The sequence below is a fragment of the Bactrocera dorsalis genome, chromosome 1 (assembly GCF_023373825.1).
Source record: "Bactrocera dorsalis isolate Fly_Bdor chromosome 1, ASM2337382v1, whole genome shotgun sequence".
Lineage (NCBI taxonomy): Eukaryota > Metazoa > Arthropoda > Insecta > Diptera > Tephritidae > Bactrocera > Bactrocera dorsalis.
In genome coordinates, this window is record NC_064303.1 from 19,380,907 (window position 1) to 19,525,085 (window position 144,179).

Genomic DNA, 144,179 nt, shown 5'->3' on the forward strand with positions numbered 1-144,179 from the left:
GGTGACTTAGTCTGCAAACCCGATTTGATGTGGAGAAATATGAAAACAGAACATTAATAAATATGAACAAATTAAAAGTACGCAATATGTGTGTAATACTCACTTATATACTAAGTCAACTGATCATAAACAACAAATTTCTGTTGGCGCACTCTACGGAAATGGAGTTAATCAAAACTACTGTTGAACCAGTCTCCACTTGGGTTCAAGATTGCTATAGTGATGAGGAGATTACTTGTGATTGCTCTGGCAAAAATTTTCATTGCCATATTGTCGACAGACTCAATGATATTTACATATATGTTTCTTCAATCTTGCGGAATCTGTATCTAAGTTGTTCCATAAACACAATAACTAATATCAATTTTCTACTCCAGCGCAAGTTTCCGTCAGTTTTACTTAAAACCCGGTATTTCGAAGTGACAGATTGCAAGAATTTTACACACGAAATCTATATGAATGACAAAGTGCGGGCAATTCGAATAAAAATGTATAAGCTGAATAAAGTAACACTAGTCTATAACATTGATCTTGCTCCAGAGCCAGAAATGTATATTGGTGATGTACTTCATCTACAATTGATTATTAAATCAAATCGTAAAGAAATCCGAGAAGCAGATATTATAAGCATACACACTGACAAATTTCCTAAGCTCAACCAACTGGAAACACTTACGCTTAACGTGCAAGGTCTACGAAATCAGTACTTATCGCTGCAAAACTTAACGCAAACATACTTTAAAAACTTCACTACGATCAGACATCTTGACCTAGCCGGGAATAATATGAGAATGTTGGACACAAATATCTTTGCAGGGCTAACGCAATTGAATAGTCTGAATTTGAGCCGTAATGAAATATGGGAATTGCCCGAAGGTCTGTTTGCATATCAGCGTCAACTTCTTATACTGGATCTGAGTCACAATTCATTGACACATTTACCGTCACACGTTTTCGATCACACTCCTTGGCTATGGCAGTTGAAACTTGGTGGCAATCAACTGCACGATACCACAAATATTATGGAAAATCTGAAACCGTTGCATTATCTACATAGGCTAGACGTAAGTCAGAATCAACTGCAAACTATTTGGAGCACCGAGACTGCCGTCAATAGAAAGCCAAGGCTACTGACAAATTTTCTATACAGCTATAAAGGCATGACTTTGGCTTTAGCCGACGGTCTTAATTATATTAGCAAGTTGCAACCAGAAAATTACGAAGGTGGCAAGATTAACTCAACAGTAATCAATTTAAGTGGCAATCGTCTGCGCGAATTTACTTTGGATTGGCTTGAGGCAGCGAACATTTCATGCCCTTTTAAAATAAACCTAGAGCACAATCTGATTGAAAACATTTTTTCTTTACAACATTTCTTCAGTGCAACTGCCGATTGTGCGCCCGAAATCAAAATGACTGGTAATCCGATCGTGTGCGATTGTAAATTGGCTTGGGTTTACAGTGAAAACTGTCGTTCGCTGTTCAATGGTTTGCAGTGCATTCAGACGTCAACCAAACTAGTAAAAGATCTCGCGCAGCTGGAACGTAAAGAACTGTGTACTTTGGAACCAGTAATGTGCCCCAGCGAATGCAATTGTTACACACAATTTGAATTCCTGCACATCACTTGCAACGGTGCGCAACATATCGAACAGCTCCCACGCCCCGAGCAAGTTGGGCTCAAGAGTTCGGTACTCGATATTAGCAATAACAATTTCATTGCATTGCCGCTAAATACCACCTTCGGCTATGGTAACGTTTCGCAACTCAACGCGTCGTCCAATAAAATCACAAGCATAAATATCAGTCAACTGCCAACCAATTTGACGGTTTTGGATCTACGAAATAATCGCTTAAAATCTTTAAATGATGAATTTTTACGTACATACCTCAATGAAAGCACCAAACTACAATTTCTCTATCTAAGTGAAAATCCTTGGTTTTGCAACTGTTCCACGCTGCACCTGCTGCACACCATACGTACACATCGGAGACGCATACCCGATGCCGACCAATTACTCTGTGTTAATCAGCCGAACGATACACTTCTAATAGCAAATGTGAGAGAATTGTGTTCAATTCCTGCCACTGTTGAATATAATCAGTACTTGATTGCCACTCTGATTAGTCTAGGGTTAACCGTTATTATTTTACTTTGCATTATCGCATTCTTCTATAAATATAAATTAGAAGTGAAAGTCTGGTTATATAATCACAACATATTGAGATCTTGCATTCGCGAATGTGAGCTGGATAAGCATAAAACATTCGATGCGTTTATTTCGTATGCACACCAGGATGCAGACTTCGTCAACCATACATTGCTGCCGCAACTCGAACAGTGCGAACCACCATTTCGTGTATGCACGCACGAACGCAATTGGCTGGCTGGCGCTTATATACCCGAACAAATCATCGAATCGGTGGAACAGTCGCGTCGGACGATCATTGTGCTCTCGCAGCACTTCATCGAGTCGGATTGGGCGCGCATGGAGTTTCGCACAGCGCATCAGTGCTCGTTGAACGAGGGTCGTGCGCGCATAATAATGATTAAATATGGAGAAATCTCGAAAAGCGAGTTACTAGACAGAGAACTAAAGGCATATTTGGATATGAATACATATCTGGATTGGCAAGACGTCAGATTTTGGGACAAATTACGCTACGCCATGCCACATAAAGTGGGTGTAGAGAGGAGTTCCGATATGCTAAAAACTAACGGCCGAATGTATGTTATGGGACAAGTTGAGATGGATCGTTTGCGTGACGAAATTGTTTAAACTTGTTGGTTTGTGGTCAAGCAGTTGGTTGCAGAATGGTAAGATTTTTTACAAATTCATTTACATATATTTATGAAAATACAAATATATTACATTTAATTACAGTTACTTAGTGAAATCTTCCGATTCTTCTGTGACACAAAGAATTATTCGAAATGTTGCTACTAAGAGAAAGACGGAGATAATCTGGGCCAACCTTCTTACAAAACAGTGGTGATCGAACAAACTCTTCAATTCCATTTTGTTATATTTCAAGTAACTATTTAATGAATTTTCGTGTATAATTAATTAAAAAATACACAATGATATCTTATTACATATTTCTACAAAACGTATTTACCTAAATAATTTAACTAGAAAGAAAGCGTAAGTTCGAATGCAATGGAATATTTTATGAATGGTCTTGAAAGGTGCAGTGAGGAATAGTGCTGTCAGGTGCTGACCAAAATTTAGGTTAAACAAGTAATGAGGGCACCTACAGAGGTAATGGAACTATTTACTATTTACTACTTTTTACATTTGTATAAAGTACCGTAACTAAATACAAAACTAATATATAGAACTGTATTTTGGCACAGGTGTAATCTCACTAATATGAGGTATCTAAGAACTAAAATTTTTGAAAAACTGGTAGCGGCCCCGACCTCTGTTTGCTTTAATGTACCGCCCACTTTTCGGTGACACCACTTATCTTGGGACTCAACTGACTGATTTCAATCAAAATCAAGAGTCTTATGTACTATAAAAATGGGTGAAATCGGACAACAACCACGCCTACTTCACATATAAATACACATACATTTTAATTCCATTTGATTCTTTCACTTTCCAGTGTAATACACATAAAAAGCAATTAAAGTAACAGGGTAAAACTTTGCTGGAATAATGGCTTAAGGAGCTATAATAGTGTAACGCATGAAAAATTAGGCGATTTTCGTGAATTTTTTGAAAAGAAAGTATTCTCTTTTAAGTCGCTCCATATACTTTCTGCCCTTCCTGATGGGATATCATTTATTTTTTCAATAATTTCACTTTGAAATAGGCGTTTCACACTTTCGTCTCTCATTTTATCAAGATTTGGCTTAATTTTAGGCTTACTTTTTTTAATTGCGGCTGGTTCAATGGTTTTGCAACTAACTTTAGCATCATTGATCTATCAGATGTCGGCACAAATCCGATGACAGATTTTGCAATGTTTTCTTTAACTATAATGCCTACACCATTGCGGTGATTTTTAGGTTGGTTGCCAGAGAAAAAGAACTGTGTACTATCATTGTCATATGATATGCTGGGAAGTATACTTCAATGGTTGCCTTGCCTTCTGAAGGGTTTACTGTTTTCCATCCTTACACATTTATATAGCGAACCGCTTGATACAAGTACAGACGACCGCTTTCAGCCGTACTTATAGTCACAGACGCTGATATACATATTGTGGATTGCTTTTAGCTTCGATATTCATCAGCGACCTTACCGGCATGGGTAGCCCTACTGGTAGCTACGCTACCGCCAGCATCGCTCTTTGGATCATTATATCTACTGAGCCCCTCATCACGTCAAGATAGCAAATCCCCGAGGGGGTATAAGTACATACATACATATATATATTATTTCCTTGGCACTTTTGTCTGTATATTTACGAAAGCAAATACGAGCTACATAAGGGACGCATCTTTTCGCATCTCCGTTGTCACGGGCAACCAATGGCCGAAGCTCACGTTTTGTCAAAGAGTCAATGTATCGAAACACTGTCGCGACGACAAACTCAAACGAAAAAACGCCGATTGTCACTGCTTCCCTTGCCGCTGTAACAGCTTCGCCTACAAATAGGCGTAAATATGTATGTATGTATATGTAGGAGCGTGAATACATATTGACGCAGATTTTTGCGAGTCACGGAAAAATATTTTAGAATTGACAAATATTATAAATCCACAACAGCTATGTTGCCACTTTTTCACTTCTTTTTTAGAACAAACACCCGAAAGTTGTGCAATTTATGATTTTTCGCTTTTGCCATCGTCGCGAAAAGACGCTTGCTGGCAAAGGCAAGCGCGGGGAGATGTTACGGCGTTTTTTGTTTTATGAATGAAGCGATGTCGCTTGTGGAATATGCGACTGCGTTTATGAATGAAATCGTTTTTGTTGTCAAATTTACTACAGATGCTTCTGCTATTTGAGACAAGTGTTGTTTTTGTAGAACAATCTTTCAATTTTTTGTTGATGGCATATTTACATGTGTACGCATACATATGCATGTTTGTATGTTTGTGCATTATTTGTTCGGCAATGTATACAAATATATGTATGTATGTACATATAAGTTTATATGAATGTATCAACACGCACATTTACCTCTACATACATACATACATATATTGATAAGTGATAACATCAAGACTTGAATTTCTGAACGCGCACATGCGTATACAATACATACATTCATATGAGCGTGTGCAGAGACATACGATTAATATGATAGATCATCTATTTATAAATACTTACATACATACATACATATATTGTTGTGATAAATATAATTTCTTTTAGTAGGAAATATAATACAAAAATATTTATTAGTAAGTATACTATATAAAAACCAAATAAAATTATTAAATATGCAAGTCCAAATTGATTATAAATATTACAATGCATGCATTCATACAAAATTATACTCATATCATAAAACAGCAAAACGAATTTCCTTACATTCGTACATTACGTATTGAAAGCTAACATGAAGCATGAAAATATGATAATGGTGTTAATGTTATTACTCTTCATATTCACGGATTGAGTATGTGAGAGAACTGTAAACAATGTCAATATTTCACAGCGTGAATACTGTGATTGTGAGGTGAATTCCGTACTTCACATTTTAAGTTCTCTGGCTAAACTTATTAGAGGGCGGGGCCAAGTGCACTTTTTCGAAACTTTTTTCCCACAGTTGCCAATAGCTACAGCGATGTCCTGTGTCTGATTTTATTACTTAATTAAGTGCTAAGATATGGCACTTTAAACGTCTTCCATTAATGCCGACTTGTGGGCGTGGCAGTGGTCCAGTTACCCCCAGCTTCGAACTCGTACTTTTTTTGTACTTAGAAATCCGTATACCAAGCGTTGCGTCAAGCGACATCCTTTAAACATAAATACTAAATTTTTGAAATATAATACTTAACTAATGTAAATGCATTAATTTTATATTAAATATTTGAATTAAAATGTTCAAGTTCAGTTTATATAAAATACTCACCCTAATAATACTGTTTTATATACTCACCATAACTTTCTACCACAATGTAACGAAATGTATTCTACTTCCCCCATACTTACGCGTCCCGTTAGATCATAAAATTTCTATAATAAACAATTCAATTGTGTAAGAAGAGCAAACGCGATGGGTCGTTTATATTTTCCGGTACAGGCAATCTAGTTTTCACGCATTCTCAAGTGACTGATTTTTCTCAAAAAAGCTTGATATTTTCCATGGCGCCCGAGTAGGGACTCATTGCGTGATAAAAGTTTAACAAATAATAATAACAATTTTTGTGCATAAAATTTTAGGTTTCAATTGCCTGTGCGCGTCTCGCGTCTCGCTTCTCGACTATTGTCGGTTGTCGTCGGCTAAGTAAAAGTGAAAAATATTTAAACAAATTCAAAGGTAAATTCATTAGCAGTGTCTATACAAACAAAAAAAGTGTACAAAACTTATTTAAAGGTCCGTATCCAGCTCTTAAGTAATTGCTAAAAAAAATATATATTATTTCTTCAAGTAATTTTGACAGCTGGTTACGCATTGTGAATGATTCACATTAGAAGAGCAAGGGAGAAAAAACTTTGTGTGTCATATATATATGTGTGTATGTACGTGTGTAATAACATAAATACAATTATTGCTTTCATGTTTCTTCGCAAAACCATATTCGCATTTTATTGAAAAAAATAGGGGTATTCGCTTGCTCTTGCAAAACCCTTGCACGGTGCAAGAATTGCTTATGTTTCCTCTTGGTGCGCCGGCACAACAACAAACACACGCAAAAATTATTTGCAATGGCAGTAAAATATGTTAGACCAAAACCCATGTATATTTGCGTGCAATGTTACGCAAAAATAATTGCAACCCTGTTTTAACTGTCATTTTACATAAAGACATATTACGTCGGTAAATTGTTGAGGACGGAAAGTTTTAAAGAAATTTTATAATTTTTATTTAAATTATGAAGATTTGTTACAGTTTTTTTGTTAAAAATGTATGCCGAAGCTGCGCCAATTCACAATAGACATGCATAATAGTCATTCACAATAAATTGACCGAATCAGCCGTTCATATATCACTAGATTCTGCAATGGGTGCTCTCGTGCCCTTGTATATTTCGGTATAGTATTTTTGCAATCTTATAGAGTTTGGTTTTTGTTCGTCGAGAGAGGACTTTACTTTTCAATTGCCTACTCAGTCCGAAGTAGCACCTGTTGGCAAGAGTAATCCTGCGTTGGATTTCTAAGCTGACATTGTTGGTGGTGTTAATGCTGGTTCCTAAATAGACGAAATTATCTACAACTTCAAAGTCATGACTGTCAACAGTGACGTGAGTGCCTATACATATAAGTATATATGCATATACATATAAGTATGTACGAGCCATGAAAAAGGCTTTTAATGTAAGTGCCATCTAAATTTGAGAAAATTTATAAAAAAGATGTAAATTTTGATTGTGATCTTTATTTCTGAATCAAATGGTTAAACCAGCGCTATGCGATGAAACCTATTTGGAGTAATGCCTAACAACGACTTCAACTCCCGTAAAAGATACATGTAAAATTGTCATTTTAGTTTTCAATTTATTTTTACGCATTTGTTACTGTAGAACAATTGACATTAAAGCGGAAGAAGTTCAACATTTCTAGTTGCTACAACTCAGAGCCAAACTTCTCAAAGCAACAAGTAAAAAATTTGCCTGTTCTTTTTAGAAATTTTAATTTAAACAAATAAAAATGAGCAAGCCAAAGCAAACCATCACCAAACTCTCTCAAAGTAAGGAGTTGATCCACTTAAAATCATTAAAGCGTCAAAGAACGGTGCCGAAAATTAGCATTTTGCGTATAAAGACGGGCCTTATGGAAAGAACCGTGTCGTTAGATTCAATTGAGTTGGAATGTCGGCTGGACATATTAAACTCGCACAATGAAAAGTTGATGTAATGTCAATCTAAAATTGAAGAGATTGATGAAGACGACATGGCCCGAGGGGAGTTATAGGACATAATTGTAGAAACAAAATCTATAATTTAAACAATTTAGAGTCTAATGTGGACACATCATTTGTAACATCTCATAGCTCAAGGCTTCCAAAAATGTATCTGCCGAAATTCAAGAAAGAATATTCCGAATCTAAAAATTTCATTAGTTTGTTTGAGAGTTTGGTTCACAATGATCCGAATATCTCAGATATTGAAAAATTTAACCATCTGGTTAATTATCTAAAGCGTTTCAAATGTCAGATGAAAATTATCCGAAGACATTGGCAAGTCTCAAAAAAGTTTACGATATTAATTTGTTGATAATTTTCAATACGATTTCGCAAATTTTTGGGCTGCCAACTATACAAAAGCCATCGGCACCCTCATTGCGAGCGATGATGGACAAAGTGTCGGCTGCGTATGACCCATTGCTATCGCTGGGTGATGAGAAATCAATTACAATTGCGATAATCATACACATAGGTTAGGTTAGGTTAGATGGCTGATCAAAGATCGCATGTGGATTAATAGATGTAGTCCTTTGTGATGCCATAGAAAATAGAACTCCCGTGTTCGTACTTACAGATCGGCAAAACGATTTGTAGTCAATACAAATTTGCAAAGGCGCTAAATATCTACATCCACCGGTAGGATATCTGAAGGTATGTACCCCCAAGTATCTAAGCCTTGACCTCCCAAATGCGGGAAAGTCAAGAAGGAAGTGCTGGCTAGTTTCTGCCATATATTCTTCCAAGCAGCTTCTGCATACGGCGTCCGGTAAGATTCCCAGTCTTACAGCATGTGTGTCAATAGCGCAGTGACCCGTCAAGAGCCCCACCATTAAAGGGAGGCTAGCCTTACTGAGGGCAAAGAGATCGCTAGATCTCCTACGATCTATCTTGGGCCAGAATGCTTTCGCGACCGCGCAAGTACCAATGCTGGCCCAGCATTGACCAAGCATCCGCGAGGCCCAACTATTCAGTAGTAGAACACAAGAGGACACAGGAGCACCGACCCATTCCCAATCTACCGAAAGAGACTCTAGGGTGCCTTTCCTTGCTAGCTCATCAGCTTTGCAGTTACCAGCTATTCCGCTGTGGCCAGGCACCCATACAAGGGTTGTAATAAATACTGTCGCCGCCAGGGGCAGTGACGCCAGACACTCCTCAAACAGCTCAATCATACACATGGTCATGACAAAAGTTGACTTTGCCACCCGATCAAAGTGGGAGGAACAGCTGGATGACGACAAGCTACCATTGTGGAAGGACTGTGAAGCTACTATGAATAGAAGATTTCATCAATTATCAGCATAACGAGCGTCATGTTCGAGAACTAAACCCGGAGCTGCAAACAGTATGAGTCATATGACAGAAACCAAATCGGACAGAACCAAACCGTCGTTAGTAGCTGCAATTACAAAGCAGCCTCTTTGTCAGCAGTGTAAATCAAAGGACCACTACAACTTTCAAACTTTCTCTGTGCAACAAAGATTTGAGTATGTCAAATTGGGGCTTCGTATGCACAAATTGTTTGCGTAAGGGACATACGGTCTCCAAGTGCAGAGCGGATCGATGTCGTGTGTGCAATCGATCCCATCATACGTTACTGCACCAGTATCCCGTTTCCTTTACTGCGGAATCTCATCAGCAACCAACAACAACTACACACTTATCGTCTAAAGATTCAGTAGTCCGAAAATTCTGAGCCCTGGAGGAGCTTCCTTTAGAAATAAATGGCAAAAAGTTCACACCAGGACAAAATAGTGTGAACAATTTTTCGTTAACACAACTGAGGTATTGCCTTCAGGACGGCTTCAAGTCAAAATGCCCTTTAAATCTGACCGTAAGTTACACGGTCACTCCTATGAAACCGCAGTTCGGCGTTTTCAGGCCCTGAAGAGGAAAACATTGAAGCATTTCGTAAAATGTATATGGTCTTTATGAGCACTGTGTTACATGAGCCCAACGAGCATTTAGATCCCGAGTGAGCCACACTACTTCATTATTAAACTACATGCTGTCTTTAATGATTCGAGTCGATCTTCAACTCAAATAGTATTGCATGAACTTTTGATGGTAGGTCCAACCATCCAAGGTTCGCTCGTTTTCGCTTACATACATAAGTGTGTCCTAACAGCGGACATTACTAAAATGTATCGCCAAATAATTATGCATAAAGAAGATAGAAATTGTCAACCTATTGTGTGGAGAGAGCTCCTTCAGAGCAAATACAAACTTTTCGATTTTACACCGTAACTTACGGCACTGCGCCTGCACCATTTTTCACAACACGGTTTTCGCAAATGCTCAGTGATGCCAAAACAATGAAATATCCACTCGGTTCATTGGCCATTAAGAGAGACTTTTATGTTGAGGATTTATTAAAGAGATCCGATAATTTCGAGTCTCTAGATCTTTTGAGAAGTGAGGTAATTAAAATGTTAAACTCGGCCGGATTCACCTTAAGGAAATGGCACTGAACAGTCATTAAGCTTCAATGACAAAAATTCCACTAAAACGTTGGGAATCCATTGGTTGCCGAAAGAGGATTTGTTTCGATTTCGTTTTAGATGACAATTTTAGTGATCTGCGAGCAACTAAAGGAAACATATTGTCAGTTTCTCCTCGCCTTTTCGATCCTCTTGGACTATTAGCCCTACTAGTTGCCAAAGCAAAAATCTTATTACAAGAGCTTTGTTTTCAAAAACTAGATTGGGATGAGTCAATTTCATTGAGACTCGACACTAGTTGGCAGAATTTTAAACCCAACCCAATGCAGCTTTCAACAGTTATCATTCCTCGTTACGTAAACGTAGAGTCGAGTACCATCTGCCAAATACATGGCTTCAATAAGGGCGTGCGGATGCTGAATATATATACGAGGCCAATCTACTAGTGGTATTAAATTTATGCCACTTACTGCAAAGTCTAGAGTGGGTCCGCTGAAGACCAAAACTCTTCCGCGTCTTGAGCTCTCGGCAGCACATCTTCTTTCAAAAATATGGTCAAGAGTAGCGCCTATGTTTAATCGACATTTCGACAAAATTACATTTTGGACAGACTCTGAAATAGTTTTACATTGAATGAAAACACACCCTACCTCACCACTAAGCTTCGTCGCAGTTAGATTGCCCGAAATGCAAGAGGTGATTGACAAAGCGCATTGGCGGCATGTGCCAATAAAACAAAATTTTGTGGATCAAGTATCTTGGGGTTGTAACGTGGACGAATTGAATAATTCGATAGGTTTTGGCGATTTACAGTTCCTCATAGAAGACCTGAAGACACCCACTTCCAGCTCTCCCTAGAAGACGAAGCATTAGAGAAGAAGAAAACTAATTTTACACTAACTATAAATGTGAAAGATAACACAATATTGAACTTTATCGAAAAAATTTCTTCTCATCAGAAATTGCTTTGTGTGGTCGCATATTTACTACAATGGATCAGACGACCAGGGTAGGGAACTGACATCTAACGAATTACACTTGTATTTTTTGAAAATTTGCGAATAAAATCCAAAAACTGACTTAAGGCACCACGCTACCCGCAACCTTGCATAATCTCAATCCGTTCTTGCATGAGTACTCGGATATGTCGCTTTCATCCAAATTAATCCGAGTAGGAGATGAAAGCACACACTGCTTTCATTACAAGCCGAAGCTGCAAACCCAAATACTGGGAAACTTGCTCGTTGAAAGACTTCGAGCGCTACGCCCTTTCCTTATATTTAGCGTAGATTTTTGGTCGACCACCCGTGAAAACTTATATCGCAGTTTTTGTGGGCCTTTACTTCGAATTAGTTTCTGACTTATCGACTAATTCATTTACATATTTTCGCCCTAAAGGGGTTCACTGGTCGCCGAAGAATTCCGCTGAAGAGTTTCAGCGACAACGCAAACAACTTCGTCGGCGTCGACCGCAAGCTCCACGAGGTGAAGGAGGCATTTTTAGCTCGTTAGTGAAGGCATTCGCAGCAGAAGAAGAATTCAGCTTCACCTTCATACCACCCAGGGCACCCACACTTCGGCGCATTATGGGAGGCCGCGGTGAAATCCGCCAAACATCTAGTTGTTCGCGCACTCGGCAACGCTCTTCTCGCCGCGGAAGAGCTATCAACAGTACTAGCCGAAGTGGAAGCCATTCTCTATTCGCGTCCACTAGCACCGTTGAGCCAGGACACTAACGATGGAGAAGATCTACCTCCAGCACAACTACTGATCGGTTGTCCGCTACGAGCACTGCCACCAGCTGAAGTGCCAGCGGACCTAATTCGTTTTCTCAAGCAACAGTTTTGGCAGCAGTGGTCCAAAACATATCCCATGAGTTTTCAGGAGCGCAACAAATGGCTACATCCGGAGTGGAATCTGCAGGCCGGCGATTCCGTCATCAAACACGAAGACAACACAACACCGCAGCACTGGGTACTAGGAGGTGTCGTCGCAATCGCAGAAGAGCACGACGACAAGGTGCGAGCCATAAGCTCGCCCTGCTACGCATCAACGTTGAAGGATCATGATCCTGTCAAGGTGGCCGGTGTTGCGTCAAGCGACATCCTTTAAAACTACTAATTTTTTTACAAAATTATGTTGAATTAATTTAATATTAAATATTTGAATTAAAGGTAAAAGTTTAATTTATATAAAATACTCACCATAATGTAACGAAATGTATTCTACTTACCCCTTTTTGTAAATACATACTTACGCGTCCTGGAATAAAGAATTCAATTGGTTAGAAGAGCAATCGCGATCAGTCAGTTATACTTTTCGGTGCAGGCAATTTAGTTTTCACACATTCTCAAGTGACTAATTTTTTTCAAAAAAGTTTGAAATTTTTCACCAAGTTTCATCCAAAATTTTACTCAAGTTGCAGCTTTCACTGACGGAAGGACGAACAGAGACATCCTGCCGGATTTCTATTATTCTCGTCATACTGATTATTTGTATATATATAACCCTATATCTATCTCGCTTAGTTTTAGGTGTTACGTACAACCGTTATGTGAACTAAACTATCATACTCTCTAGCAACATATTGCGAGAGTATTCAAACGAATAAAATTAGAGAACAAATTGCAAAAGCGCATATGGCTGATCTTCTGAAATTTTGATTTTAAAAATAAATATTTTCTAAAAATAACATTTATTGCGAAACGTCGTTAGCTAGTTATTTTATAACATTCATGATTTGTATCTCAAATATTTGTATTATATTGAAATCATTCTAATAAAATTCTATCTTAATTTTTAGCGATTTGACTGGTGTTTAATGTAGCTTTAAAGGGTCATGGCAACTTTTTAAAAAGTTTTTAAACAAAAATATCCACCTCCTTACGAGAGAGTAAATTCTTCTTATATTACTAGAGCAACAAACAAATTATCGCACAAGGGCGAGTGCATAGAGATAAGTGCTTGCTTGATAAGGAATCAAAATACGATTTATGTTTCTTAAAGCTTACCAATTCGATATTATATTTTAGTATTTCAGTAAGTGTAAGTGAGTTGGTCTGCAAGCCCGATTTATTGTGGAGGAAATATAAAAACAATAACAGCAAATTAATAAATATGAACAAACTAAAAGTACGCAATTTGTGTGTAATACTCGCCTACATACTAAGTTAACTGATCATAAACAACAAATTTCTGTTGGCGCACACTACCGAAGTGAAATTAATCAAAACTACTGTTGAACCAGTCTTCACTTATCCCCCCGATTGTTATAAGGATGAGAAGACTACTTGTGATTGCTATGGTGATGGCGATTGTAATTGTAATATTGACGACGGACTCAATTATATTTACATCAGTTTTCTTCAAACTTGCGGAAACTTTTTGTATTGTGTACCATAACCACAGAAACTAATATCAATTTTCTACTCGAGCGCAAATTTCAGTCAATTTTACTTAAAAGCCGGTATTTCGAAGTGATAAATTGCAAAAATTTTTCACACGAAATCTATATGAATGACAAAGTGCAGGAAATTCTAACAAAAATGTATGAGATGAATAAAGTAATACTAGTCTTTAACACTGACCTTGCTGCAGAACCAACGGAATATATTAGTGATGCGCTTCACCTACAACTGATTATTAAATCAAATCGTAAAGCAATCCGAGAAGCAGATATTATAAGCATACCCACACAATATGAGCAGGACCAACTGGAAACACTTACGCTTAGCGTACAAGGTCTAAGAAATCAGTACATATCGCTGCAAAACTTAACGAAAACATACTTTAAAAACTTCACTGCGCTCAGACAGCTTGACTTAGCCGGCAATAATATGAGAATGCTGGAGGCCAACATCTTTGCAGCGCAAACAAAATTGAATAGTCTGAATTTGAGCCATAATGAAATCCGAGAATTGCCCGAAGGTCTGTTTGCAAATCAGCGTCAACTTCTCATACTGGATCTGAGTCATAATTCATTGACATATCTAACGCCACACCTTTTCGATCACACTCCTTGGCTATGGCAGTTGAAACTTGGTGGCAATCAACTGCACGACACCACAAATATTATGGAAAATCTGAAACCGTTGCATTATCTACATAGGCTAGACGTAAGCCAAAACCAACTGCAATCTATTTGGAGCATCGAGACTTCCGTCAATAGAACGCCAGTGCTATTGACAAATTTTCTATACAGCTACAAGGGCATGAGTTTGGCTTTAGCCGACGGTCTTAATTATATTAGCAAGTTGCAACCAGAAAATTACGAAGGTGGCAAGATTAACTCAACAGTCATCAATTTCAGTGGCAACCGTTTGCGCGAATTCACTTTGGATTGGCTTGTAGCAGCGAACATTACTTGCCCTTTTGAAATAAACCTAGAGCACAATTTGATTGAAAACATTTTTGCTTTACAAAATTTCTTCAGTGCAACTGCCGATTGTGTGCCCGAAATCAAAATGACTGGTAACCCGATTGTGTGCGATTGTAAATTTGCTTGGATTTACAGTGAAAACTATCGTTCGCTGTTCAATGGTTTGCAGTGCGTTCAGACGTCAACCAAACTAGTAAAAGATCTCGCGCAGCTGGAACGTAAAGAACTGTGTGCTTGGGAACCAGTAATGTGCCCCAGCGAATGCAATTGTTACACACAATTTGAATTCCTGCACATCAATTGCAAGGGTGCGCAACATATCGAACAGCTCCCACGCCCCGAGCAAGTTGGGCTCAAGAGTTCGGTACTCGATATTAGCAATAACAATTTCATTGCATTGCCGTTAAACACCACCTTCGGCTATGGTAACGTTTCGCAACTCAACGCGTCGTACAATAAAATCACGAGCATAAATATCAGTCAACTGCCAACCAATTTGACGGTTTTGGATCTACGAAATAATCGCTTAAATTCCTTAAATGATGATTTTTTACGTACATACCTCAATGACAGCACAAAACTACAATTTCTCTATCTAAGTGAAAATCCTTGGTTTTGCAACTGTTCCACACTGCAACTGCTGTACACCATACGAACACATCGGACACGCATACCCGATGCCGACCAGTTACTCTGTGTTAATCAGCCGAACGATACACTCCTAATGGCAAATGTGAGAGAATTGTGTTCAACTCCTGTCACTGTTGAATATTATCAGTACTTTATTGCAACTGTGATTAGTGTAGGGATAACAATTATTATTTTTCTTTTCATTATCGCACTCTTCTATAAATATAAATTAGAAGTGGAAGTCTGGTTATATAGCCACAACATATTGAGATTTTGCATTCGCGAATGTGAGCTGGATAAGCATAAAACATTCGATGCGTTTATTTCATATGCACACCAGGATGCAGACTTCGTCAACCATACATTGCTGCCGCAACTCGAACAGTGCGAACCACCATTTCGTGTATGCACGCACGAACGAAATTGGCTGGCTGGCGCTTATATACCTGAACAAATCATCGAATCGGTGGAACAGTCGCGTCGCACGATCATTGTGCTCTCGCAGCACTTCATCGAGTCGGATTGGGCGCGCATGGAGTTTCGCACAGCGCATCAGTGCTCGTTGAACGAGGGTCGTGTGCGCATAATAATGATTAAATATGGAGAAATCTCGAACAGTGAGTTATTGGATAGAGAACTAAAGACATATTTGGATATGAATACATATTTGGATTGGCAGGACATCAGATTTTGGGACAAATTACACTACGCCATGCCACATAAAGCGGGTAAAGTTAGGAATTCCGATGTGCTTGATGTTAATGGTAGAATGTATGTTGTGGGACAAGTTGAGATGAATCGTTTGCGTGATGAAAGTGTTTAAATTTGTCACAGTTGGTTTGTAGTAAAGCAATTGGCTGCAAGATGGTAAGATTTATAACAAATACATTTTTATATACATATATACATGAAATACAAATATGTTCCATTTAATTGCAGTTACTTAGTGAAATCTTCCGATTCTTCTGTGACGCAAAGAGTTATTCAAAATTGCGCTACTAAGAGAAAGATGGAGATAATCTTGGCCAACCTGTTTACCAGGCAGTGATCGCACAATCTCTTCAATCCCATTTTATTATATCTCAAGTAACTATTTAATAAATTTTCCTGTATAATTAATTACAAAATGCACAATGATATCTGTTTATAATACAAAAATTATTTTCTTAAATACTTTAATTAGAAAGAAAGCGTAAGTTCGAGTGCAATGGGATATTTTATGAATAGTTTTCAAAGGTGCAATGAGGAATAGTGTTGTCAGGTGCTGACCAAAATTTAGGCTAAACAAGTGATGAAGGTGGAACTATTTCGATCTTATGGCATTTTACATTTGAAGAAAAACGTATAAAGTACCAAAACTAAGCAGTAAATTAAGATATATAACTCTAATTTGGCGCAGGAGATTACAGTAGTATGAAGTACCTGTGGACTAAAAATTTTGAAAAAGTGGGTGTGGTCCCCACTTTTATTTGCTTTAATGTACGTAGAAAGCTTTATGAGAGTAAAAATTTGTCGATGGGGATGGCACCGCCCATTTTTAGGTGAAACCACTTATCTTAGGACCCATTATGACATTATTCTGAGATTTTTAACTGTAAAAATGGGCGTAATCGGGCTGCAACCACGCCTACTTCAAACGTAGCACAAGCCTGTAGCCCGGTCTTTCTTTGTTTCCTTGTCTGAAGAGACCGATTAAAGCAAGCATTTTGAGACGACAAAAAGGAGAATGCCTTCCGTGACGCCTTCAAGGCTTGGAAATTGCGCAAGCAGCACTTGATCGTTTATGGTTTAATAAAGTTTTATAAATCGACCCAGTTATTTTTTACTTTCTGGATAAACCCTATACAACAGAAAAGTTTTCATTCAAATGCAGGCGCACATTCAACAAGCGACCTCGCTTCATTCATAAAAGCAGACTCCGTAACGTCACCTCGAGCATGCTTTTGCCTACAAGCTTATTTTCGCGACGATGGCAAAAGCTAACAAGTAAGGGAGGGTGCAACCGAATATTTTATACTGTTGCAGCTTGCAAGAATCAACGCCAGGGAATACATTAAGGTGTAAAACGTCTAACAGAGGATCGGAAGCTAAGCAGTTCTATAGATTTCTAAGCTGGTGCCCTTTCAACTCCTGGGCAACATTTGGCGTTGGAACTGCTTTTTGAGTAGGGGTAGCTATTTAGGATTTGGTAAAACCCTGGGCTGGTGACGGCGGCATTTTGGCACCAGAATATGATGAGTTGACAATGAGGGTGTCGCAACTGTCCCCGTCTCGTTAAAACCCTAGCAGGCCTCAGAGTACGTAGCAACTAGACCAACTTCTTCTTCTTACGCGGTGGCCAGGACTATCAGAGGAGCCTCTGCTAGAATTATGAAAGGCTCTATAGGCAGAAGCAAAGCAGCTCTAGAGAGAAAGCTGAAGTCAGAAATTGTGGAACGCTACGGTGATAAGCATGCCGGTCAGATATCTGAGCAGCATACTAATACACTCGAGTTGGCCAAAAAGGTGCTGAGCGTGAGGCCGATAGGGCAGGACCGGACAAGAACAAAGTTGAACCAGTGATTAAGCGGCAAAGGTCGCATGAGGAAGAAAACTCCCTTGGTATAAAACCGGAAACGGAGGCTGAGCCAACCTTTAGCGAAATCGCTAAAAGCGCTGTGTCAATAGACCTTGGCGCGTTCGATCGCAGCGGGCAGGAGTGGAAGCGACGGCTATCGGCTATTTTCAGTCTTCTTGAAGGTAATGAAAATGTGAGAGATTAGAAGTGCCGATGAAAGATTCTTATTAATACTAAACTTCGGTTTAGTGAATAGGGAGAGAACAAAGGAACCATATCAGACAGTCAAATTCTTCTGCCAGTGTATTTAAAAATTTTACTCAAGCTAGGTCTTACTTTCTAATATAATCGTTTCTTTCTTTATACTTTTCTTTGTTTGTTATATCGACGCAACCACTTGTAGTTGCCATAATATTTGTCAAGTGGCCTACTTCTCACATTACATATTGAATATTTCGTGTGGTCGCAACGTTGCTGCGATAATAAAAAAGGAAATATGCAACAGGACTGATTTTGACTGAGACCTATATGGTAACCCTAAGAAAACCGAAGAGGACTTAGTGGAAAAGCTTCTTCGAAAAAGGTGGAGGGCTGTGTCGAGTCCTGGCTTAGGCAAATTCTAGTTAAAAGCTTCAGCTTATTCCAAAGACGCAAATAGGAAGTGGGCTCTATGGAGTGAAGATACAGATCATATGTTCCTTAATGTCTCCGAGCACTACGACCTCTGCGGGGATATCTCTGTACTGTAGGAACGACACTTGAGATGAGCGATCAATTCGTTCAAACGGTTCAAACCCCAGGACCAGACTGTATCATACCAAATATCCGCAATAATACTTATCTCGGGGGTATGTGATTGCTTGTTAGCAGTATTAGCTCTGTTTTCTCCGTAGCGAGGTAGAGGTTGTGTGATTCGAGCCATGCTTGCGTCCGCGTCATGACCTGGTTCAGCTTTCTTTGCGCTTCTTCTGTATCCCTTGCTGTCATTATTGCCGCAATGTTATCCGCGTAGCCATTTATATACGATTCATTAGGCATTGTTTTAATAAAGCGTTGTGGCTAATGTTCCACTAGTTTGGGCCTAGAATGGAACCTTGTGCTGCGTTTTCATTAGTTTCCTAGTTTCTTGTTGCTAAGGTAGCTTCGCGCCACAGCTCTGAGGTAGTCGGATATCTTATATCTTTTTTCGAGAGAGTCGATCATATCCACTCAGAAGTGCTGCCGGGCGTTCTGCGTCGATTATTTTGAGGATTTTTGCCTGTCCTGTCCGGGCCGGGTGATTTGTTAGCCATGAGCTTTTCAAGGAAAACTGGGGGATTTGCGGAGATCTTAAATTATGTTCGGAATCTCTAGCCTGTTCTGTGTGTGTGTGTATGGGGAATAGTGTGTTTATGATGTGATCCATTTTGGCAGCGGTAAGTCAGGTGGATTTGCTCGAGTGCCGAGTTTCATCATCACTATTTTCTGTTTATATCCTCGCATAGTTCCTCCCATTTTTTCTTTTTGCTGTCGGCGATGGGGTGTTCCAACTTCTTTTTTCCTTTTGCCTCTCCTCTGCGGCTGAGTTAGGCGATATTTTCAGTGCACCAGTAAATTGCCGCTTTATATATGGTGGCAAGCCTTGGGCATTCATTTTTGACATGCTCTTGTTATATTGATTTTCTATTGCGGAGATCAATTTCGAAGTATTTAGTTTGGAAAAGTTCCGCTTTCGTGTTCCAGCGTTTTTTCTGTACAGGTTAGCGTTTGCTCCGGTATCGATTGCGAAGGAAATGTACTGATGATCGCTACCAGTGTAATCTTCCTGGACTTTCCATTTATTTCTTGAGCCTGCCATGCATTGTGATGATAGGGTAGTATCTGGTGTAGTTTCTTCGCATACCGGCCTTCTAAGCACTATTAGAAAAAGACACGCAGAATAAAGATGAAGTTTATTGGTACATAGCGAAATATCACAAAAATGAAACTGGATATGGAGGAATTAATGGGAATTATGAAGGACTAAAAACTTTAATTTGCTACAAGAATCTAAAGAAGTTAATACAAAACAAGAAAAAACCTTAACTTCGTCTCCACTGAAGCTAATATACCCTTCACAGGTGTATTTCTTTCAGTAACTATGTGTTCAGTTTCTATGGAAGCTATAGTAATCTGATCTGAATATTTTTTTCGGAGATTATGTTGTTACCTTGGTATCGTGAAGATACCACGTCAAATGCGAACGTTTTTCATATAAGAACTTGATTCCGATCGTTCTGTTTGTATGGCAGCTATATGTCATAGTTGTCCGATATTGGCAGTTGCGACAAATGAGCAGCTTCTTGAAGAGAAAATTTCGTTTACAAAATTTCAAAACGATATCTTAAGAACTGTGGGACTAGTTCGTATATACACAGACAGACAGACGGACGGACGGATAGACGGACAGACGTACATAGCTAAATCGAGTCAGTTCATCATACTGATCATTTATATATATACTTCATAGGATCTCCGATGCTTTTTTCTGGGTGTTACAAACTTCGTGACAAACTTAAACTACCCTGTTCAGCGTATGAATATATAAATAACTGTAAAATATGTAATAAGGCGAAATACGACTGAAAACCTATTAAGCAAAAGTACAAGCTAACCGAAACACCGATGGATATTAACCAAATAATACATATCGATGTTTGTACCAACAAAAAACATAGTTTTATCACTTTCATTGATAAATTTTTAAAATATGCAATGGCCTTAGAAGATAGAAACAGTCTTACAATAGTAGAAAAAATTAGATTTAATCTCTCTCTCAGAGGTAAACCAACAAAAGTTATGACACTCAATGAATTTAAATCAGTAAACATAAAAGAACTCTTAAGACATGAATGCATTGACGTTCATTTTAGAATACTCTGATGTAGAAAGGCTACACAGTACTATTTCTGAAAAATTTAGAACACTGGAGGCTATGAAATCACCACAATCTAGATAGAGGATAATAAAAAACGTACAATAATAATATTGAACGAACAGCGAGAAATTTTTTCATAATACGGAACAGCACGGGTACGTGAAGAACTAACTAAGGCTCTTAGGCATAAATACGAACCAAGATATCGCAAACTAAATTTACAAAACATACACTCTTTCAATATTAGAAGAAAAAAGGAATGTTCAGGTGAAATTGATCCTAAGATCTTTGATAATATTACTGGCACTGACACCAGTGCAACCTCATCTCATAATTGAAAAAATTGAAACTTATCTTGGATACATGGAAGTATGGATCGAATGCGTCCACCTCGCAGAAAAATACGACTCTATAGCAGATATAATAAATATAGAGGTAATATTAGGTATAATAAACACAATTCACAATAATATAGAACGTGGTGGCCTACAGGAAAAATCACAAATTTTGGAAATGCAACTTAACAATATAAAAAGTAAAGCTTTGGCTTTAATACTACATCGACAGCAAAGAGGCCTAATTAATATTTTTGGAACAGCTCAAAAATGAATACAAATAACCATAATGCAATTAAAAATCTAAATAGTCAAATAAGCATTAATGCATTTTTTAATAAAACATTCTCTAAACTCAAGTCTGTCTTAGAGCGACCGTAATTTAATAAATTCGAAATTAAATAGTATAAATAACGTTAATAACGTTAACAGTGTGACATAATATATATACTGACTTCACACTAAAACTAAAAATTATACAAGACAATATCGAACACATTCAAGAAAGCATAGCTGTAAATGAAAATTAAAAACTAATGCTTGAAGACAGTGTAATAAGTAACTTAAAAAATACGGTATTAATAGATGAAATAAGCTATGTATGTAAGAAAAACGCATTATATATACGGCTCCAAATTACTTTAATTCTCATCGCTATTGTATTAATAACTGTATTAAAAAAAGAGCAAAAATAACAATGTTAAAATAATCAACATTATCACTCGGGAGAGTTCCCAATTAAAGGGAGGAGGACTTATGTTGCCGTCGTTGCCAACCAAATCGCTGCCGACGTCGACCTACAAATCCCAATTTACACCTTGACTGGTCTACATATATTTAACTAAAGCATGTTTAAACACATGCCAAGTAACTTCAAATACGGTGTTCATGTTACAAAAATTGCAACAATTCTCTAGATTATTATTTTTATTCATATGGGAATTTTGAATTTCAATAAATTAATATGCCAAAAGAACAAAATTTGTGAAAGAACACTTAGTCTAAAAAAAATAATTTTTAATAAACAAAATTCCGCATAAATTTGGACACTAAAGTGACAAGTTGTTTTTCAATGCCATACCTCGTTAGCGACAAGATCTCTGCCCTCTTCTATGGATACCGATCATTAACGACCTGCTTAAAAAACTCGAGGATTGTCGCTGGCGTGTCATTGCCTATGCAAACGATGTGGCACTTATGGTCAAAGGAAAGTTCTTTAGTACCGTGTATTAAAATCATTATAATTAAAATTCTATCTTAATTTTTAGCGATTTGACTGGTGGTTAATGTAGCTTTAATACGGTCCCGGCAACTTTTTAAAAATTTTTTAACCACAAATATCCAAATTTATTGTGATATACTAAGTCGCTTTGACTTCGCTTACGACTTTCATTGGCGCTGCAAAAGATTTAGTCGGTTTACAAGAGAGTAAATTCTTATGGAAAAATTTTGTTTTTTTTATATTACCAGAACAACAAACAAATTATCGCACAATGGCGAGTGCTAAATGTGTTTGCGGTTTCACAAATATTTTTCTTGATAAAGAATCACAACACGATTTAAGCTTCTTAAAGCGTACCAATTCGATATTATATTTTAGTATTTCAGTAAGTGTAAGTGAGTTGGTCTGCAAGCCCGATTTATTGTGGAGGAAATAAAAAACAATAACAGCTAATTAATAAATATGAACAAACTGAAAGTACGCAATTTGTGTGTAATACTCGCCTATATACTAAGTCAACTGATCATAAACAACAAATTTCTGTTGGCGCACAATACCGAAATGAAGTTAATCAAAACTACTGTCGAACCAGTCTCCACTTGGGCCGCCGATTGCTTTAAGGATGAGAAGACTACTTGTAAGTGCTATAGAAATGGCGATTTATATTGCAGAATTGGCGAAGGACTCGATGATATTTACATCAGTTTTTATTCAGACTTGCGGAATCTGCTTGTAAGTTGTACGATGAACACAAAAACAAATATGGATTATCTACTCCAGCGCAAGTTTCAGTCAATTTTACCTAATACTCATTATTTCTTAGTGAAAAATTGCAAGAATTTTACACACGAACTCTATATAAATGGCAAAGTGCGGGAAATTTTAATAAAAATGCGTAAGCTGAATAAAGTAATACTAGTCTTTAACACTGACCTTGCTCCGAAACCAAAATTAAAAATTGGTTATCTGCTTCACCTACAACTGATTTTTAAATCAAATCGTAATGAAATCCGAGAAGCAGATATTATAAGCATACCAAATGACCTACTTTATAAGCAGAATCAACTGGAAACACTTACGCTTAACGTACAAGGTCTAAAAGACCAGTACATATCGCTGCAAAACTTGACGCGAGCTTACTTTAATAACTTCACTGCGCTGAGGCAACTTGACTTAGCCGGAAATAATATGAGAAGGTTGGCCACAAGCATCTTTGCAACGCTAACGCAATTGAGTGGTCTGAATTTGAGCCGTAATGAAATCCGGGAATTGCCCGAAAGTCTATTTGCATATCAGCGTCAACTTATCATACTGGATCTGAGTCACAATTTAATGGAATATTTAACGCCACACAATTTCGATCACACTCCTCGGCTATGGCAGTTGATACTTGGTGGCAATCAACTGCACGACACCACAAGTCTTATAGAAAATCTGAAATCACTGAATTGTCTACATAGGTTAGACGTAAGCCAGAACCAACTGAAAACTATACGTAGCACCGAGACTTCCGTTAATAGAGCACCAAGATTACTTACAAATTTTCGATACAACTATGAGTGCATGAGTTTGGCTTTAGCCGACGGTCTTAATTATATTACCAAGTTGCAACCAGAAATTTACGAAGGTGGCAAGATTAGCTCAACAGTAATCAATTTAAGTGGTAACCGTTTGCGCGAATTCACTTTAGATTGGCTTGTAGCAGCGAACACTCCATGCCCTTTTGAAATAAACCTAGAGCACAATCTGATTGAAAACATTTTTGCTTTACAAAATTCCAACGGTTCGAGTGCCGATTGCGCACCCGAAATCAAAATGACTGGTAATCCGATCGTGTGCGATTGTAAATTTGCTTGGATTTAACCAAACCAAACTAGTAAAAGATCTCGCGCAACTGGAACGTAATGAACTGTGTGCTTGGGAACCAGTAATGTGCCCGAGCGAATGCAATTGTTACACACAATTTGAATTTCTGCACATCAATTGCAAGGGTGCGCAACATATCGAACAGCTCCCACGCCCCGAGCAAGTTGGGCTCAAGAGTTCGGTACTCGATATTAGCAATAACAATTTCATTGCATTGCCGCTAAACACCACCTTCGGCTATGGTAACGTTTCGCAACTCAACGCGTCGTACAATAAAATCACGAGCATAAATATCAGTCAACTTCCAACCAATTTGACGGGTTTGGATCTACGAAATAATCGCTTAATATCTTTAAATGATGAGTTTTTGCGTACATATCTCAATGAGAGCACAAAACTACAATTTCTCTATCTAAGTGAAAATCCTTGGATTTGCGACTGTTCCACGCTACAACTGCTGTACACCATACGTACACATCGGACACGCATACCAGATGCCGATCAGTTACTCTGTGTTAATCAGCCGAACGATACACTCCTAATGGCAAATGTGAGAGAATTGTGTCCAACTCCTGTTGCTGTTGAATATAATCAGTATTTGATTGCAACTGTGATTAGTGTATTGTTAACCGTTGTTATTTTTCTTTGCATTATCGCACTCTTCTATAAATATAAATTAGAAGTGGAAGTCTGGTTATATAGCCACAACATATTGAGATGTTGCATTCGCGAATGTGAGCTAGATAAGCATAAAACATTCGATGCGTTTATTTCATATGCACACCAGGATGCTGACTTCGTCAACCATACATTGCTGCCGCGACTCGAACAGTGCAAACCACCATTTCGTGTATGCACGCACGAACGCAATTGGCTGGCTGGCGCTTATATACCTGAACAAATCATCGAATCGGTGGAACAGTCGCGTCGGACGATCATTGTGCTCTCGCAGCACTTCATCGAGTCGGATTGGGCGCGCATGGAGTTTCGCACAGCGCATCAGTGCTCGTTGAACGAAGGTCGTGCGCGCATAATAATGATTAAATATGGAGAAATATCGAACAGTGAGTTATTGGACAGAGAACTAAAGGCATATTTGGATATGAATACATATCTGGATTGGCAAGACGTCAGATTTTGGGACAAATTACGCTACGCCATGCCACATAAAGTGGGTGTAGAGAGGAATTCCGATATGCTAAAAACTAGCGGCAGAATGTATGTTATGGGACAAGTTGAGATGAATCGTTTGGCTGACGACATTGTTTAAATTTATCACGTTTGGTTTGTGGTCAAGCAGTTGGTTGCAGAATGGTAAGATTTTTCACAAATTCGTTTACATATATTTATTAAAATACAAATATATTGCATTTAATTGCAGTTTCTTAGTGAAATCTTCCGATTCTTCTGTGGCACAAAGTTATTCAAAATCTTGCTACTAAGAGAAAGATGGAGTTAATCTTGGCCAACATGCTTACCGGGCAGTGGTGATCTCACAAACTCTTCAATTCCATTTTATTATATTTTAAGTAACTATTTAATAAATGATCCTGTATATTTAATTAAATAACACACAATGATATCTGTGTATATATTTCTGCAAAACGTATTTACCTAAATACTTTAACTAGAAAGAAAGCGTAAGTTCGAGTGCAATGGGATATTTTATGAATAGCCTTGAAAGGTGCAATGAGGAATAGTGCTGTTAGGTGCTGACCAAAATTTAGGTTAAACAAGTAATGAGGGCACCTACTGAGGTAGCGGAGATATTTACTATTTACTACTTTTTACATTTGTATAAAGTACCGTAACTAAATACAAAGCTAATATATAGAACTGTATTTTGGCACAGGTGTAATCTCACTAGGTATCTACGAAGTAAAAGTTTTGAAAAAGTGGTCGCGGCCCCGATCTCTGTTTGCTTTAATGTACCGCCCACTTTGCGGTGACACCACTAATCTTGGGACTCAACTGACTGATTTCAATCAAAATCAAGATTCTTATGTTCTATAAAAATGGGCGAAATCGGACAACAACCACGCCTACTTCACATATAAATACACATACATTTTAATTCCATTTTATTCTTTCACTTTCCAGTGTAATACACATAAAAAGCAATTAAAGTAACAGGATAAAACTTTGCTGGAATAATGGCTTAAGGAGCTATAATAGTGTAACGCATGAAAAATTAGGCGATTTTCGTGAATTTTTTTAAAAGAAAGTATTATCTTTTAAGTCGCTCCATATACTTTCTGCCCTTCCTGATGGGATATAATTTATTTTGTCATTAATTTCACTTTCAAATAGGCGTTTCACACTTTCGTCGAGAAAAAGAACTGTGTACTATCATTGTCATATGACATGCTGTGAAGTATACTTCCCCTTGGCTTCTGGAGGGTTTACTCTTTTCCATCGTTACACATTTATAAAGCGAACCGCTTGATACAAGTATAGACATCCGCTTTCAGCCGTACTTATAGTAACAGACGCTGATATATTGTGGATTGCTTTTAGCTTCGATATTCACCATCGACCTTACCGGCATGGGTGGCCCTACTGGTAGCTACGCTACCGCCAGCATCGCTCTTTGGATCATTATATCTACTGAGCCCCCTCATCCTGCCAAGATAGCAAATCCCCGAGGGGATATAAGTACATACATACATTTATATATATTATTTCCTTGGCACATTTGTCTGTATATTTACGAAAGCAAATACGAGCTATATAAAGGACGCATCTTTTCGCATCTCCGCTGTCACGGGCAACCAATGGCCGAAGCTCACGTTTTGTCAAAGAGTTAATGCATCGAAACACTGTCGCGACGACAAAGCGTCACAACATTGTGTTGTTGGTAGAAAATCGGAGCTGTGCCGAAAAACTCAAACGAAGGAACGCCGATTGTCACTGCTTCCCTTGCCGCTGTAACAGCTTCGCCTACAAATGTGCATAAATATGTATGTATGTATATGTATGAGCGTGAATACATATTGACGCAAATTTTTGCTAGTCACGGAGAAATATTTTAGAATTGACAAATATTATAAATCGACAACAGCTATGTTGCCACTTTTTCACTTCTTTCTTAGAACAAAATCCCGAAAGTTGTTCAAATTATGATTATTAGCTTTTGCCAACGTCGCGAAAAGACGCTTGCTGGCAAAGGCAAGCGCGGGGAGATGCTACGGCGTTTTTTGTTTTATGAATGAAGCGATGTCGCTTGTGGAATATGCGCCTGCGTTTATGAATGAAATCGTTTTTGTTTTCAAAATTTACTACAAATGCTTCTGGTATTTGAGACAATTGTTGTTTTTGTAGAACAATCTTTCAATTTTTTGTTGGTGGCATATTTACGTGTGTACGCATATGTATGTATGTTTGTATGCTTGTGCATTATTTGTTCGGCAGTGTATACAAATATACGTATGTACATATAAGTATATATGAATGTATCAACACGCACATTTACAAATACATACATATGTATATTGATAAGTGATAACATCAAGACTTGAATTTCTGAACACATGCGTATACAATACATACATTCATATGAGAGTGTGCAGAGACATACGATTAATATGATAGAAGATGTACATATTTATAAGAACATAAGTATATTGTTGTGATAAATATAATTTCTATTAGTAAGAAATATGTACGAGTATAATACAAAAAATTTATTAGTAGAGTATACTATATAAAAATCAAATAAAATTATTAAATATGCAAGTCCAAACTAACTATAAATATTATAATGCATGCATTCATACAAAATTATACTCATATCTTAAAACGGCAAATCGAATTTCCTTACATTCGTACATTGCGTATGAAGGGAATTCCCTGGTTGAAAGCTAACACGAAGCATGAAAGCATGATAATGGTGTTAATGTTATTTCTCTTCATATTCACGGATTGAGTATGTGAGAGAACTGTAAACAATGTTAGTATTGTATTTCACAGCGTGAATTCTGTGCTTGTGAGGTGAATTCCGTACTTCAATTCTAACAAATATTCGGTATCGAACCTGCACCTTCTCTATGTTTTAAGTTCTCTGGCTAAACTTATTAGAGGGCGGGGCCAAGTCCACTTTTCGAAACTTTTTTTCCACAGTTGCAAATTGCTACAGAGATGTCCTGTGTCTGATTTTATTACTTAATTAAGTGCTAAGATATGGCACTTTAAACTTTTTCCGTTAATGCCGATTTGTGGGCGTGGCAGTGGTCCAGTTACCCCCAGCTTCGAACTCGTAATTTTTTTGTACTTAGAAATCCGTATACCAAGCGTTGCATCAAGCGACAACCTTTAAACATGAATACTAATCTTTTGAAGTATAATACTTAACTAATGTAAATGCATTAATTTTATAGTAAATATTTGAATTAAAATGTTAAAGTTCAGTTTATATAAAATACTCACCCTAATAATACTGTTTTATATACTCACCATAACTTTCTACCATAATGTAACGAAATGTATTGTACTTACCCCTTTTCGTAAATACATACTTACGCGTCCCGTTAGATCATAAAATTTCTATAATAAACAAATCAATTGTGTAAGAAGAGTAATCGCGATCAGTCGTTTATATTTTTCGGTACAGGCAATCTAGTTTTCACGCATTCTCAAGTGACTAATTTTTCTCAAAACAGCCTAAAATTTTTCATGGCGCCCGAGTAGGGACTCAATACGTGATAAAAGTTTAACAAATAATAATAACAATTTTTGTGCATATCGTATTTTCGTAAATAAAATTTTAGGTTTCAATTGCCAGTGCGCGTCTCGCTTCTCGACAATTGTCGGTTGTCGTCGGCTAACTAAAAGTGAAAAATGTTTTTTGATTTCATGTTTCTTCGCAAAACCAGGTTTGCCATATTCGCATTTTATTGAAAAAACGTATTAAAAATTTGTACTAGATTTCTGTAGAGCTGCATACTAGGGTGAGTAGAGGAAATAATAATTCAATATGAAGAAAAATACATTTAGTGCATATACATAAAATTATGTATGCGCCGAGAAAAAGGCTTTTATTCTAAGTGCATCTAAATTTGAGAAAATTTATGAAAAAGATGTAGATTTTGATTGTGATCTTTATTTCTGAATCAGATGGATTCACCAGCGCTATTCGATGAAACCTATTTGGAGGAATGCCCAACATTTCATTAGTTCTTTGAGAGTTTGGTTCACAATGATCCAAATATATCAGATATTGAAAAATTTAACCATCTGGTTAATTGTCTATCTGGAGAGGCTTTGGGTACGGTAAAAGCATTTCAAATGTCGGATGAAAATTATCCGAAGGCGTTGGCAAGTCTCAAAAAAGTTTACGATAATAAATTGTTGATAATTTTCAATACAATTTCGAAACTTTTTGAGTTGCCAACTATACAAAAGCCATCGGCACCCTCAATGCTATCGCTGGGCGATGAGAAATCAATTGCCATTGCGATAATCATACACATAAGTTAGGTTAGGTTAGATGGCTGATCAAAGATCGCACGTGGACTAATAGATGTAGTCCTTTGTGATGCCATAGAAAATAGAACTCCTGTGTTCGTACTTACAGATCGGCAAAACGCGTAGTTGTCAATACAAATTTGCAAAGGCGCTTAATATCTACACCCACCGGTAGGATATCTGAAAGTATGTGCCCCCAAGTATCTAAGTCTTGACCTCCCAAATACGGGCAGTCAAGAAGGAAGTGCTGGCTAGTTTCTGCCATATCTTCTTCCAAGCAGCTTCTGCATACGGCGTCCGGTAAGATTCCCAGTCTTACAGCATGTGTGCCAATAGGGCAGTGACCCGTCAAGAGCCCCACTATTAAAGAGAGGCTAGCCTTACTGAGGGCAAAGAGATCGCTAGATCTCCTACGATCTATCTTGGACCAGAATGCTTTTGCGACCGCGCAAGTGACAATGCTGGCCCAGCGTTGACCAAGCATCTGCGAGGCCCAACTATCCAGTAGTAGAACACAAGAGGACAAGGAGCACCGACCCATTCCCATTCTACAGATAGCGACTCTAGGGTGCCTTTCCTTGCTAGCTCATCAGCTTTGCAGTTACCTGCTGTTCCGCTGTGGCCCGGTACCCATACAAGTCTAATAATAAATACTGTCGCCGCCAGGGTCAGTGACGCCAGACACTCCTCGAACAGCTCATACACATGGTCATGACAAAAGTTGACTTTGCTACCCGATCAAAGTGGAAGGAACAGCTGGGTTACGACAAGCTACCATTGTGGAAGGACTGTGAAGCTACTCTGAATAGAAGATTTCAGCAATTATCAGCATAACGAGCGTCATGTTCGAGAACGAAACCCGGAGCTGCAATCAGCACGAGTCATATGACAGGAACCAAATCGGACAGAACCAAACCATAGTTAGTAGCTGCAAATACAAAGCAGCCTCTTTGTCAACAGTGTAAATCAAAGGGCCACTACACCTTTAAAACTTTCTCTGTGCAACAGAGATTTGAGTATGTCAAATTGGGGCTTCGTATGCATAAATTGTTTGCGTAAGGGACATACGGTCTTCAAGTGCAGAGCGGATCGATGTCGTGTGTGCAATCGATCCCATCATACGTTACTGCACCAGTATCCCGTTTCCTTTACTGCGGAATCTCATCAGCAACCAACAACAACTACACACTTATCGTCTATGGATTAAGTAGTCCGAAAATTCTGAGCTCTGGAGGAACTTCCTTTAGAAATATGTGGCAACAAGTTCACACCAGAACAAAATAGTGTGCACAATTTTTCGTTAACACAACTGAAGTATTGCCTTCAGGACGGCTTCAGGTTAGATTGCCCTTTAAACGGTTACTCCTATGAAACCGCAGTTCGGCGGTTTCAGGTTCTGAAGAGGAAAGCATTGAAGGATCCAGAACTTCGTAAAATGTATGTATATGGACTTTATAAATGAATATATAACATTGTGCTACATGAGTCCAACGAGCACTAAGATCCCGAGTGAGCCACGCTATTTCAATATTAAATTACATGCTGTCTTTAATGCATCGAGTCGATCTTCAACTCAAATAGCATTGAATGAACTTTTGATGGTAGGTCCAACCATCCAAGGAGAGTTATACTCAACGCTCGCTCGTTTACGCTTACATACATAAATATGTACTAACATCGGACATTACTAAAATGTATCGCCAAATAATTATGCATGAAGAAGATAGAAATTGTTAATCTATTGTGTGGAGTGATCTCCTTCAGAGCAAATACAAACTTTTCGATTTTACACCGTAACTTACGGCACTGCGCCTGCACCATTTCTCGTAATACGGTGTTTGCAATTGCTCAGTGATGCCAATACAATGAAATATCCCCTCGGTTCATTGGCCATTAAAAGAGACATTTATGTTCATGATTTATTAACAAGATCCGATAATTTCGAGTCTCTAGATCTTTTGAGAAGTGAGGTAATTAAAATATTAAACTCGGCCGGATTCACCTTAAGGAAATGACATTGAACAGTCATTAAGCTTCAATGACAAAAATTCCACTAAAACGTTGGGAATCCATTGGTTGCCGAAAGAGGATTTGTTTCGAGTTCGTTTTAGATGACAATTTTTGTGATCTGCGAGCCACTAAACGAAACATATTGTCAGTTTCTCTTCACCTTTTCGATCCTCTTGGATTATTAGCCCTACTAGGTACCAAAGAAAAAATCTTATTGCAAGAGCTTTGGATTCAAAAACTAGATTGGGATGAGTCAATTTCATTGAGCCTCGACACCAGTTGGCAGAATTTTAAACCCAACCCAATGCAGCTTTCAACAATTATCATTTCTCGTTACATAAACGTATAGTCGAGTACCATCTGCCAAATACATGGCTTCAATAAGGGCGTGCGGATGCTCGACACCAGTTGGCAGAATTTTAAACCCAACCCAATGCAGCTTTCAACAATTATCATTTCTCGTTACATAAACGTATAGTCGAGTACCATCTGCCAAATACATGGCTTCAATAAGGGCGTGCGGATGCTGAATATATATACGAGGCCAATCTACTAGTGGTATTAAATTTATGCCACTTACTGCAAAGTCTAGAGTGGGTCCGCTGAAGACCAAAACTCTTCCGCGTCTTGAGCTCTGGGCAGCACATCTTCTTTCAAAAATATGGTCAAGAGTAGCGCCTATGTTTAATCGACATTTCGACAAAATTACATTTTGGACAGACTCTGAAATAGTTTTACATTGAATGAAAACACACCCTACCTCACCACTAAGCTTCGTCGCAGTTAGATTGCCCGAAATGCAAGAGGTGATTGACAAAGCGCATTGGCGGCATGTGCCAATAAAACAAAATTTTGTGGATCAAGTATCTTGGGGTTGTCACGTGGACGAATTGAATAATTCGATAGGTTTTGGCGGTTCACAGTTCCGCATAGAAGACCTGAAGATACTCACTTCCAGCTCTCCCTAGAAGACGAAGCATTAGAGAAGAAGAAAACTAATTTTACACTAACTATAAATGTGAAAGATAACACAAAGATAATCAGAAATTGCTTCGTGTGGTCGCATATTTACTACAATGGATCAGTTCTTCAATCAATCCGTTCTTGCATGAGTATTCGGATATGTCGCTTTCACCCAAATTAATCCGAGTAGGAGATGAAAGCACACACTGCTTTCATTACAAGCCGAAGCTGCAAACCCAAATACTGGGAAACTTGCTAGTTGAAAGACTTCGAGCGCTACGCCCTTTCCTTATATTTAGCGTAGATTTTTGGTCGAGCACCCGTGAAAACTTATATCGCAGTTTTTGTGTGCCTTTACTCCGAATTAGTTTCTGACTTATCGACTAATTCATTTACATATTTTCACCCGAAAGGGGTTCACTGGTCGCCGAATGATTCTGCAGAAGATATTCAGCGACTACGCAAACAACTTCGTCGGCGCCAACCGCAAGCTGCACGAGGTGAAGGAGGCATTTTTAGCTCGTTAGTGAAGGCATTCGCAGCAGAAGAAGAATTCAGCTTCACCTTCATACCACCCAGGGCACCCACACTTCGGCGCATTATGGGAGGCCGCGGTGAAATCCGCCAAACATCTAGTTGTTCGCGCACTCGGCAACGCTCTTCTCACCGCAGAAGAGCTGTCAACAGTACTAGCCGAAGTGGAAGCCATTCTCTATTCGCGTCCACTAGCACCCTTGAGCCAGGACACTAACGATGGAGAAGCCCTACCTCCAGCACAACTACTGATCGGTTGCCCGCTTCGAGCACAGCCACCAGCTCAATTGCCAGCGGACCTAATTCGTTGTCTCAAGCAACAGTTTTGGCAGCAGTGGTCGAAAACATATCCCACGAGCCTTCAGGAGCGCAACAAATGGCTACATCTGGAGCGGAATTTGCGGCCGGCGATCCAGTCATCAAACACGAAGACAACACAACACCGCAGCAGCGGGTACTATGAGGTGTCGTCGCAATTGCAGAAGAGCAAGACGACAAGGTGCGAGCCATAAGCTCGCCCTGCTACCCATCAACGTTGAAGGATCATGATCCTGTCAAGGTGGCCGGTGTTCCGTCAAGCGACATCCTTTAAACTACTACTACTATTACAAAATTTTTGAAGTATTATACTAAACTAATGTAAATGAATTAGTTTTGTATTAAATATTTGAATTAAAATGTTAAAGTTTCATTTATATAAAATACTCACCATAATGTAACGAAATGTATTCTACTTACCCCTTTTGGTAAATACATACTTACGCGTCCCGTTAGGTTAAGGTTTAGGCTAAGTCATAAAATTCCTGGAATAAAGAATTCAATTGGTTAGAAGAGCAATCGCGATCGGTCAGTTATACTTTTCGGTGCAGGCAATTTAGTTTTCACACATTCTCAAGTGACTAATTTTTCTCAAAAAAGTTTGAGATTTTTCACCAAGTTTCATCGAAAATTTTACTCAAGTTTCAGCTTTCATGGACGGAAGGATGAACTGAGACATCCTGCCGGATTTCTATTATTCTCTTCATCCTGATCATTTTTGTATAACCCTATATCTATCTCGGTTAGTTTTAGGTGTTACGTACAACCGTTATGTGAACTAAACTATCGTACTCTCTAGCAACATATTGCGAGAGTATTCAAACGAATAAAATTAGAGAACAAATTGCAAAAGCGCATATGGCTGATCTTCTGAAATTTTGATTTTAAAAATAAATATTTTCCAAAAATAATATTTATTGCGAAACGTCGTTAGCTAGTTATTTTATAACATTCATGATTTGTATCTCAAATATTTGTATTATATTGAAATCATTCTAATAAAATTCTATCTTAATTTTTAGCGATTTGACTGGTGTTTAAAAAGGTTTTAACCAAAAATATTCACCTCCTTACGAGAGAATAAGCTCTTCTTATATTACTAGAGCAACAAACAAATTATCGCACACTGGCGAGTGCATAGAGATACATAAGTGCTTGCTTGATAAGGAATTAAAACACAATTTAAGTTTCTTAAAGCGTATCAATTCGATATTATATTTTAGTATTTCAGTAAGTGTAAGTGAGTTGGTCTGCAAGCCCGATTTATTGTGGAGAAATATGAAAACAGAAAATTAATAAATATGAACAAACTAAAAGTACGCAATTTGTGTGTAATACTCACCTATATACTAAGTCAATTGATCATATATAACAAATTTCTGTTGGTGCAAAATACCGAAATGAAGTTTATCAAAACTACTTTTGAACCAGTCTCCACTTGGCCCCCCGATTGCTATAGGGATGAGAAGACTACTTGTGACTGTTATGGAAATGGCGATTTCCGTTGTACAATTTTAGACGATGATATTAACATATATTTTTCTTCAAACTTACGGAATCTGTATGTAACTTGTAACATAAACACAATAACTAATATCGATTATCTACTCGAGCGTAAATTTCATTCAATTTTACTTAAAACACGTAAATTAAATGTGATAGGTTGCAAGAGATTTACACACGAAATCTATATGAATGACAAAGTGCGGGAAATTCTAATAAAAATATATGAACTGAATAAAGTAATAATAGTCTTTAACACTGACCTTGCTGCAGAACCAACGGAAGATTATGGTCAAATCATGGATGTGGTTCACCTACAATTGATTATTAAATCAAATCGTAATGAAATCGGGGAAGAAGATATTATAAGCATACCCACTGACAAATTTCCTGAGGGCGACCAACTGGAAACACTTACGCTTAGCGTACAAGGTCTAAGAAACCAGTACATATCGCTGCAAAACTTGACGCAAACATTCTTTAAAAAATTCCGTGCCCTCAGACAGCTTGACTTAGCAGGAAATAATATGAAAATGTTGGACGCCAACATCTTTGCAGCGCAAACAAAATTGAATAGTCTGAATTTGAGTCGTAATGAAATCCGGGAATTGCCCGAAAGTCTGTTTGAATATCAGCGTCAACTTCTTATACTGGATCTGAGTCATAATTCATTGACATATCTAACGCCACACCTTTTCGATGACACTCCTTGGCTATAGCAGTTGAAACTAGGTGGCAATCAACTGCACGACACCACAAATATTATGGAAAATCTGAAACCGTTGCATTATCTACATGGGCTAGACCAACTGCAAAACCAACTGCAAACTATCTGGAGCACCAATACTTCCATCAATAGAACGCCAAGGTTACTTAAAAATTTTCTATACAGCTATAAGGGCATGACTTTGGATTTAGCTGACGGTCTTAAATATATTACCAAGTTGCAACCAGAAAATTACAATGGTGGCAAGATTAACTCAACAGTAATCAATTTTAGTGGCAATCGTCTGCGCGAATTCACTTTGGATTGGCTTGAGGCAGCGAACATTACATGCCCTTTTGAAATAAACCTAGAGCACAATCTGATTGAAAACATTTTTGCTTTACAAAATTTCTTCAGTGCAACTGCCGATTGTGCGCCCGAAGTCAAAATGACTGGTAATCCGATCGTGTGCGATTGTAAATTGGCTTGGATTTACAGTGAAAACTATCGTTCGCTGTTCAATGGTTTGCAGTGCATTCAGACGTCAACCAAACTAGTAAAAGATCTCGCGCAGCTGGAACGTAAAGAACTGTGTACTTTGGAACCAGTAATGTGCCCGAGCGAATGCAACTGTTACACACAATTTGAATTCCTGCACATCAATTGCAAGGGTGCGCAACATATCGAACAGCTCCCTCGCCCCGAGCAAGTTGGGCTCAAGAGTTCGGTACTCGACATTAGCAATAACAATTTCATTGTATTGCCGTTAAACACCACCTTCGGCTATGGTAACGTTTCGCAACTCAACGCGTCGTACAATAAAATCACGAGCATAAATATCAGTCAACTGCCAACCAATTTGACTGTTTTGGATCTACGAAATAATCGCTTAAAATCTCTAAATGATGAATTTTTACGTACATACCTAAATGACAGCTTAAAACTACAATTTCTCTATCTAAGTGAAAATCCTTGGTTTTGCAACTGTTCCACGCTGCAACTGCTGTACACCATACGAACACATCGGACACGCATACCCGATGCCGACCAGTTACTCTGTGTTAATCTGCCGAACGATACACTCCTAATGGCAAATGTGATAGAATTGTGTTCAACTCCTGTCACTGCTGAATACTATCAGTACTTGAATACAACTCTGATTAGTGTGTGGTTAACAATTATTATTTCACTTTGCATTATCGCACTCTTCTACAAATATAAATTAGAAGTGGAAGTCTGGTTGTATAGCCACAACATATTGAGATGTTGCATTCGCGAATGTGTGCTGGATAAGCATAAAACATTCGATGCGTTTATTTCGTATGCACACCAGGATGCAGACTTCGTCAACCATACATTGCTGCCGCGACTCGAACAGTGCGAACCACCATTTTGTGTATGGACGCACGAACGCAATTGGCTGGCTGGCGCATATATACCCGAACAAATCATCGAATCGGTGGAACAGTCGCGTCGGACGATCATTGTGCTCTCGCAGCACTTCATCGAGTCGGATTGGGCGCGTATGGAGTTTCGCACAGCGCATCAGTGCTCGTTGAACGAGGGTCGTGCGCGCAAAATAATGATTAAATATGGAGAAATCTCAAAAAGTGAGCTATTGGACAGAGAGCTAAAGGCATATTTGGATATGAATACATATCTGGATTGGCAAGACGTCAGATTTTGGGACAAATTACGCTACGCCATGCCACATAAAGTGGGTGTAGAGAGGAATACCGATATGCTAAGAATTAACGGCAGAATGTATGTTATGGGACAAGTTGAGATGAATCGTTTGGGTGACGACATTGTTTAAATTTGTCACAGTTGGTTTGTGGTCTAGCAATTGGTTGCAGAATGGTAAGATTTATAACAAATACATTTTTATATATGTACGAAAATACAAATATATTACAATTAATTGCAGTTACTTCATCAATATTCAAAATGTCGCTACTAAGAGAAAGATGGAGATAATCTTGGCCAACGCTTGCCAAGCAGTGGTAATCGCACAAACTCTTCAATCCCATTTTATTATATTGCAAGTAACTATTTAATAAATTTTCCTGTTGAATACATTAAAAAGCACAAAATGATATCTGTTTATATAATTCTGCAAAAATTATTTACTTAAATACTTAATCAAACCGTCGCTGGGAAACTGCTGCAACAAGACCAGAGAGTCTTGGGAGAGAGCTGAAGTCAGACCGCCGCTTGGCGTGCAAAACTGTGGAACTCTACGGTGATAAGCATGCTGAGCAGCATGCTAAAACACTCGGACGTGGACGACATGGACGGTGAACTATCGCTTCTGGAGGAGAGTCTGGAAGATGAAATTTTTCCAGATTAACCTCCATCCGCTAATTTACTCTTTCGTGTTGGGCAGCCGACGGAGCCGACGTCATCCAGATTCAGGAACCCTGACTGAATAGTAACGGCATCTCTCGATTGTAAACGAGGAGCTGTAAGCTGCTGGTGACCAACGATGCAGGTAGAAACAGAGTCTGCATGATGGTCCAAAATGAATTAATGGTATTTCTTTTACCTAATTTTAGCAACGTACTGACGGCAGCATTGGAGTGTGACGCTGGAGATGTCTCGCTAATTTCTGTGTACATTCTGCATGACGACGAAGTGAAACCACCTCCCGAACTGTTGAAGAAGACCTTGGCTGGGTGAATGAGATGCGTTTTTTCACTGGCGGACACGATTTTTCATGTTTGGATCATCTGAAACACAAAAGCCTATTTTTTCTTAAAAAGTACGTGAATGGTTATTACCTCCACTAATTAACGTTTTTTTTTTTTAATTTTTCCACATACTTTTTATATACATTTTTTCATAACATTGTCAATAAATTATAAAAAATTATGAATCTAGTAGGGGCAATAGCCAGGCGTTTTTGGAGCATTAAAAAAAATTAAGAAAGTCGGTTGAGCAGTTCGACCGGAATCAAGTCCGCCAGTTTCAAAAAGTGTGTTTTGAGAAAAGCGCGTTTAAAGTTTGAGTTGTGCCCTCCGAGCGCTCCGATCCTCTAGCGGTATTATATAGCTGAAAATATGCCTTATTACGTTCAAAGAAGTTCCAAATATTCAATCGCGTACTTTTTCTTAAAAAAATTCACGAAAATCCTCTAATTTTTCATGCGTTACACTGGTATAGTTCCTTTTCCTATACATTCGCTCAGTGCGAATATTATAGGAACTACTCTGCTTATGGACGAAATCGGATGATATAACGGCACTGTTCAAAACTGCTAAAAGCGCGATAAATCAATAGCTAAATGCACCAGAGACGCAAAAATTTCCCGCCGGGATGACGCGGTTTTATGGGACCGGGGTAAAAATTGGACGATGGGTGTGGCACCGCCTACTTTTTAGTAAAATCCCATATCTCGGTACCTGACCTACTAATTTCGACAAAATTTGATATGTGGTGTTTTTTCATATTTCTATGACACGTTGTGAAAATAAGAGAAATAACAATAACCACGCCTACTTCTCACTTTTAAATTCCACTGGATTCGTTCAGCTTCCAGTACACAAACCAAGAAGGAATTATTATAACGGGATAAAACTTTGCACGAATAAAGTCTTTAATGTGTCCTTATGACAAAAAATTGTTGAAATCTATTAAAAACTGTTCAAGTCCGTAGATACCGAATATTTTGACCCCGGTACCTATAATTGACTATTGATCCTGAAGTTAAGGGATAATTCTTCTCTTACAATGGTATGTCTGTATGTCAAATTCGAACTGAATCAGACAATACTCCCTTTATCCCCCATGTATTGGGTTGTCAAAAAAGTCTTGCAGTATTTTCGCTAGTTGGCGCTGAAAGCGCGTAGTTCTAGTTTTATTCGTCGCATCGGGTCATGCTATACCTTTTTAGAAAGTTCATTTCACGCGCTAACACGTGTTTGATTGTAAGTCGTTCGTGAGTTATAGCGTCGCAAACATGGAGCAAAATAAAGAGAAAATACGGCATATTTTACAGGACTACTACGATAAAGGCAAAAATGCATCTCAAGCCGCCAATAAAATTTGTACAGTTTATGGACCCGATACAGTTTCCATTTCCACCGCACAACGATGGTTTCAACGTTTTCGTTCTGGTATAGAGGTGGTCGAAGATGCGCCACGCTCCGGAAGGCCTGTCGTCGAAAATTGCGATAAAATCGCTGAATTGGTCGAAAGAGACCGGCATAGTAGCAGCCGTAGCATCGGTCAAGAGCTGGGCATGAGTCATCAAAAATTCATTTCGATTTCAATAAAAAAAAAAAATTCAATAAAAATACCGCAAGACTTTTTTGACAACCCAATATTTAAAATAAAGGCCTTCGAATTTCCGGGTGGCTTTGCACCACATATTATATATCGGCCAATATGCGAGTTATCTCAATGAAAATGAGAGAGCGGGTAATAACAGTGTAACTTTGCGACTAAAATAGTTAAATTTGAGAGAAAAATTGGGTTATACTAGTATAACTACTATCAAAATTTTTAAATATCCGATTGACTTTACTCCGAATGATTGGTTTTATACCTTATAGTATTTCTCCGGCCTTGATTTTTGCAACTTGCAAGAGTAGCAAATGTTCGGTTGGACGCGAACTTAGCCCTTCCTTACTTGTTTTTATCATTACTTTTTACTCATATTTTCATTATTGTATTGGACTTGAAAGGAGAAAGACATAAGTTTAAGCAGTGCCAATTAATTAAAAAATTCTTACAAAATTTATGTACACTTTTAGAATATAAAATCGTGCTTAATTTATGCATATAACTCGCGCGACGAAATGTGAGTAAGGGTACCCCACAGGGTGGAGTTCTCTCTCTTTTTTTATGGCTCCTGGTCGCTAACAATCTGTTTAAAAAACTCGAGGATCGTAGCTGGCGGTGATTGCCTATGCAGACGATGTATGTAGCACTTATGGTCAAAGGAAAGTTACTTAGAATCGTGTACGAGTTGATGCAGGGCTATCTCAGCGTCGTAATAAACTGGGTGGTTAGAAGTGGTATCGCCATCAATCAAAGTAAAACGGAAATGGTTTTATTCACTAGAAGATATAAGATCCCTGTGGCACCGCTGCCGCTAATGGGAGACATCCACTTGCAGGCGGTGGATACAGTGAAATATCTTGGGCTCATCCTGGATAGGAAGCTTTCATGGAAGCCGAATATCGAAGAGAAAGAAAAAAGGCATCGATTGCCTTATACGATACTAGCCTTGAACTCATTTACTGTGCATTCAGGGTTGGTCGAAGAGTGCAATGAGTTCATATTTCGTTGAAGTGAATTGACGAAAGGCAGGTGGAATTGATATCGAACCACTGAAAGTATCAATCGGAATTTGCCTATTTCCAATTCTTATCGAATACGACGTAAAATGTTTTCGGCAATGTAATTTTTGTTCGTATCCCATAATTGACCCGGGTGGGTGGATTTTGTAAATTTGCGCTAATGCATAAGTTGAGAACACACTTGGATGTCAATGAGTTTTGAATGTGAATTAGACAATATTGGCGAATATGGTACGATCGATGTGTTGTCGACTTCGATATTTACTTCTCTAAGTTTTTAGCTAAATGTTCTGCCATTGTCGTCTGGTGAGCTACGCCGACAGAGTGGTTTCCGAAAGAAAAGCCACGGCGATAGTGTTTCGTGCATTTATTGTCAGACATAAAAACCGAAGTGGGATTGTGGTGTTCGCAAGGTCCATGAACCATATTGGTTTTCATCACTTCGTATAATACTGGATCTTTCTCTGCATCAGGAATTTACGCAGAAATGATTTCATCAATTTGATCTGGTGTAACCACCATCCAACATCCAAAGAACAATGTGTGCGTGTGGCAATCTTTCCTTTTGCCACTCAACAGCGTACATCTGGCATCTAAGGTTACGTTTCTTCAAGATAAAGTCCATCAAACATCGTAGCTGTTGTTTGAAAAGTCGTGCTGTAACAACGTGATAATCGCTTGCTGATTGACAGCGATCCATAATTCTAAACGTATGTTATCGCATCCTGGAAGTACTGGTTCATGTGTCTGGGGCTGCCATACGTTTATGGCAAAACGACCACCGACCGATATTAGCGTGACCTCTTCGTGGCTTCGTAACAAATTTCAATCTGTAATTGATCACTTTGTGTGAAACACACATAAAGTTTGCAACTCCAATAATTTTTCTTTTGAATAAACGGAATAAACAAGTAAGAGTCCGAGATTGAACGATTCAAATAAGTTACAAATCAAATTGTAAAACAAAACAAAAAAAATTGAAAAAAAAAATTATGGAAATAAGTTTCTTTTTCGAAGTGTCCAATTTTCCGACTTTTCCTCATGAAAAGTATAAGATTTTTTTATTTTTAAACCTTCCGAGATCCACAACGAACAACCTCTGAAAATTTCATCAAGATTGGTGCAATCGCTCTCAAACCTTATTCCTCCGCTCCGGCAATTATTCGAATTTTTTGCCGCAAAAATCATCCTTGAACCTCAAACAACGTTTTAAAAAAAGTATTGGCAAATTTAGTGCAGGCGTTGTTGAGTTATGCACTTACCAGCATATTTTGCGATTCATTTTTATATATAAGATATGGGGGCTAAGAGAAGTATTGGCGCCATTCAACCAATTTTTGACATACAGACAAACTATTGCCAGAAAAGGATTATGTCTGAATTTTAATTGTATATCTCACACGTCTATAGATACTGGGGTTTACATATTCGGTACTTAGGCGCTTGAACAGTTTTGGTTGGATGTGGACAACTTGTAGTCATAAGGTGTGATACTTTAAACAAATCATTGTGGCAAAACTTTATTCCATTATATTAGTTACTTCTTGATTTATATGAAAGAATTAAATAGTGTTATATGGGATGTAGGCGTGGTTGTAGTCCGATTTCGCACTGTGATATAGAAATATGAGAAGAATACCACGTACTAAATGTAGTTGATATCGGCCGTTTGAGTTCCGACATAAGTATGTGATTTCACCAAAAGGTGGGTAAAATGTTATGTCTCTGGCGTATTTAGTTATTGATTTATCGCAATTTTTGTAGTTTTTAACAATAACGTTATATGGGAGCGGTGTTTATCATCCGATTTCATCCATTTTCACACAGTCGATAGGAGTTCTTATAATATTCGAATTGGGTTATTGTAGCTTTATGGTTTAGGAGATATGTATATTAAACTTATTAAAGGACGGTGTCAGGTCCACTTTTTCAAAATTTTTTGCCCACAGGTGGCAATTGTTACTGCGATCTTCTGTGTCAAATTTTAGTTTTATAGACAAAAATTTTTTTTTATGGTTTTTCAAATACAAATGCATTTTATTTTTATCATTCAAAGACTGCTAATTGAGTCATCTCGGGATCGATATATTTATCCAATCATATAAAATGTTAATTTAAATAAAGCTTTACTTTTTACATTGGACAAAGTTTTAACAATATCTTATTTGTGATATATGTATGTAAACCCTTTTGGTGGACAAAACTACCTACACGTGTTTATCTTATATTTCTAGGAAACATTGCGTATACGCAACGTTGGGAGTAACAATAGTCAGTTGTTATTGTTACTCAGCATGCCATTCGTGTTAGAAATGTATTGTCAATAATGGGTTCTCGCTATTCAAGGAGTAGCTCTGTTCTGTTTTGTTTTATTATTATGTTGGTTCTAGAACGTTGAGCTAATAGCATAGATAATTTGATACGAGACTCTTTGGTTCGAGAGAGAGAGCTGTCAAAACTCGCATTTTTTATAACATTTGCCAATGATGCCACTGCTGAAAAAGATTAGCTTGGGTATTTAATAAATTATACAAAACATTAAATTAAACACTTTGAAAATGCATACATATATAAATGCTAAAATGCAAAATCATTAATTAATTTACATAAACATTTATTTTGGCAAAACATGTTCGCACAGTTCAATGAAATTTCACTTCACACTAATTTCTTCAAGTAATTATAGCTCTTCTGGCATCCCGCCTTTTTCACTAACTGCCGCTTGACGGCACCCTGATTGTGTTTCGTTGCCAGCTCAGAAAAAAGATCAGGGTGCCCTGCCAGCTGACAAGCGAGAGAGCAAGAGAAGAGATTCTGATCAAATTATCTATGCTAATAGTATCGCATAGTAATTTCTAAAAAACGTTAAGTGAGTGAATACAAATCAGTAAATAATAAGGCGAAATATTATGGAGAGGAAGAGGATTTACAAGATGCCACTCAAATCGATGCCGTGTACATCCCCCCGACGGTTGACAATCTTACAGACGAGGAAGTCCTGGATGATGACGCGCTAGGTGATTTTGACAATATTGTGTCCACTATCGCTGGAACATATGAAATACACACCGATTTACCCGCAGAGCTCGGTCCTTCAACATCGAAGAAGCCAAGACTGTCATAAAAGTCACCAAAATGTGTTCCAGACTGAAAAAAATAACATATATGAATTGTCCTACAAATGATGAAACAGCAATTACACAAAATATTAAAGAACATATAGGTGGAAAAACAACTTTTGAAGTATTTTCACTATTTTTTAGTGATGAAGTTTGGGAACAGATTGTATGTTTCTCGGAAAAATATGCTCGTGACCATAACCGTCATTTATTTATCCTCACGGTAGCTGTTGACGCCGCCCCCGCCCAATGTCTTTTGCCACGTCTGTATCGGCAGATCAATGTTTTCTTTTTCTCTTTTTCGAAGTTTCTTCGAAGTTTAATTCGCGCGCAACTAAACACTAACTAACGGGTGATTTTTTTGAGGTTAGGATTTTCATGCATTAGTATTTGACAGATCACGTGGGATTTCAGACATGGTGTCAAAGAGAAAGATGCTCAGTATGCTTTGACATTTCATCATGAATAGACTTACTAACGAGCAACGCTTGCAAATCATTGAATTTTATTACCAAAATCAGTGTTCGGTTCGAAATGTGTTTTATCGACAAATTTTGTTCAGCGATGAGGCTCATTTCTGGTTGAATGGCTACGTAAATAAGCAAAATTGCCGCATTTGGGGTGAAGAGCAACCAGAAGCCGTTCAAGAACTGCCCATGCATCCCGAAAAATGCACTGTTTGGTGTGGTTTGTACGCTGGTGGAATCATTGGACCGTATTTTTTCAAAGATGCTGTTGGACGCAACGTTACGGTGAATGGCGATCGCTATCGTTCGATGCTAACAAACTTTTTGTTGCCAAAAATGGAAGAACTGAACTTGGTTGACATGTGGTTTCAACAAGATGGCGCTACATGCCACACAGCTCGCGATTCTATGGCCATTTTTGAGGGAAAACTTCGGACAACAATTCATCTCAAGAAATGGACCCGTAAGTTGGCCACCAAGATCATGCGATTTAACGCCTTTAGACTATTTTTTGTGGGGCTACGTCAAGTCTAAAGTCTACAGAAATAAGCCAGCAACTATTCCAGCTTTGGAAGACAACATTTCCGAAGAAATTCGGCTATTCCGGCCGAAATGCTCGAAAAAGTTGCCCAAAATTGGACTTTCCGAATGGACCACCTAAGACGCAGCCGCGGTCAACATTTAAATGAAATTATCTTCAAAAAGTAAATGTCATGAACCAATCTAACGTTTCAAATAAAGAACCGATGAGATTTTGCAAATTTTATGCGTTTTTTTTTTAAAAAAAAGTTATCAAGCTCTTAAAAAATCACCCTTTAAATAGTTGCGCGCTCTCTTCCTTTGCGACAACGCTGCGTTACAGACGTGGTAAGTGTGGTTTCAAATTTTTATAATTAAACACATATATTATATGAAACTTTTTGGTTTTTATTTATTTATTTAACATTTTGTGGAATAATTGCGCCAACCGTTTCCCCACGGCCAACCACATCATTGGAACGAGCGAGCACCGTGCTCCACCACCCGAATTATCAGTAGCAGAACTCAAAAGATTTTTTGGTATATTATTATTGTCATTCATTACCAGCAACGAAATTGTACTGTTCAAAAGAAGAAAACAAAAATGTTTCAATTGTAAGAAATTGTATGAGTCGGAACAAATTTGACTCTATAATGCGGATCTGGATAAAAATGATAAATTCGCTAAATTGCGTCCTATTTTCGATGTAATGAACCAAAAAAATATGCAGTTTGGAATATTTTCACACAACTTGTCAATGGACGAAGAAATGGTGCCGTATTTTGGACGTCATAGTTGCAAGATGTTCATCAAAGGAAGGCCTGTAAGATTTGGTGGTTCAAATGGTTATCTGTATCGGTTTATTTCATATGGCGGAAAGGATAGTAATGACAATAGAAATTATTTAAGTCTAAGAGAAAAAACTGTTCTGGACCTCGATCCTCGCAAACATCGCATTATTTTTCATAATTTCTTTTCTTCGAACAAATTATTTTGCATTCTGAAAGAGAAAGGCTATTTTTAAGCTGGTGCTATTCGAGAAAATAGAACAATGAATAAAACCATGATAAATACGAAAACTCTTCAGAAAAAAGAGAGAGGGTCATTTGATTTCAGCTTTGACCAAAAACATGAAGTACTATTAGCTCGATGGAATGACAATTCTGTGGTGAATGTGGCTATTAACAACGCAAAAAGCGAACCATTGGTTACAGCAAAACGTTACGATAGAAAACAAAAAAATGGTGAATGTACCACAGCACCAGGTTATAGCAGATTATAATAAATATATAGGAGGCGTCGATCTGCATGATAATGGAATTGCCAATTATAGGATTCGAGTAAGAGGGAAAAAGTGGTGGTGGCCACTGTTCATCAATTTGATAGATAGTGTTTTAGTAAACTCGTGGAAGATTTACAATCTGGCAAATGAGCGCTCTATGACTCAATTAGAATTGAAATCTTACGTTGCTGTTAGTTTGATGAAAACAGAAGGAGTCCAACTTGCAGATAATTCTCACTTTTTCGGTAATTCAAATAGAAATTTAGGAAGACCATCCAAAAACGCATTATCTTCCAATATTCGTTTCGATAATATTGGTCATGTCATAGAGGAGCACGAAAATAAACGTCGAAGAAGACGTAGACAGTGTAGAAGTACAACAATTTATATGTGTAAAAAATGTCAAATACATCTTCATGCTGATTGTTTTAAAATATTTCACTCACGCTAATCGCTATACTAAACATTAGCTTAAGTGAAATATTTTAAATGTATTTTTATGACTTGCTTGTATAATATAAGTTCAGCAATCCCAACGTTGCGTAGGCACAACATTTCACGGAATGAAAAATAATTAATCAATATTTTTTTAAAATAATTTTCTCTTTTTTCATGCATTTTTAAACGTAATAAACAATAAAACCATAAAATATACATTTATTTTTACCCTTGGGAGTTAATGGGTTAATGGCGATTTGTGGGCGTGGCAGTGGTCTAGTTACCTCTATCTTCCAACCCGTGATTTTTTTGTACTTAGTAACCGCATACCAACTTTCACCGAAAATTTTACTAAAGTTACAGCTTGCGCAGATGGATGGACGAACACACAGCCAGCCAGCCGGATTTCAACTTTACTCGCCATCCTGATCATTTCTGTATAACCCTAAATATATCTCGCTTAGTTTTAGGTGAAACGTTCTACCGTTAGGTGAACTCTGTAGCAAAATATTGCGAGAGTATTCTTCTTCTTCTTCTTCTTTACTGGCGTAGACACCGCTTACGCGATTATAGCCGAGTCAACAACAGCGCGCCAATCGTTTCTTCTCTTCGCTACGTGGCGCCAATTGGATATTCCAAGCGAGGCCAGGTCCTTCTCCACTTGGTCCTTCCACGGTGTGGAGGTCTTCCTCTTCCTCTGCTTCCCGCGGCGGGTACTGCGTCGAATACTTTCAGAGCTGGAGTGTTTTCATCCATCCGGACAACATGACCTAGCCAGCGTAGCCGCTGTCTTTTAATTCGCTGAACTATGTCGATGTCGTCGTATATCTCGTACAGCTCATCGTTCCATCGGATGCGGTATTCGCCGTGGCCAACGCGCAAAGGACCATAAATCTTCCGCAGAACTTTTCTCTCGAAAACTCGCAACGTCGACTCATCGGTTGTTGTCATCGTCCAAGCCTCTGCACCATATAGCAGGACGGGAATTATGAGCGACTTATAGAGTTTGGTTTTTGTTCGTCGAGAGAGGACTTTACTTTTCAATTGCCTACTCAGTCCGAAGTAGCACCTGTTGGCAAGAGTAATCCTGCGTTGGATTTCTAGGCTGACATTGTTGGTGGTGTTAATGCTGGTTCCTAAATAGACGAAATTATCTACAACTTCAAAGTTATGACTGTCAACAGTGACGTGAGTGCCAAGTCGCGAGTGCGACGACTGTTTGTTTGATGACAGGAGATATTTCGTCTTGCCCTCGTTCACTGCCAGACCCATTTGCGTTGCTTCCTTGTTCAGTCTGGAGAAAGCAGAACTAACGGCGCGGGTGTTGAGACCGATGATATCAATATCATCGGCATACGCCAGCAGCTGTACACTCTTATAAAAGATTGTACCTGCTCGGTTCAGTTCTGCAGCTCTAATAATTTTCTCCAGCAGCAGATTGAAAAAGTCGCACGATAGGGAGTCGCCTTGTCTGAAACCTCGTTTGGTATCGAACGGCTCGGAGAGGTCCTTCCCGATCCTGACGGAGCTTTTGGTCCCGCTCAACGTCAGTTTACACAGCCGTATTAGTTTTGCGGGGATACCAAATTCAGACATTGCGGCATAAAGGCAGCTCCTTTTCGTGCTATCGAAAGCAGCTTTGAAATCGACGAATAGGTGGTGAGTGTCGATTCTCCTTTCACGGGTCTTTTCCAAGATTTGGCGCATGGTGAATATCTGGTCGGTTGTTGATTTTCCAGGTCTGAAGCCACACTGATAAGGTCCAATCAGTTTGTTGACGGTGGGCTTTAATCTTTCACACAATACGCTCGATAGAACCTTGTACGCGATGTTGAGGAGGCTAATCCCACGGTAGTTGGCGCAGATTGTGGGGTCTCCTTTTTTATGGATTGGGCATAGCACACTTAAATTCCAATCGTTGGGCATGCTCTCATCCGACCATATTTTGCAAAGAAGCTGATGCATGCTCCTTATCAGTTCTTCGCCGCCGTGTTTGAATAGCTCGGCCGGCAATCCGTCTGCCCCTGCCGCTTTGTTGTTCTTCAGGCGGGCAACTGCTATTCGAACTTCGTCATGGTCGGGCAATGGAACGTCTGCTCCATCGTCATCGATTGGGGTATCGGGTTCGCCTTCTCCTGGTGCTATGTGTTCACTGCCATTCAGCAGGCTGGAGAAGTGTTCCCTCCATAATCTAAGTATGCTCTGGGCATCGGTGGCTAGATCACCTTTGGGGGTTCTACAGGAGTATGCTCCGGTCTTGAAACCTTCTGTAAGTCGCCGCATTTTTTCGTAGAATTTTCGAGCATTACCCCTGTCGGCCAGCTTATCAAGCTGTTCGTACTCACGCATTTCGGCCTCTTTCTTCTTCTGTCTGCAAATGCGTCTCGCTTCCCTCTTCAACTCTCGGTATCTATCCCATCCCGCACGTGTTGTGGTCGATCGTAACGTTGCGAGGTAGGCAGCCTGTTTTCTCTCCGCTGCGACACGGCACTCCTCATCGTACCAGCTGTTCTTTTGCACTTTCCGAAAACCAATGGTTTCGGTTGCAGCTGTACGTAAGGAGTTTGAAATGCCGTCCCACAGTTCCCTTATACCGAGTTGTTGACGAGTGCTCTCAGAGAGCAGGAGTGCAAGCCGAGTAGAAAATCGTTCGGCTGTCTGTTGTGATTGCAGCTTCTCGACGTCGAACCTTCCTTGTGTTTGTTGGCGTGCGTTTTTTGCTGCACAGAGGCGGGTGCGAATCTTGGCTGCAACAAGATAGTGGTCCGAGTCGATGTTAGGACCTCGGAGCGCACGCACATCTAAAACACTGGAGACGTGTCTTCCGTCTATCACAACATGATCGATCTGGTTGGTGGTTTTTCGATCCGGAGACTGCCAGGTAGCTTGATGTATCTTCTTATGCTGGAATCTAGTACTACAGATAACCATATTTCGGGCCCCGGCGAAGTCGATCAGCCTCAACCCATTTGGGGATGTTTCCTCGTGGAGGCTGAATTTACCGACCGTAGTGCCAAAGATACCTTCTTTGCCCATCCTGGCGTTGAAGTCGCCAAGCACGATTTTGACATCGTGGCGGGGGCATCTCTCATAAGTGCGCTCCAAGCACTCATAAAAAGCATCTTTGGTCACATCGTCCTTCTCTTCCGTCGGGGCGTGGGCGCAAATCAGCGATATGTTGAAGAACCTCGCTTTGATGCGGATTGTGGCTAGACGTTCATTCTCCGGAGTGAATGATAGTACTCGGCGACGGAGTCTCTCTCCCACCACGAATCCAACACCAAACTTGCGCTCCTTTATATGGCCACTGTAGTAAATGTCACAAGGACCTACTCGTCTCTGTCCTTGTCCCGTCCATCGCATTTCTTGGACGGCGGTGATGTCAGCCTTTATCTTTACGAGGACATCTACCAGCTGGGCAGCGGCACCTTCCCAATTAAGGGACCGGACATTCCAGGTGCATGCCCTCAAATCATAGTCCTTATTTCGTTTGCCATGGTCGTCATCAAAAGGGGGGTCTCTCATCCGAGGCTGTGTTTGCTTTTTCATTGGGGGTGTTTTTTTACGTGGCGGGTCCCAAACCCAGCGCACAACCCTATGCAGGGGATGTTTCGCCTTCTCACGTTAGCTCGCCTTCAAACGGATGTTCTTAGGCGACGCAGAGGATACTTGGTCAAAGACCGGAAGTCGTGAGCTGCTTGAGTCATATGTAAAAGAATCGGTTCTGGCCACTCCCAAGTGAATGGCGATCAGAGAACTTTCCTCACTTGCGTGAACTTCTACACATGACTCCATCCTCCAAGAGAGTATTCAGACGAATAAAAATAGAGAACAAATTGCAAAAGCGCATATGGCTGATCTCCTGAAATTTTGATTTTAAAAATAAATATTTGCTAAAAATAACATTTATTGCGAAACAACCTTTGCTAGTTAACTTATAACATTCTTGCTTTATATCTCGAATATTTGTATTATATCAAAATCATTAATTATTAGCGATTTCAACGCCGGTTAATGTAGCTTTAGCACGTTCACGGCAACTTTTTAAAAAGTTTTTAACCACAAATGTTCAAATTTATTGTTATACACTACTTTAGTGGCCTGGCTAAAGATTTAGTCAGCTTAAGAAAGAGTAAATTCTTTTGGAAAAAGTTTGGGTTTCTTTTATAACTAGAACAACAAACAAATTATCGCACAAGGGCGAATGTTAAGTGTGTTTGCGGTTTCACAAATATTTTTCTTGACAAGGAATCAAAATACGATTTAAGTTTCTTAAAGCTTACAAATTCGATATTATATTTTAGTATTTCAGTAAGTGTAAGTTAGTTGGTCTGCAAGCCCGATTTGTTGTGGAGAAACATAAAAACAATAACTGCAAATTAATAAATATGAACAAACTAAAAGTACGCAATTTGTGTGTAATACTCGCCTATATACTAAGTCAACTGATCATAAACAAAAAATTTCTGTTGGCGCAAAATACCGAAATGGAGTTAATCAAAACTACTTTTGAACCAGTCTTCCCTTGGGTCCACGATTGCTATAACAATGGGGAGACTATTTGTAGGTGCTATAATGATGGTGGTTTTGGTTGTACAATTTTAGACGGACTCAATGATATTGAAATCGATTTTAATTCAAACTTACGGAATCTGTTTATATTGTGTTCCATAGACACAAAACCTAATATCGATTATCAACTCGAGCGCATATTTCAGCCAATTTTACCCCTTTATTTCAAAGTGAAAGATTGCAAAGATTTTATACATGAAATCTATATGAATGACAAAGTGCGGGCAATTCTAATAAGAATGCGTGAGCTGAATAAAGTAATACTAGTCTATAACACTGACCTTGCTGCAGAACCAACGGAATATATTGCTCGATGCAACAATGTTCTTCACCTTCAATTGATTATTAAATCAAATCGTAATGAAATCCAGGAAGAAGATATTATAAGCATACCAACTGACATACTTTATAAGCATAATCAACTGGAAACACTTACGCTTAGCGTACAAGGTCTAACAAACCAGTACTTATCGCTGCAAAACTTGACGCAAACATTCTTTAAAAACTTCACTGCGCTCAGACAGCTTGACTTAGCCGGAAATAATATAAAAATGTTGGACGCAAATATCTTCGCAGCACTAACAAAATTGAATTGTCTGAATTTGAGCCGTAATGAAATCCGTGAATTGCCCGAAAGTCTGTTTGCAAATCAGCGTGAACTTCTCATACTGGATCTGAGTCACAATTCATTGATATATTTAACGCCACATCTTTTCGATCAAACTCCTTGGCTATGGCAGTTGAAACTTGGTGGCAATCAACTGCACGACACCACAAATATTATGGAAAATCTGAAACCGTTGCATTATCTTCATAGGCTAGACGTAAGCCAAAACCAACTGCAAACTATTTGGAGCACCGAGACTGCCGTCAATAGAACGCCAAGTTTACTGACAAATTTTCTATACAGCTATAAGGGCATGACTTTGGATTTAGCTGACGGACTTAAATATATTATCAAGGTGCAACCAGAAATTTACGAAGGTGGCAAGATTAACTCAACAGTAATCAATTTAAGTGGCAATCGTCTGCGCGAAATCACTTTGGATTGGCTTGTAGCAGCGAGCATTTCATGCCCTTTTGAAATAAACCTAGAGCACAATCTGATTGAAAACATTTTTGCTTTACAAAATTTCTTCAGTGCAACTGCCGATTGCGCTCCCGAAATCAAAATGACCGGTAATCCGATCGTGTGCGATTGTAAATTTGCTTGGGTTTACAGTGAAAACTATCGTTCGCTGTTCAATGGTTTGCAGTGCATTCAGACGTCAACCAAACTAGTAAAAGATCTGGCGCAGCTGGAACGTAAAGAACTGTGTGCTTGGAAACCAGTAATGTGCCCCAGCGAATGCAATTGTTACACACAATTTGAATTCCTGCACATCAGTTGCAAGGGTGCGCAACATATCGAACAGCTCCCACGTCCCGAGCAAGTTGGGCTCAAGAGCTCGGTACTCGATATTAGCAATAACAATTATATTGTATTGCCGCTAAACACCACTTTCGGCTATGGTAACGTTTCGCAACTCAACGCGTCGTCCAATAAAATCACAAGCATAAATATCAGTCAACTGCCAACCAATTTGACGGTTTTGGATCTACGAAATAATCGCTTAAATTCCTTAAATGATGAATTTTTACGTACATATCTCAATGAGAGTACAAAACTACAATTTCTCTATCTAAGTGAAAATCCTTGGTTTTGCGACTGTTCCACGCTGCAACTGCTGCACACCATACGAACACATCGGACACGCATACCTGATGCCGACCAATTACTCTGTGTTAATCTGCCGAACGATACATTCCTAATTGCAAATATGAGAGAATTGTGCCCAGCTTCTGTTAATGTTGAATATTATCAGGACTTGAATACAACTCTCATTAGTGTATTGTTAACCATTATTATTTCACTTGGCATTATCGCACTCTTCTATAAATATAAATTAGAAGTGAAAGTCTGGTTATATAATCACAACATATTGAGATCATGCATTCGCGAATGTGAGCTGGATAAGCATAAAATATTCGATGCCTTTATTTCATATGCTCACCAGGATGCAGACTTCGTCAACCATACATTACTGCCGCAACTCGAACAGTGCGAACCACCATTTCGTGCATGCACGCACGAACGCAATTGGCTGGCTGGCGCTTATATACCTGAACAAATCATGGAATCGGTGGAACAGTCGCGTCGGACAATCATTGTGCTCTCGCAGCACTTCATCGAGTCGGATTGGGCGCGCATGGAGTTTCGCACAGCGCATCAGTGCTCGTTGAACGAGGGTCGTGCGCGCATAATAATGATTAAATATGGAGAAATCTCAAAAAGTGAGCTATTGGACAGAGAGCTAAAGGCATATTTGGATATGAATACGTATCTCGATTGGCACGATGTCAGATTTTGGGACAAATTACGCTACGCCATGCCACACAAAGTTGGTAGAGAGAGGAATTCCGATATGCTAAAAATTAACGGCAGAATGTATGTTATGGGACAAGTTGAAATGAATCGTTTGGGTGAGGAAATTGTTTAAATTTGTCACAGTTGGTTTGTGGTCAAGCAGTTGGTTGCAGAATGGTAAGATTTTTCACAAATACATTTACATATATTTATGAAAATACAAATATATTACAACTAATTGCAGTTACTTCATCAATATTAAAAATGTCGCTACTAAGAGAAAGATGGAGGTAATCTTGGCCAACGCTTGCCAAGCAGTGGTGATCGCACAAACTCTTCAATCCCATTTTATTATATCTCAAGTAACTAATTAATAATTTTTCCTGTAAAATTAATTAAAAAATACACACCGATATCTGTTAATATATGTATTTTAACTAACATAATTTACTTAAATATTTCAACAAGAAAGAAAGCGTAAGTTCTCGAAAGGCGCAGTGCTTAGATGCACTGAGGAATGGTACTGTCCGGTGCTGACATGTGACATGACAAGTAATGAGGTTGCATAAAATTCCATCTAATTCAAAACAAACAACGATGATACAGACGTTTGTTCTTACTGTGAACCATCTGAGGTGATGGAACTATTTCGATCTTTGTATTAGCGCCTTTTTATACAATTGCGACTTGTTGCTACGGAATATAACAGTTTTGTTCACCTAACGGTTGAATGTGTCACCTAAAATTAATCGAGTTAGATATAGGGTTCTAAGTATTATATATAAATAGTCAGTCCCTTCCGTACGACCATACATGCTGTAACTTGATTACAAATGAAGATGTCTTGATGAAAATACACATGTTCCTTGGCAAGAAAGTAAGGCGGAGTGGGCGTAATCGGACTACTGCGACGCTCAAAAAACGCTATTAAAGGAAAACATATAAAGGATCTTAACTAATTACAAAACTAAGATATAGAACTGTATAGAAGATTACAGTAGTAGGAGTTACCTGTGATCTAAAAATTTTGAAAAAGTGGGCTTGGCCGACTTTGCTTTAATGTACATAGAAAGCTCTATGGGAACCGGGTAAAAACTCGGGGGATGAGGATGACACCGGCCACTTTTAGGTGAAACCACATATCTTGGGACCCAATTGACCGATTTTAACCAAATTCAAGATATAACATTATTCGAATTCTTATGTACTATAAAAATTGAGCAAAATCGGCAAAAACCACACCTACTTCACATATAGCACAATTTTAAATTCCATTTGATTCTTTCACTTTCCAGTGCACACATCAAAAAAAATTAAAGTAACAGGATATAGCTATGATGGAATAATGGCTTTAGAAAATGCCACTTTATTATCAAAAATTTTCCAAGTCGAACTAAAACTGTTATTCAACCCCTAGGTGCCGAATATGTGGACCAGTACCTATATTTGACTTTTGACCGAAAATATTGGTCAATGCGTAAGATAAACAATTGAAATCCTTCCTAAAAACAGAATCCCCGTGTATCAGAAATGGATTAAATCGGGTAAATACTTCCCTGAGCCACCATATCCCTAATATGAGCCCTTTAAAGCACAAGTGGTATAACTCCATTTTTTTTTGAGTTAGCTATGGTACTGTATTGAGGAAAATGTGTTCTATTTAATGCAATAACGTGGTAGCTTCTAGTTCCCATAGCAACCTCATAAAAAGCAGAAATTAACTACTAGTGCAGTGAATGCTGCCGCCTATTCGTTGACAGCACAAGTGGTATAATTGACAAATTCACCATTCGTGCAGTGAATTTCATGGGAGAAAGACTTATTCTCAGTGTTTTTTTTGTAATAATTTCTTTAGATGGACTCAGGTGAAGGTAACAGTAGTGAAATTAAGAATTAAGTGTTAAGCTGAAAAATGGCAAAATCTCTTCATTCGTTTGTTGTTGTTGTAAAACCCAATTTGGTGCTTAATCGAAAATGCTAATTCATGTCGTAATGTTTATACTTTTTCAAATAATTGCACGTAAACTTTGGTTTCAGCCGTTGATGATCCCGGTTCCATAGAGGACAATGAAGCAGCTGCTGATGTGGAAGGGAGACCCAGTACTCATGAAAGTGGTGAAGCAGAGGAAAATGCAGAAGGAAGGCCAAAGAGAGCCCGGAAAAGGCAGAGAAAGGAATGGAAGCGAGAAGAAAGGAAAAGGAAGCGAAATTCGGGAGACTCTTACGTCACTAGAAAGGGAAAGCCAATTCCAGAGAAGCAATTTAGCAATCTTGATTGCAAATGCACCAAAAAGTGTTTTAACAAAATAACAGAAGAAGAACGAAAAAAATATTCGAAGCATTTTGGAAAATAGGGAGATTCTCTGCCCAAAATGCATTCATTTGTGATCTTTTGAAACCAATATTGCCGGTACGTCGCTTTGGAGAAGGTCAAAGGCCTGGTAACAAAACCTCCGATGAACAAATGGCACAAGTAAGAGCCCATATTTCAGCTTTTCCTTCATAGGAATCTCACTACACAAGAAAACACAACCCAAATAGGAAATATTTAGCCGAGAACTTAAATATACGACTTATGTACAATCGGTACAAGGAGCACGTTGAAAGCCAAGGGCTTCAGCCTGTTAGGGAGCATATATATCGAAGAACTTTTAATAACGAGTTCAATCTACAATTTCACGTCCCACATAAAGACACTTGCGTCAAGTGTGATATTAAGTAAAATACTCAACAGATGAAGAAGAAAAGAGAAAGCTCAAGCAGGACCATGAACTTCATTTACGGAAGGCAGAACAAGCTCGCTATTCCATGAAGGCGGATGCTGAAAAAAGATCTCAAATGACAGCTACTATGCATTCTCTTTTGATTTGGAGAAGTCCCTGCCTTTCCCGAAATTGGTGTGTCAACAGGCCTACTATACACGTAATATGTACGTATACAATTTAGGTTGCCATGAACTTTCAACGAAAATGGGGTTCATATATTGTTGGGACGAAGTAAATGGTTCTAAAAGTTCACAAGAAATTTCATCGTGTTTAATTAAACACATAAAATTTAGAGCGACAGCAGCCAAACATGTGGTTATGTATAGCGACAAATTCACAGGTCAAAACCGTAACTGGAAAATCGCTATGGCGTTGATGAAATATGTCCAAAGTCCAGACAATAATGTAGAAAAAATGGACCAAAAGTTCATGCAAAGTGGACATTCATTCCTCCCCAATGACTGTGACTATGCATCTATTGAAAATTTTGGTAAGTCGCAACAAATATTTACACCAGACGACTGGTATAGAACTATTGCGTTGTCAAGGAAAAAGAATGCATTTCATGTGACAGTTATGACGATCGATAATTTTTTGTCAGTCGAAAACATCCAAAAAAAAAACACCAAAAGAAAAAAAGACTGTGAAGGCCAACCTGTATCGTGGCTGAAAATGCAATGGATACGCTACACTAAAAACCTTTTTAACCCTAACTTGGGCACCAACGTTTTACTACGATTTCGAGCACTATTTACATTTGTAAATACTTACATTTTTATATGTTATTTTAAAGAGAAGTTGATATTCCGTAAAAATCTAATAATTAGAGAGAGAAAGAGAGTAACTTTTAAGAATAATATTTGTCTTGCTGGACCGAAAATGTGAAAATAATAGCTATTTTAAAAATCGAATATCTACATATGTAAATAGTGACCAAGTTAGGGTTAAGGAAACTTTATCTGAAGATATGCCGTTTTCAACATTGGATTTCAAGCCAGCAGGAAAAAAAGGACGACCGGTTAATGTTTGCATCATTGATCAGGGTAAGCTGTACACAAGAGCTCGGCCTATTTCAAAAGAAAAAAGGAAAGATATGATGGACTTGCTGCCATACATCCCTCCAGTACACCACAATTATTTCGAGGGGCTTGTTACTAGTGAGACTGCTGAAGATGTTGGCCCACTTCAGGAAGAATTTCAAGAAAGTGACGATGAATAAAAAAATATATTTTCACTTATTATATTGTCAATAATGAAATAAATTTAAGTTTTATTGATAATACATGAAAAATTACATGAGAAAACGAAACAGATTTCAAACTATTTATAAGTTAAATGAAATCTTAAAACCATTTACAGCACAAATGGTATAATTAATTTTCGGTACTCGATAAAACAAGAGTTAATGGACAAAAAGTTTCAAAACATCAATTTAAGTTAAATAAGAACTTTTTCTGAAGTTTTATTGAAAAAAGTAGTCCAAAAGTTCAATATTGATTTTTATATACAACTTTTAGCAAACCCTTTAATATCTCGACAGAAGAAAAAGTGGAGTTATACCACTTGTGCTTCATATAAAGATTTCACTTCTGGGTGACGCTGTACCATCATGTAACTAATATCAGGATTTTCGAACATCCAGCTAACTTTACTCCATATGACTGGTGATTGTATGTGAGGTCCTTTAGGTAATCCAGGTAACGACGTAACATGTCCCCGAGCATGCACGCGACGGTGGCAAAAGCTAACAAGCAAGGAAGGGCTAAGTTCGGGTGCAACCAAACATTTTATACTCTTGCAACTTGCAATTGGGGATGTAATGCAGGTTGACTCCAAGCTGATGTATTCTGGGTAATGTTAAAAGACCTGCGCCCTTCACGGTCTTTCAACTCCTGGACGAAATTTGGCTTGTGAGCAGGAATAACTGTTTTTTATTTTATGGAACCCTGGGCTGGTGGCGATGGCATTCTGGCATCATCAGAAATGTATGATGGGTTAATGTCGCAATCGCGCGTTAAAACTCTAGAAGGCCTCAGAGAACGTTTGGTAAAATGCAGCAACAGGACCAAGATCTCAGTAAGAGTATTCTCATCAGGCATTAGAATGGAGGAAGCTGGTGCAATCCCGGGGGCAGGTGAAGTGATGAAAGGTGCAGTCTTCACACGTGCGGAATCGCCAGCACTAGCACAGGAACCTCTGATGGAATTATGAAAGACTCTATTATGGGCAGAAGTAGAGCAACTCTCGCGAGAAAGCTGAAGTCAGACCGCCGCTTGACGTCCAAAATTGTAGAACGCTATGTTAATAAGCGTGCTGAGGAGCATGCTAAGCCACTCAAGTAGACCAAGAAGGTGATGAGCCGAGAGCGAAACCGATATTCAGGACCGCACGCGAACAAAGTTGAACCAGCGGTTAAGCGGCAAAGGTCGCATGAGGGAGAAAACTCCTTTGATAAAAAAAATCCCCGAACAGGAGCTGCGACAACCTTTAGCGAAATCCCTTGAAACTTGGAGTGTTCGATAGGAACAGGCAAGAAGGTGCCATCCCCTACGAGCAATGGAAGAAGGTATTGGAATTAATTCTTCCTGAAGGTGGACCCAAAATGTAAGAGTACCGGATGGCACCATGGGCTTCATAAGCTAATTAGATGTGCCGATGAAAGATATAACGAGACAATTTCTCAGGTGGAGGAAATATGGACGAGAGCCACTTCGCCCTAGGGCTCGCGTCTGGTTGCCAGCCGAATCTTCCTCTACGAGTGATATTAAGTAAATCCTCAGGTATTGTAACCTCTCACTATCCACGAAAGACTGGCGGGTAATAAGACTGGAGAAAACCGAGGAACCATATCATTGGTTCCAACGCCAACTCGCCACATTCAATCTGGGGTAGCTCTGATGCTAATTATATTGTAGAAGTGAGTTTTTTCTTTGATTTCATTGTTAGCGAAAATCTTTTCATCTGTAATAGAGGAAACTGTCCTCTAAGAGTGGGTCAACAATACGTCCTCTGCGGGGATATCTCTCGGAGTGCTGCTTGACGACTGTACGCCTTTTGTCGACCTTCTGTATGAACGACTCTTGACGTCAATTCGTTTAAACCGTTCAATTTCTCCTCGTTCTTACTTAAAACTTTGGAGGGACTGATAAACTGGTACATAAGGAGGCGCATTCCGAGAGACTATCTATCAGGAGCGCAACATGCTTATCTTAAAGACAAGTCAGTGAATACTGCCCTGCAGGAAGTTGGAATAATGCCTGAGTATCCTACTTCGATTTTATGGAAAAACAATATTTGTATCTTTAATTTCTATTCATTATATACATCGATATCTTTGACAAAGTTTGTACAATTTACAAAGGAAACATCTTGATTGTCTAGGTATTTAAAAGAATTTGTTCTACTTCATTATGTTCCTTTTTGTTAAGTTCAGAATACATGGCAATCTTACCTTTTTTGAAATGTTTAATTATAATATTAATAACGTAATGGGCGTTAATATCTCTTATATCAATAAAAACGCGGCAAATGGCAAACGAAATAAGGTCTACGATTTTAGGGCATACACCTGGAATGTCCGGTTTCTTAAATGCGAAGGTGCCGCTGCTCAAATGGTTGATGTGGCATTTACTACAGTGGCCATATAAAGCCCCGCCACGATATCAAAATCGTGTTGGTGACTTTAACGCTAGGGTGGGCAAAGAAGCTATCTTTGGCACTATGGTCGGTAAGTTCAGCCTCCACGAGGAAACATCCCCAAATGGGTTGAGGCTGATCGACTTTGCCGGGGGCCGAAATGAGTTATCTGTATTACTAAAGTCCAGCATAAGAAAAGTCAACAAGCCACCTGGCTGGCTCCGGATCGAAAAACCACCGACCAGATCGATAATGTTGTGATAGGCGGAGGACACGTCTCCAGTGTTTTAGATGTCCGTGCGCTCCGAGGTCCTAACATCGACTCAGATCTTGTTGCAGCAAAGATACACACCCGCCTCTGTGCTGCAAAAAGCGCACATCAAAAAACACAAGGAAGGTTCGTCGTCAAGAAGCTGCAATCACAACTGACAGCAGAACAATTTTCTACTCGACTTGAACTCTTGCTCTCTGAGCGCACTCGTCAACAACTTGGTATAAGGGAACTGTGGGACGGCATTTCAAACTCCTTACGTACAGCTGCAACTGAAACCATTGGAAAAGAACAGCTTTAACGACGAGGAGTGCCGTGTCGCAACGGAGAGGAAACAGACTGACTACCTCACAACGTTACGATCGACTACAAAACGTGCGGGATGGGATAGATACCGAGAGTTGAAGAGGGAAGCGAGAGGCATTTGCAGAAAGAAAAAGAATAAGGCCGAAATGGGTGAGTATGAAGAGCTTGATAAGCTGGCCGACAAGGGTAATGCTCGAAAATTTCACGAAAAAATTCAGTGGCTAACAGAAGGTTTCAACACCGGAGCATACTCTTGTAGAACCCCCAAAGGTGATCTAATCACCGAAGCACCGATGAACGCTTTTGGGTTTTGGTGGTCATCTAGTGGCTTCATTCTCCGAAATGTTTACTTCTGTTGTTTACTTCTTTTTCTTCGCCATTGCCAATTTCCATCAGATTTGAATTATTGGATACACGACATTGTACTTGGGTTGTAATCAACCCTCATATGAACTTTTAGTTTGTCTCGGTAAATTTGGCTGTATTTTGTTCGTAAAATTGTTGTACCCGTAATCGTAATTATTCCGATTGTTGTAATTGTTTCGATTAATGTTTGTACTGCGTATGTACTATAATTGTTGTTCCCACTTTGTTGTCTATTTGCTTGTTTATTATCGATATTGTTTTGTCTATTATGTTCATAAAATCTATAATTTTTCTTGTAACCTTCGTGATTTGCTCTGTTTTTATCGACATATTTTTGAGGTCTAAAATCCATCGCTCTTTTGTCTTGCAGCACTTTTAATTTTGAATACTTTATGATAATATCATTGAATGTTTCGTTCTGTTATATGTGCTCTTATAGGCCCATCGATTTTCTCTAATTATATGTCGACTAGGTCCCTATCTACATTTTAGGGTTTGTAAATGCCCATTTCGGATTTAGATTTTTCAAAAACTTCAAATAGTTTATCGCATGCCTCTGCGTAAGTTTTCCTTGGACGAGATCATTGTAAAATTTTCGCGTTAATGATTTCCCAAGATGAGTTGTCCTCCAATTCTCTCGTCCTTTTTCCAGCACTGCCCAGTACGAGATGTGTTCAAAAAGTATCGCGAATTTTGAATTTTCGCAGGTTACGTATATTCGAATTTCGAATTTTTTGTGGCGTTATGTTGGTACTCATGTCTCTCACTCGGTCATTTGTTCATTTAATTGTTGACAGCTGCTTTGCTTGCACGTGTTTTGGATCACCTTCGATTTTTACCTATCAAAAAAAATCTCATGGGGATTACTTTGAAGGGGACAAAATAGATATTCATGAATAAATAAATAATTTTTGAAAAAACACAAAATTCGCGATACTTTTTGAACACACCTCGTATTTTATAATTTTGTTATAATATTGGTGAAATGTTGGATTAGTCCTTGGTCCGTGCCGTAGAGAAATGTTAGTTTCGACAGCTCTGATGAACGCTTTTGGGTTTTGGTGGTCATCTAGTGGCTTCATTCTGCGAAATTTGCCAATTTAAACTGTTTGCACTTTCGTTTGATCTATTTTTTCCGCTAATTTCATTTCGGTTTGATTCCTATGACCTTCTGATCAAAGACGACCCGACTGCGCCAGTTATTTGGTTGATATTTAAAAAAGTTTTTATTTCGAATTAAATAAGCTAGTTTTATAAAAATGGTCGTTGCCAAGAAAAGAGAAGTGGTCGCGGTGCCATCGTTTTATAGAAAAAGAGCCATTGCAAAAAGATTTTATCTTATGTTATTATGCATAGACTAAGCAATATAATTATGGTGCGTTTAAGTCGTTGCACTTACATCGAGATAATTTATTCGTCTAATAATTATGGTGGCTTACATTGTAAGATGTAACTCGGGCGCCTCGTCATCCTGATCATTCGTATATGTATAATCCTATATATATCGCTTAGTTTTAGGTAAAACGTACAACCGTTAGGTGAACAAAACTATCATACTCTCTAGCAACATATTGCGAGAGTATTCAGACGAATAAAAATAGAGAACAAATTGCAAAAGCGCATATGGCTGATCTCCTGAAATCTTGATTTTAAAAATAAATATTTGCTAAAAATAACATTTATTGCAAAACAACGTTTGCTAGTTAACTTATAACATTCTTGCTTTATATCTCGAATATTTGTACTATATAAAAATCATTAATTATTAGCGATTTCAACGCCGGTTAATGTAGCTTTAGCGCGTTCACGGCAACTTTTTAAAAAGTTTTTAACCACAAATGTTCAAATTTATTGTTATACACTACTTTAGTGGCCTGGCAAAAGATTTAGCCAGCTTACGAAAGAGTAAATTCTTTTGGAAAAAGTTTGGGTTTCTTTTATTACTAGAACAACAAACAAATTATCGCACAATGGCGAGTGCTAAGAGAGTTTGCGGTTTTCACAAATATTTTTCTTGATAAGGAATTAAAACACGATTTAAGTTTCTTAAAGCGTACCAGTTCGGTATTATATTTCAGTATTTCAGTAAGTGTAAGTTAGTTGGTCTGCAAGCCCGATTTGTTGTGGAGAAATATAAAAACAATAACAGCTAATTAATAAAAATGAACAAACTAAAAGTACGCAATTTGTGTGTAATACTCGCCTATATACTAAGTCAACTGATCATAAACAAAAAATTTCTGTTGGCGCAAAATACCGAAATGGAGTTAATCAAAACTACTGTTGAACCAGTCTCCACTTGGCCCCCCGATTGCTACAGCGATGGGAAGTCTATTTCTTTTTGCTATCGCGAAAATTTTCAATGTGCTATTGTCGACGGACTCAATTATATTTTCATCAGTTTTAATTCAAACTTGCGGAGACTGCATGTATTGTGTTGGAAAGGCACAGAAACTAATATCGATTATCTACTCCATCGCAAATTTTACTCAATTTTACTTAAAACCCGTTTCTTAAAAGTGATAAATTGCAAGAAATTTATTCACGAAATCTATAAGAATTACAAAGTACGGGAAATTCTAATAATAATGGATGAGTTGCATAAAGTAACACTAGTCTATAACTCCGATCTTACTGCAGAACTAAAAGGATTCATTGCTCCAACCGAGTATGTGGTTCACCTTCAATTGATTATTAAATCAAATCGTAATGAAATCCGAGAAGCAGATATTATAAGCATACACACTGATAAATTTCTTCAGCTGAACCTACTGGAAACACTTACGCTTAGAGTACAAGGTCTAAGAAATCAGTACTTATCGCTGCAAAACGTGACGCAAACATACTTTAAAAATTTCACTGCGCTCAGACAGCTTGCCTTAGCCGGGAATAATATGAGAACGTTGGATGCAAATATCTTTGCAGCGCTAACGCAATTGAATTGTCTGAATTTGAGCCGTAATGAAATCCGGGAATTACCCGAAAGTCTGTTTGCATATCAGCGTCAACTTCTCGTACTGGATCTGAGTCACAATTTATTGGAATATTTACCGCCACACCTTTTCGATGACACTCCTTGGCTATGGCAGTTGATACTTGGTGGCAATCAACTGCACGACACCACAAATATTATGGAAACTCTGAAACCACTGCGTTATCTACATAGGCTAGATGTGAGCCAGAATCACCTGCAAACTATTTGGAGCACTGAGACTGCCTTCAATAGAACGCTAAGGCTATTGACAAATTTTCTATACAGATATAAGGGCATGACTTTGGATTTAGCTGACGGTCTTAAATATATTATCAAGGTGCAACCAGAAATTTACGAAGGTGGCAAGATTAACTCAACAGTAATCAATTTAAGTGGCAATCGTCTGCGCGAATTCGCTTTGGATTGGCTTGTAGCAGCGAACATTTCATGCCCTTTTGAAATAAACCTAGAGCACAATCGGATTGAAAACATTTTTGCTTTACAAAATTTCTTCAATGCAGCTGCCGATTGTGCACCCGAAATCAAAATAACTGCTAATCCGATCCTGTGCGATTGTAAATTTGCTTGGATTTACAGTGAAAACTATCTTTCGCTGTTTAATGGTGCACAGTGCGTTCAGACGTCAACCAAACTAGTAAAAGATCTCGCGCAGTTGGAACATAAAGAACTGTGTGCTTGGGAACCAGTAATGTGTCCCACCGAATGCAATTGTTACACACAAATTGAATTCCTGCACATCAGTTGCAAGGGTGCGCAACATATCGAACAGCTCCCACGTCCCGAGCAAGTTGGGCTCAAGAGTTCGGTACTCGATATTAGCAATAACAATTTCATTGTATTGCCGTTAAACACCACCTTCGGCTATGGTAACGTCTCACAACTCAACGCGTCGTACAATAAAATCACGAGCATAAATATCAATCAACTGCCAACCAATTTGACGGTTTTGGATCTACGAAATAATCGCTTAAAATCTCTAAATGATGAATTTTTACGTACATACCTCAATGATAGCACAAAACTACAATTTCTCTATCTAAGTGAAAATCCTTGGTTTTGCAACTGTTCCACACTGCAACTGCTGTACACCATACGAACCCATCGGAAACGCATACCCGATGCCAACCAGTTACTCTGTGTTAATCAGCCGAACGATACACTCCTAATATCAAATGTGAGAGAATTGTGTTCAACTGCTGTTAATGTTGAATATTATCAGTACTTGAATACAACTCTGATTAGTGTAGGATTAACTATTATTATTTTGCTTTGCATTATCGCACTCTTCTATAAATATAAATTAGAAGTGAAAGTCTGGTTATATAATCACAACATATTGAGATTTTGCATTCGCGAATGTGAGCTGGATAAGCATAAAACATTCGATGCGTTTATTTCATATGCTCACCAGGATGCAGACTTCGTCAACCATACATTGCTGCCGCAACTCGAACAGTGCGAACCACCATTTCGTGTATGCACGCACGAACGCAATTGGCTGGCTGGCGCTTATATACCTGAACAAATCATCGAATCGGTGGAACAGTCGCGTCGGACGATCATTGTGCTCTCGCAGCACTTCATCGAGTCGGATTGGGCGCGCATGGAGTTTCGCACAGCGCATCAGTGCTCGTTGAACGAGGGTCGTGCGCGCATAATAATGATTAAATATGGAGAAATCTCGAAAAGTGAGTTACTGGATAGAGAACTAAAGGCATATTTGGATATGAATACATATCTGGATTGGCAAGACGTCAGATTTTGGGACAAATTACGTTACGCCATGCCACATAAGCTGGGTGTAGAGAGGAATACCGATATGCTAAAAATTAACGGCAGAATATATGTTATGGGACAAGTTGAGAAGAATCGTTTGGGTGACGAAATTGTTTAAATTTGTCATAGTTCGCTTGTGATAAAGCAATTGGCTGCAGGATGGTAAGATTTATAACAAATACATTTTTATATACATATATACATGAAATACAAATATGTTCCATTTAATTGCAGTTACTTAGTGAAATCTTCCGATTCTTCTGTGACACAAAGAGTTATTCGAAATGTCGCTACTAAGAGAAAGATGGAGATAATCTTGGCCAACCTACTTATCAAGCAATGATGATCGAACAAACTCTTCAATTCCATTTTATTATATTTCAAGTAACTACGTATATTTAAAGAAATTTCTTGTAAAATGAATTAAAAAATACACAATGATATCTGTTTATATATTTCTCCAAAACGTATTTACCTAAATAATTTAACTAGAAAGAAAGCGTAAGTTCGAGTGCAATGTGATATTTTACGAATAGTCTTGAAAGGTGCAATGAGGAATAGTGCTGTCAGGTGCTGACCAAAATTTAGGTAAAACAAGTAATGAGGGCACCTACTGAGGTAATGGAACTATTTGCTACTTCTTACATTTGTATAAAGTACCGTAACTAAATACAAAACTAATATATAGAACTGTATTTTGGCACAGGTGTAATCTCACTAATATGAGGTATCTAAGAACTAAATTTTTTGGAAAACTGGTCGCGGCCCCGATCTCTGTTTGCTTTAATGTACCGCCCACTTTGCGGTGACACCACTAATCTTGGGACTCAACTGACTGATTTCAATCAAAATCAAGATTCTTATGTACTATAAAAATGGGCGAAATCGGACAACAACCACGCCTACTTCACATATAAATACACATACATTTTAATTCCATTTTATTCTTTCACTTTCCAGTGTAATACACATAAACCGCAATTAAAGTAACAGGATAAAACTTCGCTAGAATAATGGCTTAAGGAGCTATAATAGTGTAACGCATGAAAAATTAGACGATTTTCGTGAATTTTTTTAAAAGAAAGTATTCTCTTTTAAGTCGCTCCATATACTTTCTGCCCTTCCTGATGGGATATCATTTATTTTTTAATTAATTTCACTTTCAAATAGGCGTTTCACACTTTCGTCTCTCAACTTATCAAGGATTGGCTTAATTTTAGGCTTACTTTTTTTAATTACGGCTGGTTCAATGGTTTTGCAAATAACTTTAGCATCATTGACCTATCAGATGTCGGCACAAATCCGATGACAGATTTTGGAATGTTTACTTTAATTATAATGCCTACACCATTGCGGTGATTTTTAGTTTGGTTGCCAGAGAAAAAGAACTTTGTATTTTGGGAAATAAATTCTCCACAATCTGGCCACCATGTTTCACTTATGCCAAGTAAACCGATTTGGTGGTTTCCCCTTGCCTTCTGAAGAGTTTACTGTTTTCCATCGTTACACATTTATATAGCGAACCGCTCGATATAAGTACTCGTATAGACGTCCGCTTTCAGCCGTACTTATAGTCACAGACGCTGATATATTGTGGATTGCTTTTATCTTCGATATTCACCAGCGACCTTACCGGCGTGGGTGGCCCTACTGGAAGCTACGCTACCGCCAGCATCGCTCGTTGGATCATCACGTCAAAATAGCAAATCCCCGACGGGGTATAAGTACAAACATACATATGTATATTATTTCCTGGGCACATTTGTCTGTATATTTACGAAAGCAAATACGAGCTATATAAGGGACGCATCTTTTCGCATCTCCGTTGTCACGGGCAACCAATGGCCGAAGCTCACGTTGTGTCAAAGAGTTAATATATCGAAACACTGTCGCGACGACAAAGCCTCACAACATTGTGTTGTTGGTAGAAAATCGGAGCTGTGCCGAAAAACTCAAACGAAGGAACGCCGATCGTCACTGCTTCCCTTGCCGCTGTAACAGCTTCGCCTATAAATGTGCATAAATATGTATGTATGTATATGTATGAGCGTAAATACAAATTGACGCAGATTTTTGCGAGTCACGGAAAAATATTTTAGAATTGACAAATATTATAAATCGACAACAGCTATGTTGCCACTTTTCCACTTCTTTCTTAGAACAAAATCCCGAAAGTTGTTCAAATTATGATTTTTAGCTTTTGCCATCGTCGCGAAAAGACGCTTGTTGGCAAAGGCAAGCGCGGGGAGATGCTACGGCGTTTTTTGTTTTATGAATGAAGCGATGTCGCTTGTGGAATATGCGCCTGCGTTTATGAATGAAATCGTTTTTGTTGTCAAATTTACTACAGATGCTTCTGGTATTTGAGACAAGTGTTGTTTTTGTAGAACAATCTTTCAATTTTTTGTTGATGGCATATTTACGTGTGTACGCATATGTATGTATGTTTGTATGCTTGTGCATTATTTGTTCGGCAATGTATACAAATATATGTATGTACATATAAGCTTATATGAATGCATCAACACGCAATTTTACATATGCATATGTATATTGATAAGTGATAACATCAAGACTTGAATTTCTGAACACATGCGTATACAATACATACATTCATATGAGCATTTGCAGAGACACACGATTAATATGATAGATGATCTATTTATAAATACTTACATACATATGTATATTGTTGTGATAAATATAATTTCTATTAGTAAGAAATATAATACAAAAATATTTATTAGTAGAGTATACTATATAAAAACCAAATAAAATTATTAAATATGCAAGTCCAAATTGACTATAAATATTACAATGCATGCATTCATACAAAATTATAATCATATCATAAAACGGCAAAACGAAATTCCTTACATTCGTACATTGCGTATGAAGGGAATTCCCTGGTTGAAAGCTAACACGAAGCTTGAAAACATGATAATGGTGTTAATGTTATTTCTCTTCATATACAGTGGTTGAGTATGTGAGAGAACTGTAAACAATGTTAATATTGTATTTCACAGCGTGAATTCTGTGGTTGTGAGGTGAATTCCGTACTTCAATTCTAACAAATGTTCGATATCGAACCTGCACCTTCTCTATGTTTTAAGTTCTCTGGCTAAACTTATTAGAGGGTGGGGCCTAGTCCACTTTTTCGAAACTTTTTTTCCACAGTTGCTAATTGCTACAGCGATGTCCTGAGTCTGATTTTATTACTTAATTAAGTGCTAAGATATGGCACTTTAAACGTTTTCCGTTAATGCCGATTTGTGGGCGTGGCAGTGGTCCAGTTACCCCCAGCTTCGAACTCGTACTTTTTTTGTACTTAAAAAACCGTATACCAAGCGTTGCGTCAAGCGACATCCTTTACACATAAATACTAAATTTTTGAAATATAATACTTAACTAATGTAAATGCATTAATTTTATATTAAATATTTGAATTAAAATGTTAAAGTTCAGTTTATATAAAATACTCACCCTAATAATACTGTTTTATATACTCACCATAATATTCTACCATAATATAAAGAAATGTATTGTACTTACCCCTTTTATTAAATACATACTTACGCGTCCTGGAATAAAGAATTCAATTGGTTAGAAGAGCAATCGCGATCGGTCAGTTATACTTTTCGGCGCAGGCAATTTAGTTTTCACACATTCTCAAGTGACTAATTTTTTTCAAAAAAGTTTGAGATTTTTCACCAAGTTTCATCGAAAATTTTACTCAAGTTGCAGCTTTCACGGACGGAAGGACGAACAGAGACATCCTGCCGGATCTCTATTATTCTCGTCATCCTGATTATTTTTGTATAACTCTATATCTATCTCGGTTAGTTTTAATTGTTACGTACAACCGTTAGGTGAACTAAACTATCATACTCTCTAGCAACATATTGCGAGAGTATTCAAACGAATAAAATTAGAGAACAAATTGCAAAAGCGCATATGGCTGATCTTCTGAAATTTTGATTTTAAAAATAAATATTTTCTAAAAATAACATTTATTGCGAAACGTCGTTAGCTAGTTAATTTATAACATTCACGATTTGTATCTCAAATATTTGTATTATATTGAAATCATTCTAATAAAATTCTATCTTAATTTTTAGCGATTTGACTGGTGTTTGATGTAGCTTTAAAGGGTCATGGCAACTTTTTAAAAACTTTTAACCAAAAATATCCACCTCCTTACGAGAGAGTAAATTCTTCTTATATTACTAGAGCAACAAACAAATTATCGCACAAGGGCGAGTGCATAGAGATAAGTGCTTGCTTGATAAGAAATTAAAGCACAATTTAAGGTTCTTAAAGCGTAGGAATTCGATATTTTATTTTAGTATTTCAGTAAGTGTAAGTGAGTTGGTCTGCAAGCCCGATTTATTGTGGAGGAAATATAAAAACAACAACAGCTAATTAATAAATATGAACAAACTAAAAGTACGCAATTTGTGTGTAATAATCGCCTACATACTAAGTCAACTGATCATAAACAACAAATTTCTGTTGGTGCACACTACCGAAGTGAAGTTAACCAAAACTTCTGTTGAACCATTCTTCACTTTACCCCCCGATTGCTATAACGATGAGGAGACTAATTGTGATTGTTCTGGAGAAAGCGATTGTAATTGTAATATTGACGACGGACTCAATTCTATTTACATCGACTTTTCTTTAAACTCGCTGAAACTTTTGGTATATTGTACCATGGCCACAGAAACTGATATCAATTTTCTACTCGAGCCCAAATTTCAGCCAACTTTCCGGTATTTCGATGTGTGTAATTGCGAGAATTTTATACACGGAACCAATATGAATGGCAAAGTGCGGGCAATTCTTATAAAAATACATGAGATGAAAAAAGTAATACTAGTCTACAACACTGACTTTGCTGCAGAACCAATGGAATATTATGGTCCAATCATGAATGTTCTTCACCTTCAATTGATTATTAAATCGAATCGTAATAAAATCCGGGAAACAGATATTATAATCATACCAAATGACAATCTTTATAAGCAGAATTTTCTGGAAACGTTTACGCTTAGCGTACAAGGCCTAAGAAACCAGTACATATCGCTGCAAAACTTGTCGCAAACATTCTTTAAAAACTTCACTGCGCTCAGACAGCTTGACTTAGCCGGCAATAATATGAGAATGCTGGAGGCCAACATCTTTACAGCGCAAACAAAATTGAATAGTCTGAACTTGAGCCGTAATGAAATTCGTGAATTGCCCGAAAATCTGTTTGCATATCAGCGGAGACTTTTCATACTGGATCTGAGTCATAATTCATTGACATATCTAACGCCACACCTTTTCGATCACACTCCTTTGCTATGGCAGTTGAAACTTGGTGGCAATCAAGTGCACGACACCACAAAAATTATGGAAAATCTGAAACCGTTGCATTATCTACATAGGCTAGACTTAAGCCAGAATCACCTGCAAACTATTTGGAGCACCGAGACTGCCGTCAATAGAAAGCCAAGGCTACTGACAAATTTTCTATACAGCTATAAAGGCATGACTTTGGCTTTAGCCGACGGTCTTAATTATATTAGCAAGTTGCAACCAGAAAATTACGAAGGTGGCGAGATTAATTTGACAGTAATCAATTTAAGTGGCAACCGTTTGCGCGAATTTACTTTTGATTGGCTTGTAGCAGCGAACATTTCATGCCCTTTTGAAATAAACCTAGAGCACAATCTGATTGAAAACATTTTTGCTTTACAAAATTTCTTCAGTGCAACTGCTGATTGTGTGCCCGAAATCAAAATATCTGGTAATCCGATCGTGTGTGATTGTAAATTTGCTTGGATTTACAGTGAAAACTATCGTTCGCTTTTCAATGGTGCACAGTGCGTTCAGACGTCAACCAAACTAGTAAAGGATCTCGCGCAGTTGGAACGTAAAGAACTGTGTGCTTGGGAACCAGTAATGTGCCCCAGCGAATGCAATTGTTACACACAATTTGAATTTCTGCACATCATTTGCAAGGGTGCGCAGCATATCGAAGAGCTCCCTCGCCCCGAGCAAGTTGGGCTCAAGAGTTCGGTACTCGATATAAGCAATAACAATTTCATTGCATTGCCGCTAAACACCACCTTCGGCTATGGTAACGTTTCACAACTCAACGCGTCGTACAATAAAATCACGAGCATAAATATCAGTCAACTGCCAACCAATTTGACGGTTTTGGATCTACGAAATAATCGCTTAAATTCTTTAAATGATGAATTTTTGCGGACATACCTCAATGACAGCACAAAACTACAGTTGCTCTATCTAAGTGAAAATCCTTGGTTTTGCAATTGTTCCACACTGCAACTGTTGTACACCATACGTACCCATCGAAACCGCTTACCTGATGCCGACCAGTTACTCTGTGTTAATAAGCCGAACGATACACTCCTAATAGAAAGTGTGGGAGAATTGTGTTCAACTCCTGTCACTGTTGAATATTATCAGGACTTGAATACAACTCTGATTGGTGTAGGGTTAACCATTATTATTTTTCTTTGCATTATATCACTTTTCTATAAATATAAATTAGAAGTGGAAGTCTGGTTATATAATCACAACATATTGAGATGTTGCATTCGCGAATGTGAGCTGGATAAGCATAAAACATTCGATGCGTTTATTTCATATGCACACCAGGATGCAGACTTCGTCAACCATACATTGCTGCCGCGACTCGAACAGTGCGAACCACCATTTCGTGTATGCACGCACGAACGCAATTGGCTGGCTGGTGCTTATATACCTGAACAAATCATCGAATCGGTGGAACAGTCGCGTCGCACGATCATTGTGGTCTCACAGCACTTCATCGAGTCGGATTGGGCACGCATGGAGTTTCGCACAGCGCATCAGTGCTCGCTGAACGAAGGTCGCGCGCGCATAATAATGATTAAATATGGAGAAATCTCGACAAGTGAGTTACTGGATAGAGAACTAAAGGCATATTTGGATATGAATACATATCTGGATTGGCAAGACGTAAGATTTTGGGACAAATTACGCTACGCCATGCCACATAAAGTGGGTGTAGAGAGGAATTCCGATATGCTAAAAATTAACGGCAGAATGTATGTTATGGGACAAGTTGAGATGAATCGTTTGGCTGACGACATTGTTTAAATTTGTCACTGTTGGTTTGTGGTCTAGCAATTGGTTGCAGAATGGTAAGATTTATAACAAATACATTTTTATATATATACATGATATACAAATATGTTCCATTTAATTGCAGTTATTACGTGAAATTCCGATTCTACTGTGACACAAAGAGTTATTCAAAATATTGCTACTAAGAGAATGGTGATAATCTTGGCCAACCCGCTTAACCAGCAGTGTTGATCGCACAAACTCTTCAATTCCATTTTATTATATTTCAAGTAACTATTTAATCAATTTTCCTGTAAAATTAATTAAAAATTACACAATGATATCTGTTTATATATACAAAAATAATTTACTTATGTAAATACTTAAACAAGAAAGAAAGCGTAAGTTCTCGAAAGGTGCAATGCTTAAATGCACTGAGGATTGCTACTGTCAGGTGCTGAAAAAATTTTACCTTGTCGGTAAGGATTCTTGGTGTATTCGCGCTCAGGAAATTTGATATGTATATTACAATTATTAAAGGGCGTGGCCACGTCCATTTTTTCAAAAATTTTTGCTTGCAGATGTCTACTGCTACTGCGATACCCTTTACTAGATTATAGTTTTATATCTTAATTTACTGCATGTTTATGGCAGTTTATAGTATTTCGGTTAATGGCGATTTGTGGACGTGGCGACTTAATACTATGTAGGCACTACTGCAAGAGTATAATAATCTTATTCGAAAAGGTTAAGTCTAGGAAAGTTTAGAGAAATTTATGTATGCTGACGTCTAAACAGTTTAATAGTTCGTGGAAATTGCGTGTCTTAAGTCTATTGAGCGTTGCCATTAGTTTAACATTTTAGTTCTAAATATTAAAATCTGGTTGTTTGAACAGTTTTTGAAATTTTTTTTGAAACCCTTTATGTTACCAATAAATATTCAAATCTGTTAAAAGAGTTGCCATCCATTAAGTATTAAATATTGTAGAAGTATTGTGTAATTGAAAAAAGTTAAAACATTTTATTTGCCACATAAAAAAAATAATTTTGAAAAATTGTTGATTATTGTAATAAAAAAAAAGTTAAAGCAATTACTAAACTCATTTTAAGTCCATATTTGGTTTTAGAGTTGCCACCTATAAAGAATAAAATCTTGTATAAGTATTAAATAATTGAGAAAAGTAAAACATTTGATTAAAATAATTACTATATATACATATTTGATCGCAGAGTTGCCACCTAAAAAAAATTATCACTGAATTATTATTATGTAATTGAAAACAAAAACTAAAAACTTTAATATAATTAATATATATTCTAATTTAGGTGCAGAGTTGCCACCTAAAATAAAGTTAATATTAGATATAATATGGAACTGTTGAATAATTGAGAAAAATACATATTTATGTTGTTGACATGGTCATTATGTGCTCATATTTGGATGCCGAGTTGCCACCTGAAAATACTTCAGTATTAAAATAGTAATGAGTTCTTTAGAAAAACTAAACACTATTATTAAAAGTAAATAAAAAATTATGTACTCATATTTGGGTGCAGAGTTGCCATCTATAAAAAATTCAATATCAAAATAGTAATGAGTTTTTGCGAAAAATTAGGGAAAACTTAGTATTATTGAAATTAAATTTAAAAGTTATGTACTCATATTTTGGTGCAGAGTTGCCACTTAGAAAAAATAAAAAATTAAATAGAAAAAAGATAAATTGCATGTGAATGGAATAATTGAAAAACACTAAAACCTATTATTATATTTTTATCATAAACTATTATTTCGATGCAGAGTTGCCATCCATTAAGAATTTAATATTAAAAATTAACACCTATATATTTTAAATTTTTAATTAGGGAATTAGTATAACTTACATTAACATTTTTTTAATAATTATTTTACCAAATAGTAGATTTAATACTTGCAGGCTCAACCATATTTTTTGCCATAAAAGTGTACTTCAGAGAACGGAATCAAGCCTTTCCATGGAAATGGCTTTAAGTAGCATATCAACCAATTAAAAAACAAAAACAATTTTAAGTGAAATAATATTAATGCTGAACTTACACTATATTAACTTTCTGTTATGCTGCCCTTTAAGCTATTAAGGGTTTATTAAAAATTATTTTTAAATAAATTTGTTATTGTTTGTATTATTTGTTTGTGTTTGCGGAAACAAAATAACGCTTGATCACAAAACTAGAAAATAGCTGTCAGATATAATAACCAATATGTGTGTATATAACCATTTCAAAACTCAAATTTTGTTTCAATATAAGTGTTTGATAACCAATATGTAACATATCTTTAACCAATACATAACCATTTTATAACCAAAACTCAAATTTTGTTTCAGTATAAGTGTTTGATAACCAACATATCACCAATACATAACCAACATATAACCAACATATAACCAATATATAACTGTTTTATAACCAAAAATTACATTTTGTTTCAATAAGGGTGATTGATAACCAATATGTAACCATCTTATAACCCAAACTCAAATTTTGTTTCAATATAAGTGTTTGATAACCAACATATGACCAATACATAACCACTATATAACCAACATATAACCAATATATAACCATTTTATAACCAAAATACAAATTCTTTTACAATACGAGTAGTTTCAATTATATCGTTTTTTCTTCGCCTCTAACCTTATGCAAAGTGATGTTACATTATTTTGTATTTTAGGTGACGATATGCTAATTTGTTTATATTTGTTAGCCCAAAAAAGTGTTGCAATTTAAATACTTCATTCCGGATATTAGTAAAGATATTTAAAAATTAAATTTTTATGTTCTTCATAAATTTTGTTCAACAGAAAAAATTGGTGTGCATAACTCTAAGCACGTTAATATTTGAAATTTATTATAGAATATATAAAGTTAAACTAAGTTAAATGCTTATAGTAAATGAGTGTCATTAAGCGTAAAAAAATTCCGGCATTTATTAAAAATACTATAAATAGATTAATAGGCTGAAAATATGAACAATATAAATATAATTTAATTAAGTCGAGGCGAATTTGGAAAAAATTTTTTAGGCATTATGAGCCATTGAGATAGGCAATCAAGCTGAAGCGTCAGCATGTGTAAGTGTGTCGCCAAAAAATATATAAATATTGCTTTAAACAAAAAGCCTAATCGCGCGTCACTCATACGTCATGTATGACCGCAAAATATTCATTAAATTTTCAGTTTGACAGGGCGATTGTGCATGGTGATTGTTGTTTTTATTTGTATTATAGATATTTTTTTATTTTTGTATTATGCAATATATGTATATATACATATATATATATATATAGGCAGAGGCAGAGGCTCATATATATATGAGTATATGTATATGTATATTAGCATATAAATGTAATTAACACATACGACTAATTTTGTCAAACTAATTAAAAATGTAAAATCACTTAATTGTGAAAATGGATAGACGCATTTTAAATTTTAATTAACTGCTAGATAGCAAAAGCATACTACATAACGACATACAAATAAGTAAAAATGCCAACAATATGCAAATAAAAACACACGTACAAGTATATATTTGGTGAGGTTCACAAAAGCAGCTAAATTAACTTATTTTAAGCTTATCGGCGTATTTAGATTTTTTGCTGTCAGCTTTAGTGCTGGAAGCTGAAGGTTTTTCCGGCTGCATTGCTGGATTTGTAGATTTCAAAATACTGCATTTTCGCTGTGGTTGTTTGGAAGTAAATTGCTGCAACAGCATCGTCAGTATTCCCTCAATTTTATATGCTTCCCTATAGGACATAAATTTATGCACTTACTATAGTTGTGTGACAAGAGTTTTTTTAATAATTTAATGTTTTATATTCCTTTAACGTATGTTTGCTTAATAGTCATTAGTCTTTATCGTGACGAGGACACGAAAATATAGCTTCAGTTTGCCACAAGTTATGGTCCAAAATTTTAAAAGTTATATTTCAGTTAATTAATCGCACCTGCGGAATGGGATGAATACCGAAAGTTTAAGCGGGAAGCGAAACGCATTTGCAGACAAAAAAATAGAGAGGGCGAATCGAATCAATTACCGTGAGATAACCCTTTTTATTATCGCGCATAAGGTCTTATCGAAAGTATTATGTGAAAGATAGAAGCCCACCTTCAACAAATTGGAAAATCCACAATCGACAGATTTTCTCCATGCGCCAAATCTCTGAGAACACCCGTGAAAAATTAGCGATACATACGTATACCACCCCTTCGTTGTTTTCAAATCTGCTTCTGAGACAGCACGAAAAGACCTGCCTTTAAGCCGCTATGTCTGAATTAGGTATCCCCGAAAAATTAATGCAGCTGTTTAAACTGACTTTGAGCAGTATCAAAAACTCCATCAAGATCGGGAAGGACCTCTCTAAATAGTTCAATACCAAACTAGTTTTCAGACAAGGCGTTCATACAACGGGGTGAATGCCAGGACTCGGTGACGGAGTCTCTCTCCTACCACAAATCTCACAGCGAAATTTCGTTCCTTTATATGGTCACTGTAGTAACTGCCACAAGAACCTACTCGTCTCAGTCTTTCTCCCGTCCAATGCATTTCTTGAATGCGGTTATGTCAGCCTTTACTTTTATGAGGACATTAACCAGCTGGGCACCGCCAACTTCCCAATAAAGGGACCGGTAATTCCAGGAGCATGCCTTAAATTGTAATCATTATGCGTTTGCAGTGGTTGTCATCCAAAGGAGGTCTCCCATCTGAGGTTGTTCGAGATGAGTCCATTTTTTTGAGACATTTTTTACGTGTCCGGTCCTAAACCCAACCCACAATCCTGGGGAGCGATGTTTCGCCTTCTCATTGTAGCTCGCCTTCAAACGAATGTTTTTTTTGGGTACCCAGAGAATACTTGGCCTAAGGCCGGAATATAACAGCAAGTTCTATACCTTGGAACTTTAAATTTTAGAGAAAGTGATTAGCAAATAACTCATCGAAGTCCGCTGGGACATAATTCAATGTAGCTGAGAATATCACGGTGGGACCAAAGAGGTTCTCAAGAAGTGAAATGGTTTCAGAATTGTATTGAAAACCTTGAAGTGAAGCCTTTATGTTCTGAGGATACAGTGAAAGCTAAGATGAAGTTCGAAGAGGGATCTTAGAGAGCCTAGGCGGTGATATAAGTACGGAATTTGTATAGGAAATATTGATGTAAAACCATCCGAAGTCACCTAAATAGATCAAGGCATCCAAAGCAACGTTGACACTACAAAAAAGTGGATAAATATAATGGTAGAATAATATATTTTCATCTAAATAAATGTACTTAAAGAGAAGTAGCGAAACTGTATTCCATAAAAACTTGTATTTTGATTGCTCAGTTCTTCTGACAGTTATGTATATACTATATTAATCAAATAATGGTAGCTCCGAGAGATGAGTACCTTCTTTTCTCCAAAATTGAGGTCGAGAGCTCAAAACCTGAGGGAAGTGTAAATACAGGTTGACGAAAGCCCACATCTAAATCGATTTAACTCGTCACATTGGTGTTGTTTATATGTATATATAGAGGGCCCGAAGTTTACTTCTTGTTATCACAAAGTTCCTGTTAAACTTTATATACCCCTTTCAGAGTAAAAAAACTAATTGAAAGATGATAACTATTTCGTTGAGTGCCCGCAATCATAAATTCAAGAAGACAACAAAATCTGAAGTCTCCTCAAACTCAATTGTCTGTCCTACTGGGTTACGCAAACAAAACATCACTGTAGCTGGCCATTGTGTGAAATTGATCTGTTGATGCGCTAAAACAAAAAGTCAATGTACGCAAATTCTCTATGCAAATATGCAAACACGTTAGGCAAACACAAAGCAGGCAACATTTTCACACATTAACGGTATTGGCATATACAAGCGCGCCTGGTGATATTTTTACAGCACACATATGCCACGCTTTTGCGCCTAAAAGCATGCTCATGGCGACGCGCAACTACCACTTTTTGCCAACATCCCTTCCGCTCTCTCTTCGTAAGTGTTAAGGATAGCTGAGTGGCATATATCCAGCGCTTATTAGTACGCTTAGCTCATCTTTGCTTTTAAATGTGAAAAATATAGTGTTGTTTGTTGAATTTAGTTCGGGGAGAGAGTTGTTATATGGTTTTTGAGATTAAATACTAGTTTTTGCAATATGGTAATACTGAAATATCTGTGAGTTTTTGGCTTAAAGTTATAGAAATTTATTTAATGTAGCTTTCCAAATTTTGTTCACTAACTTCGAGCTTTAAATTTGCAAATAGTAGATCGAATATTAGATTAGTGGTTCTGGATCCGTAAATCAAAACGATTTAATTTTGTCATCGTTAAGGATTGTTCCTAACACCTAAAAATAATCGGCCTTGCGTATATCGAAGCTGATTTGGTTGTCAGCCGTCTATAGAGACTGTACTGACTATTCGAAGATGGGCACTAGTATTGGTCTGCTTGCTTTATTTGTCTTAGCATTCTTAATAATCTGCCACTCGTCTATTCCAGAAATAAATATATTGCAAGAGTTTTACGCATGGCTACGCATGGGCGGCCAAATGCTAACACCAGGTCCCCTTAGGATGTTCTTAGCGGGTATGAGCTTCAATTTGATGCTATTAAAGGCATCGCTACTTTTAGCAGCGCTACCCATTAAGAAGTCCGAGGTGGTCTGGTACGCGATTTTGAAGTTCCCGCAGCCTCTAAGGGTTTCCGAGGAATCAAAATCCGGGTAGAGTCCCGCCGACTTTCCGAGTACGTATCATAGAACTAGACTCGAAAATCAGAAGTAGATCTCTAAACAACTCTCCAGAACGGTATTCGGCGAGGAGAGGACGTTTATGATGGACTCTTGAAGGCTGACAACGGCTAGATCCCTGAAATACCCAGCTGTTGAGTTCAGCTCGGCTTCCGTTGCCATAGAGGCTGGGTAGAGTCCAACCACTCGTTCTTGGAACAGTTCCTCTTCTGTGTGCTGCTTGCTTTACTCCTCCACTATTTACGTTATGTGCTTTATCTGTTCGACATCAACCGATGTGCATCAGCCTGATTTTTTTGCCTTTGTCTCGAGTACGAATCCCATCTGAAAACGGCTTTTACACAGTTGATTTTGAGATTTTTTACGCTTTTTCGTTGTACTTCAACTTTGACAGCCAGTATACTTTTATTGGTTCTCATGGTCGCCTTGGATGTGTATGGTTCCATATTTAGGTTTTGGGTATTTTGGCTGATACCCTTTGGTTTTGCTGTTGTCACTACTGGTGGACTTTGGCTGATACAACCAGTAGTACACTTTACTGTCTTCTGACTGCAGGTGTCACCATCCTTCTGTTATAGAGATCTTATACGTTGCAATGCTGTAGTTGTCCTGGCCGAAGAGGTCATTGGAGGTCCGTTCGTTATCAGCTTTCAGCTTCAATTACCGATCGTTGACCAATTAGCCATCAGGGTACTTCTATACCTTGACTTAGGTTGGACTTATCGTTCCATCGATTGCGGTACATCAAATGATGTCTTTGTCCATATAGCAGGAGAGTAGTCTTGTAGAGTTTGGTCTTCGTACGTCGAAAAAGAACTTGACTTCTCAATTGCCTGCTCACTCCAAAATAGAACCTGTTGAAAAGAGTTATCCTGCGTTGGATTTCGAGGCTGACATTGTTGTTGGTGATAATACTGGTTCCAAGGCAGACGAAATGATCTATGACTTCGAAGTTATGACTGTCGTTAGTGACATGGGGGCCTAGCCGCGAGTTCGACGACTTTTGCTTCGCTTCCTTATCCAGTCTGGAGAGGAGTAACAGCGCGGTTGTTGCGGCGAATCAAATAAATATCATCGGGGTACGCCAGCAGCTGTACACTTTTATAGAAAATTGTACCTGCTCGATTAAGCTTTGTAGCTCGAATAATTTTCTCCAGCAGTAGATTGAAGAAGTCGCTCGTTAGGGAGTCGCCTTGTCTGAAACCTCGAAGAAAAGGTGGCGCATGGTGAATATCTGGTCAATGGTTGATTTTCCAGGTCAAAAGTCACTCTTATAAATTTTAATCAGTTTGTTGACGATGGGCTTTAATCTTCACACAATATGCTCGATAGAACCGTATATGCGATACTGATGAGACTTATATCACTCTAGTTGGCATACATTTTGGCGTCTCCCTTTTGGTGGACTAGGCAGAGCCCACTTACATTCTAATCTTTTACCTAATGTAATGAATATAGAACCGCTAGTTGACATTTTCCACATCAACTCAGGATATTAAACATAACCTCTTCGGTTCACATATCCGAACTTTCCGTCATAACCGATCCTTAGCTGCGACTAAAGCTTTGAGTTGCGGCCAGATAAAGGCATAATTGAAATTGTCAACATCTAGCAATTGTCTAAGGTGTAGCAGATTTGCCCAAAGGAGCTGCACTTGAAATATGATGCCAAATTTCGGATTTACAAACTTTTACCCCGGCATTAGAAGGCTCGACTTGAATTTGTTTGGCAAAATGAGTGTAAAAATTAGTTTTCAGTGATGAGAAAAAATTCCGATTTGCTTTGTACCTGGACGGATTGATTCAAAAATGTATGCGGATCTCTTTGAAAGCGAGCTTATATCAACTAATTGAGCCCGAAATACAACAGGATTGCAATCCTACCTACCTACCAACACCAACATTGTCACTTTTAAAATACTCATGTTCGTGGTAAAGTTACTCTCCGAAACATTTCTTCAATAACTTCAATAATTCCCATTTGAACATCAAATATGTATTTCAAACAATCATTAAACCTATTATCTAAATGACTGAGATTATTTAACTCTTTAGTATTAATTATATAAAGAGCTTCCAATAGCTGAAGTCGTGGCTGTAATATCAACAAAGCAGCTGTTAAGAGAAGAGTCTACATGTAAACTAAATCTTATTACATTTCCAGCTCCCAACACTGACCCTTCATCAAGATATGCTACCACAGCCAACATTGTGTCCGAGCAGCCTTAAGTTTAGTTAATTATAGCTTTTGTGATGAAATGAGGGTCATTAGGTCAAAGGTTTATCAACAGTAAATGTCATGCTATGTTATTCAACGTCGACCGTCGAGCGTGTAGCCATGACATTGCCATTGCCGGCAGCATAATTATGGAATGCTGCGAAATTTTCGTCAGCTTAACTGTGTATGGCATACAGCGTGAGTTGGTAATGTATACGCAGTGGGGGTCCTGTTGTCAACTATAAAATATTCTAAGCAGCCTTGTAAGGTTTCATTAGAGCTGCGTTTGTGTGTTTGTGGTAGCAGTTTTGGCTCATTGGTTGACGTTTTGTATGCACAATGTGGTGGCGGCGATTATGCGTTGCGGCATAATACAAATTTATACATACATACATCAGCATTGTGCTTGCATAAGGGCGCTAATGTGCATAGAAGGGTAAACAAGTGCACATGCCTACATAGGAATGGAAATTTACATATATATTGATTTTAGTGTAAATTGTATACATAACAACGGAACACATATATATTCGTCCAATTTTAAACAATACTTACAGAAATATGCGGCATTATATGCGAATCAGAAATTATTTTCGAAATTAGTCGCAGGAGTAGTGTTAAACTAGTAAAAGAGATGTTATATAATATGTCGAGATCGATTAGAGATTATTATACTATGCCACATAGATTTAAGCGCTCGGCTTATTATTCCCTGCAAGGGGCTAGTGTGGGGGTCAGCAGGTGGCAAATAGCTGAACGGCCTCCAGATATGAATGTTAGCTGCGAATATACCATGAGCAGTCCTCGATCAAAGCAGCAGAGATGGAAGATGTAACCTAAAAAGCTAAATTTGCCCAATGAAGCTTCTGTGATGGTGTGAATCGATACCCCCCATAAATAAATGTCACGTTACAATTCTTTAAAAACTTTCAAAATAGGCTACTTCTGCGTCGATGCAGCGCTGCCAGCACGATTTTCAAGCATTGAAAGCGTCACGGAAGACATTTTCGGGAATAGGCTAAGCCGTCTCAAAGCTCGAAAGATTGCCTCTTTGTCTAGGAATCATACTCAAAGCACCATAAGTTATCACCAGACGGAAGTCCGGTTAATGTAAGGAGGAAGGTAACGTCAAGAGACGAAGCAGAAAACCTCGAAAAGTAAGAATTCGACGAGGGAAAATGTCAAATCACACAGCCGTCGCGACCTCTCTGTTCTAGTTATAGCAAAAAATGGAAATTGTGAAATACTAAGAACGGTAAAAAGGCGGGGAGCCTCACGCAGCTTGGCGCATATGTTTCCCTCATAAGAAAGATTGCTAAGGGAGCGATTCAGATTGAGCTAAAAAGAGCTCAAAAAGGGGGAGTACATACGAATACCGAGATGAAATAGATATATTAGGAGATCAAGCCCAGATAAGAGGCTTGGCCCATGAGCTGACTGTCGAAATTCGCGATTTGGACGTAATCACAACGAAGGAGAATATAGTTGAGGCCATCCGCACGCAAATCAAAGAGCTGAACCTCTACTGCGGTGTCCAAAAAAACATCGTTTCTCCGATTCCTTTTTCGATTAAGAAAAAGGCTTATTGTCGGAAGACACAAAGTATAGTTTCTTATATCACACATTCCAATTGGAATTGATTTAGACAGGTGGATTGGAATTTGAGCAACCTCTGCGACCTTTTTTACCCAGTCAAATAAAAGGGGATTTGTAAAGCTCCTGGTTAATGGTTGTAATGTGTTCTCTCACCAGATTTAATTGCCAGAGAGCTTGAGCTACTCACAGTAGCCTGCAGTGACCTTTATAGAACCCCACCAGCTTAGCGCTGGTTTTTTTTTCTAGGAAGAGCGATTGGTTTCTTGAACTCTTTCAGAAACTGCTTCGCATGACAAAGTCTAGGTATTTCTTGTCAGAGGCATTTTCAATTCGCTTTTTCCTCTTTCCGTAGCTCCTCTAATAAAGAGTGGAGGAATATTGCGAAGCACAGTTTCGGTCCTATCGGACTGGTTGCCGCAGCTTCTTTCGCCAGGACATCGTTTAGCTCATTTTCATTAATGCCCCTTTGCACAGGGATCCACAGCAGTAGGTTAGGGTCCCTGGTAACCTGATTAAGCGTACTTAGGTCGGATTGAAATCGGAGTGCACTACACCTTGAAAATCGAAGAAACCCGTCAACATAACCTTGATTTTTGACCCGCTTTGTCGAGGTTTTCTCGGCTTTGGCTCACCTTTGCTACGATATTCGGTCGATCGATCGTCTGTTCCGAGTTGTAAGATAGATACAAGACTAGTAGTCAGTAATAATATGTTCCATGACATCCTGGCAGTTGGAAAGCACTGTTCCACAGTCATTAACGCGACGCTGTTTTTCGAAAAGAACTAAGTGATTTTGGAACCATTCCTGCTTTCACTTTTCTTTGGCCCAAATAAACTTTCAAAGTGGTTTTTACCGATTCCTGGTTTTTCAAGATTCCAAAGTAGGAGGAGTTAGGAGCAAACATGTTTTGGGGGCATTGGTCCTGCACCAATGGCCTCTGTTGTTTAAAATTGCAGGGCATCTAGATATTGGTTTATTGTTTTATGTAGTCGCATTCTTAAGTTTTTTTTACTGGACCTACTGGTTTGGTAGCAACCTGAAACGTCTCTAGGAACTTGTTGCACAATTTCCAGAAAACATGCTTCACATGCTTCAGCTTCTTTGTGGCACGATTGAGAAGTGTTTTGTCCTTAAGATTTCTACAGATTTGTCATCCATTCGAAGTCGTCTTTTCTCTCTGAGCTTCATCATTAACTCATTGTACCAGAGATGTCTGTACTGCTTGTGGACACACTGTGTGGCCCTAGCTTCTGGCGTACTTATGCGGGTAGCATTGTGTATGGATCTGATAAAGAAAATTTAAAATGTTTGTCAATTTGCCAAGTGTTCTGGCGGGTTTATTCGTTGCAAGTATCGGCGTATTTACTTCAAGCACAACTGTGCTGTGATCAGATAGGAGATCCAAACAGGTGGTTGGGCGTAAATATCTTGAAATATAACCTTTTTAAATAGCAAAATCAAGAACGTCTGGAGTTTTCATTAGGTCGGATGGCCAATAAGTTGGTTCACCAGCTGGAAGACACATTAAACATTTGTGCCAAATATAGTTCAAAAGTGATCCACCTTTGGTATTTATGAGCGATGAACCCCAACAAGTGTTTTTAACATTATAGTCACCAGCAATGCATTTATTACCAAACTGGTTCACTTGCGATAGATAGTATCGCGGAGAAAAGTATAAGGCAACTATTGTTAAATTTCCAAAAGGTCTGGGCAGCATGATCATTGCTATCTGAACCCAATGATATTGTAAAGGTTTGAGTTCCGTGTAAGAGATACTACTGCGGTTTTAAAAGAATTGCAGCTCCGCCTTTTGCATTGGTACTAGGGTGATTAAATGTTATACGATCATAGCATGCTATTTTAAAATATAAACCATCATTTAAATGAGTTTTTGCTACAAGTAGCACATTGATATTGTTAGTTTTGGCATAGTGTCCGACTTCAGCCATGCTTTTCCATAGACAGTTGGCATTCCATAAGGTAATTTTAGGTCTTACTTCCATTGATTTATTGACGTCATGAGCTGACATAACATTTGAGTCAACTGAGCTGTCATCTACACTACCATTTACTGAGTAAGCACTTCCACTTTATTCAATATTGATTCCTCAGTAACAACTGACCAGGACATGGGTTGAGAAAAGTTACGTAATGGCACCTTGACTGGATGCAGTACATCGAGTTCCGTATTGATTACTGGACTGGTATCTTGTTCCTGTAATTTAAAAAAATCGTTGGGCTATTTGCATTTATATTTTGCAGCCTTTTTAGGATGCAGTGTGTTCTTCATCAAAGTGCGCACAGCAGGCTGATGTTTCATTCGATTTGATGCAATCAGATGTTAGGTGATTTTTTGCACATGTAAAATACTTAAAAGGTTTGTTACAGAATCTCTGTATACTATATGACTGGACTCTTCGAATCTATGACACTGGATTATATCATAAAATTTTCTTGGTAGTTTGAAACATTCAATTGCACAACAGAGCCTTTTGACATCGAAAATTTGTTTGTTGGGATGCTGGGCTCGAAGTCAATAAAAAAAAATGACATTGGTGTTTTTGTTATATAATTTTTGATGGAGTTGACGAACTATGTGTACTTGCTTGGCAAGCTTTGATGTATTCTAAAGGAGTTGTATAATGAAGACCCTTCAGCACATGTTATACGCACGCTCCTCTTTCATTTGCTATGTGTTGAAGTCCATTTTAATATCAGTGAGTGTCCTTATTACTTTTCTATAACCATCACTATCGTTGAACATAAGTATTTTCTTGCTATCTCTGACTGGCTTGTAGGAAATCGTATCTTGTCCTCAATCGAGTTTAACATGCCCATAACTTACGTTATCCACAAAAATTGGTGGTGCTTTCAGTGCTTTACGAACAGGCACATCAGTTGACGTTTCCATATTATTAACATTGTCTGGTGGAGAACTTTCAGCCAGCAATGCGTATTTAAGATACTAGCCGTTTGAGAAGTGGATTTTTAAGGAATAGTTTTTTCTTTTTGACTAATTATCCTCCTTCCTGCTGAGTCAGTGTCAGAGGTTTCTACATCTGAGTTCATTGGGGTTCTCGTTTTAACAGCCAGTTTCGGAGATATCCTGTTACGTTTAGAGGATACTGTCAGCCATTTTGTTGGTAACTGCCAGGAGACTCAGGATCTGACATCAGGCAATACAAACACTAAGTAATGTAAGTAAGCACATACATACATACATACATATATCTTCCTATAGCTAGTTTAGTTTGAATGCTCTCATGTAATTATATCTAACAATTCCATTCAAATTCTACGATTGCCCAATCGTTACAATTATCAATATGCAATACGAATACATTTCTATTTATTTGTTCATAGAGATTTCCATGGAATTGTATGCATTTACTATATAGTTATACTAATTTTCCTCAGCACCCATTCATACTATTTAATAGCTACAACTCTGAGTTGCAACAATGTAATCTGTTTTATGTGTTTTTGGTATCCGGAATCGTGTTTCACTTGTAAATATTGTATTGTTAAGTGATTATAACCGCAAATATTGTAATTTTCAATGAACTGGTAGCTTCTGTAATTAGTTCAATATGTAGTTAGCGATTTCTATTTATGAAAATGACTTTGTGCTCTCATATTTGTAAAGGTAAGAGTGCTGTTTGTGCTCATACGGGCGGTGTAAGCTTTTAGAAGTGTTTTAAAATAAGCCGTCTATATTTTGTGTTTCGCTGGCTCAAATATTTACTTCCTAACAAAAATGATTCTTATTCTTATCTAAATAATTTAAGGTCTAAATGTGCGATCGACGTTAACTATAAACTGTCAGTCGTAGAAAACCAAACTAACTATAGAAGCTTAGCAACCTTTTCTCAACTTGAACTCTCACCTTCCATTACCCGTTATTAAAAGTTTTGATACTTGCACTAAGTAATTACTACTTGTCCCGTTCCATGGCGGGTGATTTTGGTAGTGTAAAATTCGCCTCAGTTGAAGCTTGTGCTCCTACGAAAAAAAAATGTGATAGATCTGAACTTATATCAGTTCAAAAGTTGTCAATTCCAAAGATTCAAAATAAATTTCTGCTGCGATAATGACTGCATTTGCGCCTGTAAAGCTGATTACCAAGGATAGGTACCTCAGCCCGCTATCAGTAGAAAGGGAACGGATCGGTGCTGTATGTTCTTCTGTATGTAACTGTCATCTAACTTTCGTTAAGGTGGCAAGGTTCAGATAAGTTGCATCCACGTCATCCAACGGTAGGCTCAGAAAATGTGCTGTTTCGACGGGGACGGACCATAGGGAGAGGGGTGTCAGATGTGTAGAGTTAGTTGGGCGTGCAAAGAGGTGCTTAAAGTCATGCGGGGACTCGTTGTATGCTAGAATATATTTGGTATATCTGAGTTCAATCTGGATAAGTAGGAGTTTACCCTGCTAGAGTATCCAGAACGTAGCTGCAAAAGGCTCACTCTCGATTCTGGCGGCAATTCGGGCTCGTAGTCTGTAATGGGTGGTGGTTTGACTTCAAGTATGCCATTCACTGAGAGGGAGTCGATGAAGGTGTTTTTGGCTCCACTGTGAATGGAAGTCAGTACATGTCTGAAGGTTGTTATGTACGAAGTTTGGTTGGCGTATTGCCTTATGTCATCGACGTAGTTAAGGAAAGACCTTTTGATGTTCCTAGGAGGCTGTTGCGCTTCAAACTGGGGACTGCAGGGATGATTTCTACGAAAGCACCCCAAAAGAATTTGGACAATTTGGAGACGTGTTCATTGTGCTACTTAACTCGGAGCATATAGGCCTCACTGTGTAGATGTTCGATAGGAGACATCAAGAGCTACCCCTTATAGTGCGGAGTGCAGTGCTTTGGTAAGGGAAGCTTCCTCGTCTGCGTTTTACGCATCCAACCGACCATATTGGTGCGGCATAGCTAAGGATTGACCCACCGATTGCCTTGCCTGTTGACCACAACGTTTATTTGGCTTTTCTTCATGTGCTGCCGGCTAGCGATTTGATGATTTTGTTCCGGCTCTGTACTTTGGCAATAATCGTCCAGTCTGTCGAGTGTCACTCTTAAAATCTTAGGGTGACAGTAGAAATTTTAACGCCATCGGCTGAAATTTTAAGGAAAAGTCTGTACTCCTTCCTTTCAGTTTGAAATATGCTCGGTGTGGATTTAGTGGCGGAGAGTGTTGGGTTCCATGCAGTGGGAAGCGAGAAAGATTGGAGAGTTTACTTTTGAGCACAAGACATCGTTTCCTATCAGCGAACGAGGTGACAGAATAAAGATGTTGAGTAGAAGAGTGACAGCCGATTCTACGTTACCGGAAGTGACCCGGATTTTAACTGGCCACGTGATGTTTTACTTCGTAGATTTAACCCCGTTTGGATCGGTAAGTTTTAGAAGTGTGCTGATTGTAACACTTAGTAAGTTATAGCAATTTACTGCTCCAGACACGTTTTCTAATATTCTTAATTGATATTTTTTTCAAAAGAATTGCAAAAGTCGAATAATTGCAGCAATAAAGTGGCACTCAAACTGTCTCCATAAATTTGGCAAACTCTGCTTACCAGACGGAAGTGCGCAATTGACGTTTTTATTGGCGGACAGACAGTTGTTGTTGTTAATAATTTTAAAATGTGGCATGCAACAGTCAATACAAATATATTACGGTATATTTGTTGTTTGCAGGCAGCAAATAATACGAATACGTAGACCAACATAGTTGAACTTTTATGTAAATGTACATATATGTATGTTTGGTTACTCCTGCGCACATGCATTATGCAAATTTGTTTTTGTATGCGTATACAGTAATTGAAAAATTGAAAATACACAAATCACACAATAACCGCAATGAAATTTTCATGGCATATTTTATTGAAATTTTACACAATTTTACTTCTGCAGCGTAGAATATATGTAGTAATTGCAATAGTTGCTGTTGTTGCTGTTGCTGTTACAAGCATATTTTTGCGACTCAGTGTCAGTTACACTCTTCTTGTCCCACCTGTAACTGCTTCATTATTACCTTGCCGTTTTGGCTGCCTACCTGTCTGCCAAGGTATATAGATTTTTATAAGTATATATGTATATGTGCATATACAAGTATACGTATGTATGTATGTTCTACATTCCATCAGCACTTCCTTGCAGTGGTGTCTTCGGCAGCAGGACATTTGCATTGCATTAATTGAATTCAATTTGCCGTCGCCACATTTGACACGACTCAGTTAGGCAGTTAGTTAGTTTGTTGTGTGTCAGCAGCTTGTTGTTGTTGCATTTGTTGTTAGATACGAATTGAATTTCTAGCAGACGACTAGCAGTGTTACTTAAAGCCAGCGGCAATTGCCTCTAACGTTGTTTGCTTGTTCGCAGCCGCACTTGACTGTTGCTACAGTAGAGACGAACGACAGATAGTCATACATATGAACATACATATATACAAACACACATACGTATTGCACATGTACAAGTCTACATACATTTATTTCTTGGAGCCGTTGACTGTTTGATTACACAGAAGCTTGTAGTAGGAATAATCAGAAGTTGTTCGAAAATCGTCGGCTGAACCAAGTTAGAGGATAGTGATTTGCAGAAATCAATGTCAAGTAAGACTCTTATACAGGTAAAATCATATGATACATCCATGTGTTGTATGACTACATATATATATTCATCTAAATATACAACTTTAAAGAGAATTAAGCAAAATACTAATTAATAACGCTGTTATTGATAATTGAAGTTTGAAAAGGAAACTCTTTAAATGTACTTTGATAATAATATTTTTTAATTATATCTATAATAATATAGCTGTATTTTTAGCTTTCAGTTGTTTCAATATTACTTTGGACATTACTTTTATTTTTGAGAATTTCCCTCTTGGGATATTTTTCAAATTGAATTTTACATATTATTTTACACTGAAAAATACTGTTTTTTTAGTTTTTTACATGTGATTTGAAAATATCCCTTCAAATTTCCCTCATGGGATATTTTTAAAATTCATTATGTAGCTCTTATTCGATTAATACTTTATGCAATCTGATGAGTCGAAACCGATTTGGAAAATTTCCTTGCTATTGAAAATTTCCTTCTTGAGAACATTTCAATTTTATTAATACATTGTGTTGTCTAATAAAATTTATAGTCTTTGTGCACTTATGCTCTTAAAAATTCAGTTTTTCAATTATTTCAATATCACCCTATTTTTGAGAGTTTTTTGTTTGAAATAAATACTTTAAAAATTTTAATATTTTGCTTTTTTAGATAATATATGAACTCAAAAATAACTACTTGAATATATAAAATATATTGTGTTTGCTTTTTAGTTGTTTAAATATTATTTCAAAATATCCCTTAAAATTTCCCTTTTGGGATATTTTTAAAATTCATTATGTAGCTCTAATTCGATTAATACTTTATGAAATCTGATGAGGCAAAATTGATTTGGAAAATTTCCTTGCTATTGAAAATATTCGTCTTGAAAACAGTTCAAATTTTACTCGTTTGCTACGTTTTGAAGGGCTCTTTTTTTTACAAATACGTCGCAATTAGGTATAAAATTATATCATAATCATTATTTTGGATACTGCTTATTATAAATAATCCAAGTAGATTTACTTTTTTCAATAGCCCTTTTTTGACCGATCAGGCGTGAGTCATGTCAAGTTGTCACGTTATACAAGTATTTGCTCAGCATTGTTTAGTATTTCATCGTGGAAAGATTTACGCCTGAACAATGTTTACAAATCATTCAACTTTATTACGAAAATTTATGTTCGCTCAACTTATGGTCAACATAATCGACCTACTGAGCATACTATTCGCTAAACCATCACCTCTCTTGAGACCCAGCATTCATTATTGGATAATATGTGACCGATTAGATGGCATCCAGTAAGCAGTGAAGAAATAGGTATGGAACGACTTAGAGCATTTTACGTCGAGATCTTAAATTGAAAGTGCACAAAATATAGCTTATGCAATAACTGAAGCTACTCGACTTTATGGGCTCTTGAAAGGTTCCAAGAAAATTCGACGTTTTCGAGCTAAATTTTATTCAGCGATGAGGCCTATTCCTGGCTCAATGGGTATGTAAACAAGAAAAAATGTCCCTACTTGGAACGAAGAGCAATCAAAAGAGATTCAAGAGCTGTAATTTCATCCAGAAGAAAACGGTTTGGTGTGGTTTGTGAGCCGGTGGAATCTTCAGTCCATATTTTTTCAAAACTTATGCCGAGAACATAACAGACAATAGCGACAGTTATCGCGGCATGATAATCGATTATTTGATGATGAAATTGAAGAACACGATCTCGGCGGACATGTGGTTTCAACACATCTTCTACAACACATTGCATCAATGAATTAATTTATTGAGAGCACACTTCGGTGAGAAGATATATATTCACGTTTTGGGCCAAACGATTCGCCAACAAGATGGTGTGATATCACATCGTCATACTTTTTCCTGGATGGGATCCACAGATTGGAGGAGCGTTGGAGCAAGTGTATTAATGTTCAGGGAGATTATAATGTATAATAAAGTGTATTTTGAATCATAAAATTGTGTTTTTCTTATCAAACGAGAATACTTATTGAGCAATATGGTTTTAGTGTAAGCTGAAACTAACTTACTTCAATAATACTTAACTATACACATATGGCCACGCAAACATTATCACCTATTTTTTTGCATAGTTTTGAAATTGCTGCCAACCAACTTCGCACCGTTTGTGCAGCTGTCGCACTGGAATTAAGTGTTTATAAATTTGCTGAATCACAGCTCGGAGTATTGCTAACAAGCGTACAAAAGCGTTTTGCCAAAAGTGAACGCTATAAAAAGTGATCAGCGATGGAATTCAAACGTAATAAAGTGATTGCTTTATATTTAGCTGGAAAATCACAGCCACCAATTATTCGTGAGCTCAAACACCTTAATGTGAATAAAGTTTTTGTTTATCGCACCATCATTCGTTACAATGATATCGGTAGCATAGCAAAACGCCAGGAGGTGGTCATCAAAAGACTGCAACATCACGTGAGATGATTCGGAAAGTGAAAAAGCGACTTGAGCGAAATCCACGACGATCAAATGGTTAAAGAACTGAAAATATCCGACCGCAACAGCCGACGCATATGAAAAATGAGCTCAAGATCAAGCCTTACAAGTTCCAAAAGGCCCATGATCTCACACTGAAGCAGCAACAAGTAAGACTTCAGAGAGCGTAGCAGTTGTTTCGCTTGGCCGAATGCGGTCAAATTCCGAACATTGTGTTTTCTGACGAAAAAATCGTTCCAATTGAGCAATTCGTAAACTCTCAAAACGATAGGGTTTACTTGACCGACCGTTCATACGAGAATCTAAGTCTTCGGTTGGCCACCAGGAAGCAGGACCCGCCACAAATAATGGTTTGGGCCGCTGTCACAGCAGATGGGCGCTCTTCAATTGTTTTCATCGAACCTGAGCCTGGCGTCAAAGTAAATGCGACATATTATCGAGAAAGTGTTCTGGAAGCTGCTTTGAAGCCGTGGACAAACAAACATTTCGGTCGGAAACCGTGGACGTTTCAACAAGATTCTGCACCGTTTCACAAAGCGCGAGTGAACCAAGAATGGCTGAAAAACAACGTTCCGAACTTCTTTACGACCACACTATGGCTCTCGAATTCACCAGATGCGAATATAATGGATTATTCTCTCTGGGCCATTTTGGAGAGCAAGGTCGGAAGTAAAAAATATACCAGTCTCGAGATTCTGAAGAAAGCCATTGTCCGTGAGAGGGCCAAAATTCGACATTCGAGCAGCTTGCGTTTCGTTTTTTACGGTCACAAGGCCATAGTTAAAGCAAAAGGTGGTCATATTGAGCAAAAGTAAATTGGTTCTGAATTAATAAAAATTTTCACACATTTTGTTCTCTTAAATAAATAAAAACAATTTTCCAAACCGAATTTATGGCTATTTTAATTGGTTACACTTCGAGTGCCGTTTTCCACTGCTTCAAGGACCAGTTACTGTGCGTCGCCTATTCCAAACAAGCAAGCCTCATTTTTTTCGGTTTAGCTGCTGGTTTCCGTGCAATCAAACCATACTTCTGCAATCTTCTTCGTACATTGCCACATTGTATTACTCCTCTAAGTTCCGTGTTATCTCTATGGAGTTTTTAATGCGATCTGTGAAAGAGATTCTATGAATAGCACCATCTGTTCGAGGAGATGCCGTCCTCCTAGTCCCAGTTCTACTGTAACGCTCTAAACGGTCGTTGGTTAATTTTTTTTTAGTAAATTTATTACTGTTGGATGGTTACATCCTATTTTTTTCGCTATCTTGCGAATCAAATGGAGTTTAAAATTGGGTAATGTGGGAAGTAGGCGTGGTTGTAGTTCGATTTCAATCATTTTGACTTTGTAACATATAAACGTCAGTAGAATCTTCGATACATATGCTATATATTAATTTTGAAATCGGTTGGGCGGTTCTCGAGATATATGATTTCATCCAAAAGTGAGCGGAGCCATGCCTATCGTATCATTTTTTATATATTTATCGCGGTTTTAGCAGTTTATATCAGTACCGTTGGTACGCGGGTAGTGTCATCATCCTATTGGCTTGGGTGATATATATAAACATACATTAAACCTTTTAGAGAGTGGTGCCACGCCCACTTTTTCAAACTTTCATTTTTTCATTTAAAAAATTATGTTTTTATAAGCTTCAAAAAATAAAGAATTTAAATATTCAGTTCAAATAAATTTTCGAATTGAATTGAAAAAAATCCCTCGGAGATAAATTTTTAAGGAAATTTTATGCTCTACATGAGTCTACATTGTAAAAAATGTTATCATAATCAGTTCAAAAGGCATGCTCTTTCAACACAAAATTACTATTTTTGTCCTGTCGTTAATTATTGGTTCACCCTAATATATACTATATACCAACCTCTCAATTGTCTCATTCCATACAGCGCCTAAACCTTCAATGTAATTAAGGCAATTTAAAGAGCACATCAATTCATAAAAATTAATACCGTTATTTGTAATCGTTTCCATTATTTTTCAACACTCACCGGATAATGAAAGTAAAAAATCTGCATATTTTTGCATGAATTGGCGTTTAGCTTTATTAAGCGGATTATTTGGCAGACACATCTGAGCAATCAATATGACTCACATGTCTGCAGCGATTTTTAGTTAAGCTTAATACATTATTAGGTAATTGAAGTTCATTCCTTCATTAATAAAATAATAATGGAGAATTATTGGTAATTTTTTCGCGCCGTGATTTCGGAAAAACATTTGTGGTAAATTTGGGTTTTTGTTAACAAACAATATATTTTTTTGAAATATACATATAAGCTGGTTTTTGGTTCCAAGAATCGAAGTGTTGTTAGTTAAGGATTCACAGAAGTTTTCTTCACTTGAAAGCATTGTGAACAGAATAGTCAGAAGTCAGGGTCTTCGCCGTTTTTTCTGGGTGTTCAAAATTCGCTGACAAACTGTCAACCTTCCTGTGGTCTCTTGTAGCTCACGAGCTTCTAAAAAAAATACACATATCTGCAAAACAGGAGCGCAAAAAATTACTCAAACGGCTGCACTAGGAATGTTATTCTAGCTTTACGGCAAAATCAATTACAAGATTAGGGGCGTTAGATGAATTCTTCACAAGGACCTACAGGTATAGCTGGATGAGCAAGGGGTTGATGGCTAATGAATGTTTAATGTGATTAGCGCGGAATCTGTTTCACATGGCTGGACCTCACGCGATCCTTCAAGTTTCCGGAATACTGCAGTATTTTCCAGGCAGAAGCCTTTCCTGAGATAGCAAGAACGCGAGAAAGAAAAGTTTAATAAAAACAATTTTTCTCTTCTCAGATACTCGGAGCAATCCAGGGATCTGAAACACAATCATGACCTAAAATATTACCATATTGAGAAGACAGATTTTGAAGGTTGTTCTTAATTGAATATATTTTTTTTCATAAAGAGTTTTGGGATCTGGTCTTCTAACAATGAATATATGGTATTGAATAAAGTGCTATTATTATTGGTATATTTTAGGAACTCTCTGAACGAATTAGAACAAACCAAAACCATTAAAATTTGCTTTTGCCTAGCCCCTTCAGACTACCATATGTTTTCGGTAATACGACTCATATCAGAACAGGGTAAAAAAAATTGACTTAATTCATTCTTGGCTTCCAAGTCGGCACAGATTTTTTGTTGATGGAATCCTCAAACTACCTAAGCTGGGATCGATTAGTCGGCATGATTGGGAGTGTGGAGATCGGAGTGATTCATTGCTGTCCGCAGAGAGCCATCTGCGGTCCATGAATTTGGAATCTCATGATAAATTCTCTGCTCGTACAGCTCGAGCCCCTTTTGTTAATGTTGTGCGTAAGCGGACGACCTCGCTGATGGTCTGTGTTAGAGCTGGCGGGATGATAATTTTTACAAATTTTAAATACCTGGTATTTAGGTGTAGAATTAGACATATCGGTAAAAAAAACGGTGACTGCTGCTTAAGGGCAGAATGGAGTCAGCCCCAGGTATTTGACTTGCGTCACATAGCAATAGGTAAGGGTTTCACTGCACACGGCGAATATGAGGAAGCGAAGGATTGCCTGAAGGAATGCAGGCAATCGTTGGCAAATTACGACGCATTTTGCGGAGTGATTGGGACCTTGGGCACCGTGCGGTTCGCACTATACATATATCGTGGGTTGTTTGTTGCCTATGCCTTATGGAGTCGCAATATGGTTGGTAACAGCGATGACTCGTTTCAACGGATGATAACAAGGGGCTTGAGTCTGTCATTGCTGATAATTGGATTTCCGATAATGACGTGGAAAGAAAGGGATATCTAGGTAGCAAGAGGCCTCTAAATGACAGGCTGAGATGTAGGTGGCAAAACCGTTGGGACAATAGGCCTGTCGGGTGGCTTACGAATTTATCCGACACGGTAGGTTTATTGAGGGTAACCCAGACTTCATGTTCTGTCTCAGTCTGGGTTTTCATAGCATGGGCCTCTGAATGTATGTTTGCATCAAGGTATCTATCTGATAGATCGAGGTGTTTGTGTGAGACGTGGTTCAAGGATTAAGTGCATGTTATTGCAGAATGCCTGACGTACTCGGTCATTAGGGATCTGGGTGGTGTTGGAAATAGTTGTACTGATGGACGTTTAGATGTTAGCGGTGCGGTCTCCACTAGTTGGAATGCCGTGAAATGTTTAGGCGGTGAGTGCGTGTATCCGGGTATTAGAGTTAGCTTCTTATGTGAATGGTGTGTGCGTTTAATGTGCGTATGGTATCCAATACCTGGTAACCAGTCCAAAAACAGTATGGATGCTCAACTGGTAGTAGTTTCGGCTAGAAGGTCTGACCGAAGACTTAATTCTGGTACTACAGAGAACAAGAGCTTTAGGTTTCGCTCCAGCCTTCACATACGGACTCTCGGAATTTAAGTGTGAGTATTGTGATGGTTGTGGTTAAAACCCGAATGCGAGAATAACTGATACTTTGTTCAATCTAGTTAAATCTACAGTTCTTTTGCAACCGAGCGCCGAACCCAAAGTACGGACGAGGTTTTAGATGGACTTTGAACTCTACCAAGGTGGTTCTTGTGTCCACTCTACATTCAAATTGATACTGAAATATACCTGGCTTCTTCAAGGCGCTGATCACCGCACTGATTTGATTTGCTGTGCCTTTGAGAGCCGTGTGGTAAAAAAGTCATCAGCGGGTACCCATGTTAACACACCGCACGTTGTGCATATTTGTCTAAAATAAGGGTTCAAAATGAAAATACCCAATAATTAAATATGTTAGCATGCAAATTTAGTAAATTATTTACTTATACTTACATAAGTATGTACATATATAGTTTAAGAGATATCCTTATCTTTTCTAGACACATAATACTCCATACCATCTCCCACACTTATTACACTTTGTCCGTCAAACATATGTATTTCAATATCATGACAGTGGAACTTCCGCTTAGTCCACAAAGCGTACTTATTTATATTAGTAACATTGCTATTATATGCGTGTGTATGTGTAATTCTGACAGTTATGCTACAATAAAATCTGACCTTTTTCAATACATACATATGTATGTGCAAATATTTTGTTCGAGTGACACAATTTTACTTTTGCATTAAACCCTTTACAAGTGCATTTATATACAATATTTCCATATACCATACATATGTACATACATATATACATTATATTAATTAAAACAATCAATTGATATTATTATCGTTGAAATATTTTATTCATATTAAAAATATTATTACACTTTAACGGAAAAGGGTTAATTAAGTTAATGAAATAATTTTTGAAATTGATTACCCAATTAACATAACTTGAAAATCTTATTATTTTTCAAAAGTTTTTCAATTGCGAAAATGAAATATAAATTGATAACTTTTAAATTGAAGTGTGCACAGCGTTTAAAGCAATAAATCAAATGTTAAAGGTTTAAACTCATTTTGCAAATTTACGGCTTTAAGTGGGTAAAGTAAAAGCTGTAAAATTGTGGCCATTTTCACTGTGATTAACCGGATCTACTGAGTCAATTCGGTACCAAAAATGATTTTTCATTAGTGAAAAATCGATTTTGCCAAACTGAATTGTTTTAAGAAAGATATCTGTTAGCTTAACAGTAGTTATATAAATAATGAGGATGCTTTGATATCTTGCTTAAATCCCTTTTCCATAAGAAGTTGCCAATTTTGTTTTTAGGGGAATGAAAATAATTACTAAAATAGTTTCCTATAATTTTTTATAAAAATTCAATCATGTGACAACCCTGGGTTGGCTCTCTTTTGAAATAATAATGACTTTATAGAGACTAATAGAACCTACACATAGTTTGTTTTCTAAACATTTGCAGACAAACAGATAGAGAGACCGAAATGTGTAAGTAGAACTTGACAAGCTGGCCGAAAGTGGTTATGCAAAAAAGTAAAAGTAATTATACGAAAAGATGCGGCGATCTACAGAAGGTTTCAAGACCGGAGCATACTCTTGTAGAACTCCTAGAAGTGATCTAGTGACTGATGGCCAGCTCATACTGAAATTATGAAGGAAATATTTCTACAACCTGTTGAATGACAGTGAAAGAATAGCACAAGAAGATAGTGAACCTGATTCCCCATTCGATGACGATGAAGCAGATGTTCCATTGCTCAGCCATGAAGAAGTTCGAATAGCATTTACCGGTCTGAAGATGAATAAAACGGCGGGGAAAGATGGATTGTCGGCTAAGCTATTCAAATAAATGAAGGACTCGTAAGGAGCTTCTTTGACGAATGTGATCGGACGAAAGCATACCCGACGATTGGAATTTGACTGTACTCTGTCCAATCAATAAAAGGAAGAATCCACAATCTGTGCCAATTACCATTGGATTAGCTTCCTTAAGTTATATCGAACGTATTGTGTGGAACAGGATCGACAGCTGCTTTTGGTAGCACGAAAATGCAGCAGTAAAGATGGTACGGAGGGCTGCATAGATATAAATATTAAAGCGTGTCACTGAAAGCTTTGAGTGAAATTTTAGGTTTTCAGATATCTCCATATCGCCTTTTTGTCTTTTGAATTTCGCGGCTAGGTATAAAGCGCTACAGAGCTCGTAACTTACAATACTATACATCTTTAAAAGGTCTTCAAAATGGTGCGATGCATGATTAGTTTGGATATTGCGTTCAACAGTTATAGACATGTAAACATGGAGTTCACTAACGCCGAAATTCGCGCCACTTTAAAATTTTCCTTCGTTAAAGGCAAATCCGCTAGAGAAACGTTCCGTGAGATTAATGTTTTTTTGGGGGATGGTACTCTATCACTTCGAACTGCGGAGAAATGGTTTCGACGATTCAGAGTGGGTGAAAACGACACCATGGATAAATCAGCCGGCGGAAGACCTGTGACGACGAATACCGATCAGATCATGGAAACATCGTATTAGACCGGCATGTGGCATCTCCTGACATCGCGCAGAAGATGGGAGTTAGTCACTAAACCATTTTAAACCATCCACAGAAGGCTGGATTCACAAAAAAGCTTAATGTTTGGGTGTCGCATGATTTGATGCATAAAAGCCTTCTGGACCGAATCAACGCCTGCGATATGCTGCTGAAACGGAACGAACTCATCCCAGTTTTGTAGCGGATGGTGACTAGCGACGAAAAATGAGTCACATGCGACAATATCATGCGAAAACGGTCGCGGACGAAGGTCGGTTAATCGTCCCAAATAGTGGCCAAGCCGGGTTTGACGGCCAGGAAGGCTTTGCTGTGTGTTTGGTGGGATTGGAAGAGAATCATCCACTATGAGCTGCTCCCATATGGCCAGATGCTTAATTCCACTCTCTGCTGCGAACAACTGGACCGCTTGAAGCAGGCGATCGACCAGAAGCGTCCAGAATTGGCCAACAGGAAGGATGTAGTGTTCCACCAGGACAACGCCAGACCACACACTTCATTGGTGACTCGTCACAAGCTAAGGGAGCTCGGATGGGAAGTTTTATCGGATCCACCATATAGCCCGGACATAGCGCCAAGTGATTACCACCTGTGCCAAGTAAATTGGCCAATGTGTGTGTCAACTCAGTAAAATTGCATGGAAACGGTTTCGCTTAACTCCTTCAATTTTTTTAGATCACTCCGAAAATTTAGTAATTTAAATACAGTAATGAATAATTTACATGTTATTTAAATTTTCTTGAGCTCTGAGTGCTTAAAAGTAAACATCAACAATAACTAGTTCTCAGGCTATTTACACAAACAACACTAGTCTGCTGCAGTAATATACTTGTGTACAATTAAATAAAGAGACAAAGTAATAGAGAGTTAAGCAAGCGTGTAAATTTAGCAAATAACCGGAAGTATTATACAAATTACGTAATTAAATTCGGAGGTAAATATTAGCATTCACTAGAAAGGAATGAATTGCCATGTGTGTATGATGTATATATACAAGTACAGACAGAAGTGTTGGAAATAATGAGAACAACCAAAGCGAACATAGAAATGTAGGAATAAAATTTTTTGGATCGCGGCTATAGTAATTTTACATTCTACTATTCTTATCAGAGTGCGACTTTGAGCGAGTTTGAAGTATATATAGTATTATTATTATTCCTTTAAAACAGAGAAGAGATTGACATTGTTCTACTGATCTTAATAGAAAGTTGTTAAAATTTGGTTTCGATAAGGAAAATGTTTACTTGTATAAGGCAATTTTTGGGAGTTACATACGTTGGAAGCCAAAAAGAATGGAAGGCACAAAACAAACTTCCAATAAGCAGGATGAGCTCATCACCAGAATAGGTAAAAGGTGTCAATGAACTGCAAGTGTCAATATCATCTTCATAGATAGGTTATGTTAGGTTAATCTGGTAGACCAAAAAGCCACACATAGACCAGTTTTGGGCCTTTGTGATACCAGGGAGGTCAGTTGCTATCCATCTTTTACGATGCTTGTGCTTAACGCGAATTTCAACAGACTCTGCGGCCTCACTATCGATACCTCCTTCAGTCCATTATACCGTGGGGACTCCATATGCTTACAGTGTAGTCTTGCCAATGCGGGACAAGTTCACAAGAGATGCTCCACTGTGTCCCTGGTGGCCTGCTCTAGACATTTCCTGCAGTCTTCTCAATCGCTAAGCCCCATTTTGCGGGCGTGTGTCGCCAGCAGACAGTTACCAGTTAGTGTTCCGATGATGTGAGAAAAATATTGTCCAATTTGACTCTCATAAGGCAAAACAATGTATGAAATGATACCTTAAACAGCAAGTCGAAGCAAAATATGCAACGAAGACCATAAGTCATGAAGGCTTCAACCTGATGTTACGAACATGTTTTCTTGGAGTGGTGTTGGACCTTTGGTAAGGATTTCAAGAACTATGAACACCATTTTATGTTAATACCAAATTCCAACCTAGGTTAAAAAGGTTATGCCATTGCAATGGATTTAGCAACAGAATAATGACCCAAGGCACCTATCGAAAGAATCCAAGAAGTGGTTGCATAGCAAAATATTGATATTTTGGACTGGAAGGCGGGCTCCTGGAACCTTAATGCTTAGATATATTTTTAGTCAGGCATAAAGAATGGCGTGAAGGACTAAACAATTTGAAAGAATTATTGAAATGTAGGAAACATGTTGGGGAAAATACACTCCTTTCTAGACGCCGAGTTCGTGTAGATTTTATGCACTCCAGATAACCAAAGTTATTTAAAATCGTGAAGGAACAACTTAGTACTAAATATAAGGCAGACATGTGAATTTCTTCACAGCAAATAAATCTTCGTGTAACTATTTATATTTTGTTCTTATTATTTCGAACACGTCTGTACATATTACATTATATTTATACACATATGAACGTTTTTTAGCGATTGCTGCTCCATTTCTCGAACATTTATGCAAATAATAATGCGAATATGCGAGTTATTTCTGCAATAAAGAGTTGAATGCTTCATTTGACTATAAGAACTGAAATTTTCTATAAAAAAATTTTTTCTAATATAAAATATCAAAATTTTAGAGAAAACACTCAACAGTTACATCTTATCTACCAAAGCTTCCGCCACAGCGGCGACGTGCACACTGAAGCCGCATTGCCCTCATAACGATATTTAAATACGAAGCTTCCCTGCTTTAGCTACTGTGTTGAAATGTTAGCTTTACAGTGCTGTTAAGTTGCATATACTCTAGAAGTTAAGTTCCATCAACATTAGATGTTATTAACTTTGCTTACAGTCATTCACCGCTGTACAAATTTCCCTGCAACTGGCAAAGTTCACCAAATATTGAGGGCTAAAGGCGTGCATATATTATATATATACATATACGTTTATTTGTGTGGTGAAAACATGGTGAGCAACTTATGTTTATGTAATAACTCAACACAACTTTCAAGCGTGCATTTAGCTGGGGAAATAGGGTCATTACTGTTCTACACGGCGTATGAGTGACATCAAAATTATCAGCTGCAACAAAGACAAAGTAAATCAACATCATTTTATGCAATATTGCGATCTTTTTTTTAAGGTATTTGTTAACAAATATTTGGTTAGATTTCTAGAGTATTATTTATAATGGATTTATAATGGATAGGAGCAGACAGACATATGTAATGGCCATTGTGGTTAGCTAAAAACCAATCGTCGGAATTACGACTTAAAATGAACCTAAATTCGCTGAATGAAATTGAGCCTGCAAGGAAGTATCTTTAGCTTAATTTAAGGGGTTATCTTCGGGTTAAAAATAACCTGTTTTATCACTTTTTTTCTCATATAAAAAATTAAATATTTTATTAGAATTTTTTTATTGTTACAAACAAACACTATTAACAAAAAAATTGTGAAATTTTTGGGAAAAAAAAAATATTTATTTATTTATTTAAAATATGACCTGTAAACAAATTTTCAGACTGGGAAATTAAGGGAACTGGCTGCTTAGACTTTCGTAGGTCATTGAAGTAAACCATTAATGACAATAAATGAGATTAGATCAGTGATATTCCAGTATAAAATAATATATCCTCATGGTACATTGTACCATCAAGACATTGAAATAGAAACACTTTTGACACAACAAAATGCTATAGAAAGCACCAAAGGGAAATTAATTTTTTACTTACTGAAATTTTCTGTAATGAATTGAGACTTTTGTCACACTAAAAGAAATTATTGGTCATAGCATTAGTCCCAAAACACCAATCTAATCTTCATATTAGGTGATACGAAAGTGGAAAGTTCTCCGAAGAGTCTTACCATTTTAGTTGGAGTTTGGTTCTTGTTCCTCAACTTTTAACCAACGAAATGTTTGAGATACCTAAAGTCAGAGCGCTGGCAGATCAGTTTTCAAACCCATTAAACTCGTGATTACATGTAATATGGATGGTTCAAAAAGCGTAACTCTGTTTTCAATATATGACTAGATAAAGAAAAGTTCTTCCACCTGTTGTGAAGAACGCTGCTGTTGTTTAATGGAACTTCTTAGTTGAATAATTTCACTCAAAGCAAAAATCGGCGAATGCACTTAAGAAAGACAAGCGTATACTAAGCACTAATGAATATTTTGTTGTAACAGATGCCATTGGCAGTCATGCCAATCTAAGCACAAATATTTCGTCGAACGTAACTTACTGGTTTTTGTCCCACACCATTGTCCCTATGTATATCGATCAAGCTTGCTATGGAAAATTCATTTGATATTTGATATAAAACAAATGGGTTTTTCGGCAAAAACAATTTAATTTATTCAAAATAGTCTCCTTCTGCTTCAATATAGTTTTTTGAACGGTCCAAAAACATGTCGAACGAGTGTTTTAGCTCGTTGGCCGGTATGGCCGCCAGTATGCCGGTGCAAGCCTTTTGGATGGCCTCTACGTCTGCATTACGCTTTCTTTCATGAGCAAATGCATTTTCCCGAAATGAAAGAAGTCACACGGTGCCATATCAGGTGAATACGGGAAGTGGTTAATGGTTAAAATGTGATTTTTGGTCAAATAATCGCCCTTCGAATGTTGGATTCTGAGCAATTTTTGGTCGTCAGTCAATTTGTGTGGAACAAACCGTGCACATACCTTTCGTAAGCCCAAATGTTCGGTCAAAATGATCGTCTCTCTCTAATAACAGTCTGTTCTCCTTTATACTTAACTTTACTTTATTAATAGTAATTAACTCCTCCTTAAGTTAACTGTAACAATAACTTATTCTCTGAATTTTATTCTCAAACGCTCTAATTTGTAGTGATCACATTTAACCTCAACACTTACAAGTAAATTAACCCTAAACCCCTGGGTTAAGATACTACAAAGAGCATATTGTAATAACAACCGCAAAAATCAATTAATGGCCATTAATATTTATGCATATTTATCATAGTCAACACCCACTTGGTGGTGGAATAATAGGGCAAAAGAAAGTGTGAAGAAAACTCAACGCCTCCAAGCGACTGCGATAGGTTGACAGGAGTAATATGAATTATGTATTCTACAAGTATATATTTATATATTTAGTAAAATATAATGATGTGCTCTCCATGATGAATATATTAGCGCCTTTACTTATGCACTGACGCAGAAATGTATCCTATGAAATATAAAAAAATTAGAAAGTTCGAGATATTTGCGGCTTCACCATCTTCCACTCAAATTTTCTACCTTAAACCATTCAATAAAATAATATGTTATCCTTACAAAAACACTAAAAATTCGACCACTTTTGCCATTAACATACTTTTGGGCGCACATTATATACCATTCATGTACATTATGTACAAGTGTGAACGACTTAGAAACTTTCTTAATGGCCAACGACTCGCTTATTATTGCTGTTGTTGCGATTATCATTATCAATATTGTTGTTGCAACACGTGGTTACAGCGCTGTTGTGTACCTACGTCGAACGCATAAGCGAGAACCACCCCAAAATCTCCAGCACCGGCTGTGGCACAACAACTTCGACTAGAATGTGGCTGCTGCGCATGAATATTTTCGTTTTTTTTTACACTTTTTCTTTATTTTCTTATTTCTGTGTACACACACAAGCACACACAAATGTGCACACAAATGCAGTGTATTTGGTTTACTAGGAATGCTGGTGCTCGTTTGGATTCGGTTGCTTGTGTATATGTGTGTGTGTGTCAAACGGAAGGATGTGGTTGTTCCATTTTTTTATCCGCTTTCTGTTTTCTCCCATTGCTGTTACTGCCAAAGCAAGCTTGTGCGGTTGTGTGCGTGTGCATCAATGTGTGTGACATTGTTTGTTTATGCTTTTATATAGAGAAACGCTCTTTTTGTTATTGTGGTTAGCTGGAGATGAGAATTTGCGGTTACTTGCGGTGGTGCTGTCGTAGGCGCCACAGTTGCCGTAGGTGCTACGTGTTGTTGTTGTTTTATGCAAACACAATAGCAGGAGGTACTAGAGTGGGGAAAAGTAGATATTTTTGGTGTGGTGAGTTGCTGGAAGCGTGGTGGCGTTGATATATGTTGATACAGCATAGGAACATGAAGGTAGCTAACTAAAAAGGGGAACTTGGTATTAGTAAAGCTCTTATAAGCCACTTAAATGCGGTTATATAATCTAATATTCAATAATAATAATAATAATAATAATAATAATAATAATAATGATAATAATAATAATAATAATAATAATACTAATAATAATAATAATAATAATAATAAAGTTATCTGTTATGTTTCGGAACAAAATTGTGGGGAATTATAAACCTTAAAATTTTTTATAATATTTTTTCCCAATGGTATGGAAAATACTTGTTTTAATTGGGAGGAATATATTGTCATCGGAAATACAAGACCATGTATCTTCAAATAAATCGAAATTAAGTTTTTTATTGGTTATGATTCACTTCATCATATTTTATTTGTCATATCGTAAAATTTTAAGCTTCCGCGTTCAGATATAACCAATATATAACCATTTTATAACCGAAATCCAAATATTGTTTCGATATATCGGCCAGAAGTGTATTGGGATGCAGGGCAGCACAGGAACGAGCTATTTGGGTGCAAAGCTACAAAAGTCATGTGTAAAACGGTAGATAAGAAGTGCACAAATACCCTACGAGTATTAGCACTCGATAGAAGAGACTGTAGAGCATGATGGGAATACTAACTAATCGCTGTCTGGTGGCGACAAACGGCCGTAAGATGAGAGAGACAGACCGAGAAGACCGGAGGAAATGCTTAGAGCAGTGAAACAGGGAAACAATCGAGCATCTCTTGTGTACTTGTTCCTCATTGGCAAGACTATTCTGTAAGTCGCTGATATACAAGTATGTATGATAAACTGGAGGAGGTGTCGATAGTGAGGCCGCAGAGTAAAATGCACGTCGAGCACAGGCATCCTAACGATGATTACTTCTCTTAGACTTAGTAGGTGAACTCCATTTGGTATCGCAAAGAACCAAACTGGTTTATGCGTGGGTTATTGGCCTATCAGACTAACCTAACTTGACCTATACAAGTACACAGAATTTAGTTATTTCTTTGGCTCTGAATATTTCTTTTGGATAGACATAAATCTTACAGCTATATTTACATCTGATTTGATACCGTGACAGTGACTGAAAGTCATCGTGTTAGCATCAGAGAGAATGCAGAAGATCTCAAGATCTCTAATGTATCGACTCCACACATTTTGGCTAATGCTTTGGCTGTGAAACATGTTAATGCTGAATAGGCTCATACCAAAGGATCTGACTCTTACAACGGCATTGAGTAGAGGTTGCAAAAAGATGCTTGACAACTTAGAAAATAATTGTATAATCATCAAAGGAATCATTGGTGACGAGACGTGGGTTTTTCAATTTGACGCGGAAAATGTGCACCAATACAGTGAATCCAAAAATGAACCGGCATCGCAACAAGAATCTCTGAAAGCACTGAAAGCGAACACAGCGCATTGTATAAAGATTGTACAAAGCGGTGGTTTATAGTTACTTATGACTTATGTTGGCAAATAGGCCTATTTTAGAATCTTTTTCGGTCAAGTTTACACAGATGGTCAAACCAGTCAGTTGTAATGCTTTAAAAGTCTCTGACAATAAAATTTCCTGTCGGGCAAGTACTGTAAAAGAATCAGCCGAATAGGAACTAGGAGTTCCTGTTTTGATAGCATTGGCGTTCGATAATTTGTTTCCATCTAGACGGCAACTTCATATTACCCTCCCCCGTAGAAGCCCCCCTCCTTATTTGCGAAAAACTCGGACAGCCACTTTTCACAAACCTCTTTTGAGTTCAACTTTATGCCAACAAGGGCGTTCGCCAAGGACAGGAACAGGTAGTAATCACTTGGCGCTATGTCCGGGCTATATGGTGGATGCGATAAAACCTCCCATCCGAACTTCCGTACCTTCTGACGAGTCATCAACGAAGTGTGTGGTCTGGCGTTGTCCTGGTGGAACACTACACCCTTCCTGTTGGCCAATTCTGGACACTTCTGGTCGATCGCCTTTTTCAAGCGGTCCAGTTGTTCGCAGTAGATGGTAGAATTAAGCGTCTGGTCATATGGGAGTAGCTTATAGTGGACGATTCCCTTCTAATTCCACCAGTTCGTTTCACCGACCTTCGACCACGACCGTTTTCACTTGATATTGTCGTATGTGATCCATTTCTTCTCGCCAGTCGACATTCGCTTCAAATATGGGTCGCTTTCGTTCCATTTCAGCAGCATTTTTTTATATCCAGCCTTCTGCAGATGGTTTAAAATGGTTTAGTGGCTAACTCCCATCTTCTGGGCGATATCAGGAGATACTACATGCCGGTCTAACTCCATGTTTTCCATGATTTGAACGGTATTCGTCGTCACAGATCTTCCGCCGGCTGGCTTGTCCATGGTGTCGTTTTCACCCACTCTGAATCGTCGAAACCGTACCTTCGCAGTTCGAAGAGATAGAGTACCATCCCTCAAAACACCCGTAATCTCACGGAACTCCACGTTTACACGCCTATAACTGTTGAACGCAATAACCAAACTAATTATGCATAGCGCCGAAATTCAAAAGACAAAAAGGGGGAAGGATATTTGATAACCTAATATTTTATGACAAGAGCAATGAAAACACAGAGGTTTTGCAAGCAGTTGGTGAGCGCAAATCGAACACACAATTCGTCGGCTGTAATCGAAAAGTAAGCCAGTTTATTTTTGTCTTATATACTGTTATAACTTTTCCCAATTACTGCCTGTAATATCGTAAAATTTGACTAATAATGGTATAAGTGAACACTAAAATACAAAGAGCATAATAAAAGTCTTAAGACAACAAGCCACAGTTCCACTATACTAGAATTTAAGAATAGTTCGAAGGAACACAAAAAAAAGTTCAACGAAATGCGGCGCCACTTGTGAAATTTTCTCAAACACGCAATTGCAACAACACATAATTTTCGTGGAATTTCCAGCAAGTAGACGCAGCGTTTTTCTTCTAAGCATATTTTACGTAAAAATTAAGTCACTCGCTGTGTCAATACTTTGCGCTATAATTTCATAATATAGCCACAACTCTCCACTGCTGCCTATGCCACAATTTAACGCTATGTTGCATGCAGTTAAATGCAACCCTGATGAAGCTATGATTTTTCTACGCTTAAAAACTATATACCGCTAACTAAATCAACAATTTTTTTTTCGGCCAATATGTTTCAAAGGTATTAATTTGAGAATTTGTTGCAACGTCGCATACACACATATGTATGTAACGGTATTAGAGGGTATACGTACATATACATATATAAATGTATAACTGCATGTGTCTACAGGTGATTGCACGACTGAGTGGCATCGTGTAGCAACAGCCGTTGCAATTAGTCGCATGGGGTTGGAAAAATCCAATCAGTAACGGTACCTGCTACTAGTATTTATGTAGCGAGTTGCGAGTTGCGAGTTGAAACGCGAATTGGGCGTAAAATCAGAATTGCTACTTTCGGCTAATATTGAGTCATATACCGTTATGTGTCTGTTCTGTTGCATTAGCCTTATGTTTATGGCGCACAATGGCATACTAGTATGTGATATGATTTCTTAACTAATAGCTGTTCTACAATTTAGACTGTCTACCAGCTTTCGAGTGCATGTAAGTGGCACATTTAACTTTGATATTGTAGACATATCTACATTTGTAAAAATCATTTTACATAAATAAATTTCGAAGAATTTCTGCATGGAATGTACAGGGTGTAGCATAGATAGGGTTTAGTATTTATGCAGACTAGTTTAAAGTTCTTAAAAAGACATTTTTTTATGTTTTGATATAAAAAGTGATCCGTTTCGAGATCTCCAACTTTTTTAAATAAAAAACAGAAAAACTTCAAATTTGTTGGGGAATGTTTATCATCATTCGAAAGTACATTTTTTGCATTTATTTACGGAAGACTACTTCTTTCAAATGTTAGACGCGGCTAAGTCCCAGTTGGTCAATTCGTTGACTCAAATATTCGATGACTCGTTCGAGCTTTACGCCTGGCTAATGACCGCGTGATATTTTGCTTTAAGGCCTGAATCGAAGAGGGATTGTTCGCGAAGACTTTAGACCTTACACATCCCCACAAGAAAAAGTCTGACAGTGTGATACATATAACATGATTTTGGTGGGTAATCGGCCGGCCCAATTATCTGATTACCGAAATGTTCTCCCAATAAATCCAATATCCATTCCAATGTGTGGAAAGTGGTGCCGTCTTATTGAAACCAAATGTCGGCGAGATCACAAGCTTGAATGTCAGGCATCAAATAGTCGGTTATCATGGCTTGGTAAAGGTCGCTATTGACGGTTATGTTCTCACCGGCATCATTTTTGAAGAAATATGAACCGATGATTTCACCGGCTCACAAACCACACCAAACCGTTGTTTTTCTGTATGAAATTGCTGCTCTTGAAGTTCTTTAGTTTCCTCTTCGTCAAAGTGTGGCTCTAAAACGTCCGATATTCTTGGAAGTTTTCAAGAGTCCTTAGCAAGAAGCGATGTCGATTGTGAAGGTCGAGCGACTTCAGTTCTTGCTTAAGATGTATTTTGCACGCTTCCAATTTAAGATCTCGACGTAAAATGCGTCAAGTCGTTCCATACGTCAGACCGACTTGCTGCGAATGACGCCGAACTACATTTTCCGAAATTGCTAGAGTGATTGATCGGAAACAAATGACCCGAAAACTATTATCCATGCTTGGCATATTGTTCCCCATGTAATATATTTTTGATATTCTCTTTGACCATCAGTGATTGTACTCATTAGAAATTACTGACGAGATAATCTTGCAACCGTCTTAGTCTTGGTAAAACCCCGGCTGCCTTCAGGATACGTTCCTCCAACTCGTTGTTAAGGTGGCGCGGTAGGTGTAAGTTGAGCCGCCGCCTTCATGCACTGGTAGGCTCTGAAAGCATAGCTTCATAAGAGCGTGTGTCAACCCTCGCCTTTGCGTCCTTACTGAGACCACTTTTGGACAAAGTGGACAAAAGCGACTACCTTTTCGGCGACGGATTGCCATTCTGAGCGGGTACCAATTTTCATGTACATGAAACAACAAGAGAACACGAACGTTGACGGAAAGGTGATGCAAGGGGGTGAAGGAATGTCGAAACCGATAGCTAGATATGATCCCGCTCCTGGAGCGACGAAAACTGTCGCTGGACAATTGCAGTAAAAATACCGATACCCCAGTCGTAGGAAGTTACGTACAATAGACTAAGGAAAGCCGGTGGAACTGGTGATATCGAGGTGGGTAGAACTTGTAAACGCAGTGCGATTTTTTCACTTTCGAATATACAAACTAAACACCAATTAATACAAGTATATCTGGATAATTCCGGTGTAAGGTGTGTCATCTTAGGTCTAGAAATTGTCTAAATTGGACCATATTTATTCAAGCCACTTAGTACCGGATTTGTTGACCTCGGAGGCCATGGCTAACTTTTAAACGAAAATACCTGTCAATATGTGAGATATATAATTGAAATTGGGAAATAATTCTTTCCTGATCGTAGTATGTCTGTGTGTCAAAAATGGGTTGAATAAGGTTAATATTTTCCTCATATACCTAATAGAAATATGAAAATCTTCCAGCTTACTTTATATGTACCTCATCTGGCATCTTATCCTGGTTTCACTCTATTTAGCCCTTCTTTACTTATTTTTAAGATTTAATATCGAAAAATGAAAAAAAAAAACAATTTTGAGGTATTCTTTGAACTCCCGACTAGTGCTTTAGATCATATTAGATTTACCGTAGATGGCTGTTTCTCAATTGGGTGACTATTTGTTGAGAGTTAACTTAAAAAGAGAGGAACCATTACTCGGATTATTTAAAGGAAACCGAATTGGAGTTTCAGGGTAATTTAAACTACAATTAATGAGTCTAGATTAGTTAAGAATATATTATATAAGATTAGTTTCAGATTGGATTATATTAGTTATATCAGATTAGTTTATATTACAGTAGATTGGATTAGATTATATTTATTTTAGATTAGATTCGATTAGATTAGATTAGAAAAGATTCGTTTATTCAACATTTGATTAGATTCAATTTGATTGGATTCTGTTGGAATTGATGTTAGAATCTAATAAATTAGATTATATTGGATTAGCTTAGATTTAGTTAGATTCGATTAGAATATACTAGTTTAGTTTAGTTGACTATACATAGATTAGACTACATAAAATTAGCTTAGATTAAGATCGGGAGAAAACAGGTTAGAAGAAAATAGAGCTGATCTCACTAGATCCACTAAACACCAGCAAAACTCTATCCAGCAAAGAAACAAAACAACATTTCAAAATTTTCGACCAAATCTCACTCACCCTGTACCATCTAAACCATAAATACCCTATCGCATTCGATTGCAGCCCTTCTAACGCAGACTGTTGTCGATAGGAGTGGATTTTCGCTGCCGGTAATTGCAGTGTACTACAGCAGACCACTTCAACTTGGGGTTGGCGTTGGAAAAAAATTAAATTTTTATACACTCACACACATACACATATCAACTAACATATGCAATGCAATTTGACTGAGTCAAGTGAAAATCGTACGCTTTCGTGTTTCATTTGATTACTCGTTGGCATTATTGGCATGCAAAAAATGTGTTGCCACAGACGCAAAACAAACAATACACAAGCACACATTCATAAACGTATGTATGTATATATATTTAATTGATTTCAATCAGTCATACAAAAGTCAGCCAGCGCAAACATACATACATACGAACCTATGTACATATACATATATACAAACATGGTATGTAATTATGTGTTACATAATAAACATATGTTTTTGTTCACTTCGCTGTGTTGTCGACGCTGTCATTATGCGCTTTTAGGCCGCGTGTTGCTTGCCATTTGTGGAATTTTTATTTCGCTTCTGACTTTGTATCCTTTGTTGCAGACTTTTAAATGACTCTCATTGATAATGCTAATAATGCCTTTAATACTAATTATTCTGGTATTGTATAAACATTATATGTAGGAGAGCGATTTAATCGGCTTAAGTGATTGGTAGGTAAATTACAAACTGATATTTATATACTCTGTACACTTGCAACATGTTGCACATAGTATAATATTTTTAGATTCATCTAACAGTTGTTTCTATATCTTTTACTAGTCAAGACAGTTTAAGGATATATATTCAATATATCAGAATAAGTAGGATGGAGCAGCAAAGTTATTTTTAGACGTCTGACCATCCATTGGACAGTTCTATTGAAAGCATGGCTGTCAAATATCTCCCTTCTGTTTTTTTGCTCTTTATTTAATGTTTTATGTAAAGTGTTACAGTGATCGGATTTAGTTCAAATACGCGCCGTTTCGTTCGTTAATCTGTTTCCATCTCGACGGTAACTGCATAATACCCTCCTCGTAGAAGCTCCCTTCCTTATTTGCGTAGAACTTGGACAGCCACTTTTCACAAGCTTCTTTTGAGTTCAACTTTATGCCAACAAGGGCGTTCGCCATGGACAGGAACAAGTGGTAATCGCTTGGCGCTATGTCCGGGCTATATGGTGGATGCGATAAACTTTCCATCCGAACTCCCATAGCTTCTGATGAGTCATCAACGAAGTGTGTGGTCTGACGTTGTTTAGGTGGAATACTACACCCTTCCTGTTGACCAATTCTGGACGCTTCTGGTCGATCGCCTGCTTCAAGCAGTTCGGTTGTTCGCAGTAGATGGTAGAATTAAGCATCTGGCCATATGGGAGCAGCTCATAATGCATGATTCCCTTCCAATCACACCAAAAACACAGCAAAACCTTCCTGGCCATCAATCCCGGCTTGGCCACTATTTGGGACGATTCACCGGCCTTCGATCACGACCGTTTTCGCTTTATATTGTTGTCCGCTTCAAAAACGGGTCGGGTTCGTTCTGTTTCAGCAGAACTAGTCACCGAAAATTGGACTCAGCGGATAGACCATCTGGGACGTAGCCGTGGCCAACATTTGAAAGAGATAATCTTCATAAAATAAATGCCAAAGCATTTTCATTCGAATAATAACAAACATTCCCTATTTAGCTTGAAGTTCCTGTGTATTTTCTCTAAAAAAGTAGGGAAACTTATAGAACAGCTTTTAATATGCCCTCTCTGAATCCTGTGCAACTTCCGAGAAATCATAAAGAAACAGTTGACCTATAGTTGCGATTCTTTGCATTATGTAAATAAAGCCTTGCTATGGCCTATAGTGGTCCGCTATCGGCGGTATAGACAAATGAGCAGCTCCTTTGGAAGAGATTTTCATATCGATATCGCAAAAGCGAGGTACTAGTTCGCGTATACCGAAAAAAACAGATTGTCATGGCCAAAATAACGCAGCTCATCACCCTGCTCATTGATATAAAGAAAGTTCCCGATGTTTCACAGAAAACTAGTCCTGAGCTCGCTGGCCATACTGTATAGACTTGTGAAGTGATGTCTAGACTCCTTTTCGTTGGTCTCGAGTTATTTCATGTTGGCTTAGGTGCATGGTCACTACAGGCTGATCAGCTTGCTATGTCAAGTATTTCAGTTAGAGCTTCGCTGGCTTTTTGCGGTTCATTACTAGTTTGTTAGACCTCTGGTGGGCTCGGTAAGCGCTAGTGAGTTGCCAACAGCTTTGCCGTCACTAAGTCCTTCTAGATCAGGGTTAACTTCAACAGTTCAAGTGAGCTCTTTGCTGTCAGAAAAGTTCATCTTTCAATAGTGGTTAGTTCCGATTGATGAGCTTTCTAGATCAGGTATTCATCGCTAGAATTTTGTAGCTCACTACTGGATAGTTGGACCTCCGGTGGCTTTGGTAAGCGTTAGTCAGCTACTAAGTAACAGCTATGCAGTAGATAGGTTTTCTGCACTAGGGTAAATTGCAAAAGTTCAAGGGAGCTCTTTGCTCTCAGAAAAGTACAACTTTCAATAGCTGGAGGATTTCTTATTGGTTATTGTCCAATTCGAATTCATTCGGAAATATTGAGAATTTTATTGGTTTCTAGTTGCATAAGCTGTTTAGAAACAGATAAAATATAATTAAAGCAAGAATTCTCCCTCTTTGAATATCCAATCGTTGCCAGATCAAAGTTTCCTCTTCCAAAAATTTAGTATAAGATCTTGAATTACTAAAATCGGACTTTCTGGCGCGTAACTGTCGATGTGTATGGACTGGCGTTATCTCTCTGGACCACAGTTCTTCTCTTAGTCGTAAAAGCTGCCTGCTTCTGAGTGAGTGCTTCAGAAGGTCCGCAGTAAGAGATGGTCAAAGTGGAGCAGCTCCTAATAGAAAATTTTTTGCCAGTTAAAAATGTATAGCAAACTCTTTTTTACCATCAATCTTGGCTTGGCCAGCATTTTCGGCAGTTTATCGCGTCTTGATCCCAAATATTTTATTTTCAAATTTTCGTAAGCGGAATTCGCCGTTACTAATGCGGAAAGGACCATAAGTCTTCTGTAGAACCTTTTACTCGAAAACTCGTAACGCCGACGCATCAGATGATGTTATTGTCCATGCCTCCGCACCATACAGTATATCATTACGAGAATGATAAGGGACTTATAGATTTTCGTCTATGTTCATCGAGTGAGGACTTTGCTTTTCAATTGTCTACTCAGTCAAAAGAAGAACCAGTTGGCAAGAGGGGCTCTGACTTGGATTTCAAGGCTAATATTATTTTTTTGTCTGTCCTCATTTTAATGGTTCCAAAGAGTTCTTTGTACAATGATTGGCTTTTGGGCATTCGAAACAGTGTCGGACTCGATGATTTCCATAATTTGAGATTTTTGGTAATGGTAAAATAAGGAAAGTTCTCGTCAAATTCGACTGGCCCAGTAGTTTGGCAAAAGGTGATGAGTGTTTGTTTGAGACTGGAATTATGAAGCTACCTTTGGAATTGGAACAATGCATACTTGATCGAAATCGGATCGGCCTATGCTAAAGAAAACCTCCACTTAAAGAAAAATTTATAGATTTCTTTCTACTAGACCTTAAACATTCGTATTATATAAATACTATCTTGAGTTTACATGTACTTGAGAATGAATAATTAGTTTCCCATCGAAAATTGGGCATCCAATCATTTATTATGTAAGAAAAATTCGAAATCGCATGCATTGATTGATTATAGTCACATAATTATTGAAAAAAAAAAAACGAAAATGAATGAATTGACTAGATTTGTCTGTATTAGTGTAATAAGAACACCTTCGTAATTATGCCACCGACTCTTTTAGAATAATTAATTATCTCAGACAAACAAGCTAGTAATGGTCAAATAATGAAGACAAAGCAAAAGAGTAAAAGAAGAAAAACAAGAAAACAATCAAATTTACAAAAATATGCATAAGAGACAAAAGTTTACACAATAAGCGAGTTAGCAGGAAATATAAACAAAAATAATAATAACAAAAACAAAAACAAATACAAATACAAATGCGAGCGCTGATTTCTGAAGGACGAAATAAGTCGTTGGCTTTCATTGCACTAGAACTACTGCAGACTATCAAAGTCAAGCAAAAGTTATGCCAAGTAAGGCGCAATAAACAACAACAACAACAGAAACAATAACAACGAACAACAACAACAGCAAAATATGCAAACAAAAATATTAAAATATAACAACAACAATAATAATAATAACTACGCTTAAAACTGTAATAATAACCATTAGTAGAAATGCAGCAATAACAACAAACAAAACAAACAATAACAACAAATAAGTATTTACTGTACAGCAGTCCTGATTGCTGACGGATGAAAGAAAAAAAAAACAAGAAAAAAATAATACCCTTCACGGGTAAAAAGCCTTAACTTTGATCGGTCAATTTGTAGGGCAGCTGTATGCTATAGTGGTCTAATATCAGCGGTTCCGATAAATGAGCAACTTCTTGGCTAGAGAAGAACATTTGCAAAATTTCAGATCGATATCTCATATATAAATAAAGGAACAGACTAAGTCGACTTCCTTTGGCTGTTAAAACCTTCATGGCAAACTTAATATACCCTGTGCAGGGTATAAAAAAAGAGGAGAGTAGATAAATAGAACTGCAACCGAAAATAATAAATAGCAAACAAAAAACGTAGAAAATCGCAAGTTCAAACACACTTTTTGGCAGATAATCAGCATTTATGAAAGTTTCGCCACATTTTTCGGTTAAATTTTCAGAGCGAAAGCATAGAAACCTACCCGTAAGTAAGTCAAAATGAGACCCAGCAAACGCCGCGCGTTCTCGTTTATGATGCAATGTAATGCATGTAATTTCATATTTTTATGCTTAAACGATTATTGACCACACTATGAATGGATGTAGGTTGTAGATAAACATAGTGAAGCGGATGAAGATACAGGCAAAACGCTCAGTGGCAAATGTGGATAGTGAAAACAGTTAGGGAAACAGAAATATCTAATGGCGGGCCAACTGCCAAAAAAAGCAGGACACAGGAAGCGGATATCGCAGACACAAAGCTAACATAAAGGTTATAGACGCGGGCAGGCGGCTGGTGTGCCTTGCTCTGGATCTACATGGCTTTGCACTCGACTGTCCACCAAGCTACTTGCTACTTGGCGTACGAATGCACTTCACTTAATGACACTTTATGCGGTTACACACAGTGCAGGCAAGCAGAGCGTGGGTGTGTTGCTTATGAAGGTAGTAGATTAAAGTGCGAGCATACTTTTTTCGGTTCTATGGAGAAGTGTGCTGTAGTGGTATGCTGAAGTGATACTTCACTTGAAGTGGCTTAGATTATGATTATATTGGATGGCTCATAGATGCCTGTAAGTATCTTAAAATAAATAAATACTTTCATATTTGAAAATATCGTGGAAGCAAAGCCCCAAAAATTTATATAAGTGACTAAATGTACCCACTCAAAAAATATTCCAAGGAAGAAGATTCATATAACCTATTCAGTAAATATATCACTGTGGGAAAAAATAGTAAGACTTCCTAATTTAAATTTCGCGCGAAAACCCACATCTCGAAATATATTTTTTCTCGGTTTATATTATATGGCTCTCAGTTGGCATCTGTGCCAAATGTCACATGAAAAATAAACATTAATGTTTAGTATACTGTCTTAAGTACACAAAGAGTACTCCGCGCTTCTTACGATGAGTGAAATTATTCAACAAAGAAGTTTCATAAAATTTTGCATGCGGAATCAATTTCTAGTTCCGAAACGTTCAGAATGTTGAAAAAGGCCTTCGGTGATTATTGTTTTGTCACGAATCGGTACAAATTATTCAAAAGCGACGAAACGCATTGACGACGGCCATTACCTTGCGCTAACGTTCCCTGGGAAACAATGCTTTCCAATTACCGATCAGCGGAGTAGCTACCTAGAGGATAGGCGACAGTGCCCCGGTGCCCTCAAACTCAGGCGCCCTCGAGTCCTTACCAATCCTGCCATTTTTCAAAATAAATATGACAGATTGCAACTCCACTTTAATCATGACAATTCAAAGAAATTCAAAAGTTTACTCTAGGAATTGTCAGTGAACAGTGCGTACCTACTCGAGCACAATCTAATATTGTTTTTGTTTAAATAAAATTAGAAAACTAAAATCTATATATAATTGAAGAAAGTTGTTGTTAGTTACACTATTTATAACTCAAGAAAGGCTGAATCGATTTGGCTAAAAATTGGTGGGGAGGGGAGGTAGCTTAGAACCAGGGTAAGGACATAGGATGCTTTCTATTTCTTTATGTCAAAATTTAATACAACTCATAAATACAAAAATTATATTTCAAATCATAAAGCGTTTGTTCAAAATTCATGTTTTGTAGGAATCATTTGAATATTTCATTTCTTCAAAAAAAAAAAAAAAAAAACAATAAAAACAACCTTACATCTTCGTCTATATAAAATATGTATGTAAAAAAATGATCGCCAAAATGTATGTACGCTCATAACTTTCATACGACTGAACGAAATTTGATAATTCTTTTTTTAAAATGTTCGTTTAGGTTCAGGGATCGTTCGAATAATTGCCGGAAAACCCCTAAAAACAGCCCTTTTTCTTTTCCTCATACAAACGAATGAATGTTTGTTCGTTAGTAACGCTAAAGAACGGCTGAACAATATTGATGAAATTTTAAGAGGTTGTTCGTTGTGGATTAAGGAAGGTTTAGAAATAAAAACATCTTATACTTTTCATGAAACACGATAATCAGTGGAAACAAACGTTGGACGATGCGATAGCTACTTCGAATGCAAATGAAGATCGCACAACCTTTCGCGATAATCATTTCGACATTTCAGCCTTCAAATCCGCGTTAATTATGGCATACGAAGAAAAATGACATTGCCGAAGATATTTTACATCGTATTCGCTAAAAATTGGAAATGGGTCAATTCCGGTTGATACTTCCGGTGGTTTGATATCAATTCCATCTGCCTTTTATAAATTCACAAAAGATGAACTCATCTCCAGTGTTCGGACATTGGCCAATTATCGTAACTAGCTGATTCCTTAAATGCACGCGCAATATAACTGCCAAAAAATACAGATGTTCTTGACTTAAACTGGAAGATTCAAAGTCAAATTCCGGAAGACTTGCGCTCATACAAATCGACCGATCGTCTTGACATTGAAGACGTCGCCGTGAATTATCCAGTAGAATTTCTAAATTCTTTGGAGAGGCTTGGTATGCCACCGCATCATTTGCGTCTCAAAGTTTGATCTGTCGTTAATATGTTTTTGCAATCTGCAAGGCGCCGAAACTATGTTAATGGAACCCGACTGATTGTGACGCAGCTATCGAATACAAAGGGCTGAATGCTTGATTCAATGATTTCTTTGAGTTCCAACGATTTGCCATTTCAGTTCAAACATATTCAGTTTCCAGTGAAAAATTGCATTTGAGATGACACTCAACAGACACAAGGATAGTCTCATAGTGTGTGCACTAAGTTTGGAAATTCTATGTTTTTCACACGGCCAGATATACGTGCGTGCACACGAGTTGGAAAGCCATCTTTTCTGTACACCGGAAACCGAAACCAAAAATTTTGTTTATCAAGCTGCGTTACATTGAAAAAAAATTAAATGATAAATTCAACTTTCTTTCATTTCAAAACACATAATTTCACGCAGGACAACGGCTGCGGGGCCAGCTAGTTATGGATAAAAAGTAGAAACCCAGTGGTGCATTTAAACGGAAAAAACGCCAAAGAAAAGATAAGATAGTAAATAATAATTGCTCAAAATAACGGAGTAACACTGTATTGGTTGAGAAGTCTATTGAAGAAGATTCGACAATTATTGCAGTTGCCAAGATCGATGAATTTTGAGGAACCGCAGACCTCTATATTTTTTCGAAAAAATGTACAATAATCTTCTTATAACTACGAAAACTTTACGAAAAAATTAAGTGATCACAAAAATGCCAAACTCTTGATGTGGGGCCTTTACAGATTTAAGTACCTTTTTCGAACAGACATCAACCAGAACAATACGTGTTTTTTCAAAAACTTACTGCGTTTAGTGTTCTAAATAAGGACTAGTTAATTGTTTTTGGTTGTGTGTTGTTCCAAAATATATACTAGACGCTGTCCATTGTCAAATCTGCTGGTTATTTGCTCCACAAAGAAATAATTTGGGAATTCGAGATTGGAAGCATTTATCAGAAGACATTAAACAACACAGTTGTTCGAATGGCCATTCAGAAGCATGTGCTGGGTATGAATTATGGAAAAAAACTTTACTAATACTATCCAACCATGAACTTGAAAATCAAATTCGCAAGGAAGCATCATTTAAAAAAAAAAAATGGTTCTTCAAAGGTCATACTTAATATAGCAAAAAGGGCTTGGGCTTTGGGAGGATATCAGAAAGACTTAAGTTAGTGAAGGATACCACGGAAATGTTCTGTCTTGTCGTCCGATATGATCATTTTTTTCACCAAGTTTTGGATATGCCAAAAGCTAATAATAATTATTTCTAAGTTCTTTATAGTTTTATTTTGTTTAGACTTATTAATTGTTTGATATCAAGACTTTTTTTAAAATTTGTGTTTATTTATTATGTTTTTAGGGTCTACAAAATATCTGAGTACAACAATTCCCAATGAAATGATTGAGAGCTTGGGGACCAAAAACGAAACCCATCACATATTTATGTTGTTACTTAACATTTATTTTATCTGCCCTGCAGTGCACAAAGCATTTTTAAATTATTTGTATATTTCGTATTTTTATTTGATAAAATCTAATCATTTTAACACAGCAGTGGGCCCACTTTTTAATTTGCCCCAAGGCGCTTGGTTATCTAGCTACGCCACTGCTACCGGTATGTCATGAATCGTAATATTATTAGCGATGAGTCTTGGATCTATATTTACGACTCATAAACAAACGATTAAACCCGTCGAATATTGTGGCAACGTTGCCAAGTTTTCTTCGATTATGAATTGAATTGAATTTCTGAATTCTACAACACGGGAGGGACTCCGTACAAATGGTATCTTACGTTAAACATTCTATAATACCACAGTGCCCAAAAAAATCACGGCTTGCTAAATAAGAGATTTGATATTAGATTTGGTTGTAGTTGCCCAACGGCTGACACTAACTAAATATAGACATGTATTCTTAAATCTACTCACCCAAAAACAGCTCACTAAGGTCTGACATTAAGCAAAGAGGCATATTTAGATTAGGATTCAAATTTGCGCTCAGTCTAAATAAGCACAAATTAAAGATATGTTCTCAGTTGACTTAAGTTAGCAGCCTGCAAATATCAATGAAAACCAACAGTTTGTTTGCTTCGTTATTTTACTTTCACGGTCTCGTCATAAAAATTGCTTATCTCAATTGAAAAAATAGTGACAACTACATGACCAGTAAAGTTCCATAAAGTAAGTAACGATATATGTAAGTACTCGTATGTAAATACAGAGAAAAGTAAGCTGCCAATAGAGAAGCAAATAAAACTTAACCGAACACAAAATAACACACAAAATTCACCATGCGGCCTTTAAACTACTCCCCAATGACTATTTGTCGTGGCTGCCCAAATCTAACATAGATTTTTACGAGTATGAATTCGCAAATGCTGATATGATATGCTGCATGACGGCACACAAGGATATGCAGGAGCTTAAAGTTGCAGAGTTACGCAAGCAAAAATAGAACACCGATAAAGAGTATGAGCTAAAAGTGAATTTAAAGAAAAAGAAAATAGTGGAAAATGCTGGAAAACGCTGTTGGCTTTGAAGTCATGCTGAAATTGGACGAATTTAATGCAGAATTTCGAGAATATATTTATTAATGTTGAGCTTATTTCTGGATAGTGACGATGCTAAGCAGCACAATGACAGAATTAGAAAACTATGGGACGATAAAAGGAAGCTTGACAGTTAATCTCTATTTCTATAAAATCTTTGTATCTATGATGTAATATTTTATGCGGTGAGAAAATGTTCTAAAGTGAAAGCTTTTAGAAAATTTTCAGTCCTAGGAAAGTTGCGCCTTTGATTCGATCAAAATTTCCAAAATATACTGACTCTTGAGCTTGCGGAAGCTGATGGTTAATATTAAGTACGATCCGTTCACGGAAAATCTGTTTCATATGTAGTGAAATTGGATTTGAGTTGTGAAAGCTCTTTTCTTCAACTTTGGCAGCTTACAAATGGTTGTCTGAGTACGATTTGCTCTCTTTCAGGCGCTCTCATAAGTCTTCGTTTAATGTAAAAAACGAATTACTAAATTGATTTTTAGTGGCCGAAACCGTTACAACTTCTCAGAAAACTTTAACATCTCTATGGTGGAAAAAAGCTTATAAAATATTGAAAATAATATAAATATAATATTTGAGCGAAGATATGAAATTATAAATACTAATAGTTTTTTTTCGAAAGAATCGTTACAACTTCGCATAAAAGCTTAAAGCTTTCGATATATTATAGATAATATAAATTTTTTTAAGACTTCTCCATCGAAGTTTTAGAAATGTTGAAAACCGTTTTCAAATAGCGGAAATAGCTTTCATTTCTCATAAAAGTGTAATATTCGTTCGATGGAAGCTTAAAGCTTACAAAGATAACATTATTTAAGTTTTAATACACTTCGATCGAAGATTTAATTATATGAAGAAGTGATTTCAAACAGCGAAAACTTTTATTACTTCTGAAGAGCGTCTAATATTTGTTCAATGGGAACTTAAAGCTTACAAAACATTATTGACAACATTAAAAAAGTTTTTTTTATCCTCAATTAAGGATCTACAAATATAAATGAAACGAGCGGAAAGCTTTATGGCTTTTCATAAAAGTCGAATATCTGTTCGTCGGAAACTTGTAGATCACGGAGTATTATTGATTAATATAAATATAAATTTAAGAACATTTTTATCGAAGATTTAAAAATTTATCAGTCCTTTCTGATAAAAAAAACTTGAGAAAGCCCAAAAGTTTAAAAATATAAAGAAACGATTTGTAATTGCAAATAGCTTTATCGTTTCTGTGGGTGCGTCTAACACCTGTTCTATGAAAACTTTCCTGATAATATTAATTTGAATAAACTGAAAAGTATTTTTTCTCAATTGAAAGTTAGGAATATCTTTCTAAAAGAGCGTCAAAGCCTCAAGAATTTAACTTTAGGTAATAAAAGCTAAATCTTCTTAATATGAAATAATTGAAAAATAATTTTTTTCAATTGAAAGTAATGAACATCTTCCTAAGAGAACGCCAAAGCTTCAAGAATTGTGCTTTAAGTAGTAAAAGCTTAATCTTCTTAATATGAAATAATTGAAAAGTAATTTTTCTCAATTGGAAGTTACGGCCGTCTTTCTAAAATCGACTGAAAGCTTCTTGAATTGAGCTTTAAGTGGTAAAAGCTTAATCTTCTTAATATGAGTATTCACGAATTAAAGCGAAGAGGCTTTTATTACTATGTTCAGCACGCAAGCTTTTTTATCTCGTAACATCATCTCAGTTCATTTCGCAAGATGCGTTGCGTGTGCTCCCATTACATTAGTAAATTGATTAAGTTAATCAGGTGAGTAAGTACGAAGCATCAGCGAAATCAATCAATCAATGAAATAAATAACTATTTGCAAGTAACGCGTGGAAATCATTAGAGAAATTAATCAAAGTATTGAAAAATGATGGAGAAAGAATTCCGAGTAACACGCCAACGCGAAGATGTGAGTGTGCAGCATGATTTACATATATCAAACATGAAAACTTTTAGGTGTAAAGATACAACTTCCGTCCAGAAAAAAGAGGAAAAAAATATGTGAAAAAATGAGTGTACAAATAATTTCCTCAAGTTGCATACTTTAGCTATTCACTGCTGTATTGTGAAAGTCAGCGTGTCTGAAAGTGCTTAGGGCAAATGTAAAGAAAGTTCGGGCAGGCTCAGCAAGCGCTCATAACATATTAAAATAGTTTGTAGCATCTATCTACAGACACACAAGCGTGCTTATGTAAGAAACCCAAGCATCTTGGCAACTGTGAGGCATACATTTAGGCGCATTATCAAAATCTATTGAATAGTGTTTGGCTGGCCAAAACATGTGCGAAAGTTCACAGTCCTGGACACACACTTACCTACGATAAGCACATAAAATACCAGAAAAGTTCACGAAGAAATTTTTATACTTTTTTGTATTTTTTTATATGTATATAATCGCCTAAAAGTATGCTTAAGTTGCATGTATTTTTCTAGTATGTAATAACCGTTATTGGAATTGATTCCTTATACAAGTGTAGGCATGAGTAAATGGTATATTTTTGCAACATCATAAAATTTTTAAAGTTTAGTAATTTTTAAGTTTTGGCTAAGTGTTTGAAAGTTAATATGAATGGCTTAACTTAGTGGCCATGACTTATGCAATATTATGGCAATAAATTTGAAGGATGCTGTCAGCGATCTAAGTATAAGGTTTAACCGTCTAAAAAATACTGAACTGTTGAAAACATATTTCTTATATTACATTGGCTCACGTGTTGAAAATATTTTTGGATTACAATATTGATCCGTACTGAGAATTTTGAAACTTGAAAGAAATCTGAAAGAAAAAGGAGGGAAATTCAATGCGTTTGTGAAGGGAAATTATCAGGAAAAAATGACCTTTTTAATTAACGCCTATTTGTAGGCATCATTATATATCATTATGGTTATAAAACAGTAAGTTTGTAGAGAAGACATATGAGAGAAAGGTTTAAAAATGATTTTATTTACCTGGATGTATGAGATCCCATACTTCCCCCATGGTTTGTTCGAAAAGTTTACACTTTCAACCACTTGAAAAGGTGAAATACGTGGGATTTATTCCCGACAGAAAGCTTTTATCAATATCATATAAAGAGAAAATGGTAAAGAAGGCATTCATTGCCTTATACAGCCTTAGAGTAACTAAGGAACAGAGACTTGCACCAACGGTGGTGTTTTGGCTCGACGAAATCATAGTCAACCCAACAATGTCCAATGGTGTATTCATCTGGTGGAAGCGCAACTCGCTAAGTAGCTTGAACGCGTCCAAAAAGTAGACATTTGCGATGCACTGCATACTAAATACTTTATAAGTAACACTTAATGTCCTTCTGCACATAACACCCGAGGATAATCAGGTGCATTGCTGTATAGGTCACTTTTAGGCTCAAAAAAGCTGGGTGTATGAAGGTGTCCAAACAGGCTCACGTTGAGATTCTCCCCTCCTTCAATTGCATGCCTGAAAACTTGAACTGCTGAGTTGCAGATACTACTCCTCGTGACTGTTTTTCTGGTCACATACAAGCGATATGTGGACGGAGAAGTCGAAGGAAATGACACGTAGTAAGCTTTTATACGGATGGGTTGAAGCGTAAAGGAAATGTTGGTGGGATAATATCTTGTAAAGGGTTCCTTGTCAAGCTTAGCTTTAAGCATCCGTTCTTCTATAGTGTTTTTCAGAAATAAGTAACTGATACTAAAATAGCAGTAGACTTACTGCTTCGAAGTACAGCTTATTTCGGGGACGTCCGACATCAGAACGGTAATGCTAAAGTTAAACCGTAACCCCTTCACTTTAATAGTTGTTTGCGTGCCTGTAATAGCGGAATCGTTGGAAACTGCTTAGATAATGATTTAACAAGAACAGGCATCCGGGATATCGCCAGCGTTTATCTGAAAGAATCAATTTTGATACAAAAAAATTCTTATGAGTAGACGTGGCAAAAAAGATGCAAGATGAAAACGTGTTAGAACACCCTATAAATACAAACGCATAATTTGAATCATAAAATGTGTCATTTATGATGAGGTGGATTAGGAATATGAGGTCGGAACTGTCTGAAGGCTACACCAATCGACGCTTATCACAAGTGCAATGGAAAATTGGATTAAATATCGCTGTGCTTGAATTGGTTATAAGAGAGGCTAATTTAAAGACGACAGTGAGAATTTTTTTTAAATACTGTTTTTGTGAATACTTTTTTTGTCAGTCTACAAACAGAATTTAAATAAAAAACAGAACAAATGTTTTTTCGGCAAAATAAATTTATTTTATTCAAAATAGTCTCCTTCTGCATCAATACAGCTTTTTGCACGGTCCAAAAGCATGTTGAATAAGGGTTCAGCTCGTGGCCGGTATGGCCGCCAGTATGCCGGTGCTAGCCTTTCGAATGACCTCTACGTCTCCATAACGTTTTCCTTTCATGGGCAAAAGCATTTTTCCGAAATGGAAGAAGTCGCACGTTGTCATGTCAGGTGAATACAGGGAGTGATTTATGGTTAAAATGTGAGTTTTGGTCAAAAATCATCCTTTGATGTTTTGGAGATGTTCAATTACATTTTTATGAATTTCAATGATGATTTCGGCTGATTTTTTATAAATCATGATTTTGATTAGCCCACATGTTGATCGTCATTTATGTCCTCACGACCACTTTGAAAGCGTTGAAACTACTCGTACACTCTATTACGAGATAGGCAATCATCGCCATGAACTTGTTTCATCAATTGTCGTAAGAGTTTTACCAATTTAGAAAAAAAAATTAATGTTGGCTCTTTGGTCGAAGCTCATTTTCGCACCGATAACAGAAACAACTGACACTCAAAACGCAATAACTTCACTTCCAATCTATGAAATGTCATGAAATTCTCACTGGACATTTGATGAAGATAGCAGATCCAACGCACTAGTCGACATATAGATGGTGCCACAGCGGGCACTAGATTCAAAAAGTCCTGTTACTTTGGAAACCATCTTGTATATAACTATTTAGTGTAACCACTTCAACTTTCCTTTCTAATAAAAGTACTAAAAATATATTTGCCGTAAACACTAAGACACCTCTATGTTGAGAAATTCAAATTATTTTCAACAACTTAAACTGAGACCTTCTCTTGTTGCCACAACTATTTTATTTAATTTTTGTTAGTATATAGGTATAAAAAGTCAATTGAGGGGTACTAGCGCAAAAACCAAAACATCGACAAAAAACACGAACTTGCACTTCGGGAGCACAAAAACAAGTCACATGACACTCAACGGCGAGCGCTCACGTAAAAAACATTCAAACGTAAAATCGAAATTACAGCTTGCAACATTGCGAACACTCAAATTCAATCAAAGCAACACCAGCAGAAACAAATAACACAAAAATAAAGCAACAAAAACAACATAAGAGAAGTTAAAACACCAGCAAAACACCGAGGTACACCAGCGGTATAATCAGTGGCGTCAACACGTAGAAATTATTTTTTTATAATGTTAAACATCTGACTGTGTATGTGTATGAAGATATGAAAGTTTATATGTATGTATATATACAAATTTTGTATGCAAGAATATACATTTGTATGCTCGTATGCTTCTCCCACACCATCCAGTCTCACCAGCAACCCAACAGCCTTGTCATTGCATTGTTACTGCTGTGTTGACAAATCGAAACTTTAACCTCAGAAAATCATTTCCGCATCCTGTTGCTGTTGCTCACTACGACGATTGTCATTGTCCGTCAGCGCTCGCCTAACTTTTGTCTCGGTTTTCCTCCAACTGTTTCCTGTGCTGTCATTGTGTTGCAATGTGTTTTTTTGGTTGGCCCTTGCTATTGTTGTTTTTGCTTTTGTTTTTCAACTGCCTCGGCCTTTAAAGCATACGTTGGGGCATACTGTTTACATTGGTCACGTTTTATTATCGTTTCACATTACAGAAAAACCGGTTGCATGACATTACATACATACATGCATATAGACATACATGCACCCACACACATATAAATACGTAGAATACCTTTCCACTTCGATTTTTTTATGCTTTTGTCACGTGTTTGTTGCTTTTGTTGTGGGTTCAAATTTATTGGCTGTGTGGTGTTTGTATCGGCCCTGTCATCGCTGTGTCGTTTTCGCTATCGTATAATCATTCTCGGCCACATCGGTGTTGACAATCAGCGTGCAGTGTGTACTTTTTTTACTCGTTTCTCTTTTTTCCTACACACACAAGAATAATTTTTTAATTCTTGACTTTTGCTCTTTTGTGCCACAAGCATATGAGTTGATTGAAGCTTTCTTGTTTTTGTTACTGTTTGCCTCAACTCAGTGGTTGTCAACTTTGGTTTGTAATTTTCTATGTTTTTTCTAGATTTTGGTTTTGTTTTTGTTGTTTTTGAAGAATCTTTATCACATGGTATTCTATTAAATACCTCGTCTTTACTTCCCCTCTAATTTTGTGTTTTAAGGTTCGTTTTATTTTTAGACGAATTTCTTGTTGGAATCTACAAAAGTTGACATATGAATATTGGTTTCCAATTTTTGTCTCAAGTTCCACTGTTAAGGTATGTGGGGAAGTGTCGTGCTGCCTACATACTGAGAAGAGTGCAACTAGAACTATCAACTAATAAGAATCTTACTAAAGAGCTTTAAAAAGCCACTGATTGCGCAAAAGCGGTTTTACACAATTTTAAGCTTTAACCATCCGCAGCTAAAAAACAGAAATCAGCTGAGAGACTAAGACGTCAGCCAAAAGGCCGAACAGAATTTCGTTTTCTAAGACATAGCCCAAACCCGAAGAGAAATTCGTTTTCTGTTGTGTTGGTCCGGATTCGAAGAAAAAATTTCCAGAGCTCGGTAGAAGAGGGTGAGAGATGACCTAACAAACTGGATTTTTAGTGCAATGTGGGTCTAGTATCAGGGCCAGATCAAAATAATTGCTTGTGATGACGAGAAATCGGTACAGTTTTATAAGACCGCAAAGACTTAAGTTAGAGCCAGACTGGTAGCTGTCGACTAGAAAGACAATTCATCCCAAACAACTCATCAGAGCCTGAACTCAAATCAGCTAACTGAGCGGCGGGGACTAGTTAAGACCTTTTAGGAACCCGTAGCAGAATTAAAAGGTGAACGATACAGATCCTGTTGCTACTAACAGAGAAATTCATAGAACCACTGGCGTAAAATGGCGGGAGATTAACTATGGATACATGGAAATGAAGATTTTGACCTAAAAGTTACACGCCGATGCTGCGGAACACTTAGCATTAGAAATTGAGTTGGGTGAATTTGAAAAAGATTAAATGGAGTCCTTGAGTGACATAAATAGCATTAAGTAAAATGAGTATTGTTCCTCAGTATCTGAGCTTGCGGATATATGTACTCTCTAAAGTAATTAGTGAGAGAAAGAGCTTGTAGGCGAATCTGCACCTTCTTCAAATTAATCTCCATTAGTTTAATTAGCTAATTATTTTAAGTAGCCTGATTTTTGCATTCAGGAGCCTTGGGTTAATGGGAGCGCATTTCGAGATTGAGGACATCGATTTACAAACTATATACCTATTTGCTATGGTAAGGGCAGGATACATCATATATAGTGGCTAAGTTATCGTTTTAATGTTAGAAAGCCATAGCCATTAGAGTCTACAAAAGCAGAAGGAGCAGAAGTACCCTCGCAGCTGGTAAAGGAATTGGTGCTTTGGAGTCGACGATTAACAGTCAGAGATTTAACGATGTTAATGGCATCGTTGGAATATCGGAAGGATCAGTGAAAACCGTTGACTCCAAAATCAGAAAATATTTTCGAAAACCAGCGTCGCGGTAACGTCTGTGAAACAATTTTTCTGACTATCAGGAAGTCATGAAACGTATTCTTAATACGATTAGTATTGGATCTATTCTTATCAATCGGCCGAATATATATAGTAGCAAAAGTGAGCCGAAGCCGAAAAATCTGATCGAAAGCCGGTCAGAAATTAAGGTTATGTTGACAGTTTTCTTCGATTATTGAAGTGTGTTGCACACCGAATTCCTTCTGACCGGCTAAACTGTCAACAAGGAATACTATTCGAGGGTATACTCGTACGTCACTTCCGCGAAGCTATTCGTAGCAAGATGGATATAAATAACAACAAGTAGGAAGGTCAAAGTTCTGGTGTAACCAAACACTTTATACTCTGGCAACTTGCTGGAATCAAAGCCAAAGAAACCGCTTAAAATGTAAAACGTCAACCATGGGATCGGAACTGAAGAAATTTTATAGATACATATACTATATATAATAAAGGGTGATTTTTTAAGAGCTTGATAACTTTTTTAAAAAAAAAAACGCATAAAATTTGCAAAATCTCATCGGTTCTTTATTTGAAACGTTAGATTGGTTCAAGACATTTACTTTTTGAAGATAATTTCATTTAAATGTTGACCGCGGCTGTGTCTTAGGTGGTCCATTCGGAAAGTCCAATTTTGGGCAACTTTTTCGAGCATTTCGGCCGGAATAGCCCGAATTTCTTCGGAAATGTTGTCTTCCAAAGCTGGAATAGTTGCTGGCTTATTTCTGTAGACTTTAGACTTGACGTAGCCCCACAAAAAATAGTCTAAAGGCGTTAAATCGCATGATCTTGGTGGCCAACTTACGGGTCCATTTCTTGAGATGAATTGTTGTCCGAAGTTTTCCCTCAAAATGGCCATAGAATCGCGAGCTGTGTGGCATGTAGCGCCATCTTGTTGAAACCACATGTCAACCAAGTTCAGTTCTTCCATTTTTGGCAACAAAAAGTTTGTTAGCATCGAACGATAGCGATCGCCATTCACCGTAACGTTGCGTCCAACAGCATCTTTGAAAAAATACGGTCCAATGATTCCACCAGCGTACAAACCACACCAAACAGTGCATTTTCGGGATGCATGGGCAGTTCTTGAACGGCTTCTGGTTGCTCTTCACCCCAAATGCGGCAATTTTGCTTATTTACGTAGCCATTCAACCAGAAATGAGCCTCATCGCTGAACAAAATTTGTCGATAAAAAAGCGCGAAACACATTTCGAACCGAACACTGATTTTGGTAATAAAATTCAATGATTTGCAAGCGTTGCTCGTTAGTAAGTCTATTCATGATGAAATGTCAAAGCATACTGAGCATCTTTCTCTTTGACACCATGTCTGAAATCCCACGTGATCTGTCAAATACTAATGCATGAAAAATCCTAACCTCAAAAAAATCACCCGTTACATACACTGATCAAAAGACGAGGTTTGACAATTAAGTAGTGATACTGATTTTATTGCCGCGCTTGTGGTAAATCTGTGACCTTGAAATTCCCTTTCTCTTTTTCCGGCATCCCTTCCCTTTCCATTGATATATGTACCATCGTTCTAGCTTGTTTAGTTCGCCTGTTGCGTCAAGTTGAATAGACGTGTGTTTGTAATGCTCGTCACGGAAATGGAAAAACGAAATCAAGAGCAACGCGTCGCGATAAAATTTTGCGGCAGATTGGGCGAAACAGCTTCGGAAACGTACACTAAACTTGTAATAGTGTATGATGATAGTGCTCTTAGTCGGGCCCAGGTGTTTCGATGGCACAAAGAGTTTAAGGAAGGACGTGAAAGCGTGGAAGACGAGGCGCGGAGTGGGAGACCAGTCGAGGTGCGGACTGAGACGAATGCGCCGTGAAATCGTCCACAAAGAATTCGTTCCACCGGGGAAAACTGTGAATCAAGTCTACTATTGCCAAGTACTCGAAAGATTGCGAAAACGAGTCAACAGGGTGCGCCCAGACATCGCTCGTAATTGGATCCTTTATCACGACAACGCGCCGTGCCACACCGCCCTCAGTGTGTCGTAGGATTTGGCCTCTAAAGGGATCGCCGTATTGCAACAACCGCATGTTTCGCCCAACATGTCACTCTGTGACATTTTTTGGTTCCTAAAACAAAATCGGTGGTCAAAGGAACCCATTTTGAGTCGATTACGGACATCCAGGCGGCCGTCACGAGAGTACTCGCGGACATCCCAGTCGAAGCGTTCCAGAAATGTTACGAAGCATAGAAAACGCGCTGGAATCTCTGTATATACAGTGGCGAGCAAAATTGAGTGCATGTTCACGACGCAGACTTTCGTCGCCCATAAAATTATAATCACACAAGCAAATCCAAAAATCTTTTTTGTATTACTTTTATTGTTTAATTCTTAATGAATTCTAAGCAAAAATAATGATGATAGAGATGAATTCGAAAGAGACTTAAAGTAAAAAAGAAAAATAACCGCATACACTCAATTTTGCACGTTGGCACTTTTCCACATATTTTCATTTTCTTACTTCTCTTCTCAGCATAAATCGGCAAGATTCACCGTTATATTTGTTTTTGCATTATTTTTGATGTTCGTAGCGCAGATTAAGACGTGTTTCGGACTAAGCAAAGTGTTTTTGAATTAACTTGTAATTATAAATAATTTTTTAAAAATTCGCGAGCATAAAAATGAAAAAATTATCTGAAGCACTTGAAAATAATGTTGTAAACTTGACCGAGAATGGTTGTACTTCACGTGCAATTTCCAAGAGGCTTGGTATAAGCCAATCGGTGGTAATCGCAGTTCAAAAGAGACGGAATGTGACTCCCAAAGCGCAAGTCGCAGGCCGTAAAAAATTATGGCAGGAGTCAGATGCTCGACGAATGATGTCTGAGATGAGAAGGAACAAGCTTCTAACACCAAAAAATCGGTTCTTTGGCTATTAACAACAATGTTAGCGAATAGGCTGCCAGAAGAGCGCTGCGAGACATCGGATATATTTCAAGTGTAAAAAAAAAACAAATCTGCATTATCCAACAAAAATGTTAAAGCGCGATTGAAATTTGCAAAGGCACACAAAAATTGGACTGTTGACGATTGGAAACGTGTTGTCTGGTCTGACGAGTCAAAATTTAACCGTTTTCAGTCTGACGGAAAACAATACTGCTGGCGTAGACCCGGAGAACGAATCCAGAGACACCATGTAAAACAAACTGTCAGATATGGTGGTGGAAATATTATGGTTTGGGGATGCTTCACATGGTGGCATGTTGGCCCTCTGCACTTAATAGACGGTATTATGCGGAAAGAGGACTATCTCCAAACCAATCTTCCCAATTTTATTGAAAAATGTGCTTATCCTGAAACAGAAATTGTTTTTCAACAAGATGGGGATCCGAATCACACTGCCAAAATTGTTAAAGAATGGATTGGAAAGCAAAATTTTAAATTGATGGAGTGGCCAGCACAAAGTCCCGTCCTCAATCCGATTGAAAATCTTTGGTCAATCGTGAAAAGACGGCTCGGGCAGTACGAAGCAGCTCCAACAAACATGGGCAACCTTTGGGAGCGTGTTGAAGCAGAATGGAGTCGTATGTCTAAGGACATAATTGAAAATTTGGTAGAGAGCATGCCAGACCGCGTACAAGAAGTCATTTAAAATAAAGGTCTTTGGACGAAATATTAATTATATTTAAATAATTAAAACTTTTTGAAACGTGCAAAATTGAGTGTATGCGGTTATTTTTCGTTTTTACTTTAAATCTCTTCGAATTCATCTCTATCATCATTGTTTTTGCTGAGAATTCATTAAGAATTAAATAATAAGAGTAATACAAAAAAGATTTTTGAATTTGCTTGTGTGATTATGATTTTATGGGTGACTAAAGTCTGCGTCGTGAACATGCACTCAATTTTGCTCGCCACTGTATGTCTTGATATACATAACTCAAATATTGCATAAATTGGCAGCATTAGGTCATTTATATTACGTATATGGGGGCTAAGGGAAGTGTTGGTTCGATTCAACCCATTTTTGATATGCAGACATACCATTATAAGAGAAGGATTATGCCTTAATTCCAGTTATATACTCGTAAAGCACACATTATCATTTCGGTCAAATGTCAACTATAGATACTGGGGTCGACAAATTCGGTACGTAAGGGCTTCAATAATTTTAAATGGATTCGGGAAATTTTTGGTAGTAAGGTTACATATTTTTAAGTAATTATAAGTGTGAAGTTTTATCCCATTATATCAGTTGCTTCATGATTTGTATACTGCAAAGTGATGAAAAGTGAAGTGAAATGGAATGTAAAATTGTGCTATATGTGAAGTAGGCGTGGTTGTGGTCCCATTTCGCTCATTTTGATATAATATTTCTTATAATATTTGGCTAAAAATATATATGTATATTTGGTATTGCGGCCAAAGAGGATTACTTTAAGGGGGCCGACCTAGATTTTAAAGAATAGACTAATGAAAATTATGAACAAAGTCTTACTATTTTTTGCTCATAGTAGTAACCTGCTGTTTGCCATTATCTGAAATATTGCAAAATTTTTAAATGGCTCGAATTTGAACCTACAGAGATGGAAGCAGTTTCCTTGTATATTACTTTCACTGAAAAATGCATTTATTTATATTTTTTGAAAGACTATTTCAAAAGCGGTTTCTGTCCTAATTATCATCAAAATTATTGCTCTTATTTTATTTATCCTTGCATTTTATAATAAGCTCAAATAAGTATGTACTATAATTCTGGGTATCATGTTAGGATGCCACTTCTGTTTATACTTATTACTTAGACTTGCTTATAGTTATATGGCAAAAATAAATCATCATAATTAATCTACCATTCATGGTGTTCAATTAAAGTCACATTCATTTGGTTTTCATAAGGTGCTTGAGTTTTACAAAAACATATTCAACAGCACTCATATATTTATGTTATATATAGTGTAAATTAAGTAGCTGCTCATTTGATCATATGCATCGACTGTCAACTGTCATTTGCACCTCTCCAGCAAACTTTTTGTTTTTCGATGCCTATTGAAATCCACCATTTGCGTCAATATTTGCACAATTTTTATATGAGTGTATATTTTTATAAGCCTGTCGATCTGTAGTACTCGATTTGTTATCTACTTGTACTGCTTCACTGATTCAACAAGTAGCAATCACCACTGTGCCGACTGAAAAGTGTATATGTAAACTCTTGTATGAGTAAACAGGGTGTTATTTTTCAGTTATGGAATTTTTATTCCAAATAAATCTTAGAAAAGTTATTTAAATGCTCGGAATTTGGACCACTGAATAAGAATACCCCTTAAGGATATTTACTTTTCTCAAAATATTTTGCTAGTTAATTGAGTATTTTCTACAAAAAAAATACGGTTTTCTGAAGTCTTTTTTCATTATATACATCTTTGTACACCCTGTGTTATCAGAAATTCTTTAGTTATACTCCATAACACTGTGCTGTTGAGCGCTAAAATGTCAGCCAATCAAAGTGCAGCTCAAAAGTGTTCGGTTAAGTGTGTTAAAAAGCGCGTATCGCTTTTAATTTGCTATAAAATAAATAAATGTATGAATACTGTTGACAACGTTGCCGCTTTGACGTTCGCTTTTCGAATTTTCATCGAGGTACTTACACGTGCATGTACATATACTATATGTACAAACAGAAATAAATTTTTGAATTTTTATACCCCAAATAGGGTACATTAAGCATACCACGAGGTACATATGTAACACCAAGAAGGAAACGTCAGATACTCTAAAAAGTTTACTACTACTTTGAGCAAAATTTGTACGAATTTGTTGATAATTGTAAAATCCTTAATTTTTTCTTCAAAATCTATGTCATGCCCCCAACTCTGGGCCTAATACACTTGTACCAGCGTTCTTCCTAATCCTCGAAACAGTTCTTACAGTCAATTTCCAGAATAGTCTTCAATGATCGCAGCGATTCACATTTCATGTCTTCCGGAGCGGTCGATTGAGTTTGCTGAATAGCCAGAGTCACCCGGAGTTAAATCAGTTGAACTCGATGATTGCGACGCGATATTGGTTGAAAATTTGGCGAAAGCGCACGAAGAATCAAAGCAGTGTGCGTCGTGGGTTTGTAGTGGGAGAAAAACCATGAGGTTAAGGCGCATAATGCCGACCTCGTTTTACGAATAGCATCGCGCAAACGTCGCATAACACTCAAATATTACTTATTCTTGACAGTGTGTCCGGTGGAAAGGAATTGGGAGTGCACCACACTTCGTTAATCGAACAAAATTATCATCGTAGTCGGAAGATATGCCAGTAAGATTTCTGACTTTTAATCGTCGAATCTCAAACAGCAAATATTTTACTGACGTGTTGATTATCAGTTGATGTTGATAGCCGTCCTAGACGTGGTTCGTAGTCAACGCGTTCTCGATCATCTTTGAATAATTTGTACCAATCAAAAACATTTGGTCGACAGGACACTTGCTCAATAAGGACAGCAAACTTCGCAGGATCAAACTGACGCATGAACAGAAGCCGCTTGACCACCAGAATCAAATTTTCGTGAATTGGACCGAGCAACAACTTGAAAATGATCCGGGTTTTCATCGAAAAATCATCTAGAGTGATGAGGCTCATTTCTGTCTGAATGGCTTCGTCAATAAGCAAAATATGCGTTATTGGTCAGGTAGCAATCCACACGTACCTACGAAAAAACTACGGTTTGGTGCATTTTATGGGCGGGCGCTGTCATTGGACCGTAATTCTTCCCTGATGATCAAGACCGGCACATTAGTGTGGATGGGAATCGCTACGGCTCAACGATAACCGAATATTTTTGGCCCGAATTGGATGATAAGGACTTGGACAATATGTGGTTTCAACAGTACGGCGGCACAAACCACACAGCGAGTGTCACAATCGATTTATTGAAAACCAAGTTTGGTGAACGTGCTATCTCATGAAATGGCTCAGTCAATTGGCTACATCGGTTGATCGATTTGACGCAGTTAGACTATTTCGTGTGGAGCTACGCCAAGTCTATAGTCTATTCTAATAAGCCAGCGATGGTTGATGAACTTCGTACGAATGTCAAACGTGACATTGTAGCAATATCAGTCGATTTATGCTTCAAAACCGTCAAAAATTGGATTCAGCGTTTGTACTTCTACCAGCGCGTCTTTGGTGGCTTTGCAAAAGAAATCTAGTTCGGAAATTTTGTATTATTTATGACCCAAGGCAATGCTACAATCTCGGAGTATATTGTTCAGGTCGAATTATTATAGCATGCAGGTATATACATACATATACCAGTATGTATAGTTGCCAAACAAACTGGCTGATCTAAATCAGCTTCTTGAGTTGAAATCTCTTTGAATAAATTGTCTTTATAAGATCTTTTTTTTTATTTATTTTGTGACCTTAAATCGACCTAAAGATTGTTTATTTATACATGCAGTTGTGAAGGCTATTATAGCTTCGGCGTAGTCGAAGTTAACGTTTGCTTTTGTTTTCTTTCAGTAAGCGGTGAAAAGGCTTAGGTGACAGGTGCACATATGTCACTGTGTTTTTAAATCACTGTAAGGATGTCAATCGAACACGAATTGGAGCATGAATATAGATAAGGATGTAATGGAAATTAAATATGTGCTTTTGCTTGGAGCTGGTATTGCTGCGAATAGTACGAGGAAGAATATTTTTTTTTTTGTTTTGTATTAACAGCCTTTTATGTGCAGTTTGTACAATTAACATTCAGCAAAAGTGGTTAACTTATTATAAATATCATTATAGAAAATTAAAAAATTATGCCATTAATTATAATATATTAGGTTGTCAAATATCTTCCTTCCGCCTTTTTGCTCTTTATTCAATGCTTTATCAAAAGTGTTACAGTGGACTTAGTTCAAATATGCGCCGTTGGGTTTCTTAAGTAACATCTAGTAAGCATACTTCATAACACCGCCCTCGTAGAAGTCCCCCTCCTTATTTACGTAACGAATTTGAAAATCTTTTCACAAGCCTCTTTTGAGTAAACCATGACGCATTTACAAACAACGGCGTTCGCTATGGATAGGAACAAGTGGTAATCATTTGGCGCTATGTCCGAGCTATATGGTGGATGCAATAAAACCTCCCATCCGATCTCTCGTAGCTTCTGACCAGTTATCAACGAAGTGTGTGGTCTGGCGTTGTCCTGGTGGAACACTACACCCTTCCTGTTGGCCAATTCTGGACGCTTCTGGTAGATCGCCTGCTTCAAGCGGTCCAGTTGTTCGCAGTAGATGATAGAATTAAGCGTCTGGCCATATGGGAACAGCTCATAGGGGATGGTTCCAATCCCACCAAACACACAGAAAAACATTCCTGGCCTGGATAGGCTTGGCCACTGTTTGGAATGATTCACCGGCCTTCGACTACGACCGTTTTCGCTTCACCATCGCATTCACTTGGGAGTGGCCAGAAACGATTCTTTTACATATGACTCAAGCAGCTCACGACTTCCGGTCTTTGACCAAGTTTCCTCTGGGTAGCCTAAGAACATCCGTTTGAAGGCGAGCTAACGTGAGAAGGCGAAACATCCCCAAATCCAACGGAGGATTACTCTTGCCAACAGGTGCTACTTCGGACTGAGTAGGCAACTGAAAAGTAAAGTCCTCTCTCGACGAACAAAAACCAAACTCTATAAGTCGCTCATAATTCCCGTCCTGCTATATGGTGCAGAGGCTTGGACGATGACAACAACCGATGAGTCGACGTTGCGAGTTTTCGAGAGAAAAGTTCTGCGGAAGATTTATGGTCCTTTGCGGCGTTGGCCACGGCGAATACCGCATCCGATGGAACGATGAGCTGTACGAGATATACGACGACATCGACATAGTTCAGCGAATTAAAAGACAGCGGCTACGCTGGCTAGGTCATGTTGTCCGGATGGATGAAAACACTCCAGCTCTGAAAGTATTCGACGCAGTACCCGCCGCGCGAAGCAGAGGAAGAGGAAGGCCTCCACTCCGGTGGAAGGACCAAAAGGACCATTGGAATATCCAATTGGCGCCACGTAGCGAAGAGAAGAAACGATTGGCACGCTGTTGTTGACTCGGAACGTTTCTCTAGCGGTTTTGCCTTTAACGAAGGAAAATTTTAAAGTGGCGCGAATTTCAGCGTTAGTGAACTCAATGTTGACACGCCTATAACTGTTGGACGCAATATCCAAAGTAATCATGTATAGCGTCGTTTTGTGGGTTATTGTCAATACGTTTTAAAGATGTATAGTATTGCCAGATACGAGCTCAGCAGCGCTTTATTCAAATCTCAAAAGACAAAAAGGCGGAAAGGAGATATTTGACAACCCAATACACTGCAACGAAGAATGTCACCCACACATCTACAATTTAAAATGTGGTTTTTCGATTGAGTAGGATTTTATATTTGTTAGTCCACTTGAAATTATGAGTCATTTATTTTGAGCCTTAAAATTTTTGCCAAAAAGTTTTGATTATAGCCACAATATGCGCTGCTAAGACAACTCTTTTGGACAATGGAGAGTTCAGCAAATAAGTAAAAATATGAAGTTATAACTTCACTTCAATTTAAGGCTTACATGCATTGCATTTTCACCAAATATTGACTATTAACTGCATTACTATGTGCATATATTTACTTTTGCTGTACAACTACAAATGTAAAAGGTAATTAATAAAAAGTAGCATTATTTAATTGTCATTAAATTTGCATTAAATAAACACATTTTAAACAGAAATAAATTGCACAAATCGTTTTTTAATGCGAAGCCATAAAATTTATATGCGACGCTCTCCATTTGATTTATTGACTGCAGTGGTGAGTTGTATACACATATGTTTATGTAGTTATATTGTGTAGGGCATGGGTCAGCAACACTTAATATTCTATAAAATTCTAAACCAATAATAATTATTTTAAATAAAGTGTGGAAAATATTGTTATGAAAGCAAAAAGAATTAATATCTTTATTTATAAATTAAATTTAAAACAGTGAATAGAACAATATTTTTTAAAATTAATCATAGTTAATAGATAAAGTGATTTGCCAATATCTAATAAAGTGATCGACATGATTTCGATAAAATTTTATTTACAATAAAGCTCCGATAGGTGGCGTTTGAGTCAATTTATTGCTCGAACTCCTATTTATGGTCCAATTTGACTAAAACTTGAAGTATACATACATACATATATCATTAGTCATAATGAGGAATCAATGATAACAGCAGAAAAACCAGCAAAACCATCTTTCCAAAAACTTTACCATAAAAAGCTTTACCATCTAGCGACATTACTTCTATGACAATGAACTAAGGAAGTAATTTCTTTTAACACTATGAGGAAAAAATGAGACGTTGACGGTAGTCTTTTACATAGGGGAAATATATGCAAAAGTTGGTTCTAATTAACTGGAATGAATCAGATACTCTTTTCAGCTAAAGACTGGGTACTCAGTAAAACTTTTCAGACATAAAGGGTTTGTTTTGAACGTATGATTTTCAAGAACACAAAAAACACATGTTCAAGCGATATACGAGTACAACCGAGAGGCCCAATTAAAATTAAAACGTTACGCAAAACTGTCTTTCAATAAATTTATTGCTAGTTGGCTGTAAGGCACGTAGTTCCGTCTTGTTTGAACACACAACAATATCCTCTTATTTAGGCATGAAAAAGTCATAAATCATAGTTCTATAGCATTCTCCATTGATTGGGTATAAATGAAGTAACAGTTTTCGGATGGATGGGGAATGGAGCCATGTGAATAAGTGAGGAAAGCTTTCTGAGCGCCATTTATTTAAGAGTGATAAGAAACGATTCTTCTACATACGGCTCAAGCAGCTCACGACTTCCGGTCTTTGACCAACTATCCTCTGGGTAGCCTAAGAACATCCGTTTGAAGGCGATCCAAAGTGAGAAGGCGAAACATCCCTACTAAGAGTTGTGCACCGGGCTTGGGACCCGACACGTAAAAAAGGTTCCAATGTACGGGAAACCAAAGCCTCAGACGAGAGACCTCCTTTTGGTGACGACCATGGCAAGAGCATTAAGGATTAAGATTATAGGCCATATACCTGGAATGTCCGATCTCTTTATTGGGAAGGTGCCCAGCTGGTTGATGTCCTCGTAAATGTAAAGGCTGGCATCAGCACCGTCCAAGAAGTGCGGTGGCATTTACAAAAGTGGCCATTTAAAAGAGCACCAATTCGGTGTAGGAATTGTTTTGGGAAAAATTCACTCGTCGAGTCCTGGAATTCATCTCGGTGGATGAGCGTCTAGTCACAATTCGCATCAAAGCGAAGTTCTTCAACATATCGGTGATTTGCGGCCACATTCCGACGGAAGAGAAGGACAATATGATCAGAGATGTCTTCTATGAGCGGTTGGAGGGCAACTATTACAGTTGCCCCCTCTACGGTGTCTCGGTGTTTTAGACGTGCATACGCTCCGAGCTCTTACCTTTGATATCTTGTTGCAGCGGAGAAACGTACCCGCCTTTGTACAGTAAAGCACGCCACTCAACAAACAGTACGACGTCGAGAAGCTACTGTCACAACGTACAGCGAGAAGGATTTCTGCTGAACTTACACTCCTGCTCTCAGGAACTCGGTATGAGCGAATTATGAGACGGTATTTCGAAATCATTGGTTTTCGTAAAGGTCGAAAGAACATCCGGTACAATGAGAACGTGTTGTGTCACAGTTGAGAGAAAATGGACAGCCTACCTCGCAATGTTGCAATCGACAACAACACGAGCGGGATGGTATAGATACAGAGAGTTAATGAATAAAGCTATGCTGCATATGCAGAAAAAAAGAATGAAGCGAACACGCATGATTACGAAGAGCTTGAGAATCTGGCCGACAGGGGTAATGCTTGAAAATTTTACAAAACGTTGCGGAGGCTTACGGAATGTTTCAAGACCGCATCATACTCTTTTTGATCCCAAAGTAGTGATCTAGTGGCTGATGTTCAGAGCATACTGAAGTTATGAAGGGCACATTTCTCCAGCTTGCTAAGCGGCAGTGACAGTGTAACATATGTAGATTCCCCAATCGATGACGATAGAATATGTTCTATTGCCTGACTATGATGAGGTTCGATTAGTAACAATTGACATGGCGTATGCAAAAGCTTCTTTGCAAAATATGGTCGGATGAAAGAAATTAGAACTTAAGTGTGCTTTACGCAATCTACAAAAGGGGTGAAGCTGTCGTCAGCTTAACATACCTTGCTCAGTGTATAAAAACAATTGTCACTCTTGAATGAGTAAATAAATTCGCGAATTAAAAATGAACTGAAACCTCACAGAGAGAAATTGAGCTTCAATAAGAAATCAGTTTCTTCATCTCATTTTATTTCAGTCTTGCTAAGAAAGCTATGGAATCTGCAGCCAAGCCTAATCATAACCTCAATAAAACCACAGGTTTTTGAAAACAAGGATAAAATAATTCTTTCTGAGTTGTTCTTACAAACGGCAATACCAAAAAAACTCTCACTTTTCTCCAGATGCGCTCATCATTTATCTTTCTCTGCTCAATAAGATCGGCCGCACTTAATCATTTGTAAAATGGCAGCAATTGAATTTCGCTCACACATACATACATATGTACGTTAAAACAAAAAAACGCTTACCCGCATGTTATGATTGTAGGTGTATGCTTTCATCAAATAGCAACGCGTCAACAGCTTTCACTCAACACAAACAGTATTTACCTTTCCGGAGTAATTGACGCTGCAGATCAATTACAACGCACTACATAAATATGTGGTTGCTGTTGTTGTATACACAACAAGCAGTTATACATGTATATATGAAGATATGCGTATATGTGTTTATGTAGGTACGATGCCCGCCATCGCCCATCAATGCAGCAGCGTTTGGCACAATTTGACTAAAATTAATGAAGCGTTTTAAATTCCACACTAACCAACAATGCTGAGAGCAACGGCAAGCCAGCAACACAAATCATACACACGCATGTAACGCATATATGTATTTATAAACATGTGCGTGCGTGTGCTAACTTGCAGTTATATGCTTTCGCATGCAGCAATGCTAAGTACCACAGGGCGTATGAGCAACCAATTGGTTTGTCGGCCAGAGTGATGAATGCCACGCGCTAAACCGACCCAATGAATGAGCGCGCAAAAGCCACACAAATACACACACACGCACATATAAAAGAGTTATTACCCAGCGTGTATTTGTTTGCTTTACAGCTGGTGTTGTGCGTTGCAAAATATTTGTTTGCTTGTTTGTGTGAATTAATTTATTTAAACTCATTGATAGTGCATTTACTCTGCGGGATTATTAGCTATTTTGCGCTCACTCGTTATGCGGAAATTATGTGGCATTTGAAATGTTTGCTTTTTGCTGTTTTGCATAATAAATTGCATTGATATTTATAGCGGCGCTGCTTGCTTTACTAAAAATAATATAAACACAATAATTATGATTAGTGCGAGTACCGTGCATTATCAGCATTTGATTGAGTGAGTTGCGGCGGGAAATTATATGGCACAAATGAATGTTTGAACGTGTGGTTGTGGGTGTTATTTGCTAATATTACTATTAATATATTTTCAAATGAGTGCACATAATTTCTGGAATCAGCAAACTGTTAGTTCACTTTCAGTTGAGCTAGTGAAGTAATAGTTTTTAACTAATTAACTCATTTTGATTGTCTTTTGAGCGTAATTTCTGTTATAAATTATATAAAAACTCTTATTTGTAAATATATTAGCAGCCAAGAGTTCACTTCAAATTTATTTATGGTAATTTTGCACTTCTTGTATACTATAGAGAAATACGCTACAACCAAAAGAAGCTTCCATAGATAAATTTGAATTCAAATAGGTTTATAATTATAGCCGAATTACTTATTAAGTGAAAATTAAAAACCATTCGAAGTAGTATTATTACTTAATTTGGCCTAATGAAATCAAATCCACTATTTTTTCAATAGCTAGCTTTAGTAATGTAAGTTGCCTATATCGTGTTACAAAAATAAAATGTTCTCAAAAATAACTTTTCAGATAGTTTTTTGATTTTCATCGGTTAATATCTGCTGAATTACAATGTAATTGATCAATTTACGAAGTGGATTGCTTGTGATGATGCGACGTTAACTGAACATGGTCGCCGTCGAATCGCTTTGAGTCAGCGCAAATGATGACCAAGGCAGGATTGACGGTCAGGAAGATTTTACGATATGTGTGGTGAATTTAGCAGATAATCATTTACAATGAGCTACTACCCTACGACACAATTTTTAATTTTCATCTCTACTGTCAATATTTGAATCGTGGAAAAAGCTATCCTGCTATGGTCAATATGCGAGCATTGTTTACCATAAAGACAATGCCAGCCACATACATCGCTAGTG

General features: G+C 37.6%; 6 protein-coding genes and 1 pseudogene across 6 annotated transcripts; all 7 read left to right on the forward strand.

Moving 5' to 3' along the window:
* Positions 1 to 488: 488 nt before the first annotated feature.
* LOC125778600 (protein toll-like) lies at positions 489 to 2,780 on the forward strand. The gene has a single exon (XM_049457283.1). The coding sequence runs from the start codon at positions 489 to 491 to the stop codon at positions 2,778 to 2,780; it is 2,292 nt and encodes a 763-aa protein (XP_049313240.1).
* An 11,468-nt stretch (positions 2,781 to 14,248) lies between these two features.
* Positions 14,249 to 16,300, forward strand: LOC115066094 (protein toll-like). The gene has a single exon (XM_049457751.1). The coding sequence runs from the start codon at positions 14,306 to 14,308 to the stop codon at positions 16,298 to 16,300; it is 1,995 nt and encodes a 664-aa protein (XP_049313708.1). The 5' UTR covers positions 14,249 to 14,305.
* A 6,748-nt stretch (positions 16,301 to 23,048) lies between these two features.
* LOC125779106 (carboxypeptidase N subunit 2-like) lies at positions 23,049 to 24,350 on the forward strand. Its single transcript, XM_049459901.1, has 2 exons — positions 23,049 to 23,124; positions 23,311 to 24,350. The coding sequence occupies exons 1-2, from the start codon at positions 23,049 to 23,051 to the stop codon at positions 24,348 to 24,350; spliced, it is 1,116 nt and encodes a 371-aa protein (XP_049315858.1).
* Positions 24,351 to 24,362: 12 nt separating this feature from the next.
* On the forward strand, positions 24,363 to 25,661 carry LOC125778733 (protein toll-like). The gene has a single exon (XM_049457880.1). It carries the CDS (start codon positions 24,418 to 24,420, stop codon positions 25,621 to 25,623), a length of 1,206 nt encoding a protein of 401 aa, XP_049313837.1. The 5' UTR covers positions 24,363 to 24,417; the 3' UTR covers positions 25,624 to 25,661.
* A 9,558-nt stretch (positions 25,662 to 35,219) lies between these two features.
* On the forward strand, positions 35,220 to 35,865 carry LOC125778739 (leucine-rich repeat-containing protein 15-like). The gene has a single exon (XM_049457894.1). It carries the CDS (start codon positions 35,333 to 35,335, stop codon positions 35,861 to 35,863), a length of 531 nt encoding a protein of 176 aa, XP_049313851.1. The 5' UTR covers positions 35,220 to 35,332; the 3' UTR covers positions 35,864 to 35,865.
* A 43-nt stretch (positions 35,866 to 35,908) lies between these two features.
* LOC125778724 (protein toll-like) lies at positions 35,909 to 37,681 on the forward strand (annotated as a pseudogene).
* Positions 37,682 to 51,790: 14,109 nt separating this feature from the next.
* LOC125780330 (uncharacterized) lies at positions 51,791 to 74,207 on the forward strand. The gene is given in 6 exon segments (XM_049462460.1): positions 51,791 to 53,599; positions 53,601 to 53,823; positions 63,823 to 65,471; positions 65,709 to 66,185; positions 70,502 to 73,269; positions 73,338 to 74,207. Coding segments are annotated over 5 exon segments (6,882 nt in total). The 3' UTR covers positions 73,226 to 73,269; positions 73,338 to 74,207.
* The last annotated feature ends 69,972 nt before the right edge of the window (positions 74,208 to 144,179 follow it).

Excerpts from the sequence above, each read along its gene's own strand:
- LOC125778600 (XM_049457283.1), top strand. The coding sequence starts at position 489 with ATGTATAAGCTGAATAAAGTAACACTAGTCTATAACATTGATCTTGCT.
- LOC115066094 (XM_049457751.1), top strand. The coding sequence starts at position 14,306 with ATGAGAATGCTGGAGGCCAACATCTTTGCAGCGCAAACAAAATTGAAT.
- LOC125779106 (XM_049459901.1), top strand. The coding sequence starts at position 23,049 with ATGAAGTTAATCAAAACTACTGTCGAACCAGTCTCCACTTGGGCCGCC. Across the intron at positions 23,125-23,310 it reads TAAGGATGAGAAGACTACTT|TGAAAAATTGCAAGAATTTT; the intron begins GTAAGTGCTATA and ends ATTATTTCTTAG.
- LOC125778733 (XM_049457880.1), top strand. The coding sequence starts at position 24,418 with ATGTGCCCGAGCGAATGCAATTGTTACACACAATTTGAATTTCTGCAC.
- LOC125778739 (XM_049457894.1), top strand. The coding sequence starts at position 35,333 with ATGAATGACAAAGTGCGGGAAATTCTAATAAAAATATATGAACTGAAT.